The sequence below is a fragment of the Lepisma saccharinum genome, chromosome 1 (genome assembly GCF_977018435.1).
Source record: "Lepisma saccharinum chromosome 1, izLepSacc3.1, whole genome shotgun sequence".
Lineage (NCBI taxonomy): Eukaryota > Metazoa > Arthropoda > Insecta > Zygentoma > Lepismatidae > Lepisma > Lepisma saccharinum.
In genome coordinates, this window is record NC_139229.1 from 206,696,145 (window position 1) to 206,840,323 (window position 144,179).

Below are 144,179 nucleotides of genomic sequence, written 5' to 3' on the forward strand. Positions count from 1 at the left end.
TTAATGAATTGCTTAAATAAGATCCTGACATCCCTAATGTACATATTTACATTAGCAACGATTAACCTTAACAAATTACAAAGTCAGAATAAACTGATGGCGTTAAATTATTTTTTGTCACAGTCGGATATTGATATAGCTTTCCTACAAGAAGTAGGCATTGACAAATTTTCATCCTTGACAAGGTACAAGGTTCATAATAATTTTACTGTCACATATCAAGGCACAGCAATAGCGGTGCATCAAAGAATTGATTTACATAATGTCATCTTCCACCCATCAGGAAGATTAATAAGTGCGGAATTAGGTCCTTTGTTTTTATGCAATGTATACGCGCCTTCAGGAAGTCATAATAAGCATGAACGAGAACATTTCTTTTCAACAATCTTAAGTCCAGAATTAACATCGCATACATTAAATGCGTTAGTGGCTGGCGATTTCAATTCAGTCCTAGACAGGCAAGATCAACAACCAGGCTATAATTTTTCCCGGGCACTATATGAATTAACAAAGGGCTTAAAGTTACAAGATGCATGGAGTTGTAACCATAGAGACCAAACAGGATTTACACATTTTACAACTCAAAGTTCTTCACGCATCAACCGATTTTATATAGCGAAGGGTTATAAAGAAAATGTACAAAGTGTAAGTGTGTTTCCTGTTTGTTTCAGTGATCATAGTGCCTTAATATTAAAAATCAAATTCGAACAAAACAAATCTTGTATGGGAAGAGGATACTGGATGCTAAATTGTTCAGTATTGTCGGATAAAAATTATGAACTGCTAATAAAAGACACTTGGCTAGAGCTAGTTAAGCGTAGATCACCCAGTAAGACCCTAACAGACTGGTGGGAATTCATTGTACAACTAAAATTTCGTTATATTAGTAAAATGTATAGTATAGAAAAAAGTAGAGATTTTAACAACATGTATAATTTCTATTATGCCGTGTTACATGATTTACAAAGTCTAGCATTACAAGGTAATATAAATATGCCTTATATTAACGAGATGAAATCAAAATTACTCTCTCTACACCGAAAAAAGAGAAACATTGTAAAAATTAAAAGCAAAAAGTTACCTCTGGGTAATGATGAAGAGGCAAATTTATATCATATTTTACAAGAGCATAGACAAGTTAAAAGTCACCTAATAACAGAGATAACAGACGACACAGGAGAGATTACAACTAATCCCAGAGTAATTTAGAATACATTCTTACAATATTATTTAAATTTAATGGGCCAAGCTCATAATCCCGAAGACTCCGAATGGGACTTTACGAACCAAGTAACAGAAAGATTAACTGAAGAAGAGTGAACGGAAATTAGCAAACCCTTTACGAACACTGAAGTAAGAAATGGCCAGAAATAAATCAACGGCAAAAGATGGCCTGCCCTCAGACTTTTACCAAACCTTTTGGAATCTAATTGGGAATGTTTTTACGCAATGATGTATTACAGAGTCGGAAATTAGGGACCTCAAGTAGAACAGGAATTGTGGTTTTCGTTCCAAAAAAAACGAAACCTAAAGTGGTTACTGACTACCGCCCGATTACAATCCTATCCTAAGTAGCGATATCAAGATTATCAGTAGATGCATAAACATCCGCCTAATTCCTTACATGCATAAACTAGTAGGGGACACACAATATTCATGTAACCCTCAAAGAACAATTCATCATTTATTACAAACTATACGTGATGTAATTATTACACACAAAACCAGCAGGTCAACAAAGCAATTTTAACAGTGGAGTTCTCACAGGCTTATGATAGAGTTAGTCATAAATATATGTACAGTGTTTTAAGGGCTTTTGGTTTCGGAGATACCTTTATAAAATGGATACAAATTTTGTACGGAAACACTAAGTTAAAACTGAAACTTAATGGGTGTCTTACGAAAACATTTCAAATGAAACGAGGTGTTTTACAAGGAAGTCCACTCAGTAGTGCATTATATGTTTTAACACTAGTTCCCTTACTTAAAAGATTACAAGAAATAAATCAGGGCATTTCTGTCATGTCTAAAACGATTCAAGTTAGTAGTTTTATGGATGACATTACGTTATTGTTAAATAGCGAAAGGGATTTGGAAAATGCACAAAAGTACTTGAAATATTTCGAAAATGTCTCGGGTGCAAAGCTAAATTTAAAAAAAAACGTTTTTGTTACCTTTGGGAGTCAACAATTTGTTTAGTAATAACTAAAGCCCGGATTTTTATGTAATATCAACCCCTAAAATATGTACATAAATATGTAATAAAAATGTCTGAAATATGTAAAAAATATGTCTGAAATATGTAAAAAATATGTAAATTCATAATGAAATATGTACTATAAATATTTATTCCAAACGTTATTTCCTATTTTTGTTACATTTTTTCCTCACAAAGGGATATGTTTATTTCAAAAAGACTTACAAAAATTGAAGTTACAATATTACAATGCTTACATTAAGTATTTTTTATGTTCTTATAGAGCAAAAATATTAACCACAATTTGAATATATTCAATATTTAGGTAATCATGTACAATTGGGTTGTATTAATACGCATGCGCGAGATCCATGCATTTCGCGAGGCAGAAGATCTACAACGTTGCCAGATCTCTTTGCAGCGTCTTACGCTGGCATGAGGGGTGTGTAGGTGGCAGTACGTATATTAATGAGCAATTGCATATTCCAATATCTACCGGTATCGTGGGTATTTCTTGTTGCAGACTTTTGCGAGGTGGAAGATCTCCAACGTTGCCAGTTCTCTTCTTTCTGGCATCTTCGCTGTCATTAGGGGTGTGAGGGTAAGATTTTTTTGGGTCGGGACGGGAATTTTTGAAATCCCGATATTACCTGCATTTGGGATGTGAAAAATTCGCCATTTCCGGACCAAGTCGGGAAATTTTCCGGAAAGGAAGTGGTAGACATTTCCCGAACTTCTATAAATCTCGAATTGTACACGTCATTTTTACCTTAAGTCATTGTTTTTGCATTTCTGGAATAAAAACTAACAATTTCCGATAATTTTCACACACTTCATTTTAAAACGACCATTCGGCATTTCTCGACTGCTTAGGATAACGAAAAGTCGGGAAATCATTTCCCGAATTCGGGATCGGAACGGGAATTTTTTTCCCCGATATCCGGGTCACAACTTTTCGGGATCCCGTACACAGCATTTACATCATTTGAGGAATGTGCGGGATTCCGAAAAGTCGGGACTGGAATCGCGAATAAAATATCTCTACAATTTCACTATTCGAATTACGTTAATTCTTTCAATATATCTCAGGGGAGGCAAATGCCCCCCCCCCCTTTGCGGTCACCCATGCATGCTAACGGGTAGATATTAGAATGTGCAATTGCTCATTAATGATGCATTAGCTTGGTGAATGGCTAGACCTAAGTGCGAAATGAAAATATGCTGACAGCATCCCTGTTCAACCCCTACGCTTTTTAAAGGCCAATTGTTCTCCCACTTAAATACATAGGGAATAGCGTGCTTCTATTACATTAAATTGCAAGTTTAATTTCATCTAAACTTTAAAAATTATGTCAGATCATGATAGACGATTAATCAGTGCTGTGACACTAAGAATTTTAATGAGACATTGTCAACAGAACAGACATCGGAACTAAAAAAAAACCTTACATTTTCCACAATTTAAGTGCTTTATTCTTGTGAATCTGGTAAATAATAATACATAATACTTCCACGGGACTGTATTCTTATTTTTATAGTTGTTATTTCATAACTAACTCTTTTTTTAACGTGATATCATACTTTTCCCTCATGGCTACTAAATATGGTTTTCTATTTTATACATGGACATTTATCGAGAAAAGTTATTACCAAAAATATTGTATACTCTGTTTCACGTCTTGCAATCTCTACCGCTTTCTTATTTACAGGAATTATAATTTTAAAATTGTTGTAACCAAATAAATAAAGGACGAAAATAGGAGGGAAAGAAAACATGCGTTAATATTATAATATCGGATAGGGTACAGTGTCATAGTGTATAATAATAAAAAATATCATGCGCTTACGCACTTAATACATTATCTTTTCAATTTTGAGAAGTTTATATCAGATTCCTACTTCCGCTGTTGAATTAGTATTCACAACCAGAAAAAAAGAAAACATTAGGCGTAGTGTAAAAAGTCTAACTTTTTTATTTTCGACCCATGGCTGCTAGGCAAGGCCCAATTACATCAAATTTAGTGTTCTTTGTTTATAAACATACTATATTTAGTTCGTCTCAGCTACCTTGCCGTTGCGCTTTAATATATTAATTCTTACGTTCAGGAGAATGTCAACACCGAAACATCAGGCGATAAACGGCACTCAACAGGCGACAAAAGACGGGAACCCGTTCAGTCAATGGGACCATTCAGATCGAAGCGACAGGCGACACGTGTCGGCAACCGACTCTCAGAAATGTAGTGTTTCCAAAGAGACGAGACGAGACGAGACTTTGGTCTGTCCCGTCTCGTCTCGTGAAAATGCTGTCTCGTCTCGTGAAAGTAATCCAGGATATTATGCCAACAAAAGTTATAACTGGGAGGCATCACAAATATTATTCTCGAAAATTGGTTAAACCTGTAATCACTTTGCTCACTGTAGCTATAGTGAGAATAAATATGATTCCTTAATCATAAGAACATGAGTATATCAAATAAAGTTTGTTGATTATCAATAGCTAGATAATGTATAGAATCTGCCTTGCTTTTCTAGCTTCCATCCACTCTTTATCCATCGGAAATGCTGGGAGCTTTCAGACAGAAGGAACAGGAGACAAGCCACACGGGGGTTTACACTGAAGTTACACTGATTCTACGCTCGATATTAAGAAAACGACCCAATTTGAGCGACACGCAAGCGACAAGAGACACGTGGTGCTTCGGTTCGGAAGGTTACGTTTACTGAGGGTTCGTATCCAAGCGAAACATGTTGCTTGTCACTTCTCTCCTGTGACTTGTTCAACGTGACAAGCGACACGGAAGTATCACACTGAAGCAACGAACGACAGGGACACTTCAGTTTATAAGCAAGCATTCATCGCGCATGCGCGGATAACAACCCTCGCGACTATACTGTCTATACGGTATCCAGAAAACGGCCTAAGCAGAACAAGAAGCAAGAAACAAGCGAGACGTGCAGCTTCGGTTCGAAGAGTTTGCTGTGAGCAAGATTTCTTCACACCAAAGTTACAGGCGACAAGCGACACGAGTCGCTTGGAAGCGAACTTTCAGTAGTCAATGCAACCTTTCGAACAGAAGACACACGAAAAGCTGCACGTGTCTCTTGTAGCCTCGGTCCGTTGTCGCTTGGGTGTGAATTATACGTGTCGCTTGTCGCTTCAGTGTGAAATTTCCACACGATAGCTTTCAGGTTGAAGCGACAGGCGACAAGCGACACAGGGTTTCCACATCAAAGCAACGAGCGACTCCTTTAGGGAATTTCAGACCGGAGCAACAAGCGACACGCGACACAAGTTGCTTTGGAACGAGCCAATCAACAGCAACGTTTCACAGCGTACCAGCATGGCAGCCAGCACAAACCTGCGTTCGATTGGTGAAATCCTGAAGCGATACGTGTTACGGGTCGCGTGTCGCTTCCATGTGAAATCTACCTTAGTCTAAAGCAAGCTTTCACTGTGAGTTTACTACCAACAGACAGAGGCAACACAATGCAAGCTATTAAAAAACTGCCCAGTCCGAACGACACGCAAGCGACAAAGCAACAGGTGCCACTTGCCGGTCTAGTCGCTTCCGTTCGGAAGGTTGCATTTATTACTGTGGGTTCATTTCCAAGCGACACTTGTTGCTGTCGCATGTCGCTTATTACTCCTATGACTTCAGGCAAATTTTATGTTCGTTACGTCAAAGCAGAGTATCTAATTGCACTAGCTTTTTAGAGCCACGGTGGTGTAGTTGTTAGGGCGTCTGACTGCCGGCGGGAGACCCGGGTTCGAATCCCGGAGTGGTTGAATAAAGGTCGGAATTATTCCGCATTGTCCCCGCATAAAGTAGCTCCGGGGCTCAACAGCCTCATACCAATGGGTGCATGTGGGCAATCCTGGAGGGCAAAAGCGGCCGGAGTGTGATGCTGATCACTTCGCCTCCAAAATTACCTTTCCCCCACATCCCGTAAATATGCCTTCATGGCACTGTGTTATATGCACTTGGAACTTTACTTACCTAGGTTTTTAGTGCGAAATTTTTGAAGTTTGCAACCAGCACTCGAGGCTGCTGTGGATTTTGAGAAGAGGGTCGCAAATGAAAGAAGGGTCTGTTTGGGCGAGAAATTTAACGACGATTGTCGCCAGTATGGCTGGAACAGGGCCGTAGTAAACAATGGCAGTGACTACCTCCGGATCGTTTTGCGCAAGGATGAACGGAAGAGATGCTAGGGTTGGCATCACTGTGTGATGCCAGACTCGCTGTGTCCATTTAGGACGAACGCGCCCCTGAAATTATGCTTTCCCTCATGAATCACATAGAATGTTATGGGACCAGCTGAGGCCCTCGGAGAAGTGGCTCAACATGCGACGATATAGTCTCTGACAGGGATGGAAATTTGTGGAAATTATCGTAAGGCCTAGAATTTCAGTTTTTTTGTATTAAGCGTCGTTTAATGAAAAGGTAAAAGGTAAAGAGCTCCCCTGTGCTTAGCACCACGCCATGAAGGCGTATAGGGGGTGTGGGGGTAACGCCCCACACTTTCTTGATCCGGTCATGAGTGGGGGTGATGTGATCAGCATCACGCCCCTGACCGCCTTTACCCCCCAGGGTTTCCCCCAGGTACCCATGTCATTCGACGCTGGGTGGGCGTCGGGGCCGCTTCCTACGTTAGAAAAGTTCCCGGATTTGAACCGACCGGGGATCGAACCCGGGACCTTGAGCATTCGTTTAATGAAATTGTAAGTAATAAAATAATCCGTAATAGCCAATTATACTAGGGTAGGCCCGGCCTCCGAGCCTCTTATGACGCTTCGCCACTGGCGTAAACGTTGCCTGGATCGTCCCCACGTCGCGTCTACATTCGATCTTAAAACACCATTATTGGAGACGACAAGCGTCACAGGCCACTTCGGTCTGAATAAAAAAATGTGCATGCATGTGCCACAAACAGACCAAGGCGACACGATGGACGGTTATTAAGAAAATGGCCCAGTTCGAGCGACACGTGCAGTTTGGCGTGTCACTTCAGTTCGGAAGGTCTGGTTTCCAAGCGACACGTGTCTCTTTTTTCATGTCTGAAGTCTCTTTGTTGGTTACGAATTTACATTCCACATAGTTCGGAACATGTATAAACATTCGCAATAGTTATCTTTAGGAAACTTGCGAATGATTTTTGCTATTCCAATATGTGGTAATTTTTTAATTTATAATTTTATACATACCGTTAATAATATCACTAAAAACATCACAACAGAAATGCGTGTATAATAAACGTAAATATGTTTTGTAAGCATGTTTATCTGGGAAACGTAATCTTCTTGGACCTCTAAATTCCTTTTTAAAAAAAAAAAAAAAAAAAAAAAAAAAAAAAAAAAAAAAAACAGTTCTTGCAACGTCTGTTGTTGCATCCGAAAGCTCCGCAGAGAGGCATAGCTTCTTATTTATTGTTTGAAATGTGGAGATATTAAGCCGCGTCCACATTGGCGTAACAGAATACCTTTCCATTCGGGAAAATGCAAACACATTTTACATTTCACAACGTAGGCTATTCAAGTGCAAGGAAAATTCCGTATATTACTTAGAGGAACTAATGGTCCACCTGTAACATGTTGTCGTGTAATCACAAAATAAATATAATAAACATCTCCTTACATGAACAATAGCTCCAAATCCGAGTATAGGAAAGTTGTTATATCTCTTTTTAGTATTTAAAATAAATTCATATTTATTCAAAAATTCTATTTATGCAAGCAAATTTTCTCCTCGCAGAAACATTAAGCAACGTGAAACTGAAAATTGGAAGACAATATATTTTACGATTCCAGGTGACATTTGTTTAATGTTTGTATAATAATGTAATGCTGTTAAATGCAGATGTAGGCTATAAGTTCAAAATTGGAAGACAAAAAATTTTAGGATTCCACGTAAAAAAAAAAAAAAATATCTTTATATAATAATTAGGGGTGTGCGGGACCGAATTTTCTGGGTCGGGACGGGAAATGTTTGAAACTTCCCGAATATCTGAAAATCTCGAAATTTACACATCATTTTCACCTTAGTTGATTGTTTTCTCATTTCTCGTACACAAAGAACGACTATTTAAAATAACCATTCGGTATTTCTCGACTGTCGGGATTCAGAAAAGTCTGGATCGGGACGGGAATTTTTTTTTTTTTTTTGCGATCCCAGTCCCGACTTTTCGGAATCCCGCACATCCCTCAAATGATGTAAATGTTGTGTGCGGGATCCCGAAAAGTTGTGACCCGGATATCGGGGAAAAAATCTCCCGTCCCGATCCCGAATTCGGGAAATGATTTCCCGACTTTTCGTTAACCTAATCAGTCGAGAAATACCGAATGGTCGTTTTAAAATGAAGTGTGAAAATTGTCGGAAATTGTTAGTTTTTATTCCAGAAATGCAAAAAAAAAAATGACGTGTACAGTGGGATCCATGGGTATTACCTTGCAAATTGTCCATCATCATGTTCGTGCACTTTATTTGACCCAATAACGGCTTCAAGAATTAAAAGAAAACTCAAAACAAGCTGTTGACAACTTCTTCACCAGCATACATAAAAATCCATCCCTTAAAACACATAGGTTTTAAAAAAAATAATGAAAATAGTCATGGACAATTTGCACGGTAATACTCATGGATCCCACTGTACAATTTGAGATTTATAGAAGTTCTGGAAATTTCGACAACTTCCTTTTCTGAAAATTTCCTGACTTGGTCCGGAAATGACGATTTTTTCCCATCCCGAATGCAGGGAATGTTGGCATTTTAAAAATTCCCGTCCCGACCCCAAAAAATCTTTCCCTCACACCCCTAATGACAGCGAAGATGCTAAAAAGGAGAGAACTGGTAACGTTGGAGATCTTCCACCTCGCAAAACGTGAATTTCCGAGGAAAAAATTTGCAACAACAAATACGCATGATACCGGTAGATATTGTAATGTGAAATTGCTCATTAATATGCGTGCTGCCACCTACACACCCCTAATGACAGCCAAGACGCTACAAAGAGAACTGGCAACGTTGTAGAACTTCCGCCATACAAAATGCATGGATCTCGCGCATGCGTATTAATACAACCCAATTGTACATTATTACCCAATATTTAATATACAATGTCACCAGGTACCATTCAAAATGTTCAGTAGTAAATTTTCGTTGCCCAAATTTTTCACTCAAAAAGCACTTACAAAAATTCATGTTACCTTTGATCTTGGGGCAGGCACTGTATTTAATTATTTAACTTACAATATGTTACCATTTACATTTCCAAATGTTCAGAAGTAAATGTTTGTCGCCGATCAGATAATATGTTCTTGTACGCAGAGAAACTTCTCTCCACGTCACAAGAAGTAACCGGAGCGTACTTCAGGAGGTGAATGTGGTCGGGAGAAATATCATTGGGAGGGTTAACTGTTTCACCATTGAGAATGCGGCTCACTGTAAATAAGCTGACGTAACCTGGGTTTCTTTCAGTCACTGCATCAAATTTTCTTCGAGCTTTCTCTCCCACATCTCCTCCAACAGCAGACAGTTTCTTTCTTGCATCCTCATATATATCCATGGCTTCCAGGAGAGGAAGCCCAACAGTTTCAAGTTTTTTTATGCTTGTATCAATCCAACCAAAATTGTTGTTTATGTATGCCATATCGCAAGCAAGTTTGGTGTCCTTGAAGAGATTTTGAGCAGTGCGTACTGATACAGCTGAGTCCGCCGAAAATGAGTCAAGCACAGATTTCACTTCTTCAAAATGTTCGTTGTAAAACTTACTTGCCCGGATCCAAGTGCCCCATCTAGTAAGAATAGGTTCCGGAGGAAGTGGTACACCTGGCAATTGTTCCTTGTAAACTTGCACACGTTGTGCAAACACTTTTTCGTGGAAGAAATAAGTTGGTTGACTTCCGGGAAATTGCCTCTCACCTCCTCAGCAATGCGTTGGAGAGCATGTGCCAAGCAAGTAAAGTTCATCTAGTTAGGATAAAACACTTTAAGTGCCGTAGCAGCTTTTAACATGTATGACGCACTCTCTGTGAACATGAGAAGAACTCTCTCTTCTTGTACGCCATCCGGATACAACAATTTAAGACTGTAATTCACAAATCGTGCTATGGTGGAATGATTAGTACGCTCTAGAACTCTGCATGCAATGAGATGTGGTGTAGATGGAGAATCAGCAATTAGCGTTCCAACAATGAAATTACTTACATACCGTCCCAAAGCATCAGTTGTTTCGTCGATGGAAATCCACACATAGGAACTGCCTACTTCTGCCCTAATTGATTCTAAAGTTTCTTTGTAGGAATGTGGAAGATATCGCTTTCGAAGGATTGACTCGTCAGGAAGTTTACGGCCACAATATTTTTCCAGAAAATCCCGGAACTTCGGTACTTAAATTTTATACCAAGGGATGTTTGCTGCAATCATTGCTTCGCACATTTCCTTGTAAAACACACTGAATGAAGAATCCTCTTGCATCTGGGTTAGTAAAACTTGCTTCTTTTCACTCCGTAGTTGTTTGTTTTTCACATGAAGTGAAGTGCGAACATGTTGATCTAATTGAGACTTCATAGTGCACCCAACTTTTTTATCGCACACTCGACAAAAAATAACTTTACCATCCGTAGTAAATGCATCATCGACTGCTATCCAAGATCGCAACTTTTGAGATAACGAGGAGGTAGGCGGAGCCATTCCAGCTTTCTACAGCTAAAACACTGTTTAAATACTGAGGCAAGCTCTTCTTAAAACTCCAATGGTTAAAATGAAAAGGCGACGAAATATATATACGAAATTCTACGGTTGAGTTAACAATACTTCATTCAAGATTTGTCGCCACCGGCTGCAAAAATCAAAACGATCACAACAATGTACGGATGAAAGGTAAGTGCCTCTCAGCGTTGTACTTGCCGCCTTCCATTGTTGGTTCTCTTCGTTCGCTGTGTGTTGCTTGCCGCTCCATGTTACAAACTGGAAACTGAAACACTGTCGAATCTTGATGTAATTGTTACGATGCGGCGAATCAACGAACTGCTATGTACGTACAACGAAGGCAAATCGCACTTTTAAGTTACTATATTTTTTTAGACCTGGAAATGGGGAGGGGAAGTGAGAAGATACTTTTTTAACTAGTAAGCCAAAAGTTCATTGGATTTTCCTCTTAAGGACTGTTTTATGTAAAAAATATTTCATATCTTAGGAATATGTAACATTTAGTAAAATATGTAAAAATATGTAATATAAAACTTCGCTGTGACATCTCTACTGACGTAATTCGTCAATATATTTTTATTCCACGCTTGTACATATAAAGGAAAAAATATGTAATTACATAGAAATCCGGGCTTTAGTAATAACACTAGTGTACGTGTAGCACAGAAAGTGAAAATACTAGGTATACATTTTTATACAAATATCCGAGATACCATCGAACATAATAGTCGGATAGTGACCGAAAAAGTTATATATACACTTTACGTGCAAATCAACTTAGGTTTCTTTGTTTGAAATCGCGAGTGAGATACGTAAACATCTACGCCTTATCGAAGTTTTGGTACCTATCCAAGACATTGACCTTGTCAGCGAAGCAAATAGCTAGGGTAAAGCAACAGGTTGGCAAATTCCTCTGGCACGACTCGGTGTTCCGCGTGGCCATGAGCGAGCTATATCTCCCGGAAAAGAGGGGAGGTATGAAGTTATTTATTCAAAGCGGTCTTCCAGCGGCATATTCTCCAATTGACTCCACTACGCAACAAATAATAATTACAGTGTTAAAACATGTACCATTAATAGCACCAATGGACATACAAAGTATTCCCAGAGAATTAAAGTTTTATACCGAGATCGCTACTCATACATTTTCAAATTAAAACGTTTCCTAATTGGCCGTGTTTACGGTAACATTAATAAGCATGATTCCGATTTTCAACTTCATACATTCAAAAATCGAAAAGTTAATATTAGCAACCTGAATTTCCAATTACTTTAAACTTTTCCCTTTCGCTACATTCAAAGTATCATACATAACCAGCGTAAAAGAAAGTTAGATATGGCAATCGTGCACCAGCGAGTCTTTTGCATGAACACATGTCTGCCTTTTATCTTCCTCCGTACAAGTTGCTTCGCCTTTCCTCTGCGTGCTCCTGGCCTTTAGAAGGTTGAATGGATTCTCTGCAGTACTTTCGCCAGTGTTACTCGAACCAATATTCCGGAATAACTCACTTCTCCCGCGCCGTGGACTGTAACGTCGGGCCGATATGCCGAAGTGCTTAGCCCGAACCAGAAGTTGAACCGAAATTAGGTTCAGTCGCAATCCCTGGTTGCAGGAAACGAGAGAGTGGTTCCATTCTCTCAACTTATGAAACCACATGTGGCACACCTGCTATTGAAATATATTGTCCCCAGAAGTAGTAGTAGAGTAGTAAAAGTGATAATGAAAATGTAATAATAATAATAATAATAATAATAATATCGCTCTCTTCACGAAAACACTCCAGTGAAGATCGAAGCTTCCCCTTGCCTCCTCCACACCCCTGGCCCTCCAGGTTTGCCACACTTCTTCTACGCTTCACAGTTGACACATTGCGCGTTGTACGTATGCGGTTCATTGTGCCTTCCCTGGTGTATTGTGTAAGGATTATTCTTTGTTTATTGGCAACACTGTAGGTGAGTGACGTAATCTTGTCTGGACTGTTTCCGTTGCGTTAGCTTTAGTAATAATCAGTTTTATAACAACAATAACGGGCGATTTTCAAATTCCACAAACAAAACTAATGAACTCGGAACCTTTGATCGCTAGTTTTCTGTATACACTCGTATTATCCAACCTCGGAGCTCTCCGGAGTCGCTCCGGAGCGGAGTGGGTAAGTTCTTTGAATATCGCTCCTCGCTCCGGAGCGGAGCGTCACAAGGTATCGCTCCGCTCCGGAGCGGAGTGAACCATTTTCTAAAATTTCGCTCCTCGCTCTGGAACGGAGCGAAAAATTTTCCGATTCCCGCTGCTCCGCTCCGGAGCGGAGCTGGCTAAGAATCTCGCTCCTCGCTCCTCGCTCCGGAGCGTGGGCAACAGCCGGAGCGTTGATCCGCTCCGCTCCGAAACCCTGCTGTTTAGTCCCTGGCAGCTGGTTGAAGAATTTTATTCCCATGATAGGGCCAGAAGAAAGAAGAAGAAAAGAAAAGAAACGTTCGCGCGCTCTGAATCCTGTTGGAAAGTGTCCTATGGATTACAATTGAAGTTGTATTAGTTCTGCATTCTTAATTTTATAATTTGCAGTCAGTGAAGATCTGATACGTCCAATGCTCAGAAAACCTCAACAACAGTAATTAAGAGAACCCGTGTACAATATGACAGTGTGTCGTTTGTGTTTGTGTCCGTTGAAACGCTCTGAAAGGAGGGACCCCTTTGTAGGCGAAGGGTGTACCCTTGCATCAAAAATATTAATTTGTCTTGATATTACGGTATGTTTTGTTTTGTTTGTGTGTTTGTGCCTATTTTTTGGGTAAAACTTCGACACGGTCCCAACACAATAAGAGTCTGGTTTACGACCTTTTCATAAGGAATACGTGTCATATCGTTGGAAAGGTTATTGTATAAGGAATTCAACAAACTAAATCCCAAGGCGAGGAAAAAATTCCTAGAGGAGAAAATCGGGAAAAACCGATGTTGTCCGGATATGCGTGATTGAACGTACTGAGGACATTTTTCGATGATGAAACACATATTTAGGGGTGAAATGAGTGCTAATGGAACCTAACCTAACAGGCCTAACCTAACATCGTAGGCATACCTCGTTCCCGTGAATGGTTAGTGACAGAAAGTGTAAAAACAAAAAGTTGCTTACCCTACGGATGCCGGAGCGCCGGCTGTCTGCTAGCATGGTTTTGTAAACAGGCAAGAAGGAGTGCGCAAGAAGGACGTAAACTAGACTCTAGCCCCCAACACCTCTCACTCGTTCATTTCGTCACTTTTAACATTCGTACTTGCGTATTCTGCATTACGAAAGATTCTTCAAGGTGGTATTTTGCTTTGGTAACAGTTTCATACATCGGAGACACATTTCTTCATTTTTACAGAAGAAACTACGGTAAATGTCTGTTATATCGGAGAAACATTTCTATCGGATATTTTCAGTTTCAAATGGTTCATACTTACCAATTGTGGGTAAATTTCTCGTATCGGACAAACGGATTTCTTCAAATTTACAGGAGAAATTACTTACCGAATGCAGTTTCTTTAGACTTGTGGAAGTTCGGGGAAGTGTTTTCTTGCATCGTTCATTAAATTTTCCCTGTAAATCATCTATTTTTCGATATAAATGTGTGACCGATGCGCGAAAGCTCTTGCATCCATTTACTTCCATGTGGATGTAGCCTGTGTCTGATGACGTAATCCCGGTCAGTGCTTCCAAACACATGTTTTTGTAACTGAAGAAGGTACGTTTCCACAAATGGTTTGTGGGGCTATGTATCAATGGTTCTTGGGGCTATGTGTTAATGGTTCATGGGGCTCTGTCTCAATGGTTCGTGGGGCTATGCGAGAATGGTGTGTGGGGCTACGCATATTTTTTTCGAAACCAATTTTTCACTATTGTAACCTATAGTGACCCTACCTAACCTAACCTTACCGGAAATGGTTCGTGGGGCTATGTATGAATGGTTTGTGGGGCTATGCATCAATGGTTTGTGGGGTTACGTAGGTATTTTTGGGTGCAGTGGGGTGGAAACACTGCATGCCGAGTACAGTAGTGAAACTGTGACCACCATTTTGCGTGTTACTGAAGGCAAAAAGAAACGAAGAAAACTTTCTCGATATGTCGCAAATAGAGCTTATTTCCGTGAAATAAGCGAAATGCCACCTTCAGCAATGTTTCTCAATGCAGAATACGTAAGTACGAATATTCAAATTAAATGAAGTAGCAAATTTCAGCTGTTTGTCCGATACGAGAAATTTACCAAAAGTGCTTATTTCTTGTTGTGCAGCATTCTACGGTGATAAAATACCTCCACGAAGTTTCAAAATACTACAGGAACTCATTTCCATAAGTAGTTTCTTCTGTGAAAATGAAGAAATGTGTCTCCTATATAACTGACATTTACCGAAACTACTTACGCAAATGAGTTTCTCTAAGTTTTCCTTGTTAGTCGAGGTATTTTCTTTCATCGTGGTATCTATTTGACCAGGATATCATGTCAGTGTTTCCAACCCCCCCCCCTCTCCTTTTTAACTATGCTTGCCTAACCTAACCTTATCGGATTGGTTTGTGGGGCTATCCGTCAGCTACCCATGCATAATGTACAATTTGCACACGTGAGGAACACGATAGTAGGTAATTTTCATTGAAGAAGGTTGGAAACAATGATATTCGAAAACAAAAGAAGCGATATCGCAACTAAAAATGTGTTATTTTAGTAGAAAAAGTGTTTGTTTTTGTGTAAAAAGCGTAATGGCACCTTGAACTATTTTCCGCAATACACAATTGGTAAGTACGAACCATGCGATTTTAATGTGTCTCCGATCTATGAAACTGGTACCTTTTGCTTTTTTCACGAAAATAATTTGAATTTGTGGCATGAGGAGTAATTATTGTTGTTCCTTATTTCTTTTCCGTAAAACACAATATGGTGAGACAACTTGACTAGCATGGTACATCAGCATTGGGTATTTAGTGTTTCCAACCTTGTCAACCTCCACGAACTTCTAAATGCTACAGAAACTCATTTCCTTAAGTAGTTTCTTGTGTAAAAATGAAGAAATCCGTTGGGACCGTATCGAAGTTTTACCTTTTTTGTATGACTTACACCATAGATCAGTAGTTATTTTCCGCACTTTCTGCCTCTTTAGTTTAAAAAATGATTAATTTATTTACGTGGACTCGTTCTGAATTTGCAACTTGGCCCAAGTTCCGATTATGTGATGTCCATATGTCATGATATACATACGTATTTGTACATGCATCGAATTATGTATGTATGCATGAACAGGTTTTTGTGATTGCATAGTCATTATCTATCTGCCTTGTTATATTTATGAGAGTTATTTTTTTATTTTGGTGCTTCTAGTATGATCCCCTGACTGTTGGTGTGGATTTTAGTCGTGCCAGTAGTGTGGTGCGGGTCAAAATGACCCAGGGTTTCTTTTCTTTATTTTGAGAGTATATGATCCAATAATTATGATGTTGATTTTTTATTGATTACATTAATGTTAATTAAGTATACAAAACATATTTTTGCTTAAAATTCTTTACACTAAAATATTCAAAAAAATATCAACTTTTATTTACCATTTTTTTCTTGTTTACAGAGACTGATATTTTTCTTGAAAATTCTGAACTCACTAATGTTCAAGTTAATTGTTCAGTATATGGAATTAAGAAAACAAACATGAAAAAAAAAATACTGACATTTATAAATTGAAAAGTTCTTTTTTCCTGCATCACTTAACGTTGGTCACAATATATGCAAAATCCCACAGTACATATGCCACATGCAGGCCGTTTGCATTTCTTACGAGCTCAGAATCATCACTATCATTTTCAATCAAACGACTTATAGCGTCACAATCGTTCCAAATTTTTGTTCATGTCTCACGCCAAAACACCAAACCCCACAAAAAATGATAACGTAAACAATGTGGTGTGGGTCAGATTGACCCGAACTTGATATTATACGAAAACAATCAACTGCACATGTCACGTGACAACTGCTGTCAATACACACTGCAACCATAAACAGCTACTGAGAACCAGAGTCTCAACTGGGAAACTCATACACTATAGATAACGGAAATTCATGCTTGACACCGTTTTGACCCGTACCACACCAGTTAAGGGTTATAATTAAGCTCGGGGCTGGTGACCAACAGTAAAATTTTGTTTTCGAACCTACAGATTCCGATATTTTACGATGCCTTAAAAGTTATTTCAACATGAGGAAACCACAAATTACTGGGATATGCCCTGAAATATGAACACAGCATGCCCAATTCCTCACATCCCGGACCTCTTGCACCATTTTTTTAAAGCATTTTTGTTACACAAGCACAAAAACAAGTGGGTATAACAGTTCCGATTGTTTTATGATTCTTTTCAAATTCTCCTAGCAGAAAGACTGATTACAGTAGAATAATTGTCACCTGAAATTTGAACCTTCCTTGAAGTAATGAGCACTGTTTGTATTTTAAAAAAGTTATTTATGTTGAAAAAATAAACTTAAGAATGACCTTATGCAAGCATGCGTGCTTCCCATGGACAAATTATTCTCTGTTAACAAGCAACAGTAAATATCATAGACTAGTGGTATTGAATGTAGAAGTAAATCGGAACCTTAATAGAATGCATTCAGGAACTTTATTTTAATAATAAGTGAACCAAACCTGACCTTCCTAACCTAAGCACGAAAGCATATATTGAACAAAATCTTAAGTAATTGCTAAAACTTCACAATATGTGTTAACAGACATAAATCAAAATCGAACCATGTAAAAACTGCATTCGTGGCATGATGAAATCGCAATAAAACAAAAGGAACTTCGGCCTATGCCTTTTGTTTTACTAAATGCATTCTACTAGGGTTCAGATTTACTTCTACATTAATTCCCACGCATCTACGATATTTACTGTCGCTTGTTGACGGAGAATATCTTGTCCATGAGAAGTGCGTAAGGTAATTTTCAAGCTTGTTTTTTTCAACATAAATAACTTTTTGTCGAGTCCAAACAGTGCTCATTACTTTAAGGAAGGTTCCAATTTCGTGTGACAATGATTTCCAAAATTCTACGATAATTAGTCTTTGTGCTGGAGAAATTATAAAACAATCGGAACCGTTACCCCACAGGAGATGTGTGAGACTCTTCCCCATCCATGTAGCTTTTTCTCCTCTGTGAGCATCTTTGGCACCCAGGCTACACACACCTTTCGGTATTGAAGGTGCTAATGAACAATAGTGTATGCTGTACCATGGCTAATGCCGAGTTCGGTTGCAATCTGGTTCAGACTAATCCCCCAACACTCCCGTATGAGGTCATCAACTGCAGAAATGGACTCATTAGTAAGGGCATATTTAGGCTATCCACTATGCACCGCATCAGACACTGTTGTGTGTCCTGCTCAAAACCGACCTGCCCACTCATACACTTGTGTTCAGGACATGCACTCACCACCATACACAGCAGTCATACGCTCGTAATTGTTCCCTGGTGTGTTGCCCTCTGCCATCAAAAACTATCACGGATCGCTGAGCCTCCTTTGTGGCACGTGATGCTGAGAACACCATGACTCACCTCACTGAATGATTGACTGGCACCTTGGAGGCAAATTACATATAACCAACCTCCCTTCCGTGCCAGGGCTGCCACCTAGCGATGCAGTCTGGAACTCATCTCGCAGACATGTGCCGTACCCCAGCCTGGCCTACATATCCCTTAAGTTTCATCGCTCTTTCACTTTATTTAGCTTTTTCACGGCATTAATCCGGTTATTTATTGACCGTACCAAATACGAAAGATTTTGCTTGACCCATCTGTTAAATAAAATTTATGTGTATGTGTATACATATATGCAAAAACACAGCAGGGCTCACACAAATGTGTTTTGTGCATAATTTTCACCAAAATTTGGTGTAGAAAAGCTATATCCTGGCCATCACATGATATTTTACCATGGTTTCAGCTTTGTTTATTACGAACATCTTTATCTTTGGGCCTAGAAATGTTGCAGTGAGAGCCCACTTCTTTATTATTTAGTGTAGTCATGTTTTTAGGATATTTTGAGGAGCGAATTTACAATACCGGAAGTATCTTTAATTGCTTTCAAATTCGGCATGCTCACTAATTTTGGCCTTGTAATCACGAATCTGCAGTTAAAATTTGGCGGTCACGTCTAGAAATTGCAAAGTAAGTCGAAAAAAGTGGGTCCGTGAACGGAGTAAACACCCTTGATTTATGAAGAAGACAACTATTTTTTGCAATGGTAAGCATTTCAAAACTATGTGTATGATGACCCTTAATTTTAACTATGCTTGCCTAACCTAACCTAACCTTACTGTGAATAGTTCGTGGGGCAAACATGTTTTCCACCTTTATGCAAGATGCCATTTTCTCACGTGCAAATCAATGCTCTCACTTATTACACAACACTTGAGCAACATTGGTAGCAATACCGTTGTGCGGAAAGGAAAACGTCTTCATATCGTTAACATGTTAGTGTATGGAGAATTATAGCGGTAATTGACAAGGTTCGTGATTACGAGGCCAAAGTTAGTGAATATGCCGAATTTGAAAGTAATTGGAGATACTTCCAGTGTTGTAAATTCATACCTATTTTGATATATACATAAACCTCCACCAAACATTCACAATCATTTTATAGCTAATATACTTCTGTTCCCATGGCCATGTCAGTTGGTAAGTACTGCAGAGTATAATTGTGCAGTTTTACAACCACTTCCTTGTACTGTTTACCGAAACTTGAATTATGTATTTTTTATTTTATTTAAAATCTTTGTGTTCTGCAGGTAACAACAGATGATCCTCTGCCTAGAAATGTTTGCAATGTGTGTGCCACCCAAGTTGAATCTTTTTACTTCTTCCGTGTACGGTGCAGAGAGGCCAATTCGATCGTGTCGCGTGATTTTGGCATCAAAAAGATACAGGTAAGACTAACTCTTTCCAATATAAATAATCACAGGGTCGCATGGTGGTAACCTGTCCTAACATATATATTCTTTCGTATTTCTAAAAATTAAAAATACAAAATTATTTATTACTTACATAAAATGAGTATCTATTTTGTACATAGACAACGTTTCGGGAACCACTATTCCTTCTTCAGGTCCTATATTTCAGCTATCCGAAAATTGCCATAGCCTGAAATATAGGAACTGAAGAAGGGAACAGTGGTTCCCGAAACGTTGTCATTGTACAAAATAGATACTCGTTTTACGTAAGTAATAAATAATTTTGTATTTTTAATTTTTAGAAATACGAAAGAATATATATAAAAGTGAGTAATGCATAAACCTGAAGTATGAAGTGTCCTAACATAGTTGAGCAGCTGCAAGGCTTACAATTAGGACTGAGCCGATATCAATAGTGGCCAATACTTTTCCAGCATATAGATTGTTCACGGGCTTCACAAAAATGTCACTTGACCCTTTCAAATGTTAAAAAATATTTCTATTATGAGAACACAATAAAATATCAAATAAAAGGTCACTACTTACGATTGACTTATTGACCCTTTCACCGAGCATTAATTATCCTGGAAGTTTACAAAATTTCAGTTTCCATTGATTTTGTACCAATATTATGTGGAAAATTGTATTTTGTGATTACATAAATATTTTTTATATTACGATGTAATTATTGAATATTTTAAAGCAAAACTATGATATATCGATACCTATAATCGGAGTGGAATAGCCCACTAATCAGAGTGGATAAAAATCACGATTTTTGTTCTGAAAAATCATTTTTTTAAAATTTAAATCAGATTTTTTTGATTTAAATTGATTTTTTAAATATATTTTTTTTAAAAACACACTTAAAATTTATTGTATGGTTTTTGGTACCATACATATAGATTTTTTTTCTATAAAGGCTTTTTCTAGTAAACTGTCCTATTATAACACCATTAAGCAGGGCTCGAAAAATCCAGGTCGCCATGGCAACTAAAAATTTCAGCCTGGTGACTGTGATCTTATGCTGCAATATGTACGAAATTTTGATGATTCTAAGGTGTAAATCAAAAACCCTGAGACCTCTGTAAACAAACGGTCTCACCGATTCGATGTATCACTCCGCGTCAGCTGATTCATGACCGCAATCATTTGCTGTTACACTCATAGTTCGCCGCACTTATTCATTTTATATAAGAGCCTCTGAATGTGAGAACCCGCTCTCAAAACATCAGACGAATATGCAGCCGCATACAATGTTACTCTCCCGGTCATTCTCTCTTTCATACAATTTACATAAAATCTACAAACAAAGTTCAAATACACTCCTATCTTTATCAAACCTTAGAAATATACATTACCATGTTATATCATTTTGTCTAAAAAAAAAATGCAAGTAAAATATATTCAATTCACATGCAAGAAAGAAGCCAAATTTATGGGAAATGATTACTGGTGCAAAGAGTTAACCATAAAGGTGAAGCAATAAGTAAAGAAAGAAAGAGCATTGGGTTTAAAGTGAGACGTCATTTGCGGCAGCGTATCCCATACTACAAATTGGCCATTGTTTTACCTTACGTAATGAATCCTGTAACAACGCTGGATTTTCGTGTGGATTATTTTACTTCTATGAGTTTGCAATGCTTTCTGCATGCAGGTGGTTTTGTTTACAGAAGGTCTCAGGGTTTGTGATTTGACATATAAGTTCAAATTGCAGTACAGTGTAAGTTAGCAAATGATTTTTTTTTTTTAAATAAACGTGAACATTCCAGAGAGTCAGTAATAATTTCTTACTCTTTGTTCCCCCAAAACCCCATTTCCTGCTTTCTCGAATGATTTAGAGATGTTTTGAATACCGTGATGCTCAGCTTCTTATACATAGTGTTTCAAAAGTTGCACAACCCAAACTTTAAAAATGTATATCATGAAAACCGTAAGAGATATTTACACCAGGTTTTCTGCATTATAAAGTCTCATCCATTGAGATATTTTTCAATGCTTACAATTATCAGTTTTCTCCATACAGAAAATTTAGATAAATTAATAACTGGCGGAAAGCAGCGTAAAAATTTTTCCAGAAATACACTTTTGAATTAGAAAAATACGTAAGAAATTATCTAAGTGTAATAATTAGATGTCTGATGTCATGTCAATCTGTCATTTGCGACCAATATTGGTCATGTGCAACATTTGATGGATTTTTTATTGGCGATTTTATGGGTTGAGTGAAAAAGTGCCATTTTTGGGACATATATGGCAATGCTAGCAGGTCGAAATATTGTCAACAGACAGACGCCACATGTGTCTAAGTATTGGCTATACATTTACGTGAAAAATCATAAACCAAGATTTTGTGCCGAAATTGGACTCTTGAGAGAATCCTAGTCTGCCTCTGGTTACACTGAATTCTCTTCACTCACTTTCGACGCTACTATGCCTGTTCTTTTAATTGATTCAGCATGGCGTATTCTTTTTCGCTGAAAATTTCTATGTAGTACATTTCCTGTGTGTGCCTGATCTTCAATAATTAACATCTCTACACTGGGAGGAACCAGGCAATGTCGAAGTCTACTGTGTTTCAAAGGCAACAGACCCCGTTGCTGTAGCACTGGCAGAGAAGATTCCACGCAGGTAAAACAGCGACAGCGAAAAATCAGGCCGGCTCAGTAGCTCAGTGGTTAGAGCAATGGCAGAGACCTGTGTTCGAGTACTGGTCGAACCTGCATTTATCACTGAAAGTTTCTACATTGGTATATATTGTTGAAAATCAATTCTCAGATGTTTTTTTTTTTTTAAAAAAATAGTGTAATTGCTTTTATTTGGATACATGCTAACAAATATATTAACCCAGTGATAGCGTACATGATTAGTTTATTGCAGAAAGCCTGGTGTAAATACCTCTTACGGTTTTCATGACACACATTTTCAAAGTGTGGGTTGTGCGACTTTTGAAACACACTGTAGTATACACAATTGCTAGTAGGTAGTTTCCTGGCGCCTGATTTTCAAAGCTGGCACCTATCTTTGAAGAAAATTTTTCGAGCACTGCCATTAAGCCTTGTTTCCATGATATGAAAAACTCAATATCCTGACCAAGGCAGAAATTTATTTTATTATAAAACATAAACTAAACGTAACGTTTCAACCTTCTAGCAAGGTCTTCTTCAGACTCTGCACCAAGTACAAATGTAACAAGTTACAAAACAGGACGATATATATACACAAACATTACTCCCCTCCAGACTATTAGAAAGTTGTTCTGGAACATTCTAACAGGTAGCTTTCTCTTGTCAACCATACTTTCACCTAAAAGGCTAAACATATTTTCTTCCATCTAGAATGTGGTTGGACTCTTTATCTCACACTCTTTTTCATTCATTTTTCTTCCTTCTTCTCTCCTCTTTCTCTCTTGTGCTTTCCACTCTTTCTAACACCTTCTTCCATTCGTTGTTTATCTTCAGTCCCCCATTCCAGTTCATTGTGTCTTCTTCACCTTTCTTCTCTATTTCCTTGGCCTCCTTCCTTTTTCTCACTAGTATACTCTTCTCCCTTCCTATCTGCTTAGCCTCATCCCACTCTATGTCATGTCCTGTTTCTCTCGTGTGTTTAAATATCGCATTTCTCTCTCTCTTAAGTCGTACATCATCCCTATGTTGTTTCAACCTGTCTTTCAGTCTCTTTTTCGTGTCTTCTATGTACACACTCTGACATTCTTTACATTTTACTTCGTAGATAATCCCTTCCTCTTCCTCTTCTCTGTTTTCCTTTTTCTTGTTTGCATTCTTCGCTATTCCTAAGATGCTTCTCCCTCCCTTCCTGTAAGTTTTAATGCCCGCTTTCCTAAGCACTTTGCATATCTTTTCTGTGGTCTTCCCCATACTGCTTATTCCAAACCTCCTCTGTTTTTCTTTCTCTTCCTCCTTTTCTTCCAATTCTCCCCTACCACTTGTCTTCCTCCTTCTGTTTATGTCCAGTTTATCCTCCTTCTCATAGCCATTCTTTTAAGCTGTTTCCATAGGCTATTTATTTTGCCTTCTTTTTCACATTTTTTCGTGCATATTTTCTTGATTCTGTCCTCTATATTCTTTATAAAATTTATTTTTGTCACCTCACTTACATCACTTCTTTTGTGGCAGAATACTCCTGCTACACACTTCTTCTGATGCCAAGCGGTTTCAATTTCTTGTCCTCTCTTCCTTTTCATCAATATATCTAGGTAGCTTATCTTGTCTTCTTCTATTTTGAGTTCCAATAATATCCATAACCAATTCAGCCAATCCTGGGCTTAGGCTAGAACCTATATTCAGTCCTTCACTCATTAACATTATTTTGTCCCCCATTATACTGTAACCATTATTCCAAATGGTTTCCAGCACCTTCACTACCCTTTCACTATCCCATTCTCCTATAATTTCTTGTCCCATTCTCTTTTTAACTATGTCCAAAATGTGTCCCCTCTTGATGCTCGGGAACATACTTTTCACGTCTAAGCTAAACATTGTCGTCTTCATCTCATTCAACTTAAGTCCTTTTATGAGGTCCACCACTTGTTCACTGTTCTTAACTGCTCTGCTTTCTTACTGTGTTATTAACACTTCAATAACTTTCTTTAATTTCTTTTCCAAGGGTTCCAAAATATTGTTTCTGCAGTCCATTACTGGTCTCAACTTTATCTCCTCTTTCTGTATCTTTGGAAAGCTTTTCAATCTAGGCAGTCTTCCTGTCTCCTTTATGCATTTCTTGAATCCTCTCCTCCTACAGTCTTGTACGACCCTTTCTCTTATAGTTTGTTCTTCTTCTGTTCCATAAATCTCCTCATATCCATTCTCTTTTAGGTCTTCATACTTCCTCTCGTACCATTCTCTTTCCATCACCACAATTGCTCCTCCTTTATCTGTCTGCTCTATCAGCACATCACTTCTTGTCTTGATTTTCTTCATCCCTTCCCTTTCTTTTTGACTCAAATTATCTACTTTTCCTTGTTTTTCCATTTGTTTCTTCAGTATGGCTGCTGTTCTTCTTCTAAGGAGTTTTAAACACATGAGAGAAACAGGACATGACATAGAGTGGGATGAGGCTAAGCAGATAGGAAGGGAGAAGAGTATACTAGTGAGAAAATGGAAGGAGGCCAAGGAAAGAAGAAAGGTGAATAAGACACAATGAACTGGAATGGGGGACTGAAGATAAACAAAGAATGGAAGAAGGTGTTAGAAAGAGTGGAAAGGACAAGAGAGAAAGAGGAGAGAAGAAGAAAGAAGAATGAAGGAAAAAGAGCGTGAGATAAAGAGTCCAACCACATTCTAGATGGAAGAAAATATGTTTAGCCTTTTAGGTGAAAGTATGGTTGACAAGAGAAAGCAACCTGCTAGAATGTTCCAGAACAACTTTCTAATAGTCTGGAGGGGAGTAATGTTTGTGTGTATATATATATCATCCTGTTTTGTAACTTGTTACATTTGTATTTGGTGCAGAGTCTGAAGAAGACCTTGCTAGAAGGTTGAAACTTTATGTTTAGTTTATGTTTTATAATAAAATAAATTTCTGCCTTGGTCAGCATATTGAGTTTTTCATAAACGGTCCTGTAAAATATTTGAACAGTTTGATTAAAGGAAATAAAAATTTTATGTAAATATGCATTTTTCTGTTTCTGATACTGTATACATGAACCTACTATGGAAATGTTCGTTAGTGAGTTAAGGAAACTAAAATAATTTCAGTAACTTATCTTCCATTGAAGATAAAACATTCTACAATTGTAACTTAAGATATTTTTTATAGTCTTTGTAGCTGAATGTTGACATTGTTTTTAAATGATAATTTGCAAAATATCAGTTGCCATATTTATTTAGAGTTTTATGACAATGACACTATTTAAAGTTTGACATGATTAGAATTTTATACATTTTTGTACACAAAATGTTTGCTATTTTTGCCTATGCAGGCTGGCGACAGACCTGGAAAACCGGGAAAAGTCAGGGAATTTGAGGTGTCAAAAAAAGTCAGGGAAATATCAGGGAATTTCGTCTTCATTTACTTTTTTTTATTATTATTTATTTATTTATTTGTTTAAAGATATCGTTATGGAACTCTGCACGGGAACAGGAAATCTCGTTCGTAAGTTTCGGCCTTAACTTTTAGGCCCCTTTAATGCGCAACACAACCTCGGCGCCAGAAACCAGTGATGGCAGGAGGAGAGAGAGAGAAATTTCTCTCACCCGGGCTTCTCGGCGAGAATTTTAAATTCGAACACGCTTTGGAGGAAAATTGTTATAACTCTGGCAGTATGGGAGCAATCTACTTTTGATAACTTTTGTTCTGCATCTAAAACATCAGAGCATGCAACCGTGTACAATTCAGAACACCCGGACTGAGGAAGGGGGCTTGGGGGACACTTCTCCCGAATTTCAATGGAAAAAACAAAAATCTGGAGTTTGCCCCCCCCCCCCCCTCTCCCGCTATTTTGGGGAGAATGCACGAACTTTAGTATTCCTTCCAAAGAGTGGACATTTCTCAAGAGAATGAAACATGTTTCATGTTCTTGGGTACCATACAAGTTGAATAATAAGCCAAACTGTGAATTTTTTTTTTACGAAAAATAGGTAATTTGCATTTTTGGAGGAAAATTGCTATAACTCGGCCACTATGGGAGCAATCTACTTTGGATAAGTTTTGTTTTGTAGCTAAAACATCAGAGCATGCAACCGTGTACAATTCAGAATGCCGAACTGAGGAAAGGGGTTTGGGGGTGCGACCACCGAATTTCATGGGAAAAAAAATCTGGAGCTTGCCCACTCTTCTTCCTCTATTTTGGGGAGAAGGTGCAAACCTTAGTATTCTCTTCAAAGAATGGACGTTTCAAAAAAGATTGAAACATGTTTCATGTTCCTGGGTGCCAAACAAGTTCAATAATGAGCCACAATGTGAAACTCTGTTCGGAAATGTGGCATGGATATGTTGCGGGGTGAGGGGGAAAGGTTGGTCATGAATATGAATTTTCCAGACCTGTGTCAGAGTTTCCACCCAAACAAGAGTATGAAGGTCCAAAAAGCACATTCATTCTGTAATCAGCACCATGATACCATATGGTATCATCAGGGCCAGTACGAGCTTACTCTGATAATACCATATGGTATCATCGGGGAAGTAAAGGTTAAGCCTCTAAATATTTCATGGAAAATGCATTGAATTATCGTTTTTTCTTGTCCGTATGAGAGTAGTAAGGGAACTTGTCAACAGATGGAGGGGATAAGAGCGGGTGGTGCTATCTGATAGTTGTCGGATGTCGTAGTAAGGTATTTTGTTGGGCAAACTGAAGGACAATGGAAACAAATATGTTCCATTGATACATATGATTTTTGTCGGATATCGCCAAAAGTATCTCAGTACAACATGCGACAGAAATTGCATGGACTGCAACATCCAAAAAAAATCGCATTGCATAAACAAGAAGAGCTTTAGACTGCAAATATGCAGCTGGAATTTTATTACTCTTCTGGCTCACTTCACCTTATTTAATGTAGCAGTGCTTACGAAGGTTTTCTTTCATCATCCTGATGCATTACTGGTTAACCACAAGTTAACATACGTTTACAATGACATTGCACTATTCTTAGATATCAAGAAGAATCCAACCAAATGGGATATATATTGAATACTATCACGAAAAAGTGAAACATAAATCTGCATTGGTGAACGTTATAAAAATTGGCAAGTGCATGCTCCCAACCTCAAATTTACTGCAACACTAATATTGCAATGAAATTAACGCCACTCTCTGTCCTGTCTGTTTAGACTCGTGAGAGATGGTCATTAATCTCTCACTGATTGAGTTTTTAGCGATTTTTTTTTAAAAAAATCCTAAAGCAATGGAAAATTCAATGAAATCCAACATTTTTGTCTTATCTAGGTCATGCTTGTGTACATAGAACGTGCAAGTTTTCCAACATTTTATTCAAGAGTAAACTATAATGCTTGTTATACATGGAATAATTCCGACAGTCACATTAAATCATGTAGTTCACACAATTTTTTTCAACTTCCATCAAAACCATTTGCATCACAGAGCAAAGTGGTAGGGTTCTAACAGGAGATGTAGTGCGTATCTACCGTCACACGGGAGCCACATTTTCTTGTTGCGCAAGATGTATTTTGAATTACCAAGCTAATTATGCACCACCAGCATTTGTCGAGCGAGAAATAACTGAGCTCAGTCATTAGGGCATGTGACTACCATGCTAGACACCCTGGTTGATCCCCTTTTGGGGTAGAACCGGGATCTTTTACACGTATTCAAACTGCTCTGGCACCCACCCAGCATCATATCAAACTGGTACCTGGAGGAAACTTTGAGGGATAAAGGTAGCCAGGAGCATGGTGCTGATCACACCACCCCCACCTTCAGCCGTGATCAAGAAAGTGTGGGCCCTAACTCCACACTCCTGTACACCTTCATGGCAAAGTGCAGGGGAGCACTTTACTTTTACTTCCTCAAAAGTCTGTTCCAACATATCAAACTGTCACGAAAATACGCAGACCATGTGACCTACAATTTAAAATAATAATAAAACACTGCTTTGGTATATTTGGCAGAAAAATGTTCTAAAAGAAAAACTCGAATTTTGGGATACGTAACACTTACAAGTCAAAAAAAGATAATGCCCATTTTTGGTGCCATAATATATCCGTTTCTGTCACGTGAGATTGATTGATTTAATTTTTTTTGTGCACGTTGCCACTTATGGTCATTATGCTCCCTTCAGTTTATACAGGGAAAATTCCATTATTTAACATCCTTACCTTTAAATTAAAAAGGGGGTATGGAAAATAACTTTCAAGATATCAAGCTCTCACCAAGAGGCGTAGTCCATGTGACTTACAGTTTGAAACAGTAGTTTAAAAACACCATGAAGGTATAATTTGAGATATTTGCCAGAAAATACACATATAAAAATAAATTCGGAAAAATAACACCGAATAGTAAAAAAATAAAAAAATTGAAAAATACAACAATTTGAAAAAAATAAAAAATCAAGGTCCCTACCGATTAGGCATAAATAAAACAAGAATATGAGTTGTAATTTATTGCATTAGTAACATTGAGTCCTAACCTAATTTTCGGCATAATCACCACCGTTGTTCTGGCATTTGTCATAGCATGGCACTAAATTATGTATGCCCATTGCATGTGTGTCTGACAGCAAAGACTGGAACTATCTCGACCGCAGTGTAGCTGTCAAATCGTTGTCCTGCCAGAAACCTCTTCAGTTAAACAAAGAGATGAAAGTCGGTACATGCAAGGCCAGGGCACCTGAAGTGATGCACGTACACCGTGTACTCAGCTGTATAGGGTTGTGCACATTCGATTGGCCTTACTTGAATTACCTGCACCATCTTCTTACCATACTATCACTCACGACGTCCAGTCTGCACACCTCACACGATTGCTGGTGGCTCTGTGCCAAATTCTGAGCGTGCAAGAATGTGATTACTACATGTAGGCTACATCGCAGTCGGTGGGAGACTGCGTGAGAGCTGCAATTTTTAACCTAGAACTGTCCTAAAATGGCTGCATTGCAACTGTACCAGCTACATGCCACTTCTTCCTGCCTGCATGTGTGTGTATCGCTCTCCGACCACTAGTGCTGCGTATAGACACCATTGGACCTTTTTTTTTTTCAGGATGCCCCTCGTATATGAACTTTCAGAAGCTGTTATTAACAGAGTGTTCCTGTTTTAATGTGTGGTTAGCTAAATCAGGTACCTGTAAAATGCAATTCTATAAATTCCTTGCATTAAATTTCTAATACCTATACATACCCTTTTCATCAGCAATAATGGTATAACTGCATGTTGTCCGTTTCACAGTACTTCACTTGGATATACTGTACTCAAGCAGAAATCCCATTGATAATGTAAGGAAATACGAGGGTCACTATTTATATTTTGAGCCTAACAATGAAAAAACAGGAATTTGGCATTGAAACTGCTTTATTGTTTTTCGAAGTATTCTACTTTATGGTCAATACACTTTTGCATTCGTTCGAACCATTTGCCAAAGCAGTTTTTACAATCTTCTTGAGACACCTCCATAATATGGTTTTTGAACGCATCAACGGCATCTTCCGCCGACGAAAATCGTTGTCCACGCAATTTATTCTTGACATTCAGGAACAAGAAGAAGTCATTGGGTGCCAAATCAGGACTGTACGGCGGATGACCCATAAATTCGATTTTTTGACTCTTCATAAAGTCGGTTGTTAGACGAGATGTGTGACAGCTGGCATTGTCTTGATGAAGAATGATCCGACGGCGTTTGTTTGTTTTCCGTATTTGACCGAAGACCTCTGGCAAACAAATTGTTGTGTACCATTCAGAGTTGACCGTTCTACGTTCCTCTAAAGGCACAGTTGCCACATGACCAGTTTTCCCGACAAAACAGGTGACCATTTGTTTCGATGTGCTTCGAGCGCGAACAACTTTTGTTGGATTGGGTTCATCTTGAAACACCCATACAGTCGACTGCTGTTTACGTTCCGGCTCATATGCATATATCCATGATTCGTCACCTGTTACAATCTTATATACGTCTTTTGAAGCACCACGATTGTATTTATTGAGCATTTGTTTGCACCAATTGACGCGAGCGTCTTTTTGAGTTTTTGTCAAATTGTGTGGGATCCAACGAGAACATACCTTTCTCACAGCTAAATGATCATGTAATATTTTATATATGCTGGTGGAACTAATGCCTATGGTTGCCTCAATCTCACAGTATGGCACATGACGATTTTGCAGTATTAGGTTTTGCACAGCCTCAATGTTTTCTTGAACAACAACTGATTTTGGACGACCTTCGCGAATCTCGTTGGTGAGCAAATGGCGGCCACGATTAAATTCGTTATACCAGCGTTTCACAGTGGCAAAGGATGGTGCTTCATCGCCAAATGTGGAAGTAAGTTGATCGATGCACTCTTCTCTTGATAATCCATGTCGAAAATCGTAAAAAATCATCGCACGAAAATGTTCACGAGTTAATTCCATTTTATTGTTGTCGCGCAATCTCCAAGGCAACATAAACAACACAAATGAAGCTATTGACAAAACATTATGGTCAAATAATGCCAGACGATTCCGTGCAAACGTCAAATCGTGCCTAACTTCAATCCGTGTTGCCAAGGCTCAAAATATAAATAGTGACCCTCGTATGACACTTTATTTTGTTCGATTCAATTGTTTCACTTATATGCAAGAGTTAAGTTGTTTGCTTTACAGAGAAGAGAGAAGTAGCTTGATGCATCGAAAAATGAGTCCACACTCATGGTTCTTGCAATCAGAGGGTTCCGAAAGTCAGTAGAAATATCAACATATAATACCGAGAATGTATAAGGAGACTGATAAATAAGAAATTGTGTTTCTTAATCAATCACTCTTCACTCTTATCTCATTTAGTTGTAACTTTAAAAATAATCAAGTATTTTATTTTAAACTTAATGCGTATGATAAAATTTTGTAATTCTTCCCTAGCTTGTGAATTGTAATAATTTTGCAAATTCACTATTTTACTGTTTGAATTCAAATAATAGAGAAAAGAGAAATTAAGTCAATTTCATAGAAGATAATATTGGTACTTAACAAATCCATAACTGGATCTGTATGAGTTTATTATTTCTATTTTCAAAAACGTCGATTTAGTTTAGTTTGTAATTGTCAGGGAAAAACGTAAATTTTGTCCTGGAAAATCTGGAAAAGTCAGGGAATTTCATTTCTGCTTGTTTGTAGCCACCCTGCTATGGAATTTATTGAATGTTAAATTGAGAGCAATTTAGGTGTGTTTATAGTTTACATATTACACTTCCTTTCGTATGAGCACATTCCCTTCTTTTCCTTGTTTAGAGCATAATAAACACCATTAAATGAATACTAGATTAATGAACTTGCACCAAATAGTGATTCTGATATCTACAAAATCATTATGTACAGTCACAGGCACTGCCGGGTTGTAATGAACAGGGCTCGGATTTTTAGGTGCTAAAAATCAGAAAAATATTTATTTTTTATGTGCTCAAAATATGGAAAATATTTACATTTTAAGTAGTTAAACATAAAAAATATGCATTTTTATGTGCTAAAAATGACAATATCTGCTTAAAACAGCTCTACTCACCAGATGAAATTAGCATGTTTTAGTGAATAATGGTGAATTACAATACACCACAAATGTCATCATTAAATTGTCCATCACAAAGGACTGACGATTGTCCTGAAACAGTGTCTTATACTGCGAAAATGTTCGTTCGACGTCACACGAAGTCAACCTCGCATACTCAAGGCATGATATTTCACTCACACTTAAATATCCAATATTTTCTTCCTGTTCACCGTCCAATACATTTGAAGTGTTACTCATCATTTTAAATCTAGATTTTTTTTGCCATGACATACTGGAATTTTCTGAGAAGCAATTGTGCCTTTGGTCCATTAAGTTTAACGAAATTTTTCCCTCTGTAAGATGCGAAAATAAGTACAAAGACTATAAAAAAATTACTTTTGATTTCTTTCTGGGAAATCTTTAAAAATATAAGAAAATTTAAGTATATATGAAATTTTATGTGGAATTTCTGTGACAAAACATGCATGTTATGCATTTATGAGCGAATATTAAGAAATCTGTATTTACATTTAAAAAAAAATAGAAAATATGTGTCTTTATGTGAAATAAAATTTGGTGTATAGGCTCCAGTTACCATGATCGGAATTTGTAACTCACTTACAAGGTCATATCTACTCGCAGAAAAATTATTTATTTACTGCATTGACTTTCAATGGAATAGTTACAACCTAGCAGTGTCCGTGACTGTACATTATTCAGTAATTTATTTATTTAAAGTGATTTATAATCTCGATTTAAATCAATCCACCTTGCCACTAATATTAATCAATATTTTGAACCACTTTTAATTGGTAAAATTTTCAAGCACTGCTAATGGTGGGAATCTGTAAGAATATCGGTATCAGTTCCAGGGTGGCGACAGACCTGGAAAACCGGGAAAAGTCAGGGAATTTGAGGTTTCAAAAAAAGTCAGGGATATGTCAGGGAATTTCGTTTTCATCGATTTTTTTTTTATATATTTATTTATTTAAACATATCATTATGGAACTGCACGGGAACAGGAAATCTCGTTCATAAGTTTCGGCCTCAGCTTTTAGGCCCCTTTTATGCGCAACATAACCACGGCGCCAGAAACCAGTGATGGCAAGAGAGAGAGAGAGAGAGAGAGAGAGAAATTTCTCACGCCCGGGCTTCTTGGCGGGAATTTTAAATTCGAACACTCTTTGGAGGAAAATTGTTATAACTCGGGTACTATGGGAGCAATCTACTTCGGATAACTTTTGTTTTTCAGCTAAAACATCAGCGCATGCAACAGTGTACAATTCAGAACACCGGACCGAGGAAGGGGGGGCTTTGGGTGAAGGGCACGACCCCCGAATTTCAATGGAAATAACAAAAATCTCAAGTTTGTCCGCTCTTCTCCCGCTACTTTGGGGAAAAGGCGCGAACTTTAGTATTATTTTCAAAGAATGGACATTTCTCAAGAGAATGAAACATGTTTCATGTTCTTGGGTGCCATACAAGTTGAATAATAAGCCAAAATGTGATTTTTTTTTTACGAAAAATAGGTAATTTGCATTTTTGGAGGAAAATTGTTATAACTCTGGCACTATGGGAGCAATCTACTTCGGATAAGTTTTGTTTTGCAGCTAAAACATCAGAGCATGCAACCGTGTACAATTCAGAATTCAATTCAGAGGAAGGGGGCTCGACCCGAATTTCAATGGGAAAAAAATATAAAAATCTGGAGTTTGCCCACTCTTCTCCCGCTATTTTGAGAAGAAGGTGCAAACCTTAGTATTCTCTTCAAAGAATGGACGTTTCCAAAGAGAATGAAACATCTTTCATGTTCTTGGATGAAATACAAGTTGAATAATAAGCCAAAATGTGATTTTTTTTATTTTTGTTTACGAAAAATAGGTAATTTACATTTTTGGAGATAAATTGTTATAACGTGGGCACTATGGGAGTAATCTACTTCAGATAAGTTTTGTTTTGCAGCTAAAACATCAGAGCATGCAACCGTGTACAATTCAGAATTCAATTCAGAGGAAGGGGGCTTGGGGGCTCGACCCGAATTTCAATGGAATAAAATATAAAAATCTGGAGTTTGCCCACTCTTCTCCCGCTATTTTGGGGAGAAGGCGCAAACCTTAGTATTGTCTTCAAAGAATGGACATTTTTAAAGAGAATAAAACATGTTACATGTTCTTGGGTGCCATACAAGTTGTATAATAAACCAAAATGTGAAACTCTGTTTTTTACGAAAAATAGGTAATTTGCATATTGCTCAGAAAATTGTTATAACTCGGGCACTATGGGAGCAATCTACTTCAAATAAGTTTTGTTTTATATCAAAGCATGAAACCGTGTACAATTCAGAATGTCGGACCGAGGAGGGGGCACGACCCCTGGATTTCAATGAAAAAACATAAAAATCTGGAGTTTGCCCCCTCTTCTCCCGCTATTTTGTGGAGAAGGCACAAACCTTAGTATTCTCTTGAAAGAATGGATGTTTTCAAAGGGAATGAAACATGTTTCATGTTCTTGGGTGCCATACAAGTTGAATAATAAGCCAAAATGTGATTTTTTTTTTACGAAAAATAGGTAATTTGTTATAACTCTGACACTATGGGAGCAATCTACTTCGGATAAGTTTTGTTTTACAGCTAGTACATCAGAGCATGTAACCGTGTACAATTCAGAACGCCGAACCGAGAAAAGGGGTTTTGGGGGTGTGACCCCCGAATATCAATGAAAAAAAGAACATAAAAATCTGGAGTTTGTCCCCTCTTCTCCTGTTATTTTGGGGAGAAGGTGCAAACCTTAGTATTCTCTTCAAGGAATGGACATTTCCAAAGAGATTGAAAGATGTTTCATGTTCCTGGGTGCCATACAAGTTGAATAATGAGCCAAAATGTGATCTCTCTTCGGAAATGTGGCATGGATATGTTGCGGAGAGGGGGGAGAGGTTGGTTATCAATATGAATTTCCCAGGCTTGCTCCAGACCTGTGTCAGAGTTTCCACCCAAACATAAGAGTATGAAGGTCCAAAAAGCACATTCATTTCGTAATCAGCACTATGATACCATATGGTATCATCGGGCGAGTACAACTTTTCTCTGATGATACCATATGGTATCATCAGGGGATTAAAGGTTAAGCCTCTAAATATTACGTGGAAAATGTATTGAATTATCATTTTTTCTTGTCCGTATGGGATTAGTAAGTGGACTTGTTAACAGATGGAGCGGATAAGAGCAGATGGCGCCATCTGATAGTTGTCGGACGTCGTAGTAAGGCATTTTGTTGGGCAAAGTGAAGGAACATGGAAACAAATAGGTTCCATTGATACATACTATTTTTGTCGAATATCGCCACCCGACAAAGTATCTCACTACAAGATGCAACAGAAATTGCATGGACTGCACATCCAACAAAAATCGCATTGCATAAACAAAAAGTGCTTTAGACTGCAAATATGCTGCTGGAATTTTATTACTCTTCTGGCTCACTTCACCTTATGTAATGTAGCAGTGCTTACGAAGGTTTTCTTTCATCATCCTGACATATTACTGCTTTCGCACAAGTTAACATATGTTTACATTGACATTGCACTATTCTTAGATATCAAGAAGAATCCAACCAAGTGGGATATATATTGAATACTATCACAAAAAAGTGAAACATAAATCTGCATTGGTGAACGTTATAATAATTGGCAAGTGCATGCTCCCAACCTCAAATTTACTGCAACACTAGTATTGCAATGAAATTAACGCCACTCTCTGTCCTGTCTGTTTAAACTCATGAGAGATGGTCATTAATCTCTGAGTAAGGTTAATGTCCAATATTATGAAATAAAATACTAATAATAAATAAGTAAATATTTTAATATATTTACTCGAATCATTAAATCATAAAAGCAAATCTCTTTCTTCCAGAATTGACTTTTCTCTGCCAGCCCTGCTAAATTTTCACTTTCCATCTACTGATTTATACGAGGGGTGGCCAGAGAGTAATTTCCGATTAGTAAGGACATTGATTTTTCGCAAACGCAAAAACCGTGAAAAATGGTAATTGGTGCGAAGTTATGTTTGGGAATGTGCAGTGATGTCTGGACACATTTTTCGCCCTTTCGATATATCGAAATAATGCGAATTTGGCATAAAATGCGAATTGTTGGCGTTTTTAGCGATTTTTTAAAGAAATGTCTTTAAACAACGAAAAATTTCATGAAATCCAACATTCTTGTCTTTTCTAGGCCATGTTTGTGTAGATAGAACATGTAAGTTTTCCAACATTTTACTCAAGAGTAAACTATAGAGTTATACGTACATGGATTAATTCCGACAGCCACATTAAATCATGTATTTCCCACGATTTTTTCAACTTCTATCAAAAACATTTGCATCACAGAGCAAAGTGACAGGGTTCTAACAGGAGATAGAGTGCGTATCTACCGTCACACGGGAGCCACATCTTCGGATTTGTTGCACGAGATATGTTTTGAATTAACAAGCTAAGTGCACTCCATCGGCATTTGTCGAGCGAATAATAATCAAGCTCAGTCGTTAGGGCATCTGGCTACTATGCGAGAGACCCGGGGTTGATCCCCTGCGGGGGAAAACTGGGATGTTTTCCACCTATTCAAACTGCTCCAGTGCCCACTCAGCATCATATGAAGCTGGTATCTTGAGGAAACTTTAAGGGATAAAGGTAGCTAGGAGCATGGTGCTGATCACATCACCCCTACCTTCAGCGGTGATCAAGAAAGTGTGCGGCCTTAACTCCACACCCCTATACACCTTCATGGCAAAGTGCAGGGGAGCACTTTACTTCTACTTCCTCAAAAATCTGTTCCAACATATCAAACTGTCATGAAAATACGTAGACCATGTGACCTACAATTTAAAATAATAGTTTAAAAGCACAATGGAGTATTAAGTTTCGGCATATTTGACAGATAAGTGTTCTAAAACAAAAACGCAAATTTTGGGAAAACGTAACACTAACAAGTCAAAAAAAGATAATGCCAATTTTTGGTGCCATAATATATCTGCATCTGTAACGTGAGATTGATTGATTTTAATTTTTTTGGTGTGTCGCTACTTATGGTCATTATGCACCCTTCAGTATATACAGGGAAAATTCCATTATCTAAAATCCTTACTTTAAATTAAAATACGTGTATGGAAAATAACTTTTGCAAAATAATTTTCAAGATATCAAACTCTCACGAAGAGTTTGCCATGTGACTTACAATTTGAAACAGTAGTTTAAAAACACCATGAAGGTATAATTTCAGATATTTGCCAGAAAATGTGCTAAAATGAAAATATGAATTTTGTAAAAAATAACACCGTATATTAACAAATAAGAAATAAGAAAATACTCCAATTTGAAAAAAAAATATCAAGGTCCGTACCGATTAGGCATAAATGAAACAAGAATATCAGTCGTAATTTATTGCATTAGTAACAGTGAGTCCTAACCTATTTTTCGGCATAATCACCACTGTTGTTCTGGCATTTGTCATAGCATGGCACTAAATTTTGTATGCCCACGGTATATGTGTCTGACAGCAAAGACTGGAACTATCTCTACCGCAGTGTAGCTGTCAAATCCGTGCCCTTCCAGAAACCTCTTCAGTTAAACAAAGAGATGAAAGTCGGTACATTCAAAGCCAGGGCTGTACAGGGAGTGGTTCAAGATCTTTCACCTGAAGTGATGCAAAGGTCCCATGTGTACTCACCTGTATGGGGTTGTGCACATTCGATTGACCTTCCGTGAATTGTCTGCACCATCGTCTGACCATACTGTCACTCACGACGTCCAGTCTGCACACCTCACACGATTGCTGGTGGCTCTGTGCCAAATCTCCCGGGTTCGATACCCGGTGGAGGCACAAGTGGTTCGGATCCCACTTTAAACTGTAGGTCCAGTCCCGATTAGCCTTACTGTGCATAAAGTGGACTTAAAACAGCAACTCAAACCAAACCAAACTCTGTGCCAAATTTTGAGCGTTCAATGTAGGCTACATCGCAGTCGGTGGGGAGACTGTATGAGAGCTGCAATCTTTAACCTAGAACTGTCCTAAAACTGCTGCATTGCAACTGTACCAGATTACAGCTACATGCCACTTCTTCCTGCCTGCATGTGTGTGTGTGTCACACTCCGACCACTAGTGCTGCGTATAGGCACCATTGGAGCTTTTTTCAGGATGCCCCTCATATATGAACTCTCAGAAGCTTTTATTATTAGAGTGTTCCTGTTTTAATGTGTGGTTAGCTAAATCAGGTACCTATACTATGCAATTCTATAAATTCCTTGCGTTAAATTTCTAATACCTACATACCCTTTTCGTCAGCATTAATGGTATAACTGCATGTTGTGAGTTTCACAGTACTTCACTTGGATATACTGTACTGAAGGAGAAATCCCATTGATAATGTAAGGAAATATGACACTTTATTTTGTTCGATTCAATTGTTTCACTTATATGCAAGAGTTAAGTTGTTTGCTTTACAGAGAAGAGAGAAGTAGCTTTATGCATTGAAAAATGAGTCCACACTCATGGTTTTTGCAAGCAGAGGGTTCCAAACCTCAGTGGAAATATCAACATATAATACCGAGAATGTATAAGGAGGCTGATAAATTACAAATTGTTTTTCTTAATCAATCACTCTTCACTCTTATCTCATTTAGTCATAACTTTAAAAATAATCAAGTATTTTATTTTAAACTTACTGCGTATGAAAATATTCCATAATCCTTCCCTAGCTTGTGAATTGTAATAATTTTCTAAATTCCCTATTTTGCAGTTTGAATTCAAATAATAAAGAATAGAGAAATTAAGTCAATTTCATAGAAGATAATATTGGTACTTAAGAAAACCATACGTGGATCTGTATGAGTTTATTATTTCCATTTGCAAAAAACGTCGATTTAGTTTAGTTTGTAATTGTCCCTGGAAAAGTCAGGGAATTTTATTTGTGCTTATTTGTAGTCACCTGAGTTCAAAGTGGTATCAGCTCAGCCCTACTTAATGAATCTAGCATGGAACATTGGCTGGTTCAAATACGAATTGTGGCAGTGAAGCTGTCATCCGAACATGTTCCATTAAAGAGTTGCAGTTGATAATGCAATCCTCAAATGGGGATTGCTATCAACCCCTGCCAGAGCAGCACAGCATAATGAGGTAGGTTAGACAATGAAGAGTCAATGGCATGGCGCAGAGCCAAAAGTCTCCAAGTCAGAGGAGAATTACCAGAGAATACAGTGATTCCACGAGCCAGTTTGTCCTGAATGAAACCCGTTCGGTTGAATACCTCCACCGCTACCATGATTCAAGTGTGAAGTGGCCAGCGTTCCGTTGCAGACTGATTACAATCCTTGCAGCTGCCTAAACACAGGAGATTCTTGAGTCTGCTTCCAGACTCAGTTGCCGCATGACCTTGGTAGATACAATGTGCTCCGCTCTGTATAATACTCTTTGTAGCATCGTAATAGCAAAGGGCTGGTGATGTATGCGAAAAAATGAAACATCAGGTCTGTCACATGCAGAATATACATATTTCTTCTATGAGTTTCAGTGATGCAAGGCCACCATTCACAAAATTTTCTTTCTTTCAATAGTACTTTGAGACTAAGGAGCAGAAAGTAACACTTTTACTTTGTTGTACACAATTACATGATGGTGGTAAAGTTATGTAGTAATGGAATGTGAAACTACAGAATACTGATTTGAAACCTACATTGAAGTCTGTCAGATCAAATACATAGAAACATTGCATGAAGAAGATATTGAAGATGAGCAGGATAAAAGTACGAGGGTCACTATTTATATTTTGAGCCTTGGCAACACGGATTGAAGTTAGGCACGATTTGACGTTTGCACGGAATCGTCTGGTATTATTGACCATAACATACTTCAAATGTTTTGTCAATAGCTTCATTTGTGTTGTTTATGTTGCCTTGGAGATTGCTCGACAACAATAAAATGGAATTAACAAGTGAACATTTTCGTGCGATGATTTTTTACGATTTTCGACGTGGATTATATCAAGACAAGAGTGCATCGATCAACTTACTTCCACATTTGGCGATGAAGCCCCATCCTTTGCCACTGTGAAACGCTGGTATAACGAATTTAATCGTGGCCGCCATTCGCTCACCGACGAGATTCGCGAAGGTCGTCCAAAATCAGTTGTTGTTCAAGAAAACATTGAGGCTGTGCAAAACCTAATACTGCAAGATCGTCATGTGGCATACTGTGAGATTGAGGCAACCATAGGCATTAGTTCCACCAGCATATATAAAATATTACGTAATCATTTAGCTGTGAGAAAGGTATGTTCTCGTTGGATCCCACACAATTTGACAAAAACTCAAAAAGACGCTCGCGTCAATTGGTGCAAACAAATGCTCAATATATACAATCGTGGTGCTTCAAAAGACATATATAAGATTGTAACAGGTGACGAATCATGGATATATGCATATGAGCCGGAACGTATACAGCAGTCGACTGTATGGGTGTTTCAAGATGAACCCAATCCAACAAAAGTTGTTCGCGCTCGAAGCACATCGAAACAAATGGTCACCTGTTTTTTCGGGAAAACTGGTCATGTGGCAACTGTGCCTTTAGAGGAACGTAGAACGGTCAACTCTGAATGGTACACAACAATTTGTTTGCCAGAGGTCTTCGGTCAAATACGGAAAACAAACAAACGCCGTCGGATCATTCTTCATCAAGATAATGCCAGCTGTCACACATCTCGTCTAACAACCGACTTTATGAAGAGTCAAAAAATCGAATTGATGGGTCATCCGCCGTACAGTCCTGATTTGGCACCCAATGACTTCTTCTTGTTCCCGAATGTCAAGAATAAATTGTGTGGACAACGATTTTCGTCGGCGGAAGATGCCGTTGATGCGTTCAAAAACCATATTATGGAGGTGTCTCAAGAAGATTGGAAACACTGCTTTGACAAATGTTTCGAACGAATGCAAAAGTGTATTGACCATAAAGGAGAATACTTCGAAAAACAATAAAGCAGTTTTCAATGCTAAATTCCTGTTTTTTCATTGTTAGGCTCAAAATATAAACAGTGACCCTCGTATTATATTACTACTTGAACTCCGTGGCACAGCAGCCCTTCGAGATCCAAAACTTGTCAAACAGCTTTACGTTGGGTGACATCTGATCTGCACATTAAGTTCTCTCACTGCTGGTTTCTGTATTTTGCGACTGGAGTCTGCTACTAGTACTACTACTTAAGTACAGGGTGGCTACTCACCTGGAATTATGCGTGAATTATTGGCTCCGGAAATTCTGTGTGGATTTTTCTCCATAGACATGAAAAATTGTAACTTTTGTTAATCCAAATCTCAGTGAATTTATGCATACGTATTTATAAATGTCCTGAGGTAAGTTTATCACAGTGAAGCTTTTATGTTTACTGAGGAAAGAAGAGAAAGCTGCGTGGAAAATAAAACAGAATTCTGTCTCAGTCCTTTTACTTTGTTGATATTTTTTGCAGAACAATTTATCTGACAGATGGGAAGTAATTGCAACATATCTTGAAGTTGATTACGTAAATTTGAGTTTGAAATTCTTATACAATTAATGATTTTTTGTAGATTATCCCGTAATATTGTGACTTGTGTTTGTAGATTTATTTTATGTCTTTTGTGAAATGGCAAATGTAAACTCCATGCCTCAAATTAAATATTTTTAATATACATACCCTTTCATTGAATTCAATTAGATTTTTTGTATGCTTTGAAATCACACAGACCCTTTGTATTGGTAATGTACAGGGTGGTCCAAAAGTGTGGAAACACCTGAATAAAATTTGAAGGGCATTATATTTCCAAAAACTAACAATGCAGGTTTGTAATAGTGGTGGGGGAAAATGTTATAGGGCATATGACTATGACGTCCGCCATCTTGAATGCAACTTTAAAAGTTCAAATGGAAACCATGTCCTGTAATACCTCATTTCAATAGCAAATTTTCTCACGAGTTCAACGGTGTGCATAATTTTGCTCTAGCACCAACAGGGACGAAGTTGTTAACGTTTTTTTTTGTGTCTGTCACCCCAAACAAGGCTCATAATGAACCCTTGACCACTCACAGTTAAATGACATGTTCAATGTGATGACCATCGTGATCCACAGTTAAAGCCAGTCTTGATACCCATTCATGCAATACCCTGCGTAAAGTGTCTGCAGTAATGCTGGCACATGCATCAATGATGCGTTGCTTAAGGTGAACAATGTCTCAAATTTTCTCGGAGTAAACGGTGGCCTTGACATGTCCCCACAAGTAGAAATCCAGCGGAGTGAGGTTTGGGGAACGTGGTGGCCACTCCACAGCACCTCGTCATCCAATCGAAATGCACATCCAGGTACTGACGAACACAATTTCCGTAATGAGGAGGGGCGCCATCGTGTTGGTAAAACACATAGAATGACCCATCGTCAGACAACAGAGCTGGCAAGATGTCCTCTTCCAACATGCGTTAATACTCGACCGCCGTTAATGTCCCGTTGACGAAGAAAGGGCCCACAACACGGTCCCCCACACACCACACCATCACCTTTCCGCAAATACCTGCAGATGCATCACTCCAATGTGGGTTACTGTCCGACCAATATCGGACGTTCTGCTTGTTCACCTTGCCCGACAGGTAAAAGTTTGCCTCATCAGTAAATAGCACTTTGAAGGCGAATTGAGGTTTACGTCGTATTTGCTCCATGGCCATTCTGCAAATCTACACGGTGATCAGGATTGTCTTCTGATGTGATGCTGGTTGTTTCAGTTTATACGGGTGCCACTTATTCGGGCCTAAAATCCTCATAATGAACGTGCGGCTAACACCACTTTCCTGGGCTACACGAACAGTACTTCATTGTGGACTCTTGCAGAATGCAGCCAACACAGCTTTGGACGTTGCTTGATCCGTCACCGTGCGTGGCCGGCCTGATTTTGGTTTATCAGCCACAGTCCTGGTTTCACGAATTTTTTTTTGCAAGCACTTTACTGCACTTTACTGATGGTACCATAATGGATGGGGACCCTATCTGGGTGACGGTGGTTAAAATCATCTGCAATCACCTAGGTGACGGTGGTTAAAATCATCTGCAATCACCTTTGTGCTTCGTTCGCCTGAGATCAACACGATCTCAAATCATTCTGCCTGCATGAGACCCATGCTGTGTTATGTCATCTGCAATGATAAAGCAAGCATAAAAACGTTAATAACTTCGTCCTGTTGGTGCTAGAGCAAAATTATGCACACCGTTGAACTCGTGAGAAAATTTGCTATTGAAATGAGGTGTTACATGACATGGTTTCCATTTGAACTTTTAAAGTTGCATTCAAGACGGCGGCCGTCATAATCATATGCCCTATAACATTTTCCCCAACCCTATTACAAACCTGCAATGTTAATTTTTGGAAATATCATGCCATTCAATTTTTATTCAGGTGTTTCCACACTTTTGGACCACCCTGTATTTGTGTGTATGTGTGAGGATGGTGACAGGTGGTAATATGTAGGGTTGAAATAGGGAAAACATCTTGAATTTTTCAAAAGTTCACCTTGAAAACTGGGAATTAAACTTGAATTTTATCATGCTCCTAGAGGGTCCACCCTGAACTATCTCCCCATTCATGATGCTAGGTCAACACCGAAGGTTTTTTGACGTCCCACTGGGAATCAAAGGCGAGACTGCTAGCCATTGGGCTACCACTTGAATTCTTCACAATCATGCTGCACTCACCAAAATTCAGCAAGTTGAAACAGACTCCTTCTGTGTTTACTTTGTTCTCTTATTTTGAGAGGAAGAGTTGTCATCAATATTTCCATTTGACTCCCTTTACAGGGTGTGCACCTCTGTTCCACATAGTGCACCCTGGGAACTATATTCTTACATGTAAATAAAGCTCTGGCATGTGAGTCCACATCCATATAATGCTCTGTGTGGGTTTATGTCCTTTCCATGTGTATCTGTGATTGTCCCTTCATCAATTTTATCTAGCCAAAACCCAGGTTAAGTCCCTAGTTCAGTTATATTTTACACATTACTTTTCAGTATGTTATTAAAAACCATTTTTGTAATTTTTATGATGTGACATTGCTGCAAGCTTTCTTCATCAACACCATATTCATTATCTGTTAACAATACTTTCCCATGCTAGTAATTGAAAAATAATGCATTTTGAAACCATGTTGTTGTAGACCTCTTTCTGACAAAAGTACCTAAAACATGCATGCAAATATTCACTAAAAAGGTGCAAAATATTCGAAGAAATATGCACGTTAGAAATACACCTTACCTTTTTTTTCAGTTGCTGCCAAAAAAACTACTTGTAATCAGATAATTGTTCTTTTTTTTTTACAGCTTATTCGATTTAGTATGTAACAAATGTAAAAGTTGCAGTCCTGAATTCTTCAACACACTCTTGTTTACTTTATACCGCTGTTTTAGACATGAAAGAAAAATTACATTACTTAGAGATCATAAGTTCACTTGTTTACAACATGATATCTAAAATTTTCAACCTTGAAACTCCTGTTCTCGGCAAGAATATTGTTATATTCAGGAGAAAATAGCTGTATTTCAAAAGATATATTGGACAATATTTTAAGGCGGCAATATCTGACAGGTCAAGTTCAGGTCATCCATAGACTGTTCATTGCTATGTAGAAACTCACATTCTGTCATCACTGCTGCGTAGCTGCTGTACTTTTCCAACATGCTGGGATTCAAACCTGAGACCCCTAACTAGCATGCTGTGCTAATCACTACCACAGAGTTCGTCTGTATCAAAACAGGAAGTTCTTTTATTAAGTACAGTAGACTCGAGATTATCCGAGCTAATTGGAACCGAGATTATCTCGGATACGGAAAAACTCTTGATAATACGGAGATAATGTGCTAATAGATCGTAAATGACGAAACAACACTTAAAACCGTATACTAATTATTTATTACTAGTACAACATAAATGAGAAGATTACTTTTTCCGCTTAGGATAGGCCTACACAAACTACACCACCGCAACAATCGGATACACCGACAATGTAACGAAAACGTGCAGCGCAGACGGTGACATGACTCCATAAGCAAACAGGGGGGTGCGTGATGTTTTCCAACCACTCCCTCGGTTAACCTGTAGCCTTGGTTAGTCGCGACTCTACTGTAGATGACAAAACACCCAATTATAATTTTCGAGTGGTTCTTGGGTCTAAAATGTGCCAGAAGTTTATATATGCATTATCATATGCAAAATGCATAACTATCCACACTCTACTCATAACTTACCACTAGTGTGTTGATTTTTACCTATTTCTCTCTTTTTTATTCCTTTGTAGAAAAATATATGCTTTAATTTTTTAAATTTGTTTTATGGTTCTAGCCTAATTCATTTTTATACTGCCCGTAAATATATGTTTTGAGATTGAGTATCTCTTTTACATACTCTGTCTGAAAATACCTATTTTAGTGTTTTTATTTTGTAGTGCTGTATTAAGTGACCATTTTCATAATTTTTGGTACCTATTTTAGGATTTGTATTACCTAGAAAACCACTCCTTAGTTATCAGTTTCCCAACAAATCATTCAAGCTGTTTCCACGCACTAAAATTGTGGTTCCACTGTAATTATTTTAACTTTTTTTTTTTACAGGTACCAAAGCAGATAGATAGCTCTCCTGTGTTGAGAGTTAAAAGTGATGCAGTGCTCAGAAATCTAAAGCAAGAGTCACATGAAGCGTCGAACTGCGGAGCGGAGAGAGAGAGAAATCAAAGCCATCAGGATGTATCCGTAACAGACTTGTTACATCAGGTACTCGCCAAAGAAAAGGCTAACATGCCCGAGTTGATACAAAAAGTGATCACACCAGATGTACTTGTTAAGTTAAATACTCGTGGTTTCAACAAGGACAAGCTCGTTGAAATGGTGACAAGAGTGAAAAATGAGAGTGCAGACAATACTAGCAGTTCAAGGGACATTGCGTTGGCATTGCTTCAGAATAATGAGAACTTGAAAACTATATCAAACACTTCTAGTCAGATTAAAGCCAAACCACGTAGGTGAGTAAAAAGTTTAGTTTGCCGAAGTTGGTTTAACTTTGTATTTCAATTTGTCATGTTTGTAGAAACTTAATTTATGGTACTTTTGCATTTCAATAGTGTAAATTGTTCATAATACAAGGGTCGTTCAAGGTTGACTGGGACTTTTATTTCTGCAGAGGAAATAGGTAGCAGAAGAAACACCAAACTATGTCAGTTTTTCAAAGTATTCTCCGTGCGCGCCGAGGCACCGTTGCCATCGTTCTGGCAGCTCCCGAATTCCTTTGGCGTAGAAAGAACTTGGTTGGTGTCTTAGCCACTGGAGGACATCGCTCCGCAGTGCTTCGTCTGTCGTGAATTTCTTCCCACTCTATGCTGCGTCTTTTGGTCTCTGGGGTTGAATTGTGCAACCATGTTTCATCACACGTGATTATGGATTGCAACAGTTCATCACCTTCTGCTCGAAACTGATTCAGAAGCTGTTTACAGACCATCTTGCGTGTCCACTTCTGATCGAATGTCAGCTGGCTGTGCTTGCAATCGTCTGAAAATCTCAGCTGGTTTCACTTTCTCATTCACGAGAAATTTGATTACACACTGCTGCTCCACAGCTACAGACACACTGCTTGCCGCCATGTTCGCTGCAACTGCTGCGCATGCGCGAAATATGTCATGCCGGGCGCTAGTTGCTCGCGAAGGAATACATTACATCACTCGCACGTTTCATCATGATCTGGCTATTCATCGATTTTTTACGTACGAAAATCCCGGTCAACCTTGAACGACCCTTGTACCTTGTTACGTTCCCACAACTGCAGAGTGCGAGTAGCCAGTGGCGCAGGAACGGGGGGGTACAGGGGTACATTGTACCCCCGCAAATTTTTGAAGGGGGGTACTGTACCCCCTTAAATCCGTAAATCGAGTTGTACCCTCTGTACCCCCCTTTGGTAATGTGACAGCAGACGGAAGGTGCTACTGTTAAAATTACCTATTATCAATTCGCCCAATAAAAAAATGTATTATTGTTTATAAATTTTAAGCATTATAGTCCTTACCACAGAAATTCCAAACATTTAATTGTAAACTTATTATACTACATTGTGCTTGCTACTAGTTAGTTCATTGACCTAAGTTCTTGGAAACCTCTTTAAGGAGATGAAAATTGTTTAAAATGTGTGTGGAACGATGGAATCAGATTGACTCTCAGACAATTACGCTGCAGACGATTGCTGCTTTGCGTAAGGGGGGTGGGTACACATTTCTAAAGCAGTGGTCGAGTCGATTCGAAGATAAGATACAAATCTTCATCAGAAGAGTATATGACTGACCCCATTTTCTTTGGAATATTTATAATGGAATTTTCCGAAACGGAACACTTACACGAACGAGACGAGACACGACAGACCAACTTGGGGGGGGGTTACAATGCACTCCTGTACCTCACCCATATTTTTCATAAATTTGTAAGAGGGTGTTGGGAAAACTATACTTAAACCTATACATTAAGATATATATTTTTAAAAAAATAGAGTGCCGATTAGCCTATCTGAGAATGAGGTGAATTTGGAATAAGTTTTCATAACTTCAGAGTAGAAACCGAAAGGAAAATAAGCACAAACAAGAACGAAAAGGACCTCACCACACAGGAGACGAGATGAGGCTGTGACAGTTCTCGACTCATCGCATCACGATATCATTCCTAGGTGACATGAAATCTTTCCTAGACATTTAAACAGGGTGCAAATTGCGATTTTATCAGAGGGGGACTATTTTTTACCTATGTATTAGGTATACTTATAATTGGACATTAATTGCTTAAAATCTAATTGTGATATCGAATGCAACACAAACACAACGCCATTTTATGTTAAACTCTAAAGTCAAATTGTAAGAAAATTACATTAGTCAGATGAATGCACGAGATAAATGAGACTCACTGCAGGTTCTATTGGTAGATTTTGGATTGGATTTACAAGGTCTCTGGGAGTAAGATGGGAATATTTGATTGATTGATTGATTTGGTTTATTTTACTTCGCATTTCTGCCACTTTTGGCTAATCACGAAGATGAGGATGAGTGATGATGATATGATGAAATTGATGGACACTCAAAAATAACGCGAATGGGCAGGCCAGGATTCGAACCTGGGACCTCAGGCGTCATAGCGCGCTATGCTAATCGCTCTGCCACGGAGTCCGGCGAGGTGGGAATGTGTTTTGGATTTTCTTTGTAGATGCGAAAATCTTTAACTGTGACGTGCACATGCTTCTGCTTACATTAAAGTTTACCTTTTCACATAAACGAGAAATTGACATGTCATCCTAAAACACACGCATGTATCTGCATTTAATACCACTACATACGAAAATAAACCTTGGCCGGCTCTTCACATTGTCCACCAAAAATTGAAAAGAAAGAATAAACTTTTGAGCGTATGGCTTTCCTTGCTACTTCTGAGAGCTGAAGGATTTCGGTTTTGTAAATGTACCGAATGGTATTACTTTCAATACTTGAAGAGCATCATTAGGTACAGCTAATTATATTACAAATAAATGATTTGTCAAATTTTTTCAGAAATATTTCAAAGTTAGACTTCTTACGAGTTGATTGGGAACCATCTGAGCTCATTTTTTTTCTTTTTTAATACAACACCCTATAGATGTCTGAGAAAATACCAAATACATGGCTTCTAAAAGGCATTGGATGTGGTACACATCTGCCATAAATTGTTTAAAGATATTTTTATGCGTAGCTATGGGACTTTTAAAATTAGAATGAACGGACCTGAAGTGGAACTCTATATAATGTAGTTTCTATATCCAGTGGGTGGGAGATGATTATTCCTGGTTGGGGTGGCTCAAGATCCCCCTCACTCCTGATTTTCCGTTCCGTGAAATTCAAATAAGCCCAGAATGAGGTCCAGAGCTTAGCCTTATATATTTCAGAATTGTTATCTGATTTTAAAATCAGTTTTTTTTGTTGTTGTTGAAAACTTAAATTCTAACAAAAACAATGAAAAATATTTATGCATATTTTGCATTAAATAACAGGACATTCGTGTGTGCTGTTCTAAAAGAGAATATTTCTCATGGCTTCACATTATACCTAAGTATCAAGGACGTTTTTGTGGGGGTCCAGGGGGTCCGGACCCCCTCCCCCCGAAAGACTTACCAAGTAGTAAAAGTAATTTATCAAAATATAATTGTTTAGCATTTGTTATACTCAATTTCCATCAATGCCAATACCATGCTTGAACAGCGTAACAATTAAAAGTTAGGGTGCGGCAGAAATATCTCCCGGATTTCATTTGTGAATAACAAAGCAACGATAGATGTTATGCAAAACTTTATTGCACAGTTGGAAAGAACAAGGTTTACCATTTTATTGCACATTTGCAAAGAACAAAATGTTCCAATTATTTTTTGTCAAAATTGCCACAAGTCACCATTTCGTGTGACATAGTTGACTTTGTTTTAAAATGATATCGTCCAAATGCCGATCTGCACAGTGTACGCATTTCTGAATTCTCGCCCTGAAGTTCTGCATTACCCTCCTAGTCATGTCTGGTCGGTATTGCCGCTCTTTCCTGTCGGATACCATCTTTCAGATCATTGGCTGTCCTTGGCCTTCCTTGGTAAACTTTAGCCTTCAGGTACTCCCACAGAAAGAAGTCGCAGGGTGCGAACTCGGGGGAACGAGTTGGCCATGGAAGGTGAGATCAGACGCCCTGGAAACATTTCACGTAGCACGTTCATCGATACGCGAGCTGTGGCACCATCCTGTTGGAACCACACAGCCAATTTGCCACGTTCGTTCTATTGCGGCTGCAGGAAGTTGCGTAACATCCATACATAACGGTCAGACGTTACATTAACTGCGTGCCGTCTTCCTCAAAAAAGTAGGGGCGTTCATGGAGTTGTCTCGGTACATATGGGAAACAAAATGGTAATCCTTCTTCTTTCCAACTGTGAAATAAAATTTTGCATAACATCTATCGTTGCTTTGTTATTCACGAATGAAATCCGGGAGTTGTTTCTGCTGCACCCTGTATACTCGATGGTTTTCTCCGCTGAACTTAATGGAAGACAAGGAATTTGGCTCATACGGCTTTGAAGGATTCCAAAGATTTATGCACACTACTAATGATAATATCCATAAAATATTAATCAGGAACTTTACTTTTCGTTAATTGGATCTAACTCTTTTTTTTGTTATTCAATAAATATTCAATTCTTTTTCTATCTGACATTAAATTCCTTGCCAGGGCAGTTGTTTTTGTGCAAATCTTGGCGATCTTAACTACACGTACGCTAGATCAGGGGTTTCCAACTGGCGGCCCGCGAAGCCTGTTTGCAAAATACATTAATTTCATGTAATTTTATTAAAATACGTTCTATTTTTGCTGTTAAATGAACGGAAGCTCTGTGAAGAAAGACAATATCACAGGTAGAATTGATTTTGCAGTCAATAATGGTCATCAGAAGAATCTAAAGTGACGTAACGTTCTCTTCACACCATGCATTCAACCCCTTCGCTATGCGGAATGAACTTGCCCGCTTCACACCTCTTCGCTATGCGGAATTGCAGGGAATCGTAATAAACTGATGATTTTCAACGTTACTTTGGAGAGGAATAACCTGGTCCATTTTCCAAGCTGTCGGCGGCTACCAGAAGATGAAGAAACACTGGACTTTTCTGAATTCAGTGCAAATATTAAAGAAATAATGGACGAGTTTGACTCCAGATTTAAAGATTTTGAAGAACTTAAAAGCAGCATCCAGCTATTTAGTAATCCTCTTGGCGTTAATATCGAAGAACAAGAAGCTTTTCTCTCCTACTTGAATTGTGTGATTTGCAAGGCGATTTCCTTCAAACTAGGCAAGAAAAGGAGCCCGAGTTTTTCGAATGCCTTTCAAAGGAACGCTTTCCAAACCTTCGTAGTTTTGGGCAAATAATGACATCGAGTTTGGCAGTACATACACGTGTGAAAGTGTTTTTTTTTACAGAAGCCGACTGGCAGATTCTTCACTGCTTCACCTTCTGAGACTTTCAAATACAGAAATTGAAGTGGACATTCCAACTTTAATGAAAGAAGCAGATCGGCCTCAATTTTCTGTTCAGTACTTACAATCTTTGTAATTTTTAATTCCCCCCCCCCCCCAAAATAAAAATGCGGCCCGCCAATCAACTGCTGGATATAATTTTGGCCCTCGGACCTCTTGAAGTTGGAAACCACTGCGCTAGATAATGAATACTTGCTGTTATATTTCTATTCTTTTACTATCTTTTACCTATTCATGTAATAATAGCAATACAATATTAATTAATGTACATATTTAATTAATTAATATATTAATTTAATTAAATATAATTATCCTAATTATTATTATTATTGCGACACTTGATTGGATATATATATATATGGGAGGCTGAATTTTGTACCCCCCCAAATGAAAAACGTTCCTGCGCCACTGCGAGTAGCTCAACACTGTGTCTGTAAACAGACATGTGCAGTTGCAGAAACAAAGTTAATTTCCCTCAGCTCCTGTAGTCGGCATCACGGGAACTCCAAAGGTCTGCACTGGAACCATCTCAGGTGGGCAGAAAAAAAAAGACTCAAACCAGTGGATACAGGTTTTATATTGATTTATTAGGGTGAGTGAGTTTGAGTACATCGAGGTAGAAAGGACCGAGAGACAGGAACTGGGTAATTGCAGATTTAAACACGGTAACTTCTTAAATATCCACCTGAGATCATCCTTATGAACTTTATTCAATATAAAAACCTGCGGGGTGGGAGCGGCTCGACACTAGGCCTGAAAACAGACCCACGGAGGTGAGGATACCAAGAATCAACTCGTTTAGCAACGAAAATTCAGCGTGTTTTCTGTAATGTCGAACCCCTGTCTAGCAATTTTCTTTTTCTCAGTTTACAATAAAATGTGCAGTTTATACATAAGTTAGTTTTGATAAATTATCTAAAAGGTTCTGATACATATTTTTGATTAGTTGCATACATAAAGGTTAGTACATCTACATCTTCCTAATTTTTAATTGGCGTTCATTCAATTACGTCATAACATTTAGTTTATTGGAACAATCAACTCTACTCTTTTGTGAACATTTTTTTCTTTCTTTCTTTATAAATGATCTAATAAATTGATCAAATTAAGCAGGGCGTAACAATCGGTAAATCTGATTACACAGGCTAGAATTTTTCATAAGTTTGCATTTTTATTTGACCATTTTCTAAATCATGAACCATATGTTAACCATTTAAGTCATATTCAGCATATTTTCACTTTTCAAGATTATAAAATAACTTTCTTTTACACTTAGCTAATTTGAAAGTGAGTTAATTTGCTTATTTGAGAATAATGATTTTTGTAGTAGGCTTAATAAAATGCATACTATGAATAATTTTTAGCAATAATTTTAGGCTACTTTTCAGTTTTCTTAGATCTTGGAAATCTTGAGTTCTTGTTATGGTATATTGATGTTACAGCTACAAATAATACATTTCTCACAGCGTTCAGTACTAGTGAAATTTTTAGTAAAATAATTTAGCAAGGTATGAATGAAAATTGTGAGATAGGCTAACTGAATAACTGAATCAGATTTCGATGTATAGTATTGGGAAGATAAAGTGTTAAATCAGGGAATTTAAATCAATTTCCGCAATGTTCATGTAGTTATTTTCTTTTCCATTTTTCTCCAGCCTGGAGGAATTTGTTGCTAAACCTCAACCAGCTAAAGTCGTGCAGATGAAAAGCAAGAATTATACGCCAAATAATAAGAATGTTAAAGCCAAACCCAAGAAAAGGAAAGTTAATGATAAGTCATGTAATCAGAAAGTTGTAATTCCATCTTCACCAAAAGAAGCTCCTGAATTAAATCCAGAAATAAATCCAGAATACCCATATGTTTGCAATATTTGTGATAAATCATTCAAGAGAAAGGTGCAGTTAGACGCTCATAGCAAGACCCATTTTAAGAAAGTGGATGATAAAGAAGGAACCAGCGATGACGACCTCAGTAGTGACAGTGGTGACAACTATGACCCAGGTGTTGTTGCTCTGAGTGATAGCGATGCAGAACAGGTACAAGTGCTACCACCACCTACTACGAAGAAGAATGAAAACAGTAAGTAGGAGTGGGCCAAATTTAGCGTAGTGTAAAACTTATTTTGCTGTGCATTGATTCTGTCTCGGCAATGTCTTTCTTTTTCTTAGGGCTGAGCTGATTAATCAGGGTGTCTGGAAATCCTGGACAAGTCAGGGAAATTTAATGTGTTTCTGTAAAAAGTCAACTTTTTTGTAGCAGTGCCCTAAAGCAGGTTCTTGAACATAGAAAGAAAGAAAGGAAAAGCAAGAATTTTAAAACTTGTTGACAAACTATACTTCAGTTTAATATACTGACCATTACCAGTTCTTACAGTAACATTTGAACTATTTTCATGTAGTTTCATGTGCGTGTGATAGTTATTGGGAACAAGGCATGTGTTATTACATTGTACAATAATTATGTATTATTTATGCAGTAATTTATGATTATTTTTTAAAAATAATTCTTTGATAATCATTAGTTAATGATCAAGTCAAGTATCACATAAAAACTCACTTCTTCCAGACATATACACTAATTACCCTAATGATTTGGTCTGTAATTTTGGTTCTTGGCCTGTAAAGGTCAGGGAATTTTGTTTTTACAAAATTGTAGACACCCTGTTAATTAATATTACTTCAGATTTAATCTCCAATACCAGCTAATACTTTTCCAGGGTATCTCAGAAAGTCTACAAAACATCTTGTGAGACTTTTATGGAGACCTAATATCCTGGAAACTATGTAAAAAAAATGCTAATTTTCATGAATTTTGCACCAGTTCATATTATGAAACTTTATACACTTAAGATTACACACAGAATGTACTTTCGTAGGTGCATAACAGTTTATTTCATTCTAAGTGCCGGCGACAACTGTCACCATCACCATCCATATTGGGACTTGTTATTTTACAGAAGAAAGGAAAATTGGCATTATATGACAGCTGTTTTAATTTTCTGATTATCTCATTTGTGAATATGTGAAATTTTTAAACCAAATCTCTAGTAGATTAATAATTTACAGTTCTAATGGAACTGAACAACTTTTATTGTTTCAGTGTTGAAATAACGGTACTGGAGGTATCAGTATGAGTATATTCAAAGTGGTGTCATCTCAGCCATGTTAGATTATCAGTGAGTTAGCATCGAAAGAAGAGCCTTTTAATTCCATAAATCGATTACTAATTTATCTATGTTACTTTACGTGACATTACAAGTTTTAAGTCAAACCAAACCATGCATAGCTCAAGTGAAAATATGGTAAACATGACCAATAGAGAAGTAAGTGATCAGTGTCTAATGAAAAGTTACTTAAAAGATACTACTGGCGAGGTACAATTCTGCATATGTTATTTGTATGCAAATTTTAAAAAATCAAAATAAACATTAGTAGACATTTGAAATGCATAGGTTTTAGCAAAGTTTGTTTTAATTCCACTGTGTCTTTACCATAACTATTTAGTATATTATTTCCATGGGGTAACAGACAATACAAACAGAACAGAAGTATCCTTATCATTGATTCATTCATATCGTATGAAATCTAAATTTTAGGGGATTGTTGATAGTCTATGACAGCCTTTGGCCACTCGCTTGCTAAGCGAGAGGAACGTTGTAAGAGAAAAGGGGGTAGCCCTGAGGAGCTATGTCTACACTCAAACTGCAAGGGGACTAGCCCCGTGAAATAAGAACAACACTCACAATTAATTTTAAACACTTCAATTGACTGGTCTGGCAGGGGTGTGAGAGAATGAAAGACAAGGATATAGGAACGTTCGTTACCTGTAGATCTCGATGTGAAGGTCGACTCGCCGATCCATTGATGAAACACTCCTGAAGTAAAACTCCTTTCCCATAGCATACTACTCCTCGCTGTAACTCCTTTTGTAACGTTCGGTAATCCGACTTTAAGTCTGAGGCAACAACTGTTCATACCATAACTTTCATTGTACAACTGTTTGTATAATTCCGAGGCTACGACTGTGCATGCGATAGATTTCAGATACCGACTGGGGGAGCAATATTCTCTCGAGCTATTTAAATGAAATTCAGACTTTTGGCCGTTGAGAGACCGCGTCTCTTGCTAATGGCGTTTTTCAGCATAAAGCTGTGTTTGCATTATCTTTCCTGCAATTCTGGAAGAATTCGTGTCAGCAGATTTTTACATCCGCTGAAGATTGCAGGTGGCATTTGCTTGAAAGAAGCTCTTTCCAGCTTCTTTCATATTCAAGCCCTTTTTATGAAATGATTAGACTATCGGTCTATGGTGCCCGAGGTCCCGGATTCGAGTCATGCCTTCGGCATGATACGATATTTACTCCTCTTGGCAATATTCTCTATAGCATGTCTTGTGCAGCAGCATAATTTTCACAGGTTTAGTTCTTAATAGGAAAGTCTTGATTGTTGATAATTGATATGTATTGTACAATTATAACAATGTAATTTAAGTTTTAATATTTTTTCTTGTATGTACACATTGCTTGCATTGTAGAAGTATTTCTCTTGTAGTCAAGCATAAAAACATAGTTTTTCGTTGTGACATTTCAAGAGAACACATGCACCCTTCATCAGACATTTATTTTTAGTTTGATTAAAGATCCCATCTGATAAAGGGAGCCCTGTGTTCTCCTGAAATGTCGTAACGAAAAACTTGTGTTTTTATGCTTGTAATAACCATTCTTTGTGCCCCCTCATCAATTTCATCATATCATCACACATCATCTTCATGATTAGCCAAAAAGGGTCAGAAATGTGAAGTAATATAAATCAGACTAATCAATGAATGAAACATTAGAGTATATAATCTTCAGTTAACCAGGGTAATCCACAACTTCTTCATTGAACAATAATAAACAAAACTATATTTGCTCAAAAAAGATTTATCTTCATTTTCAAGTATGGTGGTTTGCTTTGAATTTATATTACCTCTGTATTTTTTTTATATGTATAAAAAAATATTTGAGTAATTCTTGAAGCTTTCCTAGAGGCAAATGATGATGAAATTTTCTCAGGATATCAGCCAGGTGATTTCCAGATAGGCCACTACTCACACTGAGAATTTTCACCATCCAGCACGGTGTTGTTTCTACGTTGTTTCACCGGGCCATCTCCATCAGAGATAGAGTGCACCTTCAAAATGAAAGAAAACACCTTCAAGAAATAATTTTTCATCCAAAGAAATCAGGGTTAGCAGAACATTCCATCCAAGAAGACCGTAGAATCATCTTCACATATACCAAGATCATCAACCATCCAATTACTGGGACCGAATCATCAAAGAAGCAATAGCCATCCACGGGGAAAAGGAAAACCTCAAGAGGAACACGAGACTCGAACTGGACCCAGCCTGGCTAGCGATAGTCGACTGGGAGCACGGACATCGTAGAGACTGCACCTGATTGGCCCCCTGCCTACACCGTATCCCTCCCACATTGAATACATAATCATACCCTAACTATTCTTTGCACTTCAAAGCCTGAAGATGAGAGTGACGTTAGCTCTCGGAAGCCTATCCAGAAATCCCCTGGCTGATACATGTAAGGTTAATAATAATGTAATAAAAATTAATGTCAATTTTTTGATGATCTTCAGTGAAGAACAGAACAATCCACTCGCAATTTTATGGATGAAACATGTTATACAAGTATATCTTATGGAATAAATTACAAAATGTCATTATTTTTAAACAATGAACTGTGACTGCGCAAATTAACATGATGATTGATTTTGTTTTTCAGCCACTGCCAAATCTGCTGGAAGCAACCCTTTTAGTGGAGTCAGTGTTGATCAAGTTCAGAATATGTTAATTACCTCTGGTAGTACTGTTACTAGTGCTGGAATATTTCCACCTCCTCTTCAGAGCAACGTTCCATCAGCTCAAGTGGTTTCAAGAAGAAGCGGGGCTGTAACCAGTACTATAACAGCACCTGCCAACACACAAACAGGTGCAGGGTTGAATTTTTTTCTCGTGAGCACGCCTCAGAGCAATGTTTCGCAACTCCCAATACCAACATTATTACAAAGTTCTGTGCCTGTGCCATTTTCTAATGTTGCAATAGGAGCGCCACTGAGAGTTGGGATGCAAAGTACCACTCCGTGCGTAGTAAGTTCTGCCATGGCACAGGGAAGCATGACACCTATGGTAACATCGCAAGCTGTTACAAGTTTACCAACATATGGGCAGCTGCAATTACAGAGTCCATCAGGTGTTCCAGGTACACAGATTCCAGTAACATCCTCATTGCTTAGTGGAACACCTCTGCAGAAACCTTCTGATTCGCAGCGCAGCATTCTCATCAAGCAACTAGAAATGCCTCCAGCCAATCGCTCTAATGTTGGAAGCAACGGTGTGCAAGTAGCAAGCATAGTTCCAACTCCAGATCCAGCTCAAAGAAATGTTCCTGTAAGTAGTGCACAAACAGGAACAACTTCAGCTGGCAGCAGTAATGTGACTACATCAACCGACGCAAGTCAATCAACCAAAGATCAACTGAGCCAATACTTAAGTTTGTTAAAAATGTTAAACAGTATTAAATCCTCAAAGGATGTGAATTTGGATCTGCCATCTCTGTTGTCTAAGAGTCAATCACCGCCGGTTAAAGATGCAACTGGAGAAGGAAACTCTACAAGCAAACGCATACAGGATATCATGAAAAAAATGCAGACACTGGGTAAGTTCATTGCCCTACTGTTGTAGACTTCATATTTATTTTTTCAAAACTTGTTAATTAGTACAGCACAGGCATTGTTGACCCATGTGTTGCTCTATATGCTCTCTGCAATACACATATATTCCAGTAAGTAACGTGAATATACAGTGACTCAAATAAACTTTCTGAAATTAACACTTACATTTGGTATGCAACAGATCAATCAGCACTCTATCGGTAATGTGGGCATAGGTTTATCGGTAGAACCAATAATTTTACTGATCCGATATATCTATAAATATTTTATAATTTGGTGCAATATTCTGCCATTTATAATTTTTATGGGTATAAACATGTAATCTCCATTCCTTACTTTTTTTAAAAGTCTAAATGACATGGCAGTTATTTTGCAACATACATTTATTAAGGAGGTCAACGAACCATTCAAGTTCTTTAAAGGACCATTTGGAATTCTATATCAGATTGGTAGAATATCAGTTCAGTTATTGGTATCAGTACACTTTATATCAGTACTTTGTCAGTATCGGCCATTGGTCCATCAATAGCTGGTATTGATACATGTGCTTTAAAGTCTGTCATCGTTAATTTGTTGCCATTGTTATACCAGATGTTTCAGAAATAATTGAGGGATTACAAAAATTTATTGCAAGTATAGTATTGAACTTACGTTAATGAAACCAGTCCAGAACGAACTTGGAACGCAAAGAGGTGTCTTTTTTGTTTTCTTTTTACACTTACAAATGTTAAATGTATGTACTATGGGTGACACGGCACACATCGACATTATAGTCTACTTCTTGCTACACTTGCATCAACATGGGTCTGTTGATAGTATCTATCGCTGTGGTAATATTCTTCCTTAGGGCTGCATTATCATGCTCCATCACACAAAGAACTCACTCTGTGTAAGGTCCGGCGATCTTGGGGACCAACAACATTGCACAAAACACTTGAGTGATGTAGATGATTTGAGTGTCGCCTAGCGGCAGGGATGTGAACTCGCAGCTTAACGAAACATAAATGTACAAACTGTTTGCGTTCCTCGATCGTTCTGGACTGGTTTCATTAACTTAAGTTCCTTAGTTTACTTGCAATAAATTTTTGTAACTCCTCAATTATGTAAGGAGAGGTGGTGGAAGCCCCTTACATTCAAATGTATGGTTTTTAAAATGGATTTTAACATTGTCACTGATATTTTGTTTCTTGTAGTCAATTAAAAATTTCAGCACTGATCTTTTGTTTCTTGTAGTCAATGGAAAATTTCAGGTAAGGAATGTATGTGTATACCACCCAATATTTGCCCGACCCTGTGGCCGAGTGGTTAGCACATCGCGCTGCGACGCCAAGGGTCCCGGGTTCGAATCTCGGTCGGGCTTGGTTGTTTGTGAATGTCCATTCATCAATTTCACCATTTCATCACTCATCCCCATCTTCGCAAATTAGCCAAGAGGCACAAAACGCGAAGTAAAATAAACTAAATCAACATCAACAACCACCCAATATTTCAGTGCTCTGTCCAACCCTGAAACAAATACTTAAACAAAGGTGAATTTTACTAAACAAATATCTTCGCAAATTATCCAAAAGTGGCACAAGAAGAAGTAAAATACAGCAAATCAATAAATTTACTAAACAAATAAGTAAGTGTATCATCTGTCGTTGAGATGAATATTTTTTGAAAACAATGAATTCCTTCGCTATGTACAAGACATGATCTCTTACATTCATTCTTTGTCTTGGAATGTACAATTAACTAGTATGTACTTCTTTGTATGAGAGAGAAGCATGTACCAACTAATTTATCAGCATGGTTTCCAACTCTGAAATACCTCCAGTGGTGTTCAAATTTTGTGAATGAAAGTGTTTCTTCTAATTACTAAGTTATATGGGCATGTTGTTATTATTGTAAGCAACACCTTTATACCCAGATTCATACTGAACAAAACAAGACATCCATTTGTAACCAAGGTAAAGCTACCACCTGCACATTGCAACCAGGGACATGTAACGTAATGCAATTCATTGGTATTTATCACCGTTCTGCGTTATTTCCGTACCGGGTACCGCATACCGTTCCAAGGAAAATACCAGAACCACTTGGTACGGCGAACAGTAACGCTTCTGATCTACCGTTCCGTTCTTACCTGAGAGTGCTTTCGGGAACGACATCTTTGGGTACACAGAGTGGAACGTTAAAATACAAAGAAAGCACGGAACTTATTTCATCTCTGAATGCTAGTTCCGTTACAGTACGTACCTCTCCTGAGAATCATACAGGTACAAATTCATGATGGGTATACCTGAAACTTTGGGATCAAATACAATTGTAACAAGACCTATTTTCAACAAATCAAATGGGGATTGAATATATCAGAAAAAATATGTCACGTAACACTTGATTCTAAAACTTTCATTGTCGAATTCTAGAAAAATCGATAATAACTAATATTATTGGAGGTTGTACGCAATATATATAAATAATAAATATGAAATATTGAGATTTGTTAATAATAATGTTACTTTTATATAACCAATACACGTTATATTAGGGTGCAATGTGATACCAACATACTGAAAAAATCTTTTCAAGCAAGATATTGAAAGTTCGACATTTTATAGTGATAGTTTATGGTAATTAGAATATTACCAATTAATACATCAGGAAAAAAGGGGAAGTTAATGTACGCCATATTAAGAAATGTTACCTGCTAAGTAACAGATCTTAAATTCAGTTTTACCTATACTAATTAGGGCATTGCCAATCAACATGATTTTGGTAAAACTGGAAATTAGACGCCATATTGAAAAACGTTACTTCTTAAGATAGAGAAGTGAAATTTGGTTTGGTGGTAGCTTATGCAAATTAGATCATGGCAAATCAACATGATTGTGGAAAACCAAAAGTTGATGGACACCATATTGAAAAATGTTACATTTTAAGATAGGGAAGTACTGATTGGAGCATAACAAATCAACATGATTGTGAAAAACCGAAAGTTGATGGATGTCATATTGAAAAATGTTACTTAAGATAGAGAAGTAAAATTCGGCTTCAAGGTAGCTTATGCTAATTAGAGCATGGCAAATCATAATGATTGTGGAAAACTGAAAGCTGATGGATGCCATATTGAAAAATGTTACTTCTTAAGATAAAGAAGTGAAATTCGGTTTGACGGTAGATTATGCTAATTAGAGCATGGCAAATCAACATGATTGTGGAAAACCGGAAGTTGATGGATGCCATATTGAAAAATGTTACTTTTTAAGATAGAGAAGTGAAATTCGGTTTGATGGTAGCTTATCCTGATTGGAGCATAACAAATCAACATGATTGTGAAAAACCGAAAGTTGATGGATTTCATATTGAAAAATGTTACTTAAGATAGAGAAGTAAAATTCGGCTTCAAGGTAGCTTATGCTAATTAGATCATGGCAAATCATAATGATTATGGATAACCAGAAGTTGACAGACACTGTATTGAAAAATGTTACTTCTTAAGATAGAGAAGTGAAATTCGGTTTCAAGGTAGCTTATGCTAATTAGAGCATGGCAAATCAATATGATTGTGGAAAACAGGAAATTGCTTGGTGGGAAAGTGAAAAATGTTTGTTTAAAAGGGTACATTTATTTTTGGTTTAAGCGTGTTTTTTGTCATTTTTTGTATGATTTGTGTGATATTCACAAAGAACAGCCAAACCCAGGCTTAGGACTAGAACCGACAACTTCGAGGAGTAAATCAGATTTATATGTATTAACAAGATTATATTTATGAATTTGTATTGTCACTTATAACATGGTATATTCGGACATATTTATCAGGTTCTAGATATTCACAAGGCATTCACGGAATATCCTGCGTTTACATCAAGAGGTCTCCAGTGTGTTATTTGAAAAGTGATATCCCTGGAAAGATTCATTCACTACCATGAGCTGCCACTGGTACATACTATGCTTATCAGGGATATGCATGCGAATGTATAACAACACTCTTCGGATGTTTAGATATGTGGGTGTGTATGTCCTTCCATCCGTACTTGCATGCGGTTTGCATGCGTGAAAGAGAAGTGGTGTACATGATATAGACATAACTGTACTGGATCTTTGAAATGCATAAATCTAATCCATGCATGTTCTTTTTCTGTGCAAAATATGTGTAATAAATATCAAATTCAGTTTTTTGAGAATGAAGTTTATTTGCCATGGTCTAATTATCAGAAGCTATCACCAAACTGAATTTCACTTCTCTATCTTAAGAAGCAACATTTTTCAATATGGCATCCATCATCTTCCGGTTTTCCACAATTTTGTTGATTTGTCGTGCTCTAATTAGCATAAGCTACCGTCTATCTAAATTTCACTTTCCTATTTGTTTTAAATCTAATGGTGCCTACTGCGCATGCCTCCTATTAACAGATTCCCAGAACTACGAATATCGAGCTTCTTCACAGGTCATTATAATTAGTATATTATACATGAGCTTGTTAAATCTAATGGTATCTATTGTTAATAGTTCGCCAGAGTGACGGTCTTCGAAATTTTTGCATAGCTAATACCATTATTAACAAATTAATAAAAGATAAACTAAATAGTATTTATACATATTTTTCTGATAAATATTTATCAAGAAAGATCACGAATTACTTTTTTCCAAAGTTATTATAATTAGTTTTGAAAATAAGAAGTGTAATTTTATCGGTATTCCATTTGCTGCTGTCGAATTTTGATTGACAGTAAACTTAATTCGAATACGCTCAGTATGTGTTATGGTACGTACCTTAACCTCCTGTTACAAATGTTACCTGCTTCATCCATTTCTATCCATGTACCGGCATTTTAATAACAAGTGCTGGTCACAGTGCTTCAGTACCGGTTAACAAGCTGTAGTTCCATTTCGTACCCGGTAGCCACCGTTATGGTACAGTATGTATGGGTACGTTCGTACCCGTTCCACTCAGTGCCTAAAGCAAATGGGTCGTTGAGTAACGGTATGCCTAATTTACCCAGGTTGTTGGTAGGTCTAATCTGTCCAGTACTGTCTGGAATGCCACTGCCATTGTAACACGTATCGATAGTTCCGTTCGTAACTTGACAGCTTTACAAGTTCGATTACGTTACAGGTCCCCGATTGCAACATGCAGTGAAGGCATATGAGAGATAATTCACTCAGTCTTTTCATCAAATGTTGGAACTTGATACAGAAGGTTTACAGTATCAGCAAGTCTCATATTGGCGTAATTAACCTTTAGCGGATGGGAACCTCTTCTGCGTGTTAGCCTCTCTGAACAGGACTTTTGAAGCACGTGCTTTCCAAACTTGCCATGATGTACAAAAAAAATTGTAGCTTCCTAGTTCAAGAACTAATTGTCACATTCCTACAACCATGCAAAATTGCATTGAAAGTAGGTTGATGCTGCTTCGGTGAAAAACCATAATTTAAAGAAGAGGCAGTGTTGCCAGCTTATGAAACAAATCCAGAAAATTGTTTTCAGCATCGACCTGATGGACCAAATCCAAATTTGCAAGGAAGTATGACTCTTTGGACTCTTTGAGTAAGTATAATTCCTGTCCCCCAATTTTGAAAAAAAAAAATATGAAAATATGCAAAAATTTTAGAATATTGTAATTTTCGGGAAATTTTGAAAATTGAACTTTTCCCGCTGGGCTCCTAATTCTCACATTTTGTGAACAAGTTATTTGGCTTTCATTATTACCTATAAAATTAGAACATATCAGCAAAACATTATGGTTGATGAGTTATAGCCCATTTATAAATTCTAACCCATTGTGTTTTAGGGGAAAAATTGACATTTTCAAACTCAATTTTTTATTAATAGTAACAATGGATATATTGTTTTGTGATTCAATACCTTCGTATGTATGCAAATGGACAAAAAGACAGAACTGAAAACTCACGTGTAGTTTCGAGGAAATGACACTGTAATTGCTGCCACTTGGAGGTGACATGGCAGCGTGTACCACCAGTTCCGAATGAAATACACGTGCTGATAAACATGTCATACCAGCCATTCTCTAAAAGTTAAAATTATTCTGTTAAGCATTGCATGCATAATTATATGACACACTGTATCTGTTTTACATTCCTATATATTTCATTTTCCTGCAAGTTATTTTTACCATACCACCATAATATAAATGAGGTTTCACTGTTCACAAACTATTTGTCATTTTAAATTTAAGTTAAATAGTGAAAGCTAAGAATTTTTAATATAACTGATTTACAGTTGATCAAGCTGTTAGAAGTTGGATTTTAACCTTTTGATTGTTATTAACTGGTGTTGTGTGCCAAATGGTTTGTTTACAGAAGTAATGCTTTCCTGCGATTAGAATGGCAGTTGATTCAATCATCATTTCTCTTGCAGCTGCCTTGTATGTGGAGCGTGGGAAACAAATTAAAGGTGCAAATGCAAATGCTGCACCTGAATTAATAGATCTAGAAGGTAGGATTAAAATCTTTACATAATTGTATTTCAGATACTGGTTTGTCTGCTTAGTTATGTGACTAATTATGAGGATTGAACACCTTGAAAGTTTGCGTAACTACACTCACAATAAGCATTCAAATGAAGGTGGTTGTTGACCTAAAATTTTGATATTTCGGTCCTGTTTCTGGGACATTACTTTATTTTGCAAGAGTTTAAAACATAAGTGGTTCAACGAATTGGTTAATTATAAAGGGAGGTTCAAGGAATTGGTTAAAAATAAAGGGAAAGATCAAAAGTAAAAATAGGAATATTTTTTCCCTATTTTTAACTAATTTATTGAATTATTTTTAATGTTTTAAGTTCCTGGGTAAGATTCCAGAAAGAGGACCAAAACATCAAAATTTTAAAACAAGAACCACTTGTAAGTCCTTGTAAGTCCTTTTTGTATTTTCTTACTGTGTGTGTTGAAATTATTGCAAGTTTTCTTAACTATACAAACTTTACCTGAATCTTACACAAATGTTTAACTAACTAACTAACTAACTCCCTAGCCTTCTTAAACCCGAAGGTTCATGGCTGCAGCAACATAGGCCTTCCATCTGTCCCTATCTTGAGCAAGTTCTATATACTCTTTTCCATCCCTACCGATTTCCCTTAGGTCCATCTCAACGTTGTCCCTCCATCTTCGTCTTGGCCTTCCTACAGGTCTCTTACCATCAGGTTTCCCAACAAGAATCCTGTAAACTCCTCTTTCCTCTCCCATTCGTGCCACATGGCCTGCCCACCTAAGTCTTCTTGATTTAATTATTCTAATAATATCTGGACATGAATACAAATTATGTAGTTCTAAATTATGTAACCTTCTCCACTCACCTGTCTCCTCATCCCTTTTAGGTCCAAATATTTTCCTAAGGATGTTATTTTCAAATACTCTCAATTTATGTTCCTCTCTCAATGTAAGGGACCAAGTTTCACATCCATATAATACTACAGGCAAAATTACGGTTTTGTATATTTTAACTTTTAGTTTCTTAGATATTAAACGAGAAGACAAAAGTTTATGAAGAGAGAAGTAACATGCATTTCCTGAATTAAGCCTACTTTTTATTTCCTCTTTAATATAATTTTCATTTGTTAATATTACTCCTAAGTATTTGAATTTGGAAACTGGTTCAAACGAGTTGTTATCAATAATTAGATTATTACCTAACACTTGGTTTCGGCCTGTAAGCATATATTTAGTTTTTTCTTTGTTAACTTCCAAACCTATCTCTTTAGCAGTTTTGAAAAATATTTTAGCATTATTCTTAATTGTATTCACATCATCCCCCAGTAAGTCTACATCATCTGCATATGCTAACAACTGAGTCACACCATTTAATTTCAGTCCTTCTTTAGTTTCTTTTACCTTCCTAACAGCATATTCTAAGGCAAAATTAAAGAGCAATGGAGATAATGCATCTCCTTGTTTTAACCCATCATGAATTGTAAATTTGTCAGACATATTAATACCCACACGAATTTTACTTTCTGTTTCACTGGTGCATACTTTTATCATACTAACAAGCTTCTTAGGTATTCCAAACTCTACTAATATATTATATAATTTATCTCTCTTGACCGAATCATATGCTTTTTTGAAATCAATGAATAGCTGATGGACATTTTGATTATATTCCCACTTTTTTTCAAGTGTCTGTCTGATGTGAAAAATTTGATCTGTAGTTGATCTGTTACGTTTAAATCCACATTGAAAATCACCTATAATTTCATTAGCATATGGGGTTAGTCTTGTTAAAAGAATGTTAGATAATATTTTATATGTTGTTGAGAGTAGAGAAATTCCACGGTAATTATTACAGTTCATTTTATCACCTTTTTTAAACACAGGAACAATTATGGATTGTTTCCACTGTTGAGGGATTTCTTCTTTATTCCATATTAAACAAATTAATTTATGAATTTGACATATTAATGAATTTCCACCATATTTAATTAACTCAGCTGGTATTAAATCAATGCCAGGTGCTTTGTTATTCTTTAGCCTTTTAATAGCATCTTTAACTTCACTCAAGTTAGGTTCTGGAACTAAAGGTTCTGCTGTGTGTACTTCATTTACTTCTGATTTATCTCCTACATGAACATTTAAAAGATCATTAAAGTAGTTCTTCCATCTATTTAGAATATCGCTTGGGTCATCTAGAAAATCACCGTCTTTATCTTTTATCAAGTTTACTTTAGGTTGCCACCCCTTTCTAAACTCATTTACACCTTTATATAAATCTCTGATATTTTTATTTTTGCTGTTTGTTTCAATTTCGTTAATTTTGCTTTTCAAGTAATCCCTTTTTTTACTTCTAAACGTGCGGTTAACTTCTCGCTTTATTCTATTATAATAGTTTAGATTTGTATCATCAGAGTTATTTAACCACCTAAGTCTAGCCTGATTTCTTATTTCTATTAAATTATGACATTCATTATCAAACCATGGCTTACTTTCTCTCGGTTTATGGTATCCTATACTTTCTTTAGCTGCTGATTCTATTGCATTACGTATCTGCTCCCAATTCTTATTTACATCTGTTTCATTTATATTTTCATCATCATTTAAATCCTGCAAAACATCAAATCTATTTGACACTTTAATTTGGTAATCTTTCTTAATTCTTTCATCAGTAAACTTTCCTGTATCAAATTTTAGAACTTTTAGATTTTGTTGCTTATGATTTATCACTGAGAGTCTTTCTCTTAATTTAGCAATTACTAAATAATGGTCACTGGCACAGTCAGCACCTCTATGTGTACGAACGTCAATTATACTAGTATGCCTTCTCTTATCAATGAGAACATGATCTATCTGATTATGAGTTTTACCATCTGGAGAAGACCAGGTATATTTATGGATATCTTTATGTTTAAAAGTGGTACTTTTCACAATTAAGTTCTTTGAGGTTGCAAAAGTAATCAATCTTATACCATTATCATTACTTAATTCATGAAGACTTTCTTTACCAATCGTGGGTTTAAATGTCTCTTCTTTGCCAATCTGTGCATTACAGTCACCTAACAGAATTTTCATATCATACTGAGAAAATTTATCAAAGACCTGCTCTAACTCTGTATAAAAATCATCTTTAGTATTATTATCTTTATCTTCCGTCGGTGCATGTATGTTTATTAAAATAATTTTACACCACCTACCCTGTAAAACTGCATATGATATCCTATCATTAATAAATTCTACTGTTTTAAGAGCCGAGGTAATTCTATTATTTATGAAAAAGCCTGTTCCAAAATTATGATTTTCAGTACCACCATAGAAAAAAGTATAATTTTTAGTTTTACAATTCCCTTCTCCTGGCCACCTAACTTCCTGGACAGCTACTACATCTAATTTATATTTAACTATCTCATTAACTGTACACTGAAATGCCCCAGGCCGGTAAAGGCTCAGAACATTCCAGGTGCCTAATTTAATATCCTTATTCCTAACGTAGATCTTATCCTTAGTCCAGGGACCTCCCAAAGTAATCCCCACCCGGAGATCCGAACGGGGGACTATTTTACCTCCGGAATATTTTACCTTGGGAACATCCATGGCCTTCTTTGCTGTTTCTTGACATTATTTTTTACAGTGCAGAGTTGTCAGCTCTACGCCTAACCCCCATTATGAATGGAGGAACTACTACACAAGACAAACACAAACACATTAGACAGCACAATTACTACACAAGACGAACACAAACACCTTAGACAGATTACTACACAAGACACACACAAACACATCACAACTACTACACAATATAAACATAAACAAACTACACACCACAACTACTACACAAGACAAACACAAACAAATTAGACAGCACAACAAATGTTTACTGAAACTATTTAATTCTGCTTAGTTCCTGTTTACCTGTTTCCTTTTATACAGTAATTATGGGTTAACAAACAACAACAATAAGAAAAATCTAATATAAAAGGGGTATACAGTGGAATCCTGATTTTACGTTTCTGGAATTTACATTTTCTTGCATTAGGCATTCAATCTTGATGGTCCCAACATAGCAAAGTGTTACGAAATTTTCCTTAATTTTATATTTCCCTGCATTTTAAGTTTTTTCAATTTGGTACCCTGAAAGATGTAAAATTGAGGTTTCACTGTATATATTAGGACGTATAATCCATTAGCAGATACGAATGCTGTCTTTCCACTTTGAAAAATGATGTGAATCCCCAAAACTTATATTTTGGGAAATATTTGCTGCTTCTATCCCATTTTTAGCCCATATCTCTATTTTGTGTATGTATGTAAATGTTCAGATATGAATCGTGCTGATGTTATCCTGCGATTTAGACTATTCACATTGTTCATAAGGTTACATTGGATGTGCAGGGCCTGCAGATCAGAGTACCATTGTCATATTTATGACTCTTGTGAGACCAAACCTCTCAGTCAAGCTTCATTCAGAAAAATTCTTAGTCTTATATGCAAGCCACAATTTATTCAAATGCAGTGTTTCATTCTTGGGTTGCAGGAACATTTATTTCTAAACTTTCTCTCCCCCCCATCTGTGTGTGTGTATGAGAGAGAGAGAGAGGGGGGGGTAATCAGAATTAGACCTACAACCAGCAGTATCTGGATTTGACTCTCAGGGGAGGACACTGGCAATACAGTAGGTAGGTGGGATCGAAGCTAAAACCTCTAGATTACAAGGCAAGAACAATACCACTATTCCATCGGGAAGCATCCCAAAAGGCAAAAAGTCATCAGAAGATGACAGAACTAATTACCAACAGTTGTGCAAAGTCTAGTTGAAAATCGTTCCATAGTTCACCATAAAAATATATAACCCATACAATATTTACCAATGAGATCCATGCAACTAGCATACTACTCGACTAGAAGTAATTGTCACACCCACCAACCCTGTATTATTTAGTAATGTGTAATGCAATATTTTTTACACTAAACTATCAAATAATTTTCAATGTAACTGTGCATGATTTAGTGGTCGCGGTGGCTCAGTCGGTAATGCATCTGACTACCATGCTAAAGGTCCCAGGTTCGATCCCTGGCCGGTTCAAATCTGGGAACTTTTCTAAAGTCGGAAGCGGCCCTGGTACCCACCCAGCATCGAATAACATGGGTACCTGGGGGGAAACCCTGTGGGGTAAAGGCAGTCAGGGGCATGATGCTGATCACATCACCTCCACTCACGGCCGGATCAAGAAAGTGTGGGGCGTTACCCCCACACCCCCTATAAGCCTTCATGGCATGGTGCTAAACACAGGGGAGCACTTTACCTTTTTTACTGTGCATGATTTACTTTGGTGTATTGTGGGGACCAGAGATGATCACTAAGGAAGAACCTTTGCAAAATTTACATTTTCTTATAACAGCATTTGTGAGAATGGAATTTCAAAGTTCATTTTCCACGAGAGCATTATCTCCCCCCCCCCTCCCCATGGTGAATGATTGCTTGTGATGGTTTTTGTACATTGCTGCACATTTGAAAAGGGCAATTAGAGACTTAAAAGCACTAACAGGTCCCATTTGCTAATACTTACATTATAACACACTGTACATGTACATTTTCTTGTATGTAACCCTTATGTTTCAAAAGTTAAATATCACTAGTATATTGTATTTTTCCACCTAGAGTATTCCTTAATCTGCCCTGTGTGAGCTATTTTAAATAGAAACTGTTTGGTGTGGTTTCATTGCAAGGTGTTCCTTATTTCCCAACAGATGATGTTAGTTCTACGACAGTCAGACAGAAAAACGCCACAGGCTCAGGTTCCTCTACTACAACTCCAGCAGTTGTGGACCTTTCAGGTAAGCATGACATTTACTCAACTTCCCTGTACCATGAAGGCACACGTGAAAGGGGATGTGGAGATTCTCCATCTCTACCATTTTGAGGTGATGCAATCAGCACTACACTATGGGTGCCATTGCTCCCCAAGGTTGCCCATATAGTGGAACTATATACAGGGTGTCATTTTAATGGCACCCACAGACCACGGAAACGTATAGAGGACATCAAAACAAACAACTTTTTTCACTAACCTTTTTCTTGTTGGTGCATCATTTCGGCACTAGAGTCGTTCAAAAAAGCCCACTTTGCTGCCTGAATGCTGGCAACCACACACAACATTTGATTGCATTTGTGACGTCATATTCCATGAAAAATGACGTAGCTACAATCAGCCACATTATGTACCGTAAAAGAAAACGAGAAAACACATTCTGTAACCTAACAGGAAGTAAACAAACGATACGAAAAATGGTAGAAAGAAAATAGAATTCAAGTCGAAGTGGTCATATCAAATTTTATCTCAGCTTATATGTTAAATATTTGCAAATCTAGTTACTAAGTTGGCATCAAGTAAAATTCAATCCTTATTGAAATAAACCAAATAAATATACGATACATATACTGTATTACAAATTGTCAGAAGTGACAAACATGAGGCACGTTAAAATTATATGACAATAATAATTTTAAAGCAAATGTGATATAATATAAAGAAAACATTAAAAATAATATTGTTGATGCGCAAGAAAGAAAAAATTGATAATATAAATTTATGAGTGATCAGAGGGGAAAAAAATGTTTTGTCGGAACCTGTTTCATCTCTTTATTCGTAGATTAAGTTGACGTTTTTTCATAGAGTTGATTATTCTTGTAATTCATACGTCCTCAATGCAATAATGGCACACAGATGGCTGAATTTTTTTCATGATGTTCGCTAGATTAGTAGAAGTTGTTAATGTGACAAAACCCGACCTGTTCCAGACTCCCTTCTCAGGATTAAACAAGGACAATATTATTTGCCACTGGAAGAATATCCAGTTAATCATTTTACAGGAAAACCTCGTTAATACGAAGTTCAAGGGACCAAAAAATGTCAACTTCGTATTAAACGACTTCGAGTTATCCAAACTTTTCAAGATGGCGCCTGTTTTCAGGTGTAAATAAAGTAGAGTATAAATTACCCCCACAAAGGATGTTTTATACTTGGTGGTAGCTCAGAAAATAAGCTTTATATGTACTATATAATAATATTGTACGTTTTAAAGAAAGTGTAAAAAATGTTACACAAAATGAGAACACGGAGCTTAACGCGGACACAAAGATTCCAAGGAGACGGTTAACACCATTTATCCTGCCTAGTTATACAACCAGTTATGCACGGGATGCATGTCGTGGCAAAAAGTCTTATAAAAAACGGTATTTTCTTTTAATTGTGCAAAGTCGTTGCTCTTACACGAAATTGTTACAATTTTAGTTCATAAGAAACCCATTTGCACGGAGACCTACGGAAAGGAAAACAATCTCGTTTATTGCAAGAAGTGAAACTCTGAAGAATCTTGACAGTAGTCACACTGGCGCGAGCAAGAGACGGGAGATAATCGGACAGAATGAATATTGGATTTTATGCGCGTTCACTAGAACATTGTCCGTTACAGGATTAACTGGTAAGAGAAGATTCTCTTGGGAGAGAACACAACCTTTCCCTGGCACAAAACAAAACAAAAAAATCGGGGCTGTAAATTTCGTTCTGGTTCGGCTGTCTAAAACATCGTAAAAAAAGTCACGTATTCTTTGCTTCAGTTAACTTCATATTCGCCCCCCCCCCCTCCCCCTTTGCAGGGATCAGTTCAAACTCTTCCTCAAATTGCAAACAATGAAGCTTATTCCTTGGCACAGGATGAGTCATTGCAGTTATCGGCGAGCGAGAGCAGCGTAAACACAATGAGACCAGCTGGAAGTTAGAGCAGCAGGTGGCAGAAGAGAAATCATCGGCATTTTAAAGATAACGCAGTTGTCAAAGACCGAACTTTTATCAGCAGTGTGAAAAAAAATGATCCTTGAATTACCTTTTACCAGGCAACAGACAATAATACGGGCAATATTTCCTATCCAGACAGCTGCATTCAAACAAGAAAGAGGGACCTGAATTCTGCAATTATCACATTACCATGCACACCAGTGGCGGATAATGACCTGTTGTAGGAGAAGGAAGGGGTTCACTTTTCTTTTACTTATCATGCTGTTTTTGTTCGTTTTAAAGAAGGTATTCATAACTGTTTGCTTTTTTTTTTTAGATGCCAAAGGAAGAGCCTGTGTGCGCACACGAGCAAGAAAATCGTGGCCGAAACAATTAGCAACGGACCCCCCCCCCCCCCCCCCCCCATTTGCTGATAGATAAAAGGGAGAAGTCACTCAGACAACAAAACACTGTTTTGGAAAATTTTATGACCGGCACAGTTGGGAAACGTATGAAGCGGGAAACTGAAGTTGCAACATACGTAAGATCGAGGTCAACTTTTGCGGGAAACCTATATGACAATGCATTAAGCGGGTTGACGATCTTTAGTTGGCCTATGCGGCTTTGATTATCTGTAACAGTTTCCCTTTTTTTTTATGAAGTTCTACAGGGCACAAAGAACACACTTTTAATGAAAGTGGTTACCGGAAGTTGTCGGCTACCAGGCCAAAAGTTGCTCGCTCACGGGAAATTGCTGTATCTCGAGCTCAGAGCTGGACAGATGGGTGAGACTTCCAGGCGCCACGCGTCTTGTATTTTGGAACATTCGTGCGATCTTATCTCGCATTTCTCATCTAGCACTGGTGAATATTTCCAAGGTGGCGCATTCAGCGGGGAAGGAGCTTGACTTCCCATGCACATTGACAAAGAATGTCAATGTCCAGCGGGCATTTCGGGCTGCTTCCCTCGAGTTGTCAGCAGCTCTTAGGACAAGGAAACATGTCAAGTTAAAATAACGTCCAAGCTCTCTCCACATTCGATCTTCTCTTGTCGACTTATGCAGGTGTCTACTTCGAATTAAGTGAAACCAGTTTTGCGGAAGGGTCTTGTAAACAACTTCGTATTAAAAATTATCCGTATTTCGATTTATCCGTACTGAAATACATTATAAATCCTATCTTATCGGCTGGGGAATGGGTAGAACTTCGGATTAAAGTGTACTTCGTATTAACCAATATCGTATTAACGAGGTTTTCCTGTACATAGTTGTAGTAACTCATTTGAAAATGCCTTGTGTATGATTTAGTTTTAGTTTTTAATTCAGTTAGGATGTGTGTTGGTTTGTTGTATTATCTGCAAAGTTCAATGAACTAAAGGCTTTCGTCCTCAGCCGGTCGATCATACAACACTCGCAACATTCACTTTCTTGTCCTGTCGCTGCCTGCCTTGTAACTTTGGTCCTTGGGTTGGTGGGACAGGCGGATATGAGTTGTTCCATCGGAAGTTATTTCCCAGCGTTTAGCCAAGGCATTTAGCAGACGATTAGACTAGGAGATTTTTCCAGTTCGTTATGACTGGCAGACACAAAGTTTTCAATGAGATTAGGAAGTTATAGACTTTCTACACTCAAAAGGATCACTTATGATACGATTAAACTTCAGCACATAGCAAGAACTGGAAGAAAAGCTAATCCGCAATATTTCTCTGAGGGAGTAGTTACAGTGTTCAGCTTCCGTGGTGCCGTGGGGATCGTTTACCTTTGCGGGTGGTCAGAAATACTTGGCGTCAGACAGTAGAGGGTGAGAACCATGATGTGTTGGGGGTAGGTGACGTAAATAAATGTCCAGCCACGGTGAAAGATTTTCTTCAGCGTTACTTTTGGAAACTTTGATTTCGGGAGAAAGAAGTGTTATTATTATATTAATATAAATAATTTAAATAGCTCAAAAGCAGGATATGTAGGAGGGAATTGCCTGTTCCCTTTGTTCCATGGAGGGACCGCCACTGACTAAACAGATGACAAAATAGAAATGGAAGAACTCAAAATTCCAAAGGTAAGCAACACATAATATAATGTATATTCAGGGCATTATGAGGCAAGTGGCAAAAATGGTTCAAAATACAGGGATATAAGTAGTAGTAATACAAGCACTCCGACGACCGTTTATCTATGCACCGGATACACATGTAATAGTTTGCAACTGTGAGCAGGGCAGTATATTCGCTACTGATTCATCATGAGATTGTTACTGTGGTTATATGTGTTTTAGCCGTAAATGTAACAACGTGAACCTCGGATACTTCCGTTATCAGCCCAAAAGTACCACAAGGCATCTGGACACAAACCTGTAGATATCAACCTTGCAACGAGATTTGCAAATATTTGACATGTAGCTGGGCGTAAACAGCCACATGTAAGCTGTAAGTCCAATAAAATTTATTGTTGTTGATATTTGGCATGTAGGCGGACACAAAATCCGATATTGACACTTCATTTTGAATAAGTTTATTACCATTTCTCATATCATTGATTCACTTCCCCCCTTCCCCTGAGATGACTGCTGATCTTTTGACTCGTAGGCTATGATGTTCGGTCTACTGGATGCATTTGTCACTTCGTTTTACAGCTAATAATGTGGTTGGTATTTTATCATTTTTCACAAAATTTGTGTGTTCCTTGCAACACTGCCGTGCGCCGTTTCGCCGCAGGAAATAACATCACAGATACGATCAAATGTAGTGCTGGGTTGCCAGCATCCAGGTGGCAAAACTGTCTTTTTTGAACGGCTGTAGCACCGGAACGACGCGCCAACGAGAAAAATGTTACTGAGAAAAGTTGTTTGTTTTGATGTCCTCTATAGGAATCTGTGGTCGGTGGGTGCCATTAAAATGACACCCTGTGTATATGTGTTAGAAAAGATGCCAGAAGGGCGGATAAATGCAAATGATGAAGGATACAGTAAAGACTTACCACACGAAGAGAAATAGTTCTATATTTCACGATATATGTTGCATTTTCAACTTAGAAGAAAGATAGATTGGCGTCACATAGAGTAGAGGCACAGGATACTGACCATAGCATCTCGACAATCAGTGTTGCCAGAAACAGTTGATAGAGAACAAAAAGTACTTTAACCAGTGTTTAGTGTAAGTTGGGTGGGTAGTTTTGGGGAGTAGAGGAAAGGGTTACTGGTTGGCTAGATTGATTCCGGGGGGATAGTGGCGTGCATGCCTGCTACATAGGCCCTTTCCCATCGCCTGCGGAAAGATGTGTCAGTTGGGTGGGGGGAGGGGGTAAAAGATGGATGATGGCAACTGTGAAATTGGAGTTTTGGGTGGAGGAAAGGTGATTATTTATCCCAAAACTCCGATTTCACAGTTGTCATCCACACCAATAGCCATAACACCACCTTCAATAACTGTTTCCGTGTTGCCATCATCCTTCTTTTACCCCCCCCCCTCCCCTTCCACTCTGACACATCTTTCCATTGATAATACCCTTTAATTCCAAGATCTTCACATTCCCAAGCCATTACAATAGGATTTTTAATGTATTTCAGTATTGATAAATCAAAATACGTATAATTTTTAATTTGAAGTTGTTTACAAGAACCTTCGGCCAAACGATTTGTTTCCTTGCTCTAAGAGCTGCTTGGCAACTTGGGAGAGCTGGAGTTATATTTTTTGTTAGTGTACATGGCAGGTCAAGTAATTTTATTGCTAAAGGCACCACTTTGGAAATATTCATTACTGCCATATCAAGATTTTTTTTAAAAAATGTTTTTTTGGGGTTTCCCCTCCCCGCCATATATATTTGTCGAATGTGCATACATTTTATATCGTCTGAATCTGTGATTCATTCTGCGTACAACGGTATATCATTCATCTCTCTAGAGCAATTAGCCTCTGAGCTACAGTCATTTCAAGGTAAGGCTACATTTTGAAGCTTGAATCAGTGGCGTGCTGACCATTCCCTTTGGGGTACAACTCACGTTAAATTGGTCATACGATAATAATGCAAATATATTTGTGTTTCTTAATGCCAGTGATAATTTCCATGTGCATGTCGACACTGTCATGTACTTTTTTTCTTGGGGGGGGAATCAATTTTTCCCCCAACCCCCACCACATATACGCCAAATTTGCATACATTTTATATAGTCTGAATCTCTGGTTCATTCCGCGTACAATGGTATATCATTCATCTCTCTATGGCAATTAGCCTCCGATCTACACTCATTTAATTGAAACTCTGCATTTTGCTCAAAATCGGCTCAGCCACCAAGGCCTAAAGGTTAAAATTAAGATTTCAAGTCCCAGACCATGATCTCATCCACAAGTTCTGAAAAAGAAAAAGAAGATTCCACAGTGTAAACACCATATTTTGAGTATCATGAAATGAAACTAATCATATTCTTTAAATACGGTCTCATTTGGCCTTTTTTTTTAAATCGGTGAAAAAGTGCCATTAAGAAGTTCATGTGCCTTTCCATAAGCATGGTTCCCTCCAAACATTAGAGTAGCTGAGTATGATAATTTAGAAGCATAAAAAAACACCTGTCATTGTTTCATATCCCTCTTTTTTGTTGTATGAGTAACTGCTTTGTGAAAGAAAGGATCCTAAACTGATATCTTTGCTAGTGCTGTTCAAGGCTCTAGTGTTTCAAATCTGAAGGGGGGGAAGGCACTTTGAGGTAGGGCAGTTCCCTTGAATTTCGTAACAATTGACTGAGGGCCCTCATGCCAGTGAGAGTGTACAAATGGTTGCAATGATGATAATTTTGTAAAATATTTTGATTAAAAATCAACTGCACTTCTATAAACAAAGATCATCAATGAAAAAATGAATGTTTTTGTAAGTTTTCGTGAATGGTAAAATATGTGTGTGACACTCATGCAATAATTGGCTATATTTTTCTTATTAATGATAGTATTTTTTGTAATTATTATAATTGAAGGGCTCGGGTGTAAAACATGGCAAGTGACATTTTGTTCATTTTTTAATTACAAAGTAAAATGTGCTATTGTTCCAGTTTCGAGTGGAATTGTGTTGTCATGTAATTTGCAGTGGCTCAGTGAAGCCTTCTGAAATTGATGAACACAACACGAAAACAATTTATCTACAGTATAGCTTCTAATAACCTTTTTTCTTAATGAACTCAGAAATGACCAAAATGTCACTTACCATGTTTTACACCCGAGCCCTTCAATTAATAAATAACTCCACATACAGGGCATATCAGAAGTGAAAAGAACGCGGTAGTACCAGCAAAAAGTCTCTGTAAACATGGTGTCGCAAACGAAGCATTTGAAAGATAATTGAGAATGTATGGTTATGATCCACCACTGGCTTGAGTGAACACGTCGCATGCTTTTCATGTATGAGGTGCCATAGTCCTACTTAGTAACAAATAACAGAATTAAAAGATTCACCTTGCTGGGCATTACTGTTGCTATTATTACCAAGGACTATTGTACTGTACAGTATGTTACATCTTCGGCAGTGTTCAGTTTTAAAGAAGGAAACCTCGGAGTGCGCAAGAAGACAAGCATACAAGGTGTACAAACAATAAAGTCAGTGGTGGATTGTAACCATACATTCACAATTATCTCAAAAACAGTTCGTTTGAAACCTCATGTTTACTGAGACTTTTTTGCTTCGACTATCATGTACTTTTCACCATTTCAGTTTGTGCTATCACTTCTGGTACACCCTGTATATAATCAACCATGTCCGTAACAAAATGGTTTCTTTAATTTTAGTAATAAAAAAGTGTGGGTAATTAAGTTTCTCATATGGCATGGTAAGCTATGGTTAATGATGTTCTAGACAACATCTGTACCCAAAAGTAAGGAATGCCATTCAAGTGCATCCACAAGGAATGACTTACTACTAGGAAAACTTGTAACTGTAGACACGTGATTTTGAAATATTGTTCTGGAAACTTGCCTTCACAAGATTGAACCATTCTACTTGCATTTGATCGTGCCTCACAATGATACATTCATTCCTCACATGAGCTTAACAAATTCAAGAAAATATTAAAGATCACAGATGTGTGTGCATGAATCAGTAAGGACCATAAACCCAACAATCCCTGGAACATAGAAATTAGCCCAGCATGCGATTTTCTTCCATTTCTCATCTCCTTTCATCAGTGCAGCTTTTTCTGCTCGAAAAGTTCATTCATTATTATTTAAAGCATTGTTCATAGTATTAGTAGAATAAAATGTGAACAATGCCACACAACACAATCTAGCTGCAGAACCAACTTGATCGTTAATATTCCTTCAGTATCTAACTATGCAAGCAATAAATATATATAAATCAACATTTTCCCCTTTATTTATGTTGTAACTGTCATCACCCCCTTTTTTCCCTGTGAGCCTGCAACGAGCTGATACAGTCACGGTATGACGATATTAGGTCATAATTGCATTCGAGGTAATAAATACTTTTCGTATTCAAGAATAAAACATCTAAATGGGTTTGTCTTAGTAATTAAATAAACACATGATTTAATATTACTTGCCCATTAATGCACATGTAGTGGAAAGATTTCTCACTAGGGGGTAGGTGTTTGCAGGCAATCTGTTAGCATGGGAGTATAATGCTAAATGTGCTCGCTAGATGTCACCATTTGAAAGAATAGTAAAAAGAAAGAAAAATCTTATTATTGCTATGTTTGATGTAATCAATTTTAATGTAGATTACAGTGTTTGTTTGTTGGGAATTTGAAAATTATGTAACCTGTATTTCGAAAGTTGTATAAAGAATCACAATTTGGCTGATTCAGCGTGAATTAGGTGTATTCAAAAATCCATGAGAGGAAATGGATAAAAAGGCATTACATTATTTTCGCTTGTATATAGATTTTTTATAAATACAGAGAAACTAGTACTCACTTTTATCCGCGAAGCTGTTTTTTCTTCTTTTTCGATTAATTTCAGTGGCCACTGCCACCATCCTCGTTGGAACTTGCTGCGCTGTTGCTTTGCGTGCGTCTTTTGTTCGTAGTTCTCTGGCTGCCGTTAGGTGCGCCGTGCATCTTGGTGCGTCGTCTGCTATTTCCGGGCGATAACTGCTGCAGTAGTGGAATCCAAGTGTGGTGCGCTTGCCCGCTATCGATGTTTAGTTCGTGCGGGAAGTGCATTATGGCGTGCGTTTCCTTGATTTTGGTGTCTATGAGCGTGTGTGCAGTGTGTTTGACTCGAACCTTTTGAATTTTATGGCTATTGTATTTGATATGTCTAGCAAGACCAGTAGTGGGTTGGGCTTTTTTCGCATCTGCTAGGTGCTGTTGGATTCTTTCATTGACAGATCTGATTGACCTGCCGATGTAATGAGCCTTGCATTCACACTCTGCATCATATACACCTGGGTTGTCAAGGGGAGAGAGAAAATACCGTTTGTGCTTGTTCAGTTTATCAGTTATTTTGGAGTTGGGTTTGTGCACTACTTTGATGCCAAATGGGAGAAGTGTTTTGGCTATGCGGTTGGAAGTGGTGGGATGGTAGGGGAAGGCAAACCATTTATATTGGTCGCTGGGGGTTGGTTGTGGCTGGGCTGTTTGTGGATGGGTTGATTGTGGTAGGTTAGGGTGTCTGACCTGTATTTCCGCCTTACTGCACCAAGTGGAAAGTTGTGATTCAGTGTAGCCATGTTTCAGGGCTATTTCTGTGATGGTGGCTATCTCCTCTCGTAGATCCTCTTCTTTGCCACAGTAGGAGAAGGCTCTTCGATAAAAGTTTAGCCACACATTGGCTTTTTGCTTAGGGGGATGGCTAGAGAGAGCATGTATGTACTGGTTGCCTGCATCCGGTTTTCTGTAGACGGTGGTTGTGAATTTGTTAAGTGCACGGCTGATGGTGATGTCCAGGAAGTTGATTTTACCAAGTTTTTCATGCTCTACGGTGAAGTTGAGCCTGGGGTGGATGCTATTTAGCTTGTTCACTAGGAGGTTGAGTTCTTCTGCCTTTTTGTATACAACTATTGTGTCGTCCGCGTACCTTCCATATCGGATATGAATAGATTTTTTAGTGTATAAGTAGTGTAAATTGATTTAACACATACTTAAATGTACCCTAACACACACACGTACTACCTTATGTAATAGTTTGGTGCGAATAAGGGTTGTGTGTGTTATCGCGGGCGGAAGCCTGAAGAATGCAAGCGGAGAAGGGCTGCTTGGGAGAGGTATCGAAAGGAACGGCGTCGGTTGGAAATTGAGGGAAGTGGAAGATGGATGGTGCGAACTGCAGCAAAACTTGGCTGCATTAGTTTCACACATTTGAGGATAAGTAAATCAAATGATAGTGAGACGTCCGTGATCCTGAAGTCCTATTGACACTATTAGGCATCAAAATCCAAGAAGAAGTGATTTTGTGGGCTATTGCTAGCTAAGTGAAGGAACGGTAAGAAAGCTGTTTTGCTTTGGCTACATCAAGAAGGTAAGAATTTTCCATATGCACAGTGAAGTGCTCACGACAAACTCGTCACGTACTAGTACCATATATGCAATCGCAACGGGAATACAAGTTTTGTGGAATCACGTATGTTCGCGAAAATTGCTGTTCAGCTCAATTGAATGTAGTATATCATGATATAAAACAGTGCATTATATCGATAACCGAGTGACGCATCGTGTTTAACGCAGGCAGCCATTGTGATAACTATCGTTTTTCACGAGCGAAACTTTATTGATAAGAAAGCAAGGTGATATTACGTTAAATAGATACTGCTAGCAGTATTTATGGGAAGGTTAAATTAACTTCGATAAATAGTACATTCTAGTGGGGAAACGTCACGTGACGAAATCTTTATTTTGAATGTGCACAAAAGAACACTGAAAGCATTGCAAGTATTGCACCCAGTCCAATGCACGGACGAGGTATTTGAGAAAAATAAACGTGAATGTTATCAGATTGAATTCTTTTAAATTGTCTACAGTGTGATAGGCAACTACCATTTGAGTATTATAAGAATTTCCGATTTGTTGCATGAAGAAAGTTAGTTTTGAAGTCATACCTATATCCAGGAACAAGTATTTATATTCAGTTCATGTAATGCATGCACCAGCTGGTTTGTTCTTTGCTCAAGTATTAGTTTGAACCGGATTCAAGTTTTGAATAATTTGTTGTACTGAGGTACCTTTTAACAACCAGGTAAAGTAACCTGATGGGAACTTATACATTAGTATTGAAAGGTGATGTGAAATTTCATTAAAAATAACTAATATATTTTGTAATGCACGGTGATCAAATAATCTTGGATATTGTGCTCAGCTTAAATGTAATTTTAACATATTCACAACAGAATAAATAGTTTGAACGTCTGTTAGCTTTACATTTCACCATAATAATACATCACAGTATCTAGTTATCTACGCATGTGATATAACCATTAGATTCCTTTTCAGGTGAGGGTAACTTCAGGTGATTGATGGAATTTGCACATATTCGTATACTTAATTGATCAGGTTGAATTTTATTTGGTTCACCTTTCGCCGTTAGTGAATTTCAGTATTTGAACATAAGTTATGGTTGAACCCTTTATGGCAAGTCAATTACCACTCAGGAAACACAAGAAGGAAGGTATACCTTAATGTTTGCAGAGTCTAATTCTGGTTTGAATCAGGTTTGAGTCAAAACAGAGAATTACTAGTATATGTTCCTCATCCAGCTGGAGTAACACCTAAGGTACAGGGTGATGAATAAATAAACAGACCAAATTTAAATTATACATATATTTATTCTTAATTAGTATAAATTTAGTGTTTAAGTTTTTCTTCCTTTCGGTGGTTAGGATCCGCTTATGGACATTCATAATAGACGCCAAAGCTACTGCACAGTAGCCAAGTGAGAGTGAGTTGGTATTGGGCCAAATAGGCACAAAGGAAGTCATAACCGTAAGTGGTGTAGTAACAAAATTCTCACAAGGATAATAAGGATTGGGCATCCCTGCTCAGGCAGTTCATGATTAAAATCTCAAAATCCAGTTTGTGTCTCTCATAGCACTCCCAGATATCGTGATAACGGACACTCCAGCTAATGTACCAATCTGATATTTTTACCATAATACCTCCTCATGTTTTAAATACAGGGTTTTCCTAAAGTCCCTTATACATGTAATATCACTATAACTTTGTAACGAACAGAGATATTTCAGTGAAATAAAGTTTGTTCTGCACAGCAGTCTTTAAAGTTTTACCTGGCAAAACTGCACGTTGGGAGGATCACGTGACTGCGAGCAATCAGGTGATTCCAAGATGGCATCAATTCAGGAGAAGTCTGTGCATTTTGTGGTATGCAGAGCTGAAATTGTGTGTTCTGGTGTGCAAATTCCAAACCTACGAGAGGGATAACCCAAAAATGAATGTTTGGTGTGCTGTGTTAATGGATCAATTAATTGGGCCTTTCTTCTTAGAGGATATCGTGACTGGTACTACCGACCTCAACATGTTGCAGATGTTCTTTCTTCCCCAGATGATTGCACTTCGTATCAAGGATGAGGTGCACTTCCAGCAAGACTTCCCCATTTCACTTTTGCATTCAGAAACTTCCTGGATCAAAAATTCGGAGGCAGGTGGATTAGCCGCAGAATACCCACATCATGGCCCACAAGGTCACCAGATCTGGCTCTGTGAGACTTTTTACTGAGGGAATATGTCAAGATGGGAGTGTACGCAGAAAAGCCAAGAGATCTGGATGACCTCAAAGAAAAGATATCTGCAGTCATTGTGGGTCATTTCTGATGAGCAGCTTTGGAAAGCTGGGTTTCAGGATGACATTGCAGCAATGCATTGACGTGAATGGTACCCTGTTGGAGGTGGGACGATGAGGACAACAGATATGCAGTGTTGCCTGGTAAACTTTTAAAGATTGCTGTGAAGTTCAAACTTTATTTCACTGAAATATCACTGTTCGTTGCAAAGTTATAGGGAATTTAAATGTGGGAAGGACTTTAGGAAAACCTGTTAAATTTTTAAAAGTGTAGTTTCTTTTGTAGAACAGGACTCCTTCGAGTCACCTTATTAAATATTTTAGTTAATGTGGTTGATATAATATATTATTTGTTTTTGTACTAAATGTTGGCAATTGTATATTGGTTTGTTGCACTGTTGGTTATTGATATTTTCTTACTTTCTTTTACTTGTAAAATGTTTTCATAACTTTTCTGCAATAAACTATATAATTTTACTTCATACTTTTGCATTTCTTTTTCATGTAGATGAATCAGAGGACAACAGAGAAAAGTCTTCTACAAATTCAAAAGAATCTGAACAAGGTCTGTTAACTTCTAGTCCAGAACCTGTTTCAGAAAATGTTGAAACAAACTCAGCCACTGTAGCTGCATCTCAGAAGACAATGAGAACAGCAGAAGCTACAAACAATACTCAGACAGAGAGTAGTAAGGTGTCAACTGAGCCAGCACCACCAAAAACTGTGGAGATCATAAGGGAGGAAAGTGAGGCACTTCCTGCTGAGGATAATGGAGTGTGTCTTGATTTGGATGTCACAGAAGAGGAAGCAAGGTATAGTGCCTTCATATTCAACATTTTTTGTGAGAGATTTTATATATTGTATTCATATCAGCATTAACACTAGTAATTCAACCATCTAAATTCTTTGCTGACCAATCCTTTCTCGTGGTGTCATTAAGAAAAAAAAATGTAGAATACTCTTCTTTTATTTCCTTTCTCAGTGAGTAACTACATGGTGCACACAAAGTGTCTCTGACACATTTCATTTATTAATAAATTAGAAACTAATAAATAGAGACCGGATTTTAAGGGAAACATTTTTCCCATAAAAAGGATAAAGAGGAAAATTATTGCTAAAAAAGGGGGGAAGTACTATAGTTTTTTTGCACCTCACTAAAAATACTATTTTAAATGAAAGCGCAATACATACCTTTCATATATAAAAAGGAATACATTACATTTCGTATTAATGTATCCCTTTTTATATATTCTGCTTTCATTTAAATTAATAATTTTTGATGGATTTCAAAAATAAACTATAGTCCTTTTTCATTTCCTTTTCTTGAAGGTAAAGTACAGCGAATAATCTTACATCCATTTCGATGGAATCTTCCTTGCAACAGCTTACCACATTCCTTAGCTTGCTGCCACTTGTATCTGGCTTCGCCATTTCACTGGCACTCTATACTGTTGTCACTGTTACACACTTAAGTTAAAACTATTCTAGCAGATAAGTACACTTTCAACCCAACAGGCATGCTGCTTACAATGCTTTTGTTGCTGTGTAAGCCCAGTAGTCAATAAAGGAGCAGAAAGGAAAATGTTTTAAAAAAGGGAATATGGGCCTAAAAAGGGAAGTCAAAATCTTGTAATCTTGTTGGTGGAAGATAATTATCAACACTGTTGTTATTTATTCCATGATCTGTGTTGAAAAATAGAAAAGGACTTCCCTTTAAAATCTGGTCTCTACTAATGCAGATACAAATAAACTGGTGGCAATGATAGATAGATAAACTCAAAAAGTTATACTTCTATATTTGCTCCTTTTGTCGCACGGAGAATGTCAAGATGATAATCGATTTCTTCCTATGTTCAAATCAGCATGCCGACATCCATGGTGGGTATCACATTGTTTATCTGGCTTTCAGTTCATCAATGTTCATCATTTTTATATTTCCAAAAATATAGCTGTATACCAATCGTTTGAGATATGTACACAAGGTTGTTCGCTTTATATCCGACCATTTTTGACGGGTACTCACCTTAAGAGATACCGTGCCGCTGCCACCGATCATGTTCATGGACCCCCAGCATTGTGGACTATCGCCCGGCATCTCAGTTTCCATTGCAGCAAGCTCCGGCGCAGGACAGGCATGGGAATTCTGTCCCACTCCTCCCTGCAAGCTTTTCATAGACCATCCAGGGTGTGCGGGCGGCGATGTTGAAGACGTCATTTCAACAGTCCAAATGCACAAAAATCCATTGGACTAGCATCTGGGCTTTTCACAGGAATGTCTTCAAATGTAATGACACGAATTCCTAATTCCTCTGCCATTTCCTGATAAAAACGTAGTGATGTTCTGGCGGTATGACTCGAAGCCTTGTCCATATGGATCATCACCTGGTTCGCGTCCATTCCATACAATTGTGGGATGTCTCTCCAATAGATAGGTGTCAGAATGGAGTCTTGGAAGTATCTGGCATTCACCTTCACGTTTTTGTTCACCGTGCGTATCATCAACTTACCCTCATATCCGAATCCCGTCAGAACCATAAAGCCACAAGGGAAACTTTCCCTGCACTGACGAACAAAGTTGCTGCGCCCCTTGCCGTCAATGTCACGGTATGTGATCGCCCGAATGTGACAACCAGCAGTGAGATGGACATATGATTCATCCATTGTGACAACTTTCTTCCATTTGGAACCCGCCAGGTACTTTTCATACAGTTTCCTGCAGTTCGTCTTACGTTCGGCAATGTGACGTGGTAGAAGGTGGTGTACAAGGGCCTTCCGCACACACTTCAAACTGAGGCGCTTGCGAATTGTTTTGTTCACAGTTGACGGTGCGAGGTGAAATCTCTGGGCCATATCACGTTGAGTCGGGGGATCCCCCTTCGCACTACGGGTGACACTTTGCTTGCAGCCTTTCTCCTGGTGGTTTTCGTGGGTGAATGTTTCGCAAGGAGAGCCTGTTGCATGTAACGGGGCACATTAGCTTTTGCAGTAGTCACACCAAGTGTTAACCCATTCTCCCAACACTGTTTCACAATGCCTACGTATGAAAACTTAGCATGGAAAAGGGTCATTACGTAGCCCTCCCAATACCGGTTGATTTTCGGTGCCATTTGATAACATTCACTACCAACACTCACACACCTACAAGGTCAGACACATCACTGCTCCCGCCAGCAGATCCATAGTTCCAGCATGATACGCCAGGTGGCAGCACCGAATCGAAAATGGTCGGATATAAAGCGAACAACCTCTGTATTTTAGAAAATGAAATCAAGTAAAATTAACACACTTTGTTGAACCTTTTTGCACCTTTTCGTGAGATTAGCACATTTATCCCCTTTTTACCTCCTCTTTGATGCTTCAGCACCGTTTTCCTTCCTTTTCTTTCATGTTTTTGTTAAAAAATTGGACAGAAAAATAAATGGTTTTCACTCTTCCTGAGCAGCTACATAAAGTCCTATAGTCTCATTTTGTAGAGCAGAACAAGAGCTATAAAATGGTATAATATAATCATTGCTGCCCAAAAAGTTCCCAAGCGAATGTAGCAAAATCCTCGAGAGAAAACACAAACTTAAACAAAACCTATTGGGCAGAACCACAGTTTTGTGTGGTCCACGTGCATTATATACAGAAAGGACAGAAAAGGAGAGCATTGAATAAAGACATTTTATCAGCATCTTTGTGTACTTTGTAAAAGCATTTTCCCTTTCCAGACCATAATTTTGCACCTTAAAATCCTTTCCCTAGTCATAACACTTTCCAGGAAGATGGATATGACTTGGTGCAGGGTTCCCACACACCTGGGAAAACCTAGAACCCTCATGGAATTTGAAGGATAGTAAAAACTCTGGGAAAATCATCTAATTAGCATTGGGTCCCAATGAAGCACACCTGAAGGACTAAAATATGCTTGTTCTTGTACTAATAAATACAACTTCACTAACTTGCTTTATATGAACTATTTGGAAGATGTAGGCTTTTGATATGTGATATTGCACAAGCACATATCATTCACAAAAATATAATTCACTCACTACACTACATACACAACCTGTCTTTAAAAATGAAGTGCACGAAGAAAACTATTTTTTTTAACATCCCCCAATGAGATTTTGACTCTAACTACAGAGTATTTGGCATTTGTCACCTCAGTTAATTTTAGATGCAGTCATAAACCATCCCTGGTTAGCCAGCAAATCTCCCCAACTTCAAAAGAAAAATTTCTCCTCAACATTGTAATGCATCTGCTCTAATTGTTTCAGGATGTTGATGGCCTGTTTTCAGGTGTTCAAGGGCACAGTGATGTTCCTGGCCCAGGGGAATTTACCTGTCATATGCCACCCTTTTGGCATTTCCTGTAATAGTTTGGCTCTAAAATTCCCTGTTCCTCGTAAAAGTCCATGCTGAGTACAATGGGTTTGCAGCACTGATCAGGATGTTTGTGAGAAGTCTGCCATGTTCAACGCACACATGAATTTGAAGAGAGTATGAAAGGTTGTCCACCCCAAAGAAATCAGGTTGCCAACTCCTGAAATGCCATCATCTTATTGAAATGAACAAGTTTATGTATAAACATAAATGTACATTTTCTGATCGATATTTATTTTGTATTTTGGTCTCTATAAATCCCTGGACCGTAGTATGGGGTCCTAAAGCAGAAGCATACAATTCTATTGTTTTTCAGATTACGTACAGTGGTTGTGTGAACATTCAAGAAAGTGTTGAATGAATAAGTAATAGTAATAATAAATTGTCAGTGTGTATGGTAACAGCATGTTACTGAGTTTGGTACAATTGGTTTGTTATTCACAGTGAACCACACATGACTGATGGATGTGGAGATGTAACAACAGATGGAGAAACCAATAAGGAAGACCAGCTCCTTGGAATGTGTGTTGAAGATGAACCTGCTGAGGAACATGCACGTGTTGAAGAACATATGGTTGTTGAAAGCACACCTTATGAAGAAAATGGTGAACCTTCTGAACAGCTTGAGGATCCGCTTCAGGACAGTGGTGAGAAAATAGTGCCAGATGAAATAAGGGATGTAGGATTAATGACAGAAACATCCGAAAAAGAAGCAAGTTAACTGGCGTACATGACAAAAGTGCTTTCTGAAAAATGTGTGAAGTTGCTCTACTATTCTGGTATATATTGGAGTCATTTCTACAGATCACAGGTGGTGATTTTTCATGTGTGGTAAGCACATCACTGAGGTATTGGATTTCAGGACCCTCCCTCTTCCCCCTCCCTCTTCCCCCTCCCCCTCTCTGTCACTTACTAACTCTGCTGAAATGTCGTGAAGTTACGAAATTACAGTCCCGTGCAAATTAATCGGAACAAGATATTTTTATACATGACAGAGTCTCAAACTTGCCTATGGTTTCATGATGATGAATCTATGACAAATCCTGTAATACAAATTATATAACAGAAAGAAGAACATATTAGCTATTCAGAAACAATAAATTACATATTCGTAATATTTCTTAATAGCTAATATGTTCTTCTTTCTGTTATATAATTTTTATTACAGGATTTGTCATAGATTCATCATCATGAAACTATAGGCAAGTTTGAGACTCTATCATGCATAAAAATATCTTGTTCCGATTAATTCGCACGGGACTGTATCATAGATCTTCTGAATGTCTTACATACTGTGCATGCAAATTTTTGCATATTTTTTTTTCTGTCGTGAAAAGACTGATCAAGGTTGAAAGTCAGATTTTAACAGTTAAGTATTTTTAAGTTCTGACTGTTAGAAGAATTAATTTGACTATGAAATATGTAATAATGTAGAACAGAGAACTTTGACTGTGGATGTACGTTTTATTAATATAATTCCAGAAATCAATGTAAATTGTTGTAACTTTAGAAAGTTATTTTTTATAATTTTTTTAGTACCTGAAATCAAAATTGAAGCTGTAGTATTCTTTTTTAGTATTATTGTTTCTTTTATATTTTCCCATTGTTGTGTATTTTCTTTTGTGTGATTTTGTGTAGCATCAATCACATTTTCTCACATTATGCATTATTGTGTGTTGAATGTTTTGTAGTTCATGTAAAAACTATATTTGAGTAGTGGCTGTAATAGTCTTTGGTACATTCCTGGTGAGATTACATGTCACATATTTCAACTCTTAAACCTTACTAAGTGTGGCACTTTTATTTGAACAGGGGTGTACAACTCTCACAGCATGATTGACCAGTGTCTTTACTTCATTATCTGCACAAATTAATATGGCTGGCTTTACACTGGGAATGACACAATTCACTTTTAGGAGATCCTAATTGCAAGATATATTCCAGGTGGTCATTGGAAAGTAATAAAAACAAAGGGATGTATGGATTAAATATCAATAAGAATGCAAACACTGTTAAGCCTTGTTTCCATGTTAATAAAACATTAAAATGCTGATCCAAGGCGAAATTTATAGTATAAAAATATACACTAAAAATGTAATGTTTCCACCCTCTAACAGGGTCTTCTTCAGACGAAGATTCAAAATAATTTTCTTTCAAGCGGTGAACTACAACTCTATCATTGAACACAAATAAAACTGGTTAGATCCTTGGTACCTTCAGATATAAATTGCGGATGATACCTCACATCGGCTTGGCAGATTTTCCGGCAAGTTCCTTGGTATGCCTTACTATGGTTGATATCCCACTAAACACTCGTAGCATATAACATACTTGTTTTGTAGCACCACTTCTGGTGCGAGGTAGTCAGGGGTGCCACAGAATGTCTTTCTACTTGATAACTGAGTAGTTTGCCCAAACCAACCAAAATTTGAAATTTTTATCTCCCCATGGCTACCAATGAAGATTTCCAGGATTAATGTTCCCATGTAATGTATAACTCCCATGTTGTGACAGCTGCATAGAATGATGTTCTATGTTCACCAAGACTGTTTCCACAGGTCTTCAGTAGTTCACGTAAGGTACCCTGGGGAGCAAAAATCTGTGACTAAAAAAAACTGCTCTCATCAGAAAAGGAAGTATGCAGTTTCAAAACATTTGGATGACTCGGGTAAGTTTGTAAACACGCTTCCAAAAGTTAAGCATGCGATGGTCAAATCAACAAAAATGGAAAAGTAAAGCTTTGATTAACTCAAAATTACACATGAAGGTAGCAAATGTGTTTATGCATTAAAGAAAACAAGAATTGTGTACGAAGATGAAAAAAATATTTACTTTTTGTAAGTTATATGATGACGTCACATTTGAGTCATTAACATAATGTTGTTTAAAGGCAAACAAAACTTACATTAATATGGAATGTGACCACCCCGGACCTTTACACAAACTTACAATGATTTTCCATGCTTTCAATGAAGTGATCAACCATCGCAGAAGTGAGCAGTGGCCATTCCTCCATTAGAACAGTTTCCAACGCTCGGAGATTGGCTGGAGGAGGTAAATGTGTAGAGACAGCATGCCCGAGGGTATCCCAAAGGTTTTCAATGGGATTAAGGTTGGGGGAATTCGCTGGCCACTCCATATGAGAAATGCCCTCACTTTCCAGGTACTCGTCAACAATGTTGGCTCGATGGGGACGGGCATTATCATCCATAAGGAGGAAATCAGGAGCAACTGCTGCAGCGTAGAGTCTCACAATGTGGTGTAAGACTTCATCCAGATACCGTGCATCCGTCACAGAACCACCTTTAAATGATGCTGCCACCTCTGAATGCGTGATGTTCGATGATGTTCTTGGCCTGATTGCATGTGCCTCGTTCTCTCCAGACCCTTACTCGCTTATCTGATTCCAAGGCAAATCTGGACTCCTCCGTGAACAGAATGTTGCATCAATCTGAGACAGTCCAATTGACATGTTGACGACACCACTTTAATCTTGCCCCTCTGGCTTGGATGGTTAGTGCAACACAAATACATGGTACTTGGGTGACAATCCCTTCATGTGGAGCCTTCGGCGCACAGTACTGGCAGATATTGTCTTACAAGTGCCGCTGCACTCATGGATGTAACAGTTGTGGAGGTCGCTCGTCAATTTCGCTTGGCTACTATAGCAATATATCGATCATCAGAGGGGGTGGTAATCCTTGGATGACCGGGCACAGGTCTCCGGACAACTGTTTGACTTGTTTCCATAATCGAGAAATTACCGAATGATCAACGCCAAAGAAAATATCGACATCTTTGATTGACTGTCCTGCTTCAATACATCCGACAGCACGCCAACGCTCACTATCTGTCATTCATCTTTCAGCCATAGAAACACGAATATTATCAAAAATAATCCTACAAAAGTTTTAAACACTTCCTATCAGCTTTTAAATGCACCTCAAACCCTTCAAAATGCTGGCATCTTCAACGAAAGTGTGATGACTCTTGCACGAAATCCTCGCTTTTATGCTATTTCAAGAACATAGATTAAGCACCTAGGTACAGATGTTTCACTCTCTACTTGCAGAAAGGAAGCTACACATAAAAACTGACGCTTTCGAAAATTTGCATTGCGTGCGTAACTTTTGGAAGGCAGTGTATTTGAATCATCCTCTCCACTTGATGCTCGACATTTGCAAACAATCAGATGCTTGTTAAAACCTTCAGTGCAAAAATGCATTTGGATTCCTTCTTTCTTGCTATAAAATTGCTTCCAAAGCTTCCCCTGCCTAGAACTTTCCCCAAATCAAAATCTGACATGATCCATATCTTCACAGGTACAGATTGTGCTTTACCACTACTGCTGGCAATTGGACCGGGATTATTCCCATCGCCAGATTGAGATTGAGATTTGGAACATCTGTGAAAATTTGTACTCCCTTCAATCTTCTTCTTCTGTCGATTCTGTTTACAGGCAAGAACAGGACATCCCATCATTAGCCTTCAGCTGGCTTCCGCATGCCGAGAAATGTCTTTCTTGGGCCCATTGGTTACTCCTAGTTTGTGCAAGGGTTCGATAGGTGGATCCTTAGTCCTTGTTACTGAAGAACTGGATTGATCACCCTGATTTTGTACAGGTTGTGTTCTTGCTCTTCGATGCAACTTTGTGTTTTTCTTTTCTTTTCCATATGAACAAGACAACCATCTGCGGGAACGAACTAATCCTGCTTGCAGGCTGAGCCACAGCCATTCTCTCTCAGGCTTTGAAAGTTATTGTGAATATTCGTCTGAAGAAGATCCTGTTAGAGAATGGAAACGTTATGTTTTTAGTGTATATTTTTATACTATAAATTTTGCCTTGGTCAGCAATTTGTTTTACTCAATAAGAATCTCAATCCATACATGCACCTGTCTGTGGGTGCCAAACAGATACACTCAACAATCAATATATTTTAATCCTTTAATATTTCAGAATCAAACATGTCGTGTTTCATTTGATTAAATTTCCAAAGGGGGGATTCTAGTAAGTATGAAGCTTTGAAGCACTAGGATAGTAAAGTAAGTAAAGTGCTCCCCTGTGCTTTGCACCATGCCATGAAGGCATACAGGGAGTGTGGAGTTAGGGCCCCACACTTTCTTGATCTTGGCCGAAGGTGAGGGTGATGTGATTAGTGGAGTGAAATGCCAACAAACTATCTTGATTTGTCAAGTTTGAAAACCATAACTACAAATACAGAATTTTGTGTAACAAAATCAGAATCAAATAAAAAAATTCATATGTATTTCAAATTGGTTAAAATACTTTCTCCGTGTATTGAAATAACATACAATCTCTTATCATTTTAAAAATGTACATACAAATTGTAAAGGTATAGCGGGACCACAAGCAGAGGAACCTGTACAAAACCATGTGCCCTGTGCTTCCTGTGGTCCAAGCTGAAGTGATTGAGGGGAAGAAGCATGAAGGCTTCTGATAAGGTTTTTTTGTTTGTGGTCACACTGTATGTATATTATCAACCTGATGGGGATGACTAATTTGAAGGTCATTTTTGTAGGCATGCCACTACTACTTCTCTCCATATGTGAACCTAGTTGTGTTTGCGAATATTCATCCAATGCAGGTTTCAGATCCTCACAAAGGCATACAAAAAGACAATTGTAATGTCTTTATTTCCAAGTAAGACTTTACAAGGATAATTCAGTGGAAGTGTGTACCCAATGTCAGAAATATTGTCAAAACTAAAGGCCTTATTCTTCAAAATATGAACATACCTGTAGAGTATATTGCAGTTACATAAACTCCACAACTTGTTTCTACCATTTGCTTACAGTTTAATTTGATATGTAAGACTCATGTTGAAACCTCTGAATTTTTTTCCTTTAAAAATGTGACAATAGTAAACTACACACTAAAAAATGTGACTCATATTCTCGGCGAGGTGACCTACATTGTAGCAGAAGAGATAGTTTTCTTCACTTTTTACTGATTACCTAGAAGACTTTCAATGAATGAGATCATCAAGGAAGTTGATTTTTTCCCCATGCCAGTTAGCTTACGGAAACTGCCAACTTGGGCACAATGCTGAAATGAGATTGATCAATTTATGTTGTGCATGTAACACATTGTAAATGTTACGTGAATCAGTTACACATTATGTGGTTTGTCACATTGATAAACACAGTTCTTCGTTATGCCATCAAGATTGTGAACATGAATGTGTGTGCGTTAATGAAAAGATATGAGTAATTGCATGGAAAAACTATGAATTTTTCTATGAATGCTAGGAAAATGTAGCATTTTGTTTGCAGTTATTATATTTTAACTTTAAAAAGTAGTCAATGTGTTTCTGATTTAGGGAAATATGAACTTTAGGATGGCATCAGTTTAAATATCGGAAATGTACCAATTCTGATATGCCACATGCAGCTGATATTTGTATATTTCATCACATTCCCAGTTTTTAGGTTAATAAATGTTGTTTTTTATAATTATGTAGCAGCTTCTGTAATTGAGACTCTTGACTGAAAATGCAATCTTGCTTCCAAAGATTCTGGCTTTTAATGACAGCCAGGCTGTGATTGTTCTATCGTGTTATTTCAATGTTTGTAAAATTTGTTGTATTTTCATTATTTGAGAATACTTTCCACCTCTGAATGACTTATAGAAAAAAAACACATTGGAAGACCCATACCATGGCCAGGATTCAGCAGTGAGATTCAAATTGAATATTCAACCTTCTCCCGAGTTGTAGGAAAGCTATATGATGTGGAGAAATTGAGAATTAGCACATTCTACATATACTTTGTGCCCTACAATGTGAAGCTGAAAACATAAAGAGTGGTTATAGAAAGAATTTAACTAGTTTATGAAATTTCATGCTAAGGTTATATTAATCTTTTCACTGATACGTAATTTTATAGATGTATGTTTTTGAAGACAATATATTACAATTAATTAGGTTCTGTTTGTATGTAATAGTTGCACATTGTGTTGTGTGTTACTTTCTGAGTAGTATTGAACACTAGAACCTAAAAAATGTGAGATTTGTATCAATTGCAAACTTTGTTCCTAATAAATCATGACACAAAAACATATATATTTTTCTAATTACAATCCTTTGTCAATAACTATTACTTACTATGTTCTTACCTTTTAATCTCATATGTAAAGAGAGAATGCACACCATACAACAAAAATACATAACTGTTATTAAGAGACATTAAACACTGGTGGCATTTCTTTGTTCATATTTGCAGGTTCTGAAGAGAAACCAAGTATAGGTAAGTCAAGATACTACTACATCATTTGTAAAGTAGTGATTGTTGAAAAACATGCTGATGCAATTATCGAAGGTGGAGTGATTAATGTAACACAGGGTGTGATTTGTGATTTTATCAAAGGGGGATGAACTTGGCCGGTTCACCATTGTAATAATAATAAGCCTGTAGATATTTGCCAATAGCTCACCAGAAAAACAGCTTTTCATTGTTTTAAATCTTGCATGCAGCATCTTTTTTTACATGTATCTTAATTATGCTTATTCAACCGGTGTTTCTTGCTGATATGCTTTACTTGTACATGTAATAATAGAAAAGATGAAAGAATAAAGTTTTTCACCATGTGTGACAATTAGGGGTGTAGCAAGAGACCTCAGTTGTCAAAATGACATGAAAATTACTACAGTGGAACCTTGATTTTATGTTTTTCAGGGAACCAAGCTGAAAAACATAAAATGCAGGAAAATGTAAAATCGAGGAAATACTTATAGCATTTTGCCATGTTGGGACCATCAAGATTGATTGTACAAGGCACGTACTGAAAGTCGTGAACCTTATTCAATTATTCTCAGGCCTTGATCATTTCGGTTGAACCCACACCTATGGCAGGTACACCCGACCGCAAATGTAATGGCAGAATAAAAATGTGCACAGCCGAAAATAAGTTGGCAATGCTGCACGCACCGAGACGTTCGTGATAAGACGCATGAGGAGCCTCAAGCAAAGTTTTCTCAACGCTCAACTTCAGTACCAAAGGTCATGCCACACATCGATTGGCAACTTTCGGGAGTATCCTGTCTATCTACACAGTTCTCCCCAAATGAGTTTGAAAATTAATCTTGTGTTCATGTTTTCTCTCTCCAACGTAGATCTGACATTGCAGTAATCTTATTTGTTTTGCTTTTACCATGACACGTTCGAGTCCTGGTCTCGGCATGGAGTTCTTTATCAATTTAATCTAATTATCATCCATCCTTATAGTTGCGATAAATTATAATCGTGTCATGGTAAAAGCAAAGCAAAATAAGAACCAAAAATAATGTAAGATTACTGCAATGTCAGAACTACGTTCAAAAGAGAAAACAGCCATTTGGGGAGAACTGTGTAGACAGACAACATGCTCCCGAAAGTTGCCAATCAACATGTAGCATGACCTTCGGTACTGAAGTTGAGCGTTGAGAAAACTTAGCTTGAGGCTCCTCATGCGTCTTATCATGAATGCCTCGGTGTGCGCAGCATTGCCAACTTATTTTTGGCTCTACAATTTTTTTTTCTACCATTACATTTGCGGCCGGGTGTACAACCATCTGTTGTCCACTGAATGAACCACATGATGCTGCATGCGCACTTTTGCTGCCAGTGCTGTCAGTAGGAGAAAAACTGCGTCCACACACAGTTCGTTTCATCCAGGGAGGTGCAGTCTGGCGTTCGGTAATGTTCGAAACCATTCGTACACCTCCATGGATGATGGTAGCCACGGGACATCTCAAAGACGAGCACCAGCAACGGCATAGGAATTCATACTTCTTCCGTGTTTTCGGATATAAATTTGTCTTAAAAATCGAATGAATGTTCTAGCATGTGTGTGTAAGTAAATGTATATGTATAGAGCAGACTATATCTAGTAAACTGTGTTGCCAAAGGTTAACTATCAATAGAATTACCATGTAATGAAAAGCGGGAAAGCCGGCTCGGGGGTGGAGCAGAGGTCTATTCAGAATTTTCTCTTTGAGGGGTGTAAGTTCATGTATATGGGGGTGAAAAGGTATACTTGGAGCCAAAATGACCACAGTTTTACTTTTTTAAAGACTGTGTGGAGTGGTGAATAAATCACTGGGGCCGAGACATTACATCATGTTTCATTGATTGATAGATTTGTTGTTTTAAGTTCACTTTATGCACAGGAAGGCTAATTGGGACTGGACCTACAGTTTTTTAAAGTGAGATCCGAACCACTGTGCCATGTGCCTCCACCGGTTATCGAACCCGGGACCCCTTGATTACGTTACCACTACGCCATCAGGGAGGCCCTTTCATAATCCAAAAGTTACAGAAAAGCGATGCTACATACCAAAATGTAAATACAAATGAGAGAAAATATACTATCATTCACAAGTTAAAATTAATTGGCAAATGTGACGTACCATGTCCAGGAAAGAAGCATTAACAAAATGCCAGGAAATACACAAAAAGCACACACACTGCACTGCGCACATGTAGCAAACGTAAATAATACTAACTAACTCTCTAGCCTCTTAAACCCGAAGGTTCATGGCTGCAGCAACACAGGCCTCCATCTGTCCCTATCTTGAGCAAGATCTATATACTCTTTTCCATCCCTACCGATTTCCTTTAGGTCCATCTCAATGTTGTCCCTCCATCTTCGTCTTGGTCTTCCTACAGGTCTCTTACCATCAGGTTTCCCAACAAGAATCCTGTGAACTCTTTCCTCTCCCATTCGTGCCACATGGCCTGCCCACCTAAGTCTTCTTGATTTAATTATTCTAATAATATCTGGACATGAATATAAATTATGTAACCTTCTCCACTCACCTGTCTCCTCATCCCTTTTAGGTCCAAATATTTTCCTAAGGATCTTATTTTCAAATACTTTCAATGTATGTTCCTCTTTCAATGTAAGGGACCAAGTTTCACACCCATATAATACTACAGGCAAAATTACTGTTTTGTATATTTTAACTTTTAGTTTCTTAGATATTAAACGAGAAGACAAAAGTTTATGAAGAGAAAAGTAACATGCATTTCATGAATTAAGCCTACTTTTTATTTCCTCTTTAATATAATATTCTTTTGTTAATAATACTCCTAAGTATTTGAATTTGGACACTGGTTGAAACAAGTTGTTATCAATAATTAGATTTTGATTATTACCTAACACTTGGTTTCGGCCTGTAAGCATATATTTAGTTTTCTCTTTGTTAACTTCCAAACCTATCTCTTTAGCAGTTTTGAAAAATATTTTAGCATTATTCTTAATTGTATTTACATCATCCCCTAATAAGTCTACATCATCTGCATATGTTAACAGCTGAGTCACACCATTTAATTTTAGTCCTTCGTTACTTTCTTTTACCTTCCTAACCGCATATTCTAAAGCAAAATTAAAGAGCAATGGAGATAATGCATCTCCTTGTTTTAACCCATCATGAATTGTAAATTTGTCCGACACATTAATATCCACACGAATTTTACTTTCTGTTTCACTGGTGCATACTTTTATCATACTAACAAGCTTCTTAGGTATTCGAAACTCAACTAATATATTATATAATTTATCTCTTTTGACCGAATCATATGCTTTTTTGAAATCAATGAATAGCTGATGGACATTTTGATTATATTCCTACTTTTTTTTCAAGTGTCTGTCTGATGTGAAAAATTTGATCTGTAGTTGATCTGTTACATTTAAATCCACATTGATAATCACCTATAATTTCATTAGCATATGGGGTTAGTCTTGCTAAAAGAATGTTAGATAATATTTTATATGTTGTTGAGAGTAGAGAAATTCCATGGTAATTATTGCAGTTCATTTTATCACCTTTTTTAAACACAGGAACAATTATGGATTGTTTCCACTGTTGAGGGATTTCTTCTTTATTCCATATTAAACAAATTAATTTATGAATTTCACATATTAACAAATTTCCACCATATTTAATCAACTCAGCTGGTATTAAATCAATGCCAGGTGCTTTGTTATTCTTTAGTCTTTTAATAGCATCTTTAACTTCAGTCAAGTTAGGTTCTGGAACTAAAGGTTCTGCTGCGTGTACTTCTGATTTATCTCCTATATGAACATTTAAAAGGTCATTAAAGTAGTTATTCCATCTATTTAGAATATCGCTTGCATCAGCTAGAAAATCACCATCTTTATCTTTTATCAAGTTTACTTTAGGTTGCCACCCCTTTCTAAATTCATTTACACCTTTATATAAATCTGATATTTTTTGTTTTTGCTTTTTGTTTCAATTTCGTTAATTTTGCTCTTCAAGTAATCTCTTTTTTTACTTCTAAACGTGCGGTTAACTTCTCGCTTTATTCTATTATACTTGCGTAGATTTGTATCATCAGAGTTATTTAACCACCTAAGTCTAGCCTGATTTCTTATTTCTATTAGATTATGACATTCATTATCAAACCATGGCTTTCTTTTTCTTGGTTTATGGTAGCCTATACTTTCTTTAGCTGCTGATTCTATTGCATTACGTATGTGCTCCCAATTCTTATTTACGTCTGTTTCATTTATATGTTCATCATGATTTAAATCCTGCAAAACATCAAATCTATTTGACAGTTTAATTTGGTAATCTTTCTTAATTCTTTCATCAGCAAACTTTCCTGTATCAAATTTTATAACTTTTATATTTTGTTGCTTGTGATTTATCACTGTGAGTCTTTCTCTTAATTTAGCAATTACTAAATAATGGTCACTGGCACAGTCAGCACCTCTATGTGTACGAACGTCAATTATACTAGTATGCCTTCTCTTATCAATGCGAATATGATCTATCTGATTATGAGTTTTACCATCTGGAGAAGACCAGGTATATTTATGGATATCTTTATGTTTAAAAGTTTTACTTTTCACAATTATTTAATAACATAAATAATCCAGACACTATTGTTATTTCACTTCACACTCTGTTCACGCTTCATTTGAGAGCCTGGATAGATTAATTTTTATATCCCGTGAAGCGTCAACACACACAAAATACTGAGTACATGTTTCTCATTTGTTAAAGCCAAATATACATTAATGTAAACTAGATCACAAGCTTTCCCCTCCAAAGTCAGTAATGCCTGACTACAGGTTGGCATTAATTAGACAAAAACCATTTGTTACCTTCCTTGAGCGGACTTCGATTTTGTTTAATTTTTGAATTTAAATGCCCGATACAAATGTATGTCCGAGTTTTGACAAATATATCTAAAATTTCCTTCTTTATCATAGGAAACCTGGAAAGTAATAATGTCCTCATTGTTTCCATTACTCCACATTTCCTGCTTAAATCACCAGGAGGATTGTATAAACAAAATGCATTTTCCATTTGTTCAACGATTTGGAAAAATTCTTCAGTAGGTTTATACAGTCCACCACACGACACTATGTCAACACATTTTTTCTCTTTTTGACGAACTGGAGGAAGACTGTCCGTACAAGAACCCAAATCTTTATCTAAATGCTGACACTTGCGCAATGAAACCTGCGATATAATATAGACCTTTCTTGGAACAGTCATGGGCTTCGTTGTCACTGCACTCGGTTGGAAACTGGAGTTCGCTGCCATCGGTTATCCTTCGTCTTTGATTCACCTTCCTCTTTGTCAAGTAAAAGGTCGGACACCATCGTACTAAAAACACTATTGTATGTCCTACTGTGTAATTCATCATTCTCGCACTGATACCTGCTTGGCATTTTTAGGGAAGCTGTCCTATATTCACTCCTAACAACAGCAGCCTAAGTCGGTTTTTAAATTCTGTAGGGAGAGGGTGATCATAGAAACCTCCCATGCCACGAAGACGCGAAAGAAAGATTTTCTATTACATCCTGATTCAACCTTGCAGTCAGTAAAAATTTCATATTGTGTTTCTGTTTCATATCCTGATAGAGCCCAAATAATGCGTTGATAGATTGTATCATTTCTTGCTGAAAAGGCAACAATTTTCCATGTCCTTTCACGCGAACACTTTAGATGACCTGCTTCATTTCATTTAACACCTTGGTTTGATGTCCAAGATGCACCCCAAAAACACTTTTTAATTTAACATCAAAATTCTCTTTAACATATGAATTAATTATGTCAAACCAGTTGTTAATTAATGCAAAAAACTCTGCACTTTCAACTTCATTTGGGAATAAATAAGATATAGCACTGTTTGTCCTTCTAGAAAATAACTCTTTGTCTCTTGCGACCTGATACGCAAATGTGTGCATCCGTTATCGATAAAGGCAAATGAAGTTCACTTTCATTTTTATCTAACACTGACTGTATGATGTTTTTTGTTACAACATTCTGCGATGGCAAGCCTAAGCCGTGGTCAATAAAATGGTTTCATAGCAATTTAAGCATGTGTGGAGTATCTGCAAATACCCAAATGTTCCGTCCCTTATCATTCGGATTCACAAAAGAAGGATGACTCAAAGGGACACCTAATTCTCGCCAAACACTTATATTTCCACCTCCCAAGTCAGAAACGCACACAACAACTTCATAGCACGCACGTTGCACTGCTAATATTACTAAATATAAAATCTCCTTAGTCATTTGTGTGTCGAAGTTGTAGTATACAGTTTGTTTCCATGGGGCGTACAACCCGCGAACCAGAATGACCTGTAAAAAAAAATCTTTCAAAAATCTTGTCATTTAAATATTGAGTTTCAAGCAATAATTATGGTATTAATACTTGATAATAATCTCATTATGAACTACTTATAAATTTAGTACTTCATCCTGATAACACAGTCTATCAAGATGTGTCTTTCCAAATTTTAATATGTATTTTTCATTCTTAATTATGCTATGTAAAATTTTTTTTAAGGACTTTAAAGTAGTTTACTTCTATTAGAAAAACTTCAGTTAAAAAATTAACACTGAGTTTTGGTGAACATACCCTAGCAATTTTATTCACATTTTACGTTATATCTTTTCACATTTCCAACACAGTAAGAATACACACTCTAACGCAAGATAAAAAAACATGAAAGTTGCAGCAGTAAAACTCCGCAGTCAATGACAAATCATTTGGTGTTTTAAGTCCACTTTATGCACAGTAAGGTTAATCGGAACTGGACATACAGTTTAAAGTGGGATCCGATCCACCATGTGCCTCCGCGGGGAATCAAACCAGGGGCCCCTTGATTGAAAGGTGACGATGCCAGCACTGTGCCATCGGGGAGGCACTCAATGATGAATGAATGAAAATGATTACTTGCTCATTCGTTATGCTAGTATTGGACTTGTGTTACGTTCTAACATTATATAAAGGTAAATATGCGATACCGCCCGAACGGATTCCTTCAAATTTACAGGAGAAACTACTTACTGAAATCAGTTTCTGTAGCATTGTCAAAGTTCTTCGAGGTATTTTCTTTCGCGGAAACTGAAAACTTCACCATAGAATGCTGCAGAACAAGAAATAATCACTTTTTATGTAAGGAACTTGCATTTTCTGTAAAGCGACATCATTTTGCCATTGTTTCTATTATGTACCTGCAGATGGCGCGAGCGTCGAAAGTCACACAGTCTCGCCAGTGTTTCCAAACGTGCCTTTTTTCTTTAAAGAAATTTTTTTTAACTATGCTTACCTAACCTAACCTTGCTGGAAATGGTCCGTGGGGCTATCGTGAATGGTTTTTGGAGCTATCCGTCAATGGTTTGTGGGGCTATCGTGAATGGTTTTTGGGGCTATCCGCCAATGGTTAGTGGGGCTATCCGTCAATGGTTAGTGGGGCTATCGTGAATGGTTTATTGGGGCTATCCGTCAATGGTTTGAACACGAAATGACATAATGAACACGAAAGTAGGTATTTTTCGGTTAAGAATGTTGAAACACTGAATACCCACTCCAAATCGACAAAACACAATCACGACACGCGATGATCCATGACGAGTGTATGCCATATTGTCTGTTACCCAAGCGGAACAAGAAAGACAAACCATAATGCAGAATAGGTAAGTATCAATGCTAAAATTAACGAAATAAACGAGTGAGAGGTGTTCGGGCGATAACGCATAATTACCTATATAAATAACTGTGAATTCTACTTGTAAGTAAAGTAATAAGTTAATTACCTGTGCATTCTTGAACGGTCCCATGACAGTATCAGTCTCGTACGCAACTTTGGAGTATATATTCCTTTCGTCGAAGCAAAATACACAGCACTTTTGGTGTGGTTGAAGTGATTCTCCATAACTCTTCATAACATCAATAACACTTTGCAGAAGGCCTGGTCTACACTTGAAACTTTCTGTCCAGTGACGCAAAGTGGAAATGCTTGGAAGAGGGATTTTCATATTTTTCCTCATGTAGGTGTAAGATTTTCTTGACACATGCCTAACTGCTAATGCACTACAATATCACTTCTCGACCACAGTTTCGGTCTGCTTTTATGGCTAAGTAGACATTCGATTTGGTTGGAGGAAAACACTGGTCGAAGAATTTCCCTTAATTCGTCACGTTCAAAGCAGATTGCTTTGATTTGTGAAGTTTTACTAACTGTTGCCTCAAACTTTTATTGCTAATTTGTAAATTCCTCACTTTATGTAATAAACGATTGCATTGTCTCTTTACTTGTTTAGCACTTATCTCATGTAGTGTCTGCAGTTCCTTTATTTGTTCTTCAGCACATTTTAATTTCTTTTTCAGAGTTTCCAACTCACTATCTTGTTGGAGATTGGATATATTTCCAGTACTCAAAGTCTCTGAATTATGTGCCATGCAAATTCTTTTGCGAGGAGACAACTCTTCAAGTTTTTCCACTGCTCGCTTTCTAATCTGACGTTTATTGGCACGTCCACTTCGATCACTAATGTCATTTGGCTGTTGTACACTACTACTACAATTCACCACACAACCAGGCAAATTTAAAGTTGGTACAGCATTTTTTTTAAGTTGCGGTCTACAGGTAATGCTCAGCAGTTCTGCTTTTAAGTTCCGTTCGTAATCAGCATCCAGAAAATGCGTTGAGCACACTGTCGCTGTTTTCGTGTTAACAGGATCTAACCTCATACACTTTGAAACCCACATCTTACACGTAATCGGATCCTTTGGGAACGAAAAGTAGCTTACACCTACAGTATTTCTTGCGTTGTTCGGGCACAAAGCAACAGCACAATTGCGCGGCATCTTCCTGAAATGTTATTGTTGTTGCAAAAAAAAATCTCCACTATCAAACAAGCTACAGAAAAGGAAACACAAGGTACTTTCACACTCTCGTTCACAAATGCAGATCCTATAACAAGCGGAAAGGTCAGTGACAGAGTAACCCCTTGAGTGACTTCAGGATTGGGACCGCCCACGACCCTCTTTTTTTCAGCTTCGCCAAGGGGTAAAATTTCCCTTTTTCGCCCATTTTTTCCCTTCATCTAAAGAATTATTATTGTTATTAATAATAATAATAATTAAATATTATCGTTGACCCATGTTCGTATGTATGTATAAAATGTTAATAAATTTAACTTTTAAATGCTACGACGCAAGGGGTACCGGGTTCGAATTCCGGCCTGGGCATGGCTGTTTCTGAGTGTCCATTCATAAATTTCATCATATCATTACTCATCCCCATCTTTGCAATTAGCCAAAAGTGGCAGAAAAGCGAAGTAAAATAAACCAAATCAATAAAGAATAAAATCAATAACTTTTAAATGTTTTTTTTCGAAGATTTAGATTTTATTTCTAAACCAAGCTAAATTTTTTTGTTTTGAGGTGAAAGCTAAAACTATGTTATAGTCGGCAACTGAAGATTTTCATCAGTAAAAAGCAAAACACACAAACAGAGATTGGATTTAGGGAAGCCAATGCCACTTGTCTTCATCACACCATCAGAAGAAAATTAAAAATATTCTACACAAAATGCTGTTCTACAGGCGCACATATGAAGAGTTTGTGTGGAAAATCACATATTTGCCTCCCCATAAAAATGTTTAGTTCGGCGCATGGATATACGCGTTTTATTAAAAAAGATATATATATATATATATAGTACATACTTGAGCAAATGTTCTATTCTGGTAAATTTCACATATTAGATGGAAACTTCTAAAACACAGCAAGTTTTTTTTATTAAAATTGAATCCATTGTTGGTCACTTCTTGCCACTCTGCACGGAATTTTTAAACTTGTTTCCGCGGTGTTTTTTCATCTTCCGATAATTCTCCACGTCGTTTTCTAATATATTCTGGAGTTGCAGATAGTTTCCTTTGCTTCCCTTGTTCTCCCGTCGTCCAAGACGGGCACAGCCTTCCACCAAACACTCGCACACGACGAATAACCAACCCAGTGTCCAATGAAGACTGAAGTAAAGATAGGTTTGCGACAAAGATAACATTATGGTTTGCACGTGTAGTGTTTGAGGCAAAATTCAGAGAACCGGTGAAAGCTCAAATAAACAATGCCCTCGGACTCCCACCCCCATAAGGGTGAATGGCCAAAGACCTCCGGCCCCAAACGGTAGCCAGATGTGGGTCAACCCAAATTCCACCCTTCCTCTCAGAACAAAGTATACGACAAAATAAAAAAGATAATAAGTTCTCATTTTCAAAACTGGAATCTGTTAAAATGTTTAATATAATTAATGCTTAGTCTGTCTTAAAATGTCCCTGAAAATTCGCTATTTTTCATCGAATTTCCCTTTTCCCTTTTCACTTAAAATTAGCTCTAAATTTCCCTTCAAAAAGGGAAATTTCCCTTCATGTGGCAACACTGCTTCCGTCCAAAGCGTTCGCGCAACTTCCGTGCGTTATCGGTGTTCGGGGCAGTGTTGCCAGGTCAGATTTGAAAAATTCGGGAGATCGTTCCTTGGGAAACCAGAATCGTTGTCGGCGATTTTCCACAATCTTTCAAGTCGAATGCTAACAAAAACAAATCAATTTGCCTTCTGCTGATGTTCGGTGTACAGCTATCGTTAGGGATGGGCACGCGTCCTGCACCATAATGAGAAAATGCATTACGTATGTGAAATATATTTGGTGAATTAGACAGCATGTCTTCCTCAATAATTCAAGATAGCAACGCTTATCCTCCCCATATGCTAGAAATACACACACACTCACAAACACATACATGTATAACATAATTTGCCCACGCTACGAAGTCAGTGTTTCTACCTCGTAAGGCAAGGACGTTTCACTGTGTTTGTGTCACATCATCCATTTCATCAGTTTTTCATTCATCCATATTGTCGTACTTACCGGTAGAGGCACAAAAGCGACGTAAAATAGCTAAAATAGAGTTTAGGGTGGGATAAAATACAGCCATCTAAAAATAGTAATGTAGTAAAAGTAATAAAATAATGTCCTAGCACAATTGAGTAGCGTTTGACATAATTTCACAGTTCAAACAGCACTTTTCACGGCTGAGTGGAGTTCCACTCCACCTCTCCCTCCATGTTCAAATGAGATGAGCAGGAAACGTGTTTTTGAGCTGGCCGTTGGAGGTTCCATAGCAATAGTTTATTAAGGAATTCTCCCGAGAAATCAATAGGCCTGGCAACGCTGACGTGAACCAGCTGAATGTTCCTTCCCCCCTGCCCTTTCCCGCACCCGCTGGCGCGATGTGCTTCTGCCCAGGTTTTTATGCTTGTGGTTTCCACTATACTTTCTCGACTATATTATATACAGGCGCGTATCCAAGGGGAGGCTTAAGGGGCTCGAGCCCCCCCGAAAGTTTTCAGTTTACACTAGATAAAATGAGGTTTTTGGTTCCTTGTGGTGTGAAATAAAATAAAATGATAATTTAAGGAGAGAAATCATTATCGAGGCAAAACGGGGAATGTTCTATAACCCTGTTATTGTTAATAGCGCGTATCCAAGATGGGGATCAGGGGCTCGAGCCCCCCCCCCCCCCTCCCCAGGAAATTTTTCAGTTTACACTACATAAAATTAGGCTATTGGCTTCTTGAATAATGTTACGATAATTTAAGGAGAAAAATAATTATCGAGGCAAGACGGAGAATGTTCTATAAACTTGTTATTGTTAATAGCACGTATCCAAGATGAAGATCAGGGGCTCGAGCCCCCTTCAGGAAATTTTTCAGATTACGTTAGATAAAATTAGGTCATCTGTGCTTGAATAATATGATGATAATTTGAGAGTAATAATTATAGAGGCAAGACGGAGAATGTTCTATAACCTTATTATTGTTTATAGCATGTATCCAAGGTGGGGATCAGAGGACTCGAACCGTCCCTTCAGGAAATTTTTCAGTTTGCACTGCATAAAATTATGTTTTTGTCTTCTTGAATAATGCGACGATAATTGAAGGAGATACATAATTATAAAGACAAGACGGAGAATGTCCTATAACCCTGTTATTGTCAATAGCACGTGTCCAAGGTGGTGATCAGGATGCTTGAGCCCCCCCCCCCAACACACACACAAACAGGACATTTTCAATTTACACTACATAAAATTATGTTTTTGTCTTCTTGAATACTGTGACGATAATTTAAGGAGATTCGTAATTATAAAGACGGAGAATGTTCTATATAACCCTGTTGTTGATAATATTGCACGTAAACGTTTCTTGCACTTTCGGTGTTGTCGCAGCGAACTTTCGGAAGCTGCGCAACAAAGGTAGCGCCACAAGTGAGACGATTCGTTGTAATTTTTAATCTCTGGAAAGCGCGAGAGGGAAAGTTGTTGAATAAGAGAAGGAGTCGAACTACTGGCAATATCAACGAATCGTTTTATCTGCAGAACGTTCTAGAATATAATGGAGGATGTAAATATGCGACTTCAATTTACCGGTTGATCTGTACAACAGAATCCGTTAATGAGACTTCAGAATTTTCAGAGTATGGCAATTCATACAGTCGATTAGTGCGATTAGTGATCTGTGAGTGTTCATTGCTTGCTGTGTAAGATCTAGTGATTCGAAAATAAAAAGGACTGAATATCGTCAAGTAACAAAGTCTACTAGTTCGGGTCCAAAGCTGAAGACATTGACGACAGCGGAACTTCCGGAGCCTCAGTGTAGTGCAGCTAGTTCAGGTCGAGGGCCGAGCATAAAAGAAATAATTTTGTTTAAGCCTACTAGGTTCGCACACACATAAATATTTAACTACCATGAAGGGACAGCCGAAAATTTTATGAATGTCGAGAAGAGAAAGCAAGAAGATGTTGCATATGTAATTATTTTAACGGAAATTCCAGGCTCTACCAGGACCCGAATCAGGGCTCTGGCATACCAAGCAATTGCTCTACCAACTGAGCCACCGAGCCACCATTGACTTCCACTGAGTTTGAGCTAAAATGTATAGGCTACATAGTACTTGTTCTGTGTATGTCAAATTGTAAGATGTTACCAGTTTTATTAACAAGCACAGAAAATAAAGGAGAAATAAGAAATCTGAGGGGCATTCCCACCGGTTGAGGAGACATTTTTCTTCGGTGGTCAATACGAGCTACCGCTTCGAGGTGACGATGACAGTGGCCTACTAAGGGTTTGTGAAGCCTTTTGTGTTGCTACGGTGTGAAACGTTTTTGTTGATTGGCTCATTCCATACGCCATGTATCGCGTATCCCTTCGGTCTGAAATCTACTTAAGTCTTGAAGATCCAAGTCACAAGGATGGAAAATTAGGGCTTTGTTAATGTTAGGTGCGAAGGCAGGCGAAAGCATCCTAAAGGATAATATCCAAACCTGCAGGAAGAACGCACTTTACCTAAGTCTCGAATACGAAATGATTAAAAATTCTGTGAGTTGATTTTTAAAAAAAATGTGTCCGAGATAAAGAATGGCGTGCCCAGGATTATCGGTAGGGAGACGGGTTACGAATACTATTTTTGGTAGTCAGTCCTCATTTTGCCATCTTTTTTTTATGTCTTTGGCGTTCCTTTTTTAAGGAATACTGGATCAAATGGGGTTATGACCCCACCAATCCTCCCTTGGGCACGTCACTAGAAATAAATAAGTAAGCATTTGATCATATTGGAAGACGAAACATTAGATGTGTTGGGAACGGAAGGGTTTTCCGAGCCCTGAATATGAACAATTTAGTGGGTTTTGGCTTTTATAAGAGCTGAAAACATGGGAGGACAAGACACAGTACTGGTGTTCAGGCTCGAATCGGAGAAATATTCGAGAACTGTCTGCGTCCACCTCGCAGCCCACAGTTTGAATCTCGCGTTGTCGAGTGGATTGTCCATCCCGTACATGTGTAACGGCTTCGTAAAAACGACTCCATAGATGTGTCGATGCCTGATGAGAAGAAAAGGACAAAAACATACACTCAGAAGGTTCTGGCAAACAATGTTAATGCAACGAAACAGGGGAGTCGAGTGGTAAAAAACGTTCCGATTTCACGTTCTGATTAAAATGGCAGCCTTAAACAGTGGCAACCATTTAGGGGATAGTTGCTCCCCATTTTTTTGCCTCTTAATCCTAGGCCTTGTCTACCAAGAGAAAGTAAACTTTCCTTGCACCCCCCCCCCCCCCCGTTTTGGGACCCGATCGCCACCACTGGCCTTAAACATACAATTATGAGGTTCAGCCCCCCCGAAAGGAATTCCTGGATACGTGCCTGATTATATACTTACTTTGGTTTCATCCAGGCCAGTAGGCCAGAATTGATCTTCGGGGGGTGGGGGGGGCTCACGGGCAGAGGTGGTCACCCTCCGGAGGGCGACCCTCATGAGGGCAGACCTCACCCTCACCCTCACCCTCCGAAGACTTGTGAGGGTGAGGGTGTGTGAGGGTGAGGGCGAGATCGACCTGTGAGGGTGAGGGCGTGTGAGGGTGAGGGCGAAGCCGAGCCGTGAGGGTGAGGGCGTGTGAGGGTGAGGACGAGATCGATCCGTGAGGGTGAGGGCGTGTGAGGGTGAGGGCGACTGGTGAGTCGGGAGGGTGAGGGCGTGTGAGGGTGAGGGCGAAGCCGAGCCGTGAGGGTGAGGGCGTGTGAGGGTGAGGGCGACTGGTGTGTCGTGAGGGTGAGGGCGTGTGAGGGTGAGGGCGAAAGGCAAATCGTGAGGGTGAGGGCGTGTGAGGGTGAGGGCGACCTATGAGTCGTGAGGGTGAGGGCGTGTGAGGGTGAGGGCCATGTCAATCCGTGAGGGTGAGGGTGCGTGAGGGTGAGGGCGAAAGGCTAGTCGTGAGGGTGAGGGCGTGTGAGGGTGAGGGCGAAGTCGAGTCGTGAGGGTGAGGGCATGTGAGGGTGAGGGCGAAAGGCGAGTCGTGAGGGTGAGGGCGTGTGAGGGTGAGGGCCATGTCAATCCGTGAGGGTGAGGGCGTGTGAGGGTGAGGATGAAGTCGAGTCGTGAGGGTGAGGGTGTGTGAGGGCGAAAGGCGAGTTGTGAGGGTGAGGGCGTGTGAGGGTGAGGGCGAGGGCAAGGAAAATCCGTGAGGGTGAAAGGCGAGTCGTGAGGGCATGTGAGGGTGAGGGCGAGCCGTGAGGGTGAAGGCGTGTGAGGGCGAGGCATGAAGGTGAGGGAGATTGAACGAAAATGACCACCTCTTGTTTAAAGTTGGATCCGAACCATGGGCGTCCGGAAGGGGGGCAAGGGGGGGGGGCCTGGCCCCCCCCCCTGGAAAACGAAAGTCAACCTAAAATTACATATTTCACACATATAATTTAATTTCAGCCACAATAATGTGTGTTAATTGTTGCACGAACATGATAAATTCAAATTTAAGCAATGTTTTTTGAGGGATGAACACTATTATTGGGGAAAATATGCCATGTTGCCCCCCCCCTGGAAAAAAAATCTTCCTTGCCCCTCCCTGGAAAAAATCCTGCGGACGTCCATGATCCGAACTACAATGTGCCTCCTTCACCGGGTCTAGTAAGAAATAGGCTTTAATATTTTTAATTCGTTTCATTGTGTTTCTAGTCCAAAAACGCATTTTTATATTGCCTATAAATGCCTATTAGGTGAATGCCTATTTTGCTTAATCGTCCCTAAAATGCCTATTCTGCCATTTTTGCTTATTTCAGCTTTGTTATGCGCCTTTGGCTTTCCCTATGTTGAATGTAAGCGTTCGTTGACGTTGAACTGCCTGAAAGCCTCAATCGGGGTAAGCAAACTGGACAACCTGTTAGTGACTCATCATATATGTGGACGTAACGACGCCAGCTCTCCCCTTCTTTTTTTCCCCTGAAAGATTTGTGGGAATCAATCAGTACTCATTTGCTTTGTTGAGCCTGTGAAAAAATGTGGTTGTATGAGGAGGTATCATGTGTTTCAAAATGACAAGGGATATGACAGCCAGAAATGTATTAATCAGTGGCGTGCCAAGAGGGGATCGGTGGGGTTCATAACCCCTACCCTTTACTCCAGTATTACTTTAAAAAAGTGAAAGGCAGTAAATGATAGAAATTACTGCGAAAATCCTGGACACGCCACTGGTATTAATTATAATTCATCTTCGCAGGGAGTTGTGAATTAAAGTAATTCTGCTATAAAGAACTTGCACTAACCATTTGGCCAATTTGAACAAATACCCCAATTTCGGATGGCATCCCATTTCGCCTAACCGCCTAAACCGGTCGGAAGGGGGAATGAGGGAAATTTTGATCCAAGTAAACACCAAACAATTCCCAACATATGCCCATGCCAAATAGTCAGGTGTTGCTCCGAAAAAGGAGCCTTGTCACAATCCAGCAGCCGGGGGTTATATTTTCTATAAGATAAAGGAAAATAGGACTCCATTTCTTGGTCGATCTTTTAGTAGGCAAAAACAATCCTCCACTCGACCCCCTTCAATCTCTGACTTTAGTCGGATTAGAAACTCTAAGCTGCTTCATTGACGCTTAATGTTCTGCTTGTTCTTGTTTTATCTAACCTAACCAGGTGTGTGATATCAAGGATAACTAAGAATGATTTTCATAACTTGCACCGGAGTTCGGGCATTTATTTTTGTTAGAATAGGCAGACAAAAAGGCATTTATAATGTGGAAAATAGGCACCAAATTAAAAAATAGGCACAATAAACAAAAATAAAGTGGGAAAGTTCCAAATAATTTATCTCTATAATTTCATTTTAAAATCAACTAGTAAACAACATATTTACTTTCATTTGTTGCCTTGATTACACACAACCACTAGTATTTTTTTGCTTTTTGCTTTCTTGAACATTCATTGATAGCCGTCTGTCAGAAAGAATGATTTTCATAACGAGAATGATCTCATTTGACCACCCATGAAATAGGCTATTGTAAGAACTGGATTCATATCGTGAATAAAATGTTTTTTTCTCGTTTAAGAATATCACAAATCGTTTTCAAGTTTTCCAGTTCTACATTTTTACTCATTACACCTTTGCACTTTTCTGCAACAGCTAACTTTTTCTCCTGACACTTCAATTAGTAGCTGCACCGATTCCTCCAAGACTTTAATGGATAAGAGTTTCACCTCTTTTTCCCAGCTTTGTAATTGTTTCTGGCAACTGGCAACATCGTAATGTGCTAATAAATAATGTGTTTGAAAGAAAACTAAGTTATGTACAATTTTTTAAAAACACATTCTAAAAATGTCATTGAAAATTAAAAAAAACAGGCCTAAAAAGTAAAGATATAGGCAGTAGGGTATAAAGTAGGTAAAACGAAAAAGTTTCTAAATGTACATATATTAAGACAATTTTTTTCAATAAATGCAGCAGGAAAAAACAGACATTTCGGCCTTTGGAGAGACCGTTAAATTTCATAAATCACATTATACGCGTACTGTGCCGATAAGCAGTTAGGCAAAGGGGATTAGGCGAAACTGGACTACATGCAATTTTGTGTTCAATTGTACGCACAAAAAGGGATGAAAAGCAATTTGCATCCTTTTAACAAAAAAAAAATATATTTTAAATGGTGTTCCAATTAACATTTCTGGGAAGAAATGAACTAGTGTTACCTATTGCGCTAATTGCGCACAAATGTTTCATTGACAATGGATTATAATTTTAATCATATTCTCATTTGCATAAAAGCTAAGATAACATAACCTGATTAATTGAAAGCATTTGCATTATTTTATTTTTGTACGATTATCTGACCTGTTTATCTGTGTATGTGCATCAAATTATAGAATAAGAAAGATTTGATTTTGATCTTCTAAGTGCACATGTTCTGGTGAGCCAAGAGAGGCCATTATCCAAATTATTAGAATTATATTATTTAGTAGGAGAGACAATGAGCAGGTTAACCGAATGGGCATAAAGGTGTAACATTTCTCAAATAGGGCAAGTAAAATGTGCTGCAAAATTCCCTTCTGGTGGAACTGTATTTTGTTTGTAAAAGAATAAATACAAATGATGTATTAAGTACAAAAATGTGTTGAATTTAATTGTACAGGGTGGCTCAAAAAGTCACTTAACACCCCCGGTACAAGGACACTGCAGCGCGCAACATGGAAATGGTGATGACCAATCGTTATCAGGCCAAGGGGGAACCACATTGATGCCACCCGTGTGGTCGACGGCCATCTTGATGTCAGCCATCTTGAATTCAACTTCAGAATTTTAAATGGGAAGGGGGTGATATGATATATCAAATCAGGCTAGAATTTCACGAGAAATGCAATGGTGAAGGTTTTTTCGACGTATCTTTAACCAGTAAAAGGTTATGACTGAATTCTTGTAATAATTTGCTCCTTTTCGTGGTGTTAGAAAAATGTATTAAAATTTGTTTAGCGCATCGGTAACGCATCGAGATCAAACAGATGTCTAGGGAGAGAAGTTCGCATGCCATTGCACACGATTTTAAGAAGAGCTGCGCATTATGAATGGTTCATGCGAACAATTTACAGTGTGACGCTTCCATTGAATTAAAAGTCCTTCACAATGACAAGGCCGTTTCGTTTCTACCTGGAACTGGTGATGGTGAGTGGTGAGGCGGTGGAAAAAAGTATGTCAAGTGGAAATCGCCACATATTAATAAATTATGAAATTATATCTCAAACGTTTGCACATAGTTAGCACATGAATGCACACTATGTATTTTTATAAGCACACAAATATTATTCAAGATATTAATGAGTTTATTGTGGCGATTCTGGCTTGATATCATGATAAAATCGCCACAAATCAAAAAAATATTTTTCAGCAACAAAATTGTACTATCTTTTAGGCATTCGTTAGCACATGAAAGCGCACTATTTATTTAAATTAGAATACAAATAGTAATCAAGATATTAATGACATTATTGGCAATTCTGGTTTGATATCAAGAAAATTTGGGTTGCAATTGCCCCCTCGCCCTCTAATCGCCGCCACTGCCTCGCTGTTGTATTTCCTTTTTCATGACATAGGAGCTCCAATAATTATTTTAAACTTTCGTTTCAGAAGTAACTCAAAGAAAAAAATGGTTGCTGGAGGGTAATTTAAAGGGAAGTTTTCCCAACTTCTTTAGATTTTCTTATTGTCAAGAAATTTCGGGGAGGGGTTGTAGCCCCTTATTCCCATTCCCCCTCCTCCGCGTACGCCAGTGGGGTAAGCAAATTGTGTGTCTGCTAGTAGTGGATTCCCGAGATCCTTGGATTTCAAAGCGAAAGCGTGGGCACTACATTATATGGGAGTTAACCATAGGGAACCCCACGATACAATTAACCATGGAAAATAATTGTAGAAATTGACTGACATATTTAAAATTATAACACAGTACTATTGTACTTGTACTTTGATTGTTGTTCTGTCTCATTCATTTTCTCTTTTCAAAAACTTCCACCCAGTACATTATATTTCCATGTCCACTCTGTCTTCAAAACTCTTCATTCACCAAGCTATAGTAAATATTCCTGTTCCTTCTGTGAGATTACCATCATGGTTTCCAAGAATGAATGTCTTTCTTCAAATCGAATCTGTCCCTCTTACAACAAAGGATGGGGTGGAGGTAGGGGTTTTGAACACCTGCGGGGCAAGTCTTCCTTTTCCATGGAATTCTAGTAATTGTCACGTAGTGAGATCAAGTTCAACATATTTGTGCAGAGGATGAAGTGATCCCACAACTTAGATGTTTACATATCAATAGCTTGCGGATTTTTTACGTATTTGCCTTTTTCATTCTTTCGTAGTAAAACATAGGCTTTAATATTTTTATTTCGTTTCATGGTGTTTCTAGTCCAAAAACGCATTTTTATATTGCCTATAAATGCCTATTAGGTGAGTGTCTATTTTGCTTAATCATGCCTAAAATGCCTATTCTGCCATTTTTGCTTATTTCAGCTTTGTTATGCGCCTTTGGCTTTCCCTATGTTGAATGGCGGCCGGTACTGTTGTGCGTCGTTAGTGAGCGTGTAAAAATATCCAAATGTTCATCGAAATACACACTAAAAGTACGTCTGGAATACTACATACTCGTTGCGAGCATATAAAGATACTACAGAGCTGAAATAACAGGTAAAATAACGTGAGAGTGAGTGAAACGTGATATAAGAAAAATGCCGGGCTGCTGTGATTGCAACAGAATGTTACGAGAAATGGAAAGACTGAAACTGGAGTTATCGTCTAAAGACGAAATCATAAAACTGCTTGAAACAGACAAACTTGAACTGCTAAAAACGAAAAAAGGACAAAAAGGGGAAAATGTGTGGACAGAAGTAGTCAAGGGTAATGTAAGCAAAAAACCACTAATGCGTACCAGCACAAACGGACAAAACTACAAGGTATCAAACCAATTTATACATCGAAATCCATATGAGGTACTATACAATGCAGAAGCTAACCCCTCAACAACAAAATCTGTCAATTTAACCGGGCTAAGCAAAGAAGAAAAAGGTAACGAAACTGGTAAACTCAAAAAGCAAAACAAATTTAACCCAAATAAACAGTTCAAATGCAAGGTCTTAATTTTAGGCGATAGCCATAGTCGTGATATTGCATCGAAAATGTCAGAAAAATGCAATAAGTACGAAATAACTGGATACACTAAACCAGGGGCTCCACTGAATGAAGTAGTGAAATCAGCGGCTTCCATGAGCAAAAACTACGGAAGCAAAGACTGTGTAATCATAATGGGTGGATCAAACGATGTCGCCAAAAACGAGGCAGAAAATGTGATACCAGTACTAAAAAAGTGCCTCGAAAGTGTACAAAACACAAACGTCATTGTTACAGGAATCCCACATAGGTATGATCTCATTCCAACCTCTTGTGTAAACATGGAAATTGAAAGGGTTAACTCAAAAATCTCGAAAGTGTGCAAATTCTTCCCCACAGTAAAAATGTTGAGTGTCAACGACATTGGTAGAGAAGGGCATACTACGCATGGTCAGCATCTGAACAGAAGAGGCAAAGACGTTCTGTGTAATAAACTCGGCTTACTGCTGAACAATTCATCTCCACAAAACAGCAATGTTACCATAGTCCTCCCTGCACCTCAATCTATTGGAAAGGAGAAGGAAACAATCCCAGTGCAAGTGCTGAATAGTGAAAATCATCTCGAGAAGATAACTGAAAAAGATGCAGTTGAAAGGGAAAAGGTAACAAACAACACTACCAAAAAGGTGAGTAAAGAATCTTTGTGTAATGTGCTCCACCGTGAAGATGAAGTGAGTGACAACCTACCGGAAAAAAGTGAAACATCTGAAATTGCGAATACAAGTGACGGAGCTCTAAGACTGTCAAGAAGGGAAAAACGTGTACCACAAAAATTTCATGAAGATTTTTTATTGTAGAACCTAGTGACAAGAGTGATGATAAAAAAACAAAAGAAGGGAAAGGTACTCATGATAAAAAATTAAATGCAAAAGAAAACACATTAAATATATTTCATCAAAACATACAAGGCCTTACCACAGCAAAAAAGCTTAATTTAGAAATATTTATGCAAAATGAATTATGTAACATTGATGTAATTTGTCTGACAGAACACTGGCTGCGAAATGATGATCTTAACTACATAAACTTTCCAAATTTTACACTAGCAACCAGTTTCTCCAGAGAAAATAAAATCAGGGGTGGGTCATGCATATTCATAAAAAATAACATTAAGGCAAAAGGGAGCAAACAATTCAACTACCTGAATGAGGAAAAAGAATTTGAAAGTTCCATAGTTGAATTTCCACCACTTAGGCTAGTATTAATTTGTGTATACAGAACACCCGACAGTAATATCAACAACTTTACTAGGAAACTAGATGTAATATTAGATGCTTATTCCAAAAGAAAAATCAAATCCATACTAATAGGAGATTTTAACATTGATTTCCTGAGTCAAAAAATAGGACATGAGGTAGAAATATTCATGAAAGCTCACAATCTGACAGCAGTTGTGCGAGTACCCACACGAATCACATCAACTTCAAAAACAGCAATTGATCAGGTTTTCTTAAACACCAACTTATTTGTATACAGTGTCAATACAATTAGTACTGGCTTTTCAGACCATGAGGCACAATGCATAAAACTTTCTGCAGCACAAAACACAAACCAAACACACACACCTTATAGACACATAAATACCACAAAAAGAGAATTTAATGAAGCTAATTTTAGTTACTTTAACTACTTAATAAGTAGAGAATCGTGGGATGACCTATACTACCAAACTGATGTGAATGAAGCATACGAGACATTGCTGTCTGCCATTTCATACTCATTTAATTTAGCATTTCCCAAAACAACAAAAAAAATATACATTGAAACAAAATCAAATTGGATAACACCCGACATCAAAGAAAACTGGAAAGATTTCATCATAATGAATAAATGTAGACACCAATTCAAAAGTGAAACATTCAATTCATATCTAAAGGAAAAAAGAAAGGAGTTTGAAAACTCAGTCAAGGAAGCAAAAAAAGACTATAATAGCAATATGATCCTAGACTCAAATAACAAACAAAAAACCTTGTGGCATATTGCAAAAACCGAATTAGGTATGGTAGGGAAAGAAAAATACAAAGACAACATATCACTAAAACACGAAGGCAAAAGCGTGGTCAATCCCCAAGATGTAGCATCAACTTTCAATAAATACTTTACTGGGATAGTAGAAAAAATAACAAAAAACATCCAAAAACAAAATCATAAAACTAGTAATATAACTAAAGTAGATTCTAGTATATACTTACTCCCAGCAGACGAGAAGGAAATATTTAGCTTAATAAGTCACTTGAAAAACAATTATTCTGCCGGCATAGATGCAGGGACGTCGTTAGGGAGGGGCACGGGGGGCACTGGCCCCCCGAAACATTCACGTGGCCCCGGCAAACTGTTCTACATTTGCTGGAAAATTTTACATTCATGACAAATATTGCGACTTTTTGTGAGTTTTCTTCATTTAGCCTCCACCAGGGTTGTCAAAGGTTTAGGAACCCATAAATTCTAATGGGTTCTATTGGGTTCCGTTGCAGGACCGGAACCTTTTTTCTCGCACAATTTAAAGTCGGTCCAAGTAGTGCATTGTTCCATTAAAAAAGGTTCATGGACCGTATTAAAATTCAACCGGAAAAAGGGTTCCTGCACCGTATTTAAATTCAGTCGCAAACAATCTTCCTGGACAATATTTAAAATCAACCGGAAAAAGAATTCCTGCACAGGATTTATATTCATACGGAAAAGAAAGTTCCTGGACCGAATTGAGGCCTAGAACCCATTTACACTAGTTGATTTTCTCTCCCGGATGGGAAATGAATTTATTTACAATTCCTGGACTATTAACAACACTGGGATTGTTAAAGATCAAGGAACGCATACATTTAATTTGTTCTATAAGGTTAGTTGGTTGATTTGGGGTTTTAAGTCCACAATAAGGCTAATCGGGACTGGACCTACAGTTTAAAGTGGGATCCGAATCACTATGTGCCTCCACCCGGTATCGAACCCGAGACCCCTTGATTACAAGGCAACGACGCTACCACTACGCCATCGGGGAGGCCCTGTTCTATAGGGTTCCGTAACAGGACCGGAACCTTTTTTCTCGCACAATTTGAATTCGTATCAAGTTGCGAATTGTTTCATTTCAATACGGAACTTCGAGTTTCGACCCTATTTAAACTGATCCGGAAAAAATGTTCGTTGACCGTATTTAAATAATCAGGAAGAAAGGGTCCTGGACCGAATTTAAATTCATCTGGAGAAAATATTCCTGGACCGAATTGAAAACTTTACAGATGAAAAGGTTCCTTACGGTCAAGAACCCATTTACGCGTGTTGATTTTCTCTCTTGAACGGGAATTGAATTTATTTTAAATTCCTGGATCTTTAACAACCCTGGCCCAACAAATGCAGACGCTGTGGCTGCTACTTAGGCGGGAAAGTTGACTGCACATACAAATAGAATTAATCCGAAGTTACAAGGGTCGTTCAAGGTTGACCAAGACTTTTATTTATAGACAGGAAATATACATACAAATGCATAGAAGCACCGAACTATGCCAGTTTTTCAAAGTATTCCCCCTGAACATCCAGACACCGTTGCCGTCGTTGTGGAAGTTCCTTGATGCCTTTGGCATAAAAAGAAGTATGTTGGTGTCGTAACCACTGCAGGACAGCGTTCTTGAGTTCCTCATCTGTCTGGAAGCGCGTCCCGCCCAAATGCTCTTGAAGAGCCCCAAACAAGTGGAAATCACTGGGGGCTACATATGGGCTGTAAGGACTATGGGGTAAAACCTCCCAGTGTTGTTTGAGTCAAATGGGCCGTGTGTGCCCTGGCATTGTCATGGAGAAGAATGACATGTTTCGACAACATTCCAGGTCTTTTCTTCCGAACGACCCCACGTACAGCACCGTGAAGCAGTGTTGAGTAATGCTGGGCATTAATTGTGACACCCTTCTCCAAAAAATCCACATGGATAACTTGCTCAACACCGATATTCACCGAGTGACTGCAGTTGGGCGAACGTGTCCGTACGATTCATTTGCTACCAACTCCCGCCCTTCACTGAACTGTTCACACCATTCGTACACTCTTGCCCGTGACAGTGTTTGTTCACCATACTGTGCTTGCAATCTACGCCAAATTTCAGCAGGTTTCACCTTCTACTTCACGAGAAATTTCATTATACACCGCCATTCCACAGCAACAGATACACTACATGCCGCCATCTTTGTTTACACTACTGCGCATGCGCCAAATGCGTCCCAAGGGATCATGGTTACTCGTAAGGAATCATGGTCTGTCCTGCCGAAGTAATGCAGCGCTACATTGATTAATGAATATTTTACGCACGAAAGTAGTATAATAGTTACTTACATAATATCATGAAATATGGAGAGCCAAATTACTTATCAAGCATTTTCTGTTATTTGCCTATCCTAGTGGGAGAGAAAATCTTTTGCCCATGGAGGTGAACTCTGTACCTGCAAATTCAAGACGGCATTTTCTAATTTTCATTTCAATTTGGGCCGACAACTCCGTGGTGGAGTGGTTAGCAGGTTACGCTACGAAGCAGAGTGTCCGGGGTTCGAATCCTGGCCTGGGCATGTGTCTTCTTTGTAATGGTCCTTTCATCAATTTAATCTTAACTCATTCTCATCTTCACGATTAGCCAAAAAGTTTCAGAAAAGTGATGTAAAATGAACCAAGTCAATCAATCATTTCTATTTCGTTATTTTACGCCGCTTTACTACCTCTTGGGTTAAATGCGACGATGACATTGAATGATGAACCGAAGGAATTGCGATGCGAGAGACATGATGCAACCACACCTGTTAGAGGTCCGAACCTGGGACCTCTGGTTTCGTAGCGCGTTATGCACATGCTTCGGGAGTGGAATCATTTGAATGTATAACTATAAAAGTAGGGTGAAAGAAAGCAACATTGTACTGTGCAAAAAAGCAATGTTTAGTTACTTAAACTACAATTATTCAGTAAAATTAATTTTGAAGGACAAAGCCTGTGAAGTGTTTTTTTATTCGGTGACGCGTGGTCATCACATCGAGTCCCATCTAGTTTTGAGAGTGGAATTCGCTTACATATTGATTTCAAGTAGCTTCCCAATTGTTCTCACGATGTTGGGCCATCACAGAAATTTTGGAGTTCTTTCCAGGGATCAAACCTTGAACCTGTCGTACCAAAGACGAGAGCGCAATAGTTTTAGCGCGCGGGAATTTTGTTATTTCTATTGCCATCTATTGTATAATCAGTTTCACACGCACAAAGATGATTACTTTTAAGAAATTAGATGTGTGCATAAAATTTCCTATATATCGTCATCATTCTCCAATGTGTACAGTACGACGTCAGAAAAGACTCGGGCATGTCCCATAGAATAGTGATTAACTGTGTCGCCTTGCACTAAAGGCCGCCGAATTCGATTCTGGTATAAACAATATACATGGGATGCCTATCTTGAACTCATTACACAATCATTTCATTTTCGCACCGTTGTTATACTTGTGCGCCTGATTCCAGCACCTTTTTATATCTAAACTGACGGAAGAGGGTTTTCTCTACTTCTCAATTTTCTTCGAGCAAATTTACAAATCTAAGGAGTAAGGACTAATGACATTGTTCTTGGTGTCTCAAAAATCTAACATAAGAGAAAATACATGGATTTTTAAAGACTGTCTAGATGCCATTAAGTTAATAAGTTCATTCTGCATTTAGATTCCCGAATAATGGCCGTGGATTTCGCGAGTCTATTATTCGTAAATTTTAGGGGGCTATATATAAATAAAGCACACACGCATACTGTACATATATGTAGGCCTATATGGTATATTAATAGTTTGTTAGTTTTTAATGGTTTGATAGAAAAAAATTCTTAAGTTTTTGGCCCCCCCAAACTGATCAACCTAGCCACGTCCCTGTATTCAGAATGCGTACAACGTCAACAGTCTAATGCGTACAACACTCAAGCGACAATATTGACCCCGAACAGTTTGTTGCGTCGCTTCGGTTGCAAGGTTTCATGTAAGGGAGAGTTCAAACCGAAGCGACACGCGACACATGCTTCTTGGGAACTAGGCCATCAACAGCAGCATTGTACACCGTAGCGGCATGAGACGCCGCCGCGCAAGACTGCGTTCGATTGGTGGAATCCCCAAGCGACATGAGTGTTTCGCACCAAAGTGACAAGCGACACAAGATCCTTTAGTCTATACGCACGCTCTCCCCATGCATGCGCTACCAACGGACAGAGGCGACACGATGCACTACATTAGAAAACGGCCACGTCCGAGCGACACGAAAGCAACACTTCCCGCTTGTTATGTCGCTTCGGTTCTGAAGGTTATATTTATTACTCAGGGTTCATTTCCAAATGGCAGGCGTCGCTTCTTGCCTCTTGCATGTCGCTTTATACTCCTTTGACTTCAGGCAATATAGATTCTTTACGTCAACGCAGATATATTGGCCTATTACCAGGTTTTTGGTGCGAAATCTTAGGAGTTTGCAACCAAAGATACCTGCAACACGAGACTATAGTCTGGGAAAATTCGTTACGGACTTCGTGTGGCGAATTAGGTTTTGGGAGGGGGAATCTTACAGAAATAACTCGAAAGAGCTTGCTAAAGAATCGAAGAAATGTTGGAACATCCCGAAATATGGAGAAATAAGAGAATGCTTAACCGATGCAAGAAATTAATTAGAAATGAGATGTTGATATGGGCAGTGATAGAAAATACCTTTTCCCAGCGACACGTGCAGCTCGTCGTGCTGCTTCGGTTCGTAAGGTTGTATTTATTACTGAGGTTCGTTTCCAAGTGACATAGGTTGTTGCAGTGGTCTGGTCACTTCTTACTTCGGTCTGACCTATGCTACAAACAACACGCGACAGGCGAAAAGCGAGAAGTGTCGCTTGCGAACGAACCAACAGTAATAAATGCAATCTTTCGAGTCGAAGTGCCGCGACAAGCAGGAGAGAATAACCATCACCCAGGGAAGTTATGCCACAAATGGATTACATTTCCTCACAGATTTCAGGTGTTCTCATGCTACATTTTTAGTTTCCGTGTCTTCCCGTTTTGCCGAATTCCGTTTCGCCCAATTACCCAGAGGCGCATTATATCTCATTTCCCATCCAAGTAAAAATTTCTGCGAAAGGGGAATTCCCGTTTCGCCTAATATTTGGAAAGGAGGGAATTTTCTCTCCGCTGGGAAATTTCATGTTTAAACAGACAGAATACTTAATATAAAGTTATATGGTGAAAGATACCTAGAGAAAAGGGTTACTGACCACGAGTAAGTTTGGATGGGGAAATATTACAAACAGCAAGGGAGGTTACATGCAGTGTGTTATTGAAGAAATTTCCAGTGAGGAGGGGGGGGGATTCAACTGTCTGTCTAGAGACGGCATGAGATATTTAATGATTTTATCCCATATAATATATCCCCATGGATAAAATGTATCAAGCAGAGAGGGGGACACAAGTAACCAGAGGGGGGAAATGCCCCCATCCCCCCTACAAATACCACCCTGGTTACATGTCAAAAATCACTTCCTTCCATGAGAAGACTACAAAAATTGCTTTGGGCCCGTTCCTTAGATGGCACGATGTTATGTGGAATATTCCTTATTCCTTGTGTGGGAATAATCGTGTTGTGACGATAACAACTATTGTATGTCTCACTTAGCTGTAGTTTACGCGTTATAGTAGTAGTTTTTACTTTAAGGCCGTACTAAAGGTGATTTTGCGGTAATTTTTCGATAACAGATGGCAGCACCATTTGTCATGGCAACCGAGTGCCATGTTGCCAGATCTACGCGCATAATCAAGATAAGTACATACAGGTTTGTCGATCAGGGTATTTACTGATGAAAGATGACGTCAGATTGATTAGTGGAATTTAGACTAGATTCGTATGTGTACAGCAATGTTATTGATTTTTATGAGATCAGTTAGATACTCTTATCAGAAAAAGAGAAGGAGTGTATCAGCAATGGAAAGTAGTAAAAGTTCAAAATAATCCAAAATATTAACAAAAAATAAAAACAATCGTGTGGTTAGTTCATACACCAAACAGAGCAAATAAGAATAATACAATTAAGTTTGAAGCAACTGCTGCGTTGACTACGAGATAATAGGCGTGTTTCACCTATGTCACAAACTCTTGAATTATGACTTCAAGCAGCCATGATTGAGGCCAGTTCTTGTAAGCATACGGAATTCAAGCGGCTGGCAGAAGATACTAACACAGAAATTCATGATTTAAGATAAACGTGTAGTTGGTGCAGATGTAACGAACGCTCCGTGGTGGATATTTCCTTGCAAACAACAAATAAAATTGGCTGCAAACATGGCGATTGTGCGCATCCTGACGTCACATGAAACCCACCTATTGAATATACTTACAGATAATCCATTTTGTACAACACTACTTGACGACAATTCTCGCTTTTATCAGAAATCTTTACCATATTTTCTTCATATATTTCCAGCAGGAAGTTCCGTCTTCAATATATCAATATTTCTCATAGTTACTCTCTAGTCATTCTCCAGTTCTTTGCCTTATAAAAGTGACTAAAGATTGAGTTCTTTGGACTTACTATTTCTGGAGTTATGTTTCATTCTTAAAACAATTTACAGAAAAACAACAATTGAGGGGTCTAGTGAGAGAGGGAGCTATGCCACAAATCTTATTTTTTTTATTTTTTTGCATTTTCAGTCTTCTCCTACCATCTGTCGTCTATCATGTGAACTACAACCATGTGGCATAGCTCCCGTTTGTTCTGCAGCAGATTTTCTGAGTTCTTGAATACTTCCTCATCAGCATTTTGAGTGAGAGAAGGAGCTATGTCACTTACTGATGGTGTCTGCAATAGGAGTGGCAGAGGTTATGTTGCAGTAACCTGTGCTAGATTTAATATCAGCCCTGAAGTTAAAAGATCTCATGGCAATAATACCTTATATTCCTCCAGTTCTTCATGATGTTTACCAGAAACTAAAATCCACAGAAACAATGGACAGTGAAGATCCTCCAGAAGACATATGAAGTTGTCTTTATATAAGATCATATGTAACCTTGTGAACATGATTTACAATGAGGCAAAAGTATTTAAGCCTTGTTCAAAGTATTTGATGTGCTAGATTGATTTTTCCACATGGGTATGCTACAACAATATACCATACATGTTCATAATAAATGGTATTTCCATTGAAATTCATATTTTTCCTTTTGAATAATTTACCTAACAATATATTCAGAAAATAAAATTACCCTTTGTTATACAAATTATGACTCAACCCAATGCTTTAGAAAACTCAATTTATTTCCATTTCTTGTCAAAGTGGCATAGCTCCCTCTCTCACTAGACCCCTCAATTTTGGGAAAAATTAAAACATAAAGAGTCCTGGGTCTTCAATAGAAGTCAGTAAGACGTGTTTGTTCTAGGAATTTCTTTGCTTGCGTTTGATGGTGATCGTTAGTATTACCTCAAAATTTTCTTGGGTAGACATTTCAGGTTTGGATGATTTCCCGCAGAAAAGGAGGCCGGGGAGCACTTGCTCCCCTGAGATATCTGGAAAAACTTCATGTAATTCGAATTGTGAAATTGTAGCGTAAAAACATGATCGAGGGGTGCCACGAAAGACTGAAAATTAAGAGGCATCTTATAAAATAATATCTCTAAAAGAAAGTGCAAAGAACAAAGAACTGTTCAGTAGCAAAGTGATGGATGTTCATGGAAAGGAAGCAATTCGAGTTCAGTTTGCAGTTCGATAAGCGGACTCAGGTCTGAAGTTCACCCTGGTATATTAAATTGAATTCCAATTCTTTGATTTGTAAAACAATATTAATAATAATAAAACGTAAAATGTGAGCTTTTATAACTGAAGGGCAAGATAAGCAATCTTACTCTGCCCCACCCCAAGAGCTCGAAGTGGAAATTCCTATCTGGGGAGGATGCTTCACCCAGTTTGGGGAAAGGTGAGCTGAAGTATGAATGGACAACATGGAGAACATGCAGTGGGTGGTGCGATGCCGAAAAAATTATCCTAGAAGGGGAAGATTTATGAGTATTTTCTTAATTGTAGGATGTCATCACTCCACGTTCTCCCCACTCTGAGCACTACTGCCTCCCTGAGAAAAAATTCTTTAAGCAGCCTTGGCTGATATCCAGTCCTTGGAAGTAACGAATTAATTACATTAACAAGTGACAAGATTTTCAATTAACACTAGTTACTTTTTGAAATTAGTAACTGTAACTCTGTTAATCCTCCAAATAATTAGTAACTAAATTAAGTGTTATTTTTTCTTCTTTACTTTTTGCATGGAAAATAATTTTCTTCAGCCGCAAATTCGCAATATTGTTAAGCAAATGCCGAACTGAAAGAAGGATGATTATTAAAATTGTAATAATAATAATAATAATAATAATAATAATGTTTTTTATTATTTTTGTTTTAAGGTCACTTTATGCAAAGAAAGGCTAATTGGTAACTATATCTACAATTTAATGTTGTTATATTTCCATCACCAAAAACCAACAACTGCACGTGTCCCTACCTTATTTATATTACAGTAGTACACCTACGACATGAGTACATCCACATGCAATCTCCAACAATTATCTTGGGAATACACAACTTCTTGGTTGATCAGCATTCCTACAAAAATATATTTTTCTAAACAAAAATAAAAGCCTGATCTTCATTTTGAAGTAACAGAGAATTAGTTTAAACTTTATTACCCATATATTTTTATGTACAAACATATATTAACTAAATTATAATTTTATGAGACTTAAGATGGTCATCGCTGAAAAGTGTTATCGTTGTTGTGAAACATATTTAACTAGTTTTCTCAAATACAATACAATAGTTTTAGTTTAAAAAGTCAAAAGTACGTAGCTACAACAAATTCTGCTTACCGAGACTACTAAAATTAGATACTTAGGATATCATCAATAATATTTTGTTTCAATATATCTTGGTACTTTTTCTCCTCGTAACCTGTAAATCATTATCTGGTTCTCTGAGAGGTATGCTTCTTGCTGTGCGAGACTCATCCACTTCAGGTCGAACTGAATGTCCTACGTTTTGGTTAAAAATATCCCTTAAAATTGCAACTAACAAATATCTCAATGATTATTTGCCATTCATTAGTACACAAGACAAACAAATCGCACTACAGGAACGGCTTTTTCTTTAAGTTGCTCCAAAATATAATTCACACTTTCTGTCTAATACATCATCATTTCTTGTGCAGATTATGGACCAGGGGCGCCGACTTGTCAAAATTATTGGGGGGGGGGGGGGCTCTGATCACTGAAATAAATTAATCAATGACTCACTCCTACCCTTTTTTAAGTTTTGGCCTCGGTATTCGGAATCTCGTAAAAGCCCATGAATTCCTCAAAAATATCAAAATTTTCATTCACAGTTCGAATGCAGAATGTCAATTGTTCACGGATGGATATGTCACAAGTTTCGTCAACCATAATAGCAAAATATTCCCGACTTTTAATATCTGATACCACGGAGCGCAAAACAGATCTCGTTCTGAATATCACGTGAGAGCCATTTGTAGCCCGAACGTCCCATCCACTCCCCTAGATCATGCACATCGTCTTTTGAAACTCTTTTTAGTAAAAAATGTTAACAATACTCATAATTATATATTTAATATATAGTAATAAGTTGTGTTTTGCTGTTTACGGTCATAGCCCCTCCAAAGTTGGTGGTTTAGCGGTGTCAGCCCCCCTAAGTTGATGGTCTATAACATTTCAAATGTGTATTTAAAGTTAAGTTCATGTGGCACAATTCAAAGTAAACTTTACAACAGAAACAAAATAATACATTAAATCCTCTTAAGCAAAATTATTTGGGGGCTCTGTCCCACATCGTTAACATTGGGGGGGGGGGGCTTGAGCCCCCCCAAGCCCCATGAAGTCGGCGCCTATGTTATGGACTCTTGATGTCTAGTAAATCATCACCATTGCACCAAGTTGTCTGGAGAAACGAAAAACAATGTAGGCCTATGCACTCCAAAGAGCGTATATTACTCTGTTATGTAAATTACACACAATCCTCATTGACGATTCGTATTTCGTAGCATCTTATCTTCAAGCTGCGATGGTGGACAGCTGCCTTTGTCAATCAATCTTGTCGTCATCGTTTACAAAAGTTCAACTCCAAAATGCTTATCTGAAAAAGAAGAATGAACATGAAGTTAACATCGTGTATGAGACAACTTATATTGTATTTTAAATAATATTTACATTATATTGTTACAACCTTAGACAAGTTAAATATTAATAATGAAATACAAAACTTACGTATCTTCTGTAAATAGATGTAAAAATAATGAGTCTAAATGGTACTACAGTGGTTGACGATATCGTCTTGTAATTAAAGGGTTACTGGTTTGCTTCACGATAGGAGTTCACTTCAGTGCCTCAGATCCAACTTTATAATGTTTGTTAAACATTAATTTGTACCTAACAAGAACACGAAGTAATAAATAATAGCAGCACTTATTGTTACATTCATAGATTGATTGATTTGATGTTAAAAGTCCACTTTATGCAAGGCTAATCGGGACTGAACCTACAGTTTAAAGTGGAATCCGAACCACCATGTGCCTCCACCGGGTATCGAACCCAGTCCTCTTGATTACAAAGTGACGACGCTACCGCTGCGCCATCGGGGAGGACCTTACATTCACAGAAAAATACAAAATAATCGTTGGATATGATTTCATATTATGTGGCAAGTACAAGCAACGATTTATGGAGTCAGGTTCGTCCAGGTTCGAACCCTGGTTTCATTGTGTTCATTGTCTTCATTGTCGCAAGAGGTAGAAGATGGAGGTAAAATAACGAAAAAAATAATGAAATGGAAATCCAGTTTTTACTGTTCTATTTTTTAATTGTATTAATATATTTAACAACACTTCACTCGAGTTTGCAAAGTCACAAGCTTATGTACATGGTTATTTAGAACAAGAAGTTGGAAATACAAAATTGTTTGACAATAATTATTTGATGTTGTAGTCAAGATTCATACTCACACCTAACCAGTGGCGGATTACCAAATAGGACCACTAGGCACGTGCCTAGGGGCGGCAACTCTTGGGGTCGGCAAATCTTTTTTTCCAGAATATCAAGAATAATAAAAAGTGTCTTACGTACACACTGGCGATTTAGACCTATGAAACCAATGTTTCAAATCAACGGTTTGCAACACTTTCGCTTCATACGAAAGAAACCTTGATGTATCGGATTTATGTGTTATCAAGAAATGTTTCGTCTGCTCTGCCTCCTTCAGGCGCCAATCAATTTGTTTTTAACCCTTGCTGTGGCTTTTATCGCTTACAATACAATGCAAACCGCCCAGCCTTTGTTGGTTTGTTTTTGTAAATACATACCCCTCGATCTTCCACTAAGCTTTTGTTAATGGACAGGCAGGAAAGAAGACTGATTGTTTGAAACTCGCATCTGTAACAATGCCAGTCTTAAAAAAAATAAACACATAAACACTGCAACTAGTTTTTGTCTTACTGTATTCTCTGGTTGGTGCATTCAGTTTGTTGCTAGTGCGTTTGCGATTTGGTGTTTTTTTTTGTTTTTTTATGCAGCAGGCAGCATGAAGCGAACAAAGTTAAGTGGGGCGGCTTATCGTAAACTTGCAAACGAAAAGCGAAGAGGAGCAACCAGAAAAAGCTTGGTACAGTGGACTTTTAGGCGAAAGGAACAAGTGATTTCCGAAAGCAGTTCAAAAATTGAAGTAGACGCGGCTACATCGAGTGAACTCTGTGAAACGCAAAATGTCGAAAATATTGTGGGTTTAGTGGAGGAAGAAAGTGCACCTGAGGTAGTGTCCCCTCAGTTCGTAGGAGTTCCTGATTGTCACAGTGAGAGTGTGCAAATTTCGTTAGTGACGATCCTGCCGAGTGGTGTCTGAATGAGTCTACAATTGACATTCTTCTAAGACGTGGAATTAATCAGAATGCTGAAAACGATTTTTCTAAATCGCAAAGACTCATAGCAGGTAAGACAAGATTTTTAAATAATCGTGTTTTTTTCGTAAACTTGTAAACGGCGAATCAATTTTGCGGAATTATTTGGTATATTCGTGCAGCACTGGTGCCGTTTATTGTGCAAGGGCACGGCAAACATCGCAACTCACGGCATTTCAGACTGGAAAAGCATTTCAAATATTCTAGCATCACACGAAAAGTGGTGAGTGGTGAATTTAATTTCTCAATACATTACATAATTTTAGGTATAGCACATACAGAAAATGAATTGTTTGTTATTGATTTTTATCCTTTGTTTTTTATTTCAGTATGTTCACTAATTTTTATATTACCCTGTAAAAATACTGCAAATAAGTTAACACTTTTCTTTTGAGAAGGGCGCACATTAAGTTTGTGCCTAGGGGCGGCGAGGAAGCTTAATCCACCACTGCACCTAACTGTAATTCAAAGCAAACTGTAAGTACACAGACTACTTAAATTCAATAGGATATTGAATTAAATGTACATGATCAAAACAAAATATGATTTCCAGGATGCTCTATGCTATCCACAATTATGTGATTGCCCTTGTACCGTGCGTCCATTTCGATCTGCAGCCGAGAGATCGGGAGAAGCGTGGCGGGCGGCGCTGACGGAGATGCCGACATTTGCGGCCTGTAATGCCCGCTTATTTTTATAGACATATGCAGACATTTATATAAATATTGCAAAACGATCACTAACCTGTGTTATAACACGCAAAAGTTCTTCTGTAATTCATCCAAGTTCTGCTCTTATATACACAAATAAATACGCTATAGAAACGATGTTAAGAGCCACAGATAATAAAGCATTTTAATCATAGTTTAGACCAGTAACGTCCTGTTTAAGTTTATATCCTTGAAAGAGTTTTGTGGCCATGGGAATCGTTTGGAGGTTTCGAATGTGCAACACTGTATCAGGATTACACTGCAGACGTAACCGATAAAAGTGAATGGTTTTCGTGAGCTTCCTTGCAATCCGAAATATCCGAGCTCGAGTTTTTTGTTCCTTCGCGACTAGATTAAGACAGAGTTGTAAATATAGTGGCGAGCAATGTAAACCAAGAGCGTGTTAATTTCGTACTGTGCGCAAGAGTGTTATTCTTGGTTACTTGTTTGTGTTATTGTAGTGTGTATGTGTGACGTGTCAGTGAGACGATTGGAATGCCAGCCGCAAGATTCACGTTAGAACAAAGATTTTTATGTATGACACGTACGTAAAAACAAACTCGTGTCGAGACGTGTGTAGGTAATTTGTACAGAAATTCCCATGCGTTTCAACTCCACACAGAGATACGGTTAGACATCTTGTCCTTAAATTACGAGAAACTGTATCGTTAAATTTTAAAACACCTAAGCAAAAACGACGGATTCTAACCGAAGCAAAACTCGATGATATTGGTGCAGCGTTAGAACGTTCTCCAAACAAACCTCTACGCCGTGTTTCACAAGAGGTGGGCGTGTCAAAATCATCGGCACATACAGTCACTAAGCTACTAAAATTAAAACCATACTCTTATAACACAGGTTAGTGCTCGTTTTGCAATATTTATATAAATGTCTGCACATGTCCATAAAAATAAGCGGGCATTTCAGGCCGCAAATGTCGGCATCTCCGTCAGTGCCGCCCGCCACGCTTCTCCCGATCTCTCGGCTGCAGATCGAAATGGACGCACGGTACTTTCACAATATGAGAGCTAATAATCTTTACTAATATACAAGTATACTAATTTGTAAATTTTCCATGAACATGCAAGCTATGGATTGGTAGATGGTGAGACTTTAGTTTCTTATCTGTCGTACTTTTACAATTTAAGAACAAACCTTAAAGCATGAAGTTATGATAAACTTTTACTACGAGCTATCCTAAATGCTTAAAGTTCAAGAGTACAGAGAATTATACACTTTCCACAACAGGTTTCTGACGTTCTTCAGTGAAATAATATAACAGAACAGTTTCTATAAATTGTAGAACATTCAGAAATCTAATACCAAATTTATTCGAATCCAATCTTACTTAGACTAACATGTACATGAATATTTGCAAGTTGTATAAATTGCCTCCTAGTATCTAAATAGAAAGAAAAAAATGTCGAAAACAGGTCCGAACGACTTGTTCAACCATGTACGTACAAGATCAAAATGAAATTGTGAAACATTAGCTTGATTTGTAATTGTAAACGATTCGATGTACATGTGAATAGAACGGGTAGAATGGTGATGGAGCATTTCGTACAATACTGATTTAATATAATAACATATGTAATCAGTGTAATCCATATTAGACGCATATGTCTTGCTCTAGTAAGAATCCTAACACCATAAATATCTGGATCATACATAACGTAAAATTTTGCAACCTCGGGCAGATACGTTCAAGCTATATTCATGCAGAAATTAAGTTACATTATATTTTCTCAACATTAAATACATATACATCCTGCATCTGTTTCATATTACAAACGTTTTGCTTTTAATGGAGAATATCAAGCAACAAACAATTTAGGGTAATTATGCGATATCGCCCGAACACCTCTAACTCGTTTATTGCGTTAATTTTAGCATTGATACTTACCTATTCTGCATTGCGGAAGATTCTTTAAGGTGAAGTTATGCCTTTTTCCATAAAATAGTGTCAACTTTTCATATTACGAGACATTATTTGTCTTCCTTGTTCCGCTTGGGTAACAGACAATATGGCGTGCACTCGTCATGGATCATTGCACTACAGCGCCTTGAATAACGTAGTGCGGAAAATGGCACAGTTCTGCGCGCTCTGGCTGGTTCCACTCGAAAATGATCCGCTAGAGGCGCTGGTGTTGACCCCGGTGCTTGGTGTTCGACTGCTTATAATGGAAGTAAATGGAGTTTTCGCTGCAACGTCTGATTCTTTTACATGAAGCATTTCTATGAATGTGATAATTGCTATGATATTTGGTACAGTGGTTGCGAAGATATTAACGAACATTCTAGACAGTCGACCACGTCCTGTTATCGTCTTACTTTCGTTAATAATACGGGAGAAAAAATACGCGTGGAATGTTCTTGGCAACTAAATTTTTGTGTATGAATTAGGTTCATTATTATTATCATCATCATCATTTCTTTTAAAGATATACACACTGAAGCATTTGTATTTTGGATATTTACTGTCTCTTTTCTTCCGCTTTAAACTAATCGCTGCGATGATGGTAATGATGATTCCATGAAACGACAAGGGGAACCCCACAAAACTTTCTTAGTTTTGTAAGGAAACTTTCAAACCAATGGGACAAGCGACACGGGATGTTCACACTGTCACACTAGTGACACACACTTCCAGACTATAAAATAGCATTCATTGCACATGAGGGTCCAAACAGCAAACGACACGTTCATATGGCGTATTCGCGTGCTACTTGTTACTTCGGTCGGAAAGCTCCTTAAAGGAAGGGTGCTCAGACCGAAGCGACGCGCTACAGGTGGAGTTCCCAACTAAGCGACAAGCGACATGGTGCCTTCAATCTATTGGCAAGCGTTCGCTGCTAATTCTGCGAACAACAGATAGGCGACACGAAAAACCGCACATTACAACAACAGATCTAGGCGACACGATAAGTCACACGTGTCGCTTTGTCGCTTGTGCGTCGCTCAAACTGGGCCATTTCCTCAATAGCTTGCAACATGTTGCCGTGGTTTGTTGTTCGCGCATGCGCGATTCAATGAGTGTCTTGCTTTAGGGAGATTGCGCACCAAAGCGACAAGGGGCACGCGACACTTGTCGCTTGAGGATTTCACCAACCGAACGCTGGCCTGTGCTCCCCTTCATGCCGCTACGATGTGAAATGTTGCTCTTGATTGGCTCGTTTCCAAGCAACATGTGTCGCTTCGGTGTGAAAGTTGCCTTGGTCCGAAGGACCCGTGTCGCTTTGGTGTGAAATCCTCGTATCGTTTGTCGCGTGTCGCTTTGGTGTAAAATCTCCTTGAGGAAACGGTGCAGTCAGAGCTTGTGTCCCTACGGTTCGAAAGGCTGCATTGATTACGGACTGCTCGCTTCCAAGCGATACTTGTGGTTTGTCGCCTCGGTATGAAATATCTCTCAGGATACTATTTATATTCTAATAACATAGAAAAATAAAACTCTAGTACACAATCCAGCACCTGACGTCCGGAATCACTTTGCGATGTTTCTTCTTGTGTTACGCATGCTATTTATTTATTAATTTTATTTTATTTTACTTTTCTTTCCAAATTAATGTCATTTCGTGACTGCAAATCACTCCACAAATATAACTGTTTCCATCAATTCACGTACCGCCTTTCAAGACAAACAAATCTACATAATATATTCTAAAAACTAACAAAGCCGCATTAATTTCATAAGAAAAAATAGCACCGAGATTGATCGCACTGCCATCTATGTTTCTCATCCGTCTGGGGAACCAGTTTCTTGGGTCGTTTTCCACACTACGTTATTCAAGGCGCTATAATTGCGCGTCGTGCTTGTTTTGTCGATTTGGAGGGGGTATGCAGTGTTTCAACCTTCTTAACCGAAAAATACCTTCTTTCGTGTTCATTATGTCATCACAAACCATTGACGGATAGTCCCAAAAAAAAAAACATTCACGATAGCCCCACAAACCATTGACGGATAGCCCCACGAACCATTGACGGATAGCCCCAAAAACCATTCACGATAGCCCCAAAAACCATTCACGATAGCACCAAAAACCATTGACAGATAGTTCCAAAAACCATTCACGATAGCCCCACGGACCATTTCCGGCAAGGTTAGGTTAGGTTAGGTGAGCATAGTTAAAAAAAAATCGTAACAAAAAGGCACGTTTGGAAATACTAGCGAGACCGCGTGACTTTCGACGCTCGCGCCATCTGCAGGTACATAATGGTAACAACGGCATAATGTTGTCGCTTTACAGAAAATGCGAATTCCTTACGTAAAATGTGATTATTTCTAGTTCTGCAGCATTCTATGGTGAAGTTTTCAGTTTCCGCGAAAGAAAATACCTCGAAGAACTTCGACAATGCTACAGAAACCTATTTCAGTAAGTAGTTTCTCCTGTAAATTTGAAGAAATCCATTCGGCGATATCGCATATTTACCCAATTAAGTATAGGACTTACCTTTAAAGTTATTCCATTTTTCTAACATCCTCGATGAAATATTTGTCCCCTTGTTCTCCTATATGTAGTAGTTACATTAGTTATTCTCTGGTAGCTTGGTTTGATTTTCGGAAAATCAAGCACTTGTAATGATCATATCGTTAGAAAACACGGAGTGAAAGTTTGACAACAGTGTATGCTAAAATTAGCACCACGACGATATGGCACTTCAAAAACCATAAACATAACCACTACTTTCTGAAGATAAGAAATGTTTTCACCTTTTCACATTATATTTCAGGTACTAGCGGCTACACACTGGATTCGTTGTTTCACAACAAAATCTTGGTTACTGGTCATAAAAGACAAAAATGCACCGGTCTTGACAAGAACTACCACTTCAACGCCATCTGTACGCAGCAGTTTGAACATGACAGAGACCTTTTCTGTTATTTACTTAAATACCTTTAATCGTAACAAAATTATAGGTATTCCAGGTTCTAGTGAATAAAACAATGTTTCATATCAGAAAATTTCTTTCTTACCGAATCTATCTTAATGCTACGGTTGTGTCTGGGAATTTGGGCCTATTCTTTAACATGGCTTTAGAACCCCCTTAAAATATTTTTTTGCAAACAACACGTTGTTTTGCTTCCATCACAGTTGCCAGGTAGACATCCTCTATATACCCAGATCCTTTCATAAAATTTCTCACATCACTTGTTAGAAAATATACATGTAAAAATCCATTCATTCTTCTGTTTTAACAGAAACTTTAGGAGCAAAATTGTTCAAAGCAAATAGAAAATATAAGGTACATACAGAAGTTCACACAGTTGTTAGGACAACCATCAATGGCGCCCGCAGAAGGGGGTAGAAATGTCCCAGTGGAAAGTAGGGGTGTGCGGGACAGAATTCTTTACGTCGGGACGGGAAATGTTCGAAATTTCCCGAAGCCCTGGAAATCTCGGATTCTACACGTCATTTTCACCTTAAATGATCGTTTTTGCATTTCTGGAATAAAAACTAACAATTTCCGATAAGTTCTATACACTTGCAATGCAGAAGACGTCGAAAATTAAATACTTTTTAAAATGACCATTCGGTATTTCCAGACTGCTCAGGATCCCGAAAAGTCGGGAAGTCATTTCCCGAAGTCGGGATCGGGATGGCAAATGTTTTTTTTCCCGATTCCGGTCCCGACTTTTCGGGATGCCGCACACCCCTACTGGAAAGACCCACATAAAATAGCCGTAGTAAATATATAATTTTAATCGTGAATACCTTGATTACTATATATTCTTTCGAGCCAATCTATAGCCTATACTTTTGTTTTAAATTTTAATTACAGCTACAGCAGTAGCTAATCTCCTACAACCGCAGACAAGAAATGAACGTTCTTCAAATCGCTCGTCCATCTTTTTAGCTTGTCTACTACGTGTGGGGCGAAAACTAGCAGGCAGCCCGACTACAGGCCTGAATCTGCGATGCGAAAAAGGCTGGTGACGTCAAGAGAATGATCCTATGTTTTGGGGAAATACATTTATTTGAATGACCAAGTAGTTCGAAAAACAGATCGTGTAAATTTATTTATTTCAGAGTAAGAATAATAATTACAATCTCAAATTAAAAAAGATTATATCCTGATAATTTACAAGTAAATTTGTTCGTTGTGTGTAATACAAATTTCAGTTACATGTTAGTGCAAAAATGTTTGAGTTCAACCAGTGCGAAGTACGGACCTAGCTGATTGAACATGTTGATTACATGGATGTCAACCATATTACTATTAATATTCCTTTATTTAACACGAAAAAAATTGAATTTTTATGTCCATATTTTTGTGCATACGTTGTCGGAAATTGTGTAGTTCGATGTGTATACGTAGGTCACGTATTTACTTTCTGGCCATAATAAAGGATATTCAGTTCCTTCTTTAATAACATAGCCTTACTTATTATGTTTCAGTTCTATAGCATTATGGTAAATGTTACGTCAAATAAATATAATATCCAACAATGAAGTTTTACGACTTCATTAAATTTTAATAGCCTATTTCACAAATATATTGTGGATAATTTTGTACCTCTTTACTCAATACAAACAATGGATATTATATTATATATACACTATCCCTTTGTAGATACTGGTCTAAGATCTCCACGCTACAACAGGTGACGGAGGAACAGTGTGGGAGGGAGACCAGCAGTCGGTAGGTAAGCCAAGGCCCTCACGGGCTGTAGAGCTATGGGTTATTATTATCCCTTTGTAGAATATCTCTATCAAAAACAGCAAAATCTTTTTCATTGTTGCGATATAGTTAATGAACTATATAAAAAATGTGTACCTCAAAGTAGCATTTATGGAAATTTAAGAAGGAAAGTCTGTAGACAAGGTATTAAAGTGAAAATTTACTATTTAAAGAATAATGATTCATACCTTTGCCCGATTCATTTTGATGGCTTGCAACAATGTACGTACCAGTACAACAATGTTCACATGTTAACCGTTTCTTAGAGCTTGTCTTGTAAAAATGTCTCAAAGAATGGCAGAATTAACTGGCAAATCAATTAACAAGGGAAAAGAAAGTAAGTATGGCTTACATTATAATGAAATGCACTCTTCCCAACTTCTTAATTGACCACTCAGAAAGAATTCTAAGTCCTGAATTTGCAAACGTAGCAACAGTGCACTTGAGCTCCAGCTGAGGGTAGCCAACTTTGAGTCGGTCATTGAACTAGACGAAAAACGCTGCTGTGAAATATTTCCAATTTCGCACATTCCATGATCTTAGAAACTATACACCGCTAATATAACACACACACTCAAACAGAAATAGTAAATTGGATTAAGTATCTTGAGGAATTTTTACGTTTCTGCGTGCTCGACTTGAAATTAGATAAGTTTGAAACACTGAATAGGACTTTTCTCCACCTAAAGGAAATTGCCATCAAGTTTGAGCAGAAAGAGGCAAATTTATGAGGAGTTTATGCGACATTTTATTCCCAATACCCTGCATGATATCAAACAGTTCTCAAAAAATTATGATTTTCACGACTTGTGGAGAAAAATGTGCTTGGAACACAAGAAAGTGGATGCTTTAACACACGTCAACATGTTTTTAATTGCATGTTCTCAGTAGGTTTCTGTAGAGCAGTTGGTTAGAACGTGGTATCCTTATTTTTCGTCAAGCATGAAAGGTCGCGGGTTCAAATCCAACCGTCTCCTCTTTTTTTTTTTTTGCCTAGATGAAAACACGCCGTTGGTATTACAACACTGTAAAAGTTTATCCGATGCACACTTCGAGGGATGTCCCTTCTGTGCATTTTCCCCCCTTAACACACACATTATGACTAGGGTTACTAGACGTCCGGATTTGTGCGAACATGTCCTACATTCTTGCATCATGTCCGGCGTCCGGCAGGAATTTGAAAAATATCATAAATGTCCTACATTTTGAGCGTCACTTAATATTAATTAGGAAATACGTGATTCAGTTAAAGTGAAATTATGCAAGTTACAAGTCTATGGACTGCACTCCCAAACTCTATAGTGAAATTTATTTTGATTCAGTCATTGCCCAAAAAGAAAATAAAAGTTTCTGTTAGAACAAAAACGGAAGCAGTTTTGGGACAACATTCTGATGATGTCACTGTTCAGTGCCTGAGTGGAATTTCTTGCCTTGGGGTTTATACTGATGGAACAAGGTGTTTCCCATTCTTATTCAATATTTTGGTTGTAAAGCAGGGGTATAGAGAACAAAGTTATTGAACTAAAAACTACCCTAGATGAAACTTCTGAAACCATTTCAAGTTACGCTAATTGCCCAATATTTGTTTGCCATTCCAGGTCATAATGAGAGAGTACTTTCTTTACCATCAGTACAACGGAGTCATGATAAAATTATTTTATTCAAAAAGTCTGTAAAAAGTTTGGTACTGGAGTTCAGTATAATTTCAAAGAGTTCGACTGTTCAGTCTCTCATAAATATACTTTGACTAAACTTAAAATTTTGATAAAAATTGGCTCCTCTGAGAAGTACGAGTTAAAACATATGTACTGAGAAGTGTATTGTTTAGTATTGATTACAGGTTTGGAAATTTTGCATTTAAGAATTAATTGAGAAATCATGTTTCTTAAAAGCTGCAAAGTGTAAACTTTACATTACTTTCTAACGTGTTCTAGATGTGTGTATTATTTATTGTGAATGCTAAAGTGTCCTACATTTTAACTTAAAGTCCTACATTTTGGGACATTATGTCCTACTTTTCCTTTATAGCAATCTGGTAACCCTAATTATGACCAATTCACATATCGCATGTATTCGGAATGCTGTATGTAATGTTTATTTAAGATATGTATTGTATTGTTCTGCACACCTAAAGTGTTCAATATTTCGTTTCGATATACTAACACACACACACACACACTGAGAGAATTATGTTAAGCAGTAATGTAGTGCAGTACTGTAACGAAGGGGGATGTTTAAGGTTCAAATGGCTAAGATTGGTTATGTTATGTCCGTTCCTTCTGACTGATGTTAATACTCTCACCTCCATCTTCCGATGCGTCTAAAACTAATAGCAAATCACCAATTCACGTAAGGAAATGCCTATTGCGACCAAGACTCGTGCGATATGCAAAGCAGTATATGGTCGTTAATTCGCCACTGCTTTATATCCAAAATACTTGTCTTATTTCAACGAAGTATTTGAATTAACAATCTTTCCACTAAATTCGCAATATTCAGAACCACCCCCCTCAGACTTAGCTCTACCTATCTTGATTCTGAGCATTCCACGTGACACATGATTACCTCCTACCATCTAAATAGCTTCAGGAAATGCTGCACCTCTTACTGTTTCCTTTCACCTCGTGAAATACACAGACCAAAGTTAATTTCCAAGCACGGTGGATAAACTTTACGCCCAACGTTATACTCTTAACAAGAAAAGACATGCCTCCATAGAGAATCGAACCTACGATCACCCTCTTTATGGTTGGTTGATTTGTTGATTTGGTGTTTTAAGTCCACTTTAAGCACAGTAAGGCTAATCGGGACTATACCTACAGTTTAAAGTGGGATCCGAACCACTATATGCCTCCATCGGGTATCAAACCCGGTACCCCGCCCTCTTTATGAACAATCACGCTATCTCTACTCCAAGTACAATACACTTAGCTACCAGTTTAAAGAAGCCAATACATACATGAAGTCATGTCTATAATTTCCTCCAGGTGGAGGAGAACCTGTTCAGTGTTTCAACCTGCACATGAATTTCCCTACTTTCAATTTCAGAACGAAGAACTGTAAAAAGAAATTCAGCACTCTCATATCTACTTACGAGTTTTGTTTAATTAATTATGTATTGTATTATTAGTTTAGGGTTTCTACCATCATGGAATGTGAAAGAATGAAAATTCACAAGAGCCTTTTTTATTTAGAAAGAAGAACTGTTGCAATTTGGCTCTGAAGTGCTATGTTGCCAAATTTACGAATTCAGGACTGAATTTTTTCAAGGCGGACAATAAGGTATCGCGAAGAGTACATAGGGATACACAAATATTACTTGGTAAATTGTCCATGGCTATTTTTATTAATTTCGCTTGAATCCTATGAGTTTTTAAGGAATATATGTTTATGTATACTGGTGTAGGTTGTCAGCAGCTTGTCTGATACTTTGTTTAAATTCTTGAAGCTCTCATTGGCCAAAACATAAAATAAGCATGGTAATGGACAATTTGCTTGGTAATGGTTATGCAGCCCACTGCACGTCATTTCTCACAACAAACAGAGTGTCACAATTCTTGGTTCCCTTGGAGATAGGTCGGGGTTGGTCTGAACTCTGTTATTGTTAGAAGGCAACAATACTTGCATGTTGTTTCTATAGAACTTATCATCTTAAAATGAAAGCTGTTTTGACATGAAACTAAAAAATATAGATCTCAAAATTCAATCAACGAAAAATACATGTAAGTAAGGGTTATATAATAATAATAGAAATTGAACATGTTTGTTTTTTGTTCGCTCAGTAAACTTCAAGAATTCGAAATTTCATTTGCATCAGGAATTTTATTTTGTTATAATGAGGGGTGCATGGTAAATGCCGTCACAGAAACATGACACGACTATAAAATTCAATAACTATTCAATAGCTACATATTATTAATAATAATGGACAGCCACTTGACTGAGCTAATTAGTGACGAACTAAATATCTGTTGATTTTCATTTTCTTTAATAGCAACACAAAATATTAGTACCTCCATGAACATTTCCATGAAGATTTAAATTAAGACATGTTTGTTAGGCTTGTAAAGGAAGAACATAAACTTATTACACAAATTTTTCGAGCACTGTATAGTATACTGTGTGAAATACGTTTTTACTACTGTTTCCTTTAAGCTTCGCAAATTTTGACAATGACGTCAAATCTATTAACATTACTTACACATAAAAACAAGACAAACTTTTGATGAAATGAATATTAAAATATTTATTTAATTAGTTGCTGCCATCAACAGAGATAAACTCCTATTACAGAAGGTAGTTTCACAAATACATTTAGCCTATCAATTATCATAACATAGGATGAATTTCAACATAGCAGTAAAAAGATGTCGTCTGTAATCAAGACAACGGATTCGATTCTTGGCGAAGACACAGTGCATTGGTTCGATCCTTACTTCACAGTTGAACTAGCGTATTTGAGGATAAAGAAACAAACTTTTATTTAGCTTTACATATCAGTTGTTATTGGAAGTTCAGGGGACGAATTGAATTGTACACGAAATTCCATTTCTATTTCACAGGCATTGTCACATTTCACCAACCGAGAAATGCTGGATGATGCAACTAAATTCGACTTCCTATCCGAGCCAAGATGTCAAAGAAGGCAACATGGAGGAAGACATCCCAGCGATAGCACCTGCCAAGAGGAGTGCCTTGTTAGAAGCAGGTAAACTATGATATCAATGAAAATGTTAGGTGCTGTCGCCCTTCCCCTCCACGCAATCCCTTTCCCTTTTACGCGTTTATTGATCAAGCCCTTGAGTTACTACTTGCGCAGACACTTGCTTTCGTTCGCTCACGCACCAGGGATTCCCGAGATACTTTTGAGTGCGAATGTTCAATTGCATTACTACGAATGCATGATGGCCTCAACGGTAGAATGGTGCTTCTAGCTATGAAAATAAAGATCTAGATATGACACCAAGGTGGGAAGCACTAGCCTCCTCTAAATTCCTCATAAATCGCACACAAACAACTAACATTTAGGGTAAGCGGGGGGAATTGGGTGGGTGGGGTAACTGGGTTGTATCACGTTATTTTATTTTTATTAATTCCCTGTATTGTCATAAAACAATAACTAGTACATAGAATGATAGCTTTATTCACTGGGCACTAATTGTATTTTTTCAGCATTTTGCTTCAATTCTCTAGCGAGTAAAAAAGAATTGTTTCGACTACTGCACTTTTCTGACTTTAAAAATGAAAAATTATGTTTGTTCTGCCTTAACTAAATGTAACACTAATCTTTTGTCAAGTGGGAATTGTTCGATTTTTAGCCTTAAAACAAGTATATACTCCAAGGAGTATGAAGCATTTTTAAAAATCTTAATACATGCACTTTAAAGAAGGGGTTTAAGGAGGGGAGCAAACTACCTCCCAATTACCCACATGTTTTTCAAAGTTTTGAGATACACTAAAAAATTCTAAGTTGTACCAAAAAATTTACTGTATGTATTATCATTTACCTACATATATAAACTGTAAGCAGTAGGTTTTCAAAGCCCTAGAATACTGTGATAATATTGTTTTATTTAGTTTTAAGAAAATTGCGAAGTTTTCTTAAAAACATTTGTAATTTAAAAAGATATATAATTTTTTTTTCTCCTATTAAAACTGAGTGTAAAATGTAGTTTTTCTTTCTTTTTTAACACCCTTTTTTCCACAGGCTGTAGCACTAATATCTTGTTAGTTCTTAGTTATACCTCCAAATTACCCCTGTGGGGGAAATTGGGTTGCAAATTAATTTTATTTTTTTTAATGCATAAAATAAGGAGGTAAAAAAATTAAAGTGTGTTTAAGAGATGGTAATTGAAGGTTCTCAAGATAATAAATTGGGTCCAAAGTCTTAAAACAAGTATCACAGTTTCGTTTTAAAAAACATACCTCCCAACCCCACCCGCTTACCCTATATCTAAAGCGGGGTTCACATAGCACGGGACCTCGGGCGAGTGCCTCAGTTGCCCCTCTGGTCTCACTGATGTTAACTTCTATTTACATTTAGCTTCAGTTGTTACTAAATAACATTACAGTATTTGGTTCTATGTGTTTCACCTTGTACTACTTTTCAGAGGCATGGACGACTCATGAACGACAGTCAGTGGGCACCGTGACAGTCAGTTGGCACTGTGAAGACAGTCAGACTCCAAGTGTTGCATGTTGCGAGAAGAAAAGTCATAAATGGTTGGTAAGTACAATTTACTCCATATTCTCTCTAAAATTGCAAATTTAGTTTACTGTTGATTTTGCAGCAAGCTTAGTGTTAACATGTTCAATAATTTTGTGAAATACAGCAAATTAGATATGGTGTAAGTATTTAAAAAAATTAAAAGACATGCTGAGGACATCAACAGAAAATTTCTTTATTGCTTGCATTTGTTTCGTTGACAAGTAATTCTCTTCGCTGTATTTTAAACGTTTATGTACGAAATGCAAAATTTTAATACAATGACCCCACAAATTTCTCATTTAATATTATAGAGAAAATATTGTTAAGACATCCCTTGACTTAAGGAATCTGTCATGCAAATTCCTCTAATTTTGAAAACCCGCTACGATATCTACGATATCCCAAATGGTAAAAAGAAATTTTTTAAAAAAAAACATCTGTTTAGAATTCATTGTAGAGCATTCAATTGAATGGTTGTTTGGTTTTCTTTGAAACATCTTCATTTATTGCAAACTGTGTTCCAAGTACAGCTTGAGTACGAGTGAGAACAGTCACAGATATTTAAATGGATCCTTGAATAATTTGTTTTTGAAATTTTGGTTTTTTTAAACTAAAAGTTAATTGTTGATCTCGAGTGCAGCCTGAACGTTATCGTGTGTGGAATCTGAGTTGGCGCATGTTTTATCTTTTTAAATTACTGAGGCAAAAGATAAGTTGCATCACTTTTCTACCTCAAGAGTAAAATATGAACGTTTTATTGACAGTTACACTTCTAAAGTAATGGTTAATTTAGCTTCATTTTGAAATTTCTTCCCACGATATCAACGCATGTCGTCGTTTCAATGAGCACGACAGAGCGAGGCATCTCTCCTCAGACAAAGGGACAAATGCCTCTTTTGAGAGAATTTCATGTGGAAAGAGATGTCCCAACTTATTTTGTTTCTAATTTACTGTAAAAGAATAATTGTAATAATTCTTAAGAATGAATAAATAAAGACATTTCGAAAAATTTTAGTAAAATCTAAGAAATTCCAGACGAAAGGTAAGGAATCATATATTAAAGAGAAATCTGCATGATGAAGAATACTATTTGAGCCAATAAGTGATGAATAGGGAAAGGATTTTAAGATGCAAAATCATGGTAGGGAAGGGAAAAAAGAACGTTCTGAAAATATTTTCAAATAGGTGATGATAAATCGCCTTGATACGTGTTTTTCACAATAAAACTCCATTTTAAACTATTTTAGTTTTATTTTAAACAATATTTATTGTGTGGGGCATCTCCTTTAATTTTCAGGAAAGGTGGCCAAATGGATAGTTTTAAGAAATTCTCAAATTTCAAACTGCTGATTTACATTATTTTTTAGTTTTCCACAAACATGGATAAAATGAATGCTATCTATCTCTTGCAGGTTCAAAATAACACAAAAAAAAACTGGCACACACGTTGTCTAAATTTAGACAACCCTCCCCCGACAAGAGGCTAGTTATTGGGCCAAGGAAAAACTGGAGTACATTTCTTAAGGGTCGACTAGCGGTTAGGGGAAAGAAAGGGGTAGGGTGGGGAGGGTTAAAAGGGGCGAGGAACCAGCACTGCGGAGGGGTGAATGGTCCGTGGGGGACAGTGGCGTATGCTGGTTTTAACTAGTGGGTAATCTCCGACACT

General features: G+C 37.8%; 2 protein-coding genes across 3 annotated transcripts; both read left to right on the top strand.

Annotated features, from left to right (window-relative positions):
• Positions 1–13,325: 13,325 nt before the first annotated feature.
• Positions 13,326–94,207, top strand: LOC145978452 (uncharacterized). Its single transcript, XM_083111102.1, has 9 exons — positions 13,326–13,650; positions 19,702–19,839; positions 45,674–46,080; positions 52,778–53,202; positions 56,902–57,834; positions 64,216–64,293; positions 70,031–70,117; positions 83,288–83,591; positions 87,589–94,207. The coding sequence occupies exons 1-9, from the start codon at positions 13,537–13,539 to the stop codon at positions 87,863–87,865; spliced, it is 2,763 nt and encodes a 920-aa protein (XP_082967228.1). The 5' UTR covers positions 13,326–13,536; the 3' UTR covers positions 87,866–94,207.
• Positions 94,208–136,599: 42,392 nt separating this feature from the next.
• On the top strand, positions 136,600–144,058 carry LOC145991414 (uncharacterized). Of its 2 annotated transcripts, none has more exons than XM_083127422.1 (4): positions 136,600–136,642; positions 140,868–141,013; positions 142,416–142,531; positions 143,926–144,058. In XM_083127422.1, the coding sequence occupies exons 2-4, from the start codon at positions 140,902–140,904 to the stop codon at positions 143,998–144,000; spliced, it is 303 nt and encodes a 100-aa protein (XP_082983548.1). In that variant the 5' UTR covers positions 136,600–136,642; positions 140,868–140,901; the 3' UTR covers positions 144,001–144,058. The 2 variants fall into 2 exon arrangements, with proteins under 2 accessions (XP_082983548.1, XP_082983541.1); XM_083127415.1 differs by lacking the exon at positions 136,600–136,642 and adding an exon at positions 139,928–140,027.
• The last annotated feature ends 121 nt before the right edge of the window (positions 144,059–144,179 follow it).

What these genes read in the sequence shown, in the direction of transcription:
- LOC145991414 (XM_083127415.1), top strand. An exon ending in GAGTGCCTTGTTAGAAGCAG is followed by an intron (nt 141,014 to 142,415) that starts GTAAACTATGAT and finishes ACTACTTTTCAG; the next exon opens with AGGCATGGACGACTCATGAA. An exon ending in AGAAAAGTCATAAATGGTTG is followed by an intron (nt 142,532 to 143,925) that starts GTAAGTACAATT and finishes TATCTCTTGCAG; the next exon opens with GTTCAAAATAACACAAAAAA.
- LOC145978452 (XM_083111102.1), top strand. Translation starts at nt 13,537, where the DNA reads ATGACAGTGTGTCGTTTGTGTTTGTGTCCGTTGAAACGCTCTGAAAGG. An exon ending in TACGAAGAAGAATGAAAACA is followed by an intron (nt 53,203 to 56,901) that starts GTAAGTAGGAGT and finishes TTTGTTTTTCAG; the next exon opens with CCACTGCCAAATCTGCTGGA. An exon ending in AGCAGTTGTGGACCTTTCAG is followed by an intron (nt 70,118 to 83,287) that starts GTAAGCATGACA and finishes TTTTTCATGTAG; the next exon opens with ATGAATCAGAGGACAACAGA.